This window comes from Hippoglossus stenolepis, chromosome 5 (genome assembly GCF_022539355.2).
Source record: "Hippoglossus stenolepis isolate QCI-W04-F060 chromosome 5, HSTE1.2, whole genome shotgun sequence".
Taxonomy (NCBI): Eukaryota; Metazoa; Chordata; class Actinopteri; order Pleuronectiformes; family Pleuronectidae; genus Hippoglossus; species Hippoglossus stenolepis.
In genome coordinates this window covers 22,509,960-22,654,138 of record NC_061487.1, presented here as the reverse complement: position 1 = coordinate 22,654,138, position 144,179 = coordinate 22,509,960, and the positions used below count along the sequence as shown (strand labels likewise).

Here is a 144,179-nt window from a genome sequence, read left to right as displayed (position 1 = left end):
TGGTTGTTTGTGGTAAGTGCAACACCTCCTCCAAGTACGCATTTTAAAAATAATAAATACTAGATGGATGAAATGTGTGTTGAAGCCGATCAAACAAAACTGTAAACAATCGAATGTAATGTGGTTAAAATTCAAAGACACATCGAGTGAAAGATTATTTTTTGTATTTCATGAAATTGAGAACAGCATGCACAAAAAACAACCACAACAAAAAGAAACACAATAATGAAACATGCAGCCAGCATCAGTCCAAAAAAACATGTAACGTTGGACCAGCCAACAGATTCAGATTTCACAAAGTACAAGGAGGTAAAAACAGATGAAAAAACAACAACTATAAAATCAAATAAAAAACAAAACAAAGCAACATGATGAGCACGAGTAGACGGGCTGTTGTTACAGCACACAACCAGCAGATGGAGGCATACAGTGTGAGGTCGCTGACATGAACAGTGAAATGAACAATAAGGATGAAAAACAATGTTTGATCGTCTTCATTTCAGTTTCCCAAAGCACCAAACAAATCAACAGCCATTATGGGACATTAACGACTTCTCTGGAGTGAACTATTGTTCTGATTTAGCTTGATAATCCCAATCAGGGAACGTCTGTCGCCCCCTATCTGTTCAGGTGAGTCCAAAAGGCACATCAGATTGAAAACAATTAAATAAACCTGTAACTATGCTTTGGTAATGTCTGTAAAAAAAATGTGTCACCTCACTTCCAAACGGTTGGTGTCTCATGTCAGGAGGATTTATAATCCACCGCATGATACTGGTACCACAGTCCAAACACATATTTCCAGGCCCTGCCCTTTAACTTCAATAACTTTCTCCTTTTATTTCGTTTAAATAAAATATAACTTCAGGTCCCAGAACATAACAAAATATCAGGGGAATGTCATGTCAATAAAAAAAATTACAAAAAAAACTGATTTCCAACCAGTACGATGACTGCGAGACGTTGAAGGTGAACATTACACGAGGCAAGTTAAATCCAAAGATGTAAAAAAAGCACATGAACACGAACATAAGTGACAACAAATACATGTTTCTCTTCTTCCTGTGCTGTCAACAAGGCAAAGCAAAGTTTAAATACTGCATGAAACAGAGAGGGTTGATTCCGTATAGAGTTAATTCAGGATAATGTTCAAACTAAAAGGACTTTGCCTCGTTAGCTTTTCACCCATGTCACCTATCAAAGTGTCTTTATACTGATTTGTCCATTAGCAATCCCTCTTTTCTTTAAAGACCTGAGCTGTACCAAGTAGTCTGCATACAGTGCATCTATTACAGCCAAATACTGAGGACACACAGCGCTAACTGTACATCACTGTCAAGTAAATACTGTCGTCATTTATTTAATTGTCCGTTCGTTAGCAGGATTACACAAAAACCTACGGAACAGATTTCCACAGAACTTGGTGGCAGGATGGAAAACGGGCCAAATACGATTTTTTGGCATGAATCTGCAAAAAGGGTGGATCCAGGAATTTTTTTGCAGGGAATATTCATGGCTCTTGATGGGAAAAGTATTCAGGCATATGTAGGGGACTGATATCTATGTGCAATTTGGTTTGGATCCAAATAGAAATCCAGATTTAGTGGATTTAAATAGGGTTAAAAACCTTTAACTATCATCAATGTGCAGTTGAGATAATGTGAATTCAGTCAGGAATCCACAGTTTAAATGGATCAACAGGGTTTCTGCAGGTTTGAACAAGTTAAATTCAAGACTGTCAGAGCATAATGAATGAAATTTAGGAATATCAGAGCCATAATTGAAGATAAGGTGAAGTAGCCTGGTTGAGAAAAACCCTGGAAACATCACGTTATCTCTCGAACTACAGGCAGCAACAGAACGTGTCCATGGTCTTTCCCACAGAGAATAATTCTGACCGCTTCTATGCTTGTAGTTTTATTACAGCGAGCTAATATCTGTATCATTGAGAAACAACTACAACACCCAGAGGCGTTAACGTTAAATGAAAGTGAACCTAATCAAGACCTGCCTAAGTCGTTATATTTTAATGTATTCAATTTTTTAAAGGCCTAAAAATCTGATTATTTGTATTGAGACTTTTTTAAGACCCAGCTGAAACCCTGCAGAACTTTGTCCACACAAACATGACAGATTTGGGTGTGGCTCGATTAAACTCAAGGAGACTGTTGGGCCTTTGGCGGCTGCGTGTTCTCTAATGAGCGACTCTCTAATTGAATAATCGCATCTTTAAAATCCACCTTGGAAAAACATGTTTGAAGATTTTGTGTGTTCCAAGGCCATTTGGTCAAGTTGTCCGTCAGCCACGAAACATAAACACAAACAAGAGACAGGACGTTAGCATGAAAGAAAAAACAAACAATTACATACTGTTAGTCAAAAGGATCTAAAAAATACTAACCCAGAATAAATCTGTGCTACTTCAGTTAAGTAAGGGATGAGTAGGTAGTGTTAATGTTATTAGTCTCTGCGGATGCTTCTCTGTGCCTACTGTCTGAACCGGCTCCTGTGAACTTTGACCTTTACTGTAGCCTCGTACAGTAGACCGGGTCGGGGGGGGAGCTACGTCACATTGTCAAGGCATTGGCTCATCATGGCAGAAAACATGAAGTAGCACCTGATGGTTAGAAGGAGGTTAAGGGCCTGTGATGGAAAACAACAGATACCTGTAGGGCAGGTAAAGTGACACGATCAAAGGTTTTCATGTAGGGTTTGTCTGTTAAGTGAAGGCAGCATGGGAATGAAACCACGACACAGAATACTGAGTCTGAAAGTTAAAGTCTAAGTTAAAGTCTAAGTTAAAGTCCTTCATGTGGATCCATAGCAGCCAGAACTCGGCTGGGATCCTTCCCCTGATCCACAGAAATATATACGTCCTCTCGTCCCGGCATCTAAAGAATACTGTTCAAATTGTTCCTCGTTTCATAACACTGTCTCTCATTTGACACCGCAGCTGATTCTGTGTCAAACATCCTGTCAGTCAGTTTTTTTCACGAGAGCGGCCTCTTCACTCAGAAGCGAGGCCCCCTCTCGACGTTAGCAGGACTGGATCTCTCTGCTGTACACCCTCAGGGACTTCCATGGGAAGCATTGTCGGATTAGGCGAAGCAGGCAGGCAGGGTCAGTGGCATGACTGGTTAGAGCTACGGCAACAGAAGGCCGGGTCTTCAGCTGTGGTAGCCGGGCATAGCTGCCTGTTTCTGGGAGAGACGCAACAGCTCCTCCCTGATGGCCTTGATCAGGGAGGCAGAGGAGTGGGTGGGAGGACATGTATCCAGGGGCGGTGGGGCTGACATGTAGCCGCTCACAGGGGGATCCAGGAGGGCCGGGGGCGCCGAGGGCTCCCTCATACCACCTCTAGGCATCTGGAAGATAGGGGAGCATGAGTAGTCAGGACAGTCCAGGAACTGAAGGGAGGGAAGAGAAGACAAAGAGGAAGAGGAGGAGGAGAAAGTGAGGAAAAGGCAGGAAAAATGTAGAAAGAGAAAACAAGAAGGAAATATAAAGTGGTAGAGAACTAGAAGGAGATTTTTTTTCAGAGCAGTATGGCATCAAAAGTCCACTCGGCTAAATAAAGAAAAAGTTTCACAACAGATCTTTGCTTCACTCACTGCGTCTTTTTCAGCCTTCGCTCTGGAGTAGTTGTCATCGTGGTAGTGGTTCCAGCCGATGCCTCCATTCTGGCCCGGAGCAGCTCGGACCCCTCCTGGGTAACCGTTGAGCCGACTGGACAGTCCCACTTGTGTGAGATGATGGAGCTGGGCGCCTGCGCACACGCACACACACACACACACACACACACACACACACACACACACACACACACACACACGCATCACGTCAGAGCTACAGTGCCTGACACTCAATCCTCAGCAGCTCCTCTAATATACTTTGATACAATCATTACAGTCTCTGTCTGTCTGTCTCTGTCTGTCGGTAAAAGCCAGAATCCATTTCTATTGGTCTAAGTCACATGACGACAGCAGCATCGTTCCAGTTCCTTTAATAACTTAACACAAAGACGAGGCTCTTTAAGTTTGACAGGTTTAAAGAGTGAATCTGTGGCTCACATCCAGAACAGAGAGTCCACAGACAAACTCTCTGTGTACAGACAATAATGTTCAACCTTCAAGTGTTATTGCCCGTTTATTTTTTCAGATTTTCATTTCATGTGGCTGTGGGGACATTTCATGCAGAATTTAACTTAGAAAAGGTTTGCAGGGCCGTATTAATAGTTTAAGGCTGTCTGCACATTGTGTTTGCACATTTGTAATTTCCACTCGTACCAGTAGTTCCCCCCACTGGTCTGGGTCTTGCAGACGAGGGGAGCTCATCAGCGTACAGCCCCCTGCTGGAGTACAGGCTGTCTGACTGGAACTGCTCGCTGAGGCCTGCTGGTTCTCCTGGTGGCAGGTAGCTGGAGCCAAGGCCCTGCCTGAAACACAGAGAGGTCCACATGCTTTAAAGTTACTTTTCTTATTTCCATTCCACAGAGCTTTGAAAATACAGAACAGTATAATCCAACTCACTAACACAACTTCATGGTTAAGCCAACTAATCTTTCTGGGCCAATATATGAAAACAGAGACCAAGAGGTCATTGTCAAATAAGTAATTAAAACCAAAATTATGTTGAAAATGTACACTTGAGTGTGATAAGAACTCCCTGTAAATACAGAAACCACATTTTAATTTGTCATTTTAATTATTCAACGTGTAGTTTGTTAAAAAGTTTGTCCCATGTTCCATCCTACACAGAGAAGGGTTTTATGACCAATACTGCAGCCAGCCACCAGGGGGCAATCGAGATGCTTTGCCTTAACTTTTGAGGAGCTGCCATGTCTCCAATGCTACATACAATCTATAGGAAAAATATATACGTAAATTAAATGAGTCTTATTCAGTTCATATAGACCTGAGGTTTCACATCTCACAACCACAAAGTAGCTGCAACAAACAGTTTGACGGCTGCTGCTGATATTTCATTTCCACTGGGCTCAAATTTCCAGTGGTGATAAGTTTTGTGACCACAAACGCATCCGTTTGGTTTCCTCTGGCCGCTCGGCTCACAAGAACATGAATGGAAGCTGATCATGTTATTGTGGTGCTGTGTGTGTGTGTGTGTGTGTACGGGTGCCTTGGTCTTTTTGGAGCGTGTTAAGAGACCACTGCTCGGACCTGATCCATTAAACCAATAAAATAAAGATGACTCTTCCTTCATTATTCACGAGGCCCAATGCACTTGATGCACCTAAAGGAAAAATATTCCCACTGGTGAGGTGGTGGAAATCCGGGGCTGCACTGATCAATAAGAAATCATTTTGGTGTTGGAAGAAGTGAAATAGGGGCATTATTCATTCATTCATACACGAATCATCAATTTTCTCGGACTGCTCCACTAACCTTGGTGTCAGGCCTTGGGCTGGAGGAGGGGACAGAGCCAGCTCGGTGAACCTCTGGAGGGAGACAGAGACAAACACACAGTGCTTAGAAGGAGGTGAAAAGAAATTCAACCAACACTTGTTTGTAGATCCTAGAAAAGTCCAGGGTGGTAACTAAGGGCGACCAGGCTTTTGCCATCAGGGCTCCAAGGCTCTGCATTTTAAATCATTGCTGAAAACATATTTTTTAGAGGAAAACCTTTTAATGCCTGATTGTTAACTGGTTTTAATGGATATCATTTTCTTGTGTTGTCTTGTTCCAATGTGTTTTGTAAAGCACTTTACAACCGTGTTTTAAAAAGGTGCTATAGAATTTAAAGTTTTATTATTATTATATCATATTACGTATTCATGACACGCACCGTGAAACTAGAGGAGACACTGTCTGTGTTTGTGGTTCTCGAATATAATCAACTTAGAAGTATTAAAAAACTGGCAGGCACGGCTTTGATGCTGTAACGTGATAAGGCAGAATGAAATGTTGTTATTGATGCAAATAGAGTTTGCAGTGGATGTTCATATTGCTTATGAAAGCAAAGCAATTTACTGTGCCTATTTTTTATTTTGGCAGTGAGAGCTAAAATCATATTAGAGGCCAACCGATAAATTAGATAGGAGCCTTTCACAGACATATTGGTATCAGCGTTTATGTTTACCAATAGAAAAAGTTTAATTTGACAGAATAAACCATAGTTTGTGCATTTGTGTTTTCTCTCTGAAATCATTGCCACATTTTTTAATATGGATATTGGCCGACATATTAGTTTAGGAAACGTTTTACTCCCTAATATCAGTATTGGCCACAGAAATCAATATCTGATGGGATCTAAAATTAGTTTTTAAAAGCGAGGGTTTGCTGTATATCCTTCAGAAAATTAAACATTAAAGTAGCATAGTGATGGTTAATACAGTCCTGTCTTAGTTATATACCCACTGTGCTTCTAGGTTTCCCTTGATAGTGTGTGTGGAATGAACGCTTGTTATCAACACAGTCATAATGCTGACAGCATACGTAAGCCTCTATGCTAATCTAATCTGAGGGATTGAACAGGAAACAGTCTTTACAGTTTCCTAACCACTAATATAATTCTCTTTTCATGAATTCATATCCATATAATTTCATGTTATTCAATATTTCTCATATAAAGCCCATGAGCACTGACAAACTTTCTACAATTTGAATTTCAAAGCCGTGGATATGCTACAGATAACTTCCTCGTTGCCTCTTGACACACTGTGATATACAGGCACGGTGTTATTGTCTAAATTTAAGATAAAACAATCTGTGAAAACAACAGAGCACGTCGATGAGTGTGTGTTCTGTGAAACCAGCCCACAATGACCAGATGAAAACATATGTAGGGTATATCACTGTAGGGTCTTAGGAGTGTTAGATAGCTGATGGGGGGTTGTAAGGTCGCAGCTCTGCGGGGGCGACAGATGGAGGAATACTTAACTGATTAGTTTGCTAAGAGGACACGATTTAAAGTTGAAGCTATGGGCGCCACGCTGGGAACGAGCTGAACAAACGTTGAGAAAGGGAAGAGACAGTGAATGCCAGGGATCGTTACATGTGTCTGTGTGTTTACAGTTTGGGCAGTTACAAATTTGCAGAGGGATTTCTGTGAGCCTGTCCCCAGATTAGTGAAATGAACAGATGCATGACGGACCACAGCTTTGGAGGATGTTTAACTAGCGAAAGCTTAGATGCAGGAAAGAACAATTTGTTTCCAGAACATAATTTTGCTCAGTGCAACATTTGGTGTTGACTGAAAGATTAAAGCTGTGCCAAAAGTTTTCAGCACATACAATCACCAGGGATGGTTTACTTACATTAGGGAAAGGGTTAAGAGGTTGGTAAGAGGGCCCCCAAGGCCTGGGGCCCCGGGCTGGAGGGCTGGAGCTAGGGGGGTTGCTGTTGACCCCTGGGAGAGTGATGCCTGCCGTGCTGCCCTGAGACGTGGGCGACACGAGGGCGAAGGCATCGTCCAGCAGCGAGTGCATCTGCTGCCGCGCCTCCTCGATGGAGGGCTGCGGAGGCATGTAGGGCGGTGGGGGAGGTGCGTGACCTGGAGGAGAGGAGGCGGGACCCATGAAGACATCGTCGGTGGGGGAGGGGCTCCCGTAAGGGGACAGTGGGCCTTGGTCGGGGTCCGACTGGAATGAATAAAACATATTTATAGGCGATTAGGGCATATTTTATGTAAGATTGCATATATCTCATCATGCGTCTGCTCTACTCACTACGTAAGCCACATTGTTGACCCCTGGACACTTTCTGTAAGCAGCATCACTGTCTTCAGTGATCAGGTGGTCTTTGTCCGCGTCCATCATGCCTCCGTTCAGCTGATCCTTCATCCTCTGTTTGGGAGAGCGCCGCCCTCGACCACTGAAGAAAAACAATGGGAGGAATGTTCATACATTTTTTCAAACAACTTTCTAACACGATACCAAACAAGGGGCCGGACCCAAAATCTGAGCCCAAACCTTTTCTTGGATTCCATGAAGATGGAGGGCATCTGAGTGTCCGGATCCAGAATCTTATCAATCTGCATCTGGGCTTTGTGATAGATGTGATCCTGGTCTGTGGGGCTACCGTTCACTTCGTCCATGGTGGGGAAGTCGTAGTGGCCCTTCCTCTTGGCCCGCAGACGAATTTTGTTGCGGTGGTGCTCGATTTCTGACTTGTGCCTCAATGCTACCTGGATCTGAGGAGAAAATGACATCATAAAAAAAACACACTTTACTAGCTGCCAGCGACAAATCCAAACAAGCAGTGCCCGAGGGAAAATAATAATCATTTTATCAAAAGGACTTGTAACACTGTCATTAGCTCGAATCCAGTCTGTTTTATTACATTTATAAAAGTAATTAAGTCTCTAATTTATCTGTACTTGAGCCAGTTTGGCTCAAATATCGTAACTTTCTCTTGTAATAAAGAAGAAAGGTTGACAGCAGATGACAGAGCTGCCAGATTAGATGTTTATTTTGGTACTCCGGATAAAACAGATGTGCATGTGTTTTCAATTTGGACGAACAAGTGTTCACCTATTTGATCGAAACCTTTTTTTTTTTTAAACAAAAATTAAGCCAATTTCTTTCATTGTGGTTGTACCAGTATGATGACTGTGAAGAGAGTGAAAAGAGCAAACCTCTTTGTCGATTTGGTTGGAGCCTGACAGTTTGCCGTTGACAGGTGGGCTGTGCAGCGGTGGGACAGGTATGGGCTGCATGGCGATAAGCTGCACTTTATTGGGGAGCCTTCTGCTCGAGTCGGTGGCGCGAGACATTCGATCGACGTGTTCAAAGATGGCGGCTGATGACAGCTTCTCGCTCGTACCGTTTATGGGTGGAGGACCTGAGGAAGGAAACAGAGGTAAGTCAGCACAGAGTGGTTTTTTAAGGATCGAAATACTAATAAGCATAAAATGGCAGCAGAGCAATGGCAACTACTGTGCAAGGATTTAATTCTATTGGAACGATTTATTTGAAATCTGACTTTTTAATCACAAAAACGTGGAGTAAACCCTTCCAGAGGTGATGTGAAATGGACACAAATTTTAAACTTCATATCAAACAAGGGCTTTGCCTTTTGTTTGTAAAGCTGATTGTTTCTACTCAGGGAGTGGCGGCTCAGGAGACAGTGACGGATGGTGAGAACGAGCTGAGCACAAAGCTACCACAGGGACACGACGAACACACAGACACAGCTGCTGGAGGTCAAGCCTGAGGTCTAAAGACACAAAGACGTAAAAGAGGACAAACCCTTACCGATTCTATTCTTGCCTGCAAACCACAACAGAAAGGAAAAAGAGAGTTTTATTGAGGGGAAGGAGATCAAATAAAAGCACCAAACATAGAAGTGGTTACTGTAAGTTAATAATAAAACACTAGTGACGTGAAGTCTGGCAGTTTCAATCGTTAGAAATGAAAATAAGTGCAGCAGAGAAGGACAGAGAGGTGGAAAGGCAAGTGAGTCATTTTGAGCGATCATTTTCCACAGCTGATAAAAGCTTCTGCCACTAATGAACAGACAAAACAGGAATCTAAAGACAAGCTTAAAAAGAAAGATAGCTCATTACAGAAGAGTGAGTGTGCCTCATACACAATCTACTTATAAACATTGCGGTCGAGTATACACAGTCTCGGGCTTGAGATTTATCATTAACAAAACAGAGACCATTCCTCTGTGGGTGAGTCAGGCTGAGGTCTCTGTGCCTGACTGCGTCTGGCTCCAGCTCGGAGTCTGTGAGTGGCAGCACAGGCTTGAATCTATCAACAAGCTGTCAGAGCGACTTCAGTGTTTTTCTTCCCTCCTGTTCCCTGCACACTTCATTCTCTCTGGACTTCTTTCCACCACTTCCTACCAGTAAGTTCTACTCTCACTGTTTCCCCCTCTAACCTTTAAGTCACGGCTGGGCTTGACGCTGCACTTTTTTCCTCAGTAGTTTTCTACTTTGCCTTTTTTTTCAGCGCTTCACATTCTCCCTTGCTCTCAGTCTGACCCTCTTGTCAATCAAGGCACGCCTGCACGAGTTGTTCTCTCTTTATCTCTTTATATCTGCCCAATCCCTTCAGCTTCCTCCCTCCCCCACTTGGTAATCACTCTCTCTCTGTGTTGGGAGGAGTGATGTGAGTGTTGCCAAGGCCACTTGCCATTTAAAACATTGATGGGGACCTTGCGGGTCTGCTTGCCGTCGCTGGGCGTGGCGTGGCCTCTCAGGTTCTCCTCAGTTGATTCCTGCACACTGGAATGGTCACTTACCACCGAGTCACCGTCTGATGGAGAGATTCTACCAGGAAAACACACACACACACACACTTACATGAATAATAGAAGCGTGAGGTCACACTAACATGCTGGAATGCCATGCATTATCGAAAATACTTTTTATTCCAGGAAGGTAAAAGCTGGGGATAGACTTCTAAGAAATTATAATATGATTTCAGGTTTAGCGCTAAATGGAAAAGTATTTTTAACAACACAATGATTACATTTACAACAATTTTTTCATGGCTGACAATAAAATTAATAAAAGCTAATAAAATATATATATATATCACCCCCCCCCCCCATACAAAAAGGACACAAATTAATAAATGTACTGAGAAGCAACTGGTGTACAATGCTGTTGGTATCATAAACTGTCTATTAGCATAGCTAGGAGGTAATAGTAATAATACACATATTTATTTAAGTTATACTATAAATAAATGATAAAATAAACTTTTAACTGCAAAAACTAAAACATAAAATATACACATATATTGACTTCATATACTGTCAGCCAAATAGAGGTCTGTGAGGTCCCTCGATGTCTAATGCATCAATAATTGATCAGAGGATCTGTCAAAAGCTTTTTGGTCCGGATGACTGACTGTTCCAACTCAGGTGAGAAGAAAATAACAAGCTCAATTAAATATCCACATAAAAAGCTAAATACAGTATCTGTCCAGGGTAGTGAAATAAATCCAGAATATATTTCAGTCAGTGGAAAACTAATGACCATAACATAACTGAGTAAAGCATCACAGAAAAACAGATGATGCTAATTCATGGCGTTCCTTTTCTGACCTTTCTCGTCTTCGGCCGCTGCGGGACGCCTTGGTGGAGGAGGCTGAGTGTTTGGATATGGGCGTGGGGATCTCTCCGTTCTCAGAGGGACTGAAGCCGTCTTTAATGGACATGGGGAGGGACCCGGGGCCAGGCCCTGACGGCATGGGCTCCTGGATCACCATGACATCATCCTTACTCGGCTGGCCAAAGTGCAGCTTGGCAAAGTCGAAGCCTTTTACACTGGGAGCCTGCAACTAAGGAGACGGGTGGGAGAAACGGAAAGAGAGAACACACAATGAAATTCTCTCAAGACTTTGGATCTGCAGTGAATGTATGCGACAGCCGGATACATGGAGAGACAAGTTCTGAGTTCACAATTAGGCTGAATGCCTGATGAATGCATGTCCAGGAGGGAGACTCAGACAGACAGACAGACATTAATGAATAAAGAGAGAGAGGGACGGGGATGAGTGAGGCTGGCGATGGAAGCAGTGAGACTATTTGAGTGTAAAGCCCTCAGGACCTTCCAGCAAGAGTAAACAGAGGATGTCAGATCTCAGTGTGAGTGCTTGCAGTTTGTGAAACTCTGGTCCTGTGACATTGAAATGAAGCTACGAGAGAAGAGACATGTTCCTGTTCATTCTCTGAGTTGAAACAAACATGTGCAGCTGAGGCTTGTTGGTATAAAACTAATCCAGTTGGATGTTTGTCAGTATAAAAGCGCTAAAAACTGCTATGAGTGCGTGTATAAGGTCAAAAAGCTTGAGGTTGTTATGTATAATTAACACTGAAGCTGAATGAAAGCAAACAGACAGCTAGCGTCACATTATTATCTATAATTACTACTTCATCTGTTCTAACGGTAAATTAGGAAATCACCGACAACAGACATGCAGCATGACGTCAATAACTCTACAACTTCACAAGATCTAAACACAAACACACCAATGCGACGTCCACAGGGACATTCACCGATACCAGATTTTCTGGTAATTGGGGAAAGCAGGATCCTAATGTCCACTACTGCAAACAAGCACTTGTCTCTACGGCTACGTCACATTATACCTCCTCTTTGGCTCCCCGTCCTTTAGACAACACTTTCTTTTTCTCATCTTTCTTCATCCCCCCTGTTCTCTTCGGCATTGCTCTGCTCTCTTGTCTTTTTGGCTCCTCTGGTTTAATTCCTTTCTTTTTCATTTTCTCCTTTTCCTCATCTTGGTCCTCATCTTCTTCTTCTTCTTCTTCCTCCTCCTCCTCCTCCTCTTCTTCTTCCTCCTCCTCCTCTTCCTCTTCTTCTTCTTCTTCCTCCTCCTCTTCCTCTTCTTCTTCCTCCTCCTCCTCTTCACTGCTCATATTGTTTTTGCTCTTGGAAAGAGCTACTGGACTCTAAGCAGAAGCAATGGCGGATAGAGCAATAGTGATGATACTGTCATATCCCCAAAACTCAAAATCTAGACAATTAACCAGTAACGACTATGTACTTTAATAATTTAACTGTGCAATATATGACTAAATACCATAGAACGGCAACAGTTCACAGCAAAAAAACACACAAACTACATCTCCTACAAACCACCAGACACTGCTCTGTACCTTCCCCCTTTTAACCTCCTTCTCTTCCTCCTCCTCCTCTTCTTCCTCTTCCTCCTCATACTCCCCCTCCTCCTCACTAAACTCTACATCCTGTTTCACTGGAGGGAGGGTGTGCTGAAGACTCCTGGACTCGCTGAATGACGTAGTAGACTGAGAGAAGAGGAGTGGTGTTAGGTGACAGATGATTGTGTAAAGCAGAGAGAGCAGGATAAGTGATTCTGCACATTAGATTCATTGCATCGGCTCAATACAAATGGATTGAATCACAGCTCAAAGAAACCAAGGAAAGCATGTGGAAGGGAATGGAAGACAGACACAGACAGAAAGATCAACCAGTGGGTCTGGAAGCTGACAAACAGGATGGTTGTAATTTAACATGCAAAAGAATCTATTTTAACTGTCGGATCATAGTTGTTGTTTTTGTGTTAAACCTTCTGATTTAATGATGAGAGAGTCAGAAGGAGCAGAGAGAGCCCTGCAGTTGTGTTACTCAGAGATTAGTGATGCACAACAGAAAGTACAAAACTCTCTGTTGTTGTTGTTGGTCAGTGCAGCAGAGCAGAGATGCTGCACACCTCCCTCACATTAATGCAACTGTCCAAAATAAAATCACTTTTAATGCAAAGTTATTAGTTCTCCACTAGTACACTATATGGGAGATATATATTGCACCTTTAGATATAAACACCAGAATGATAAATAATTCAGCATCATATAAAACTGCTTCTGATTTTCCCATGAATCTGACAATGTGACTCTAAAAGAAAAATCTAAAAAGTTTGAAATAAATCAAGTGCGAATCTCACATCCTTTAAAAAGTCTCTTTACTGGGATCATTAAAGTTTTACTAACCTAATCTAAAAGAAGAAATGATGAAGAAGAAGTCCAGATTCATGGCAGTGACGGATACATCCAACTAATTAGCAGCTCATTTGAATTTAAAAGTGGGCTCAGCTTTCTCTCACAGATCCGCTGCCTTAAACCTTTGTCTGCATTTCTTCTTTATATGAATCTTGGATGATATTTTCAAATATCTACCAACAACTCAGCTGCCTGTGATTCAACACTTGGAAAACAGGTAAAAAAAAGGGGCTCACTTCTGACCTTGAGCACAATGGCATGAATTATCAATTTAAGGTAATTAAATAACGACAAGAAGCATACTTTTTCTTTTTCTTGAAGTTACTTTGAAATGCTGATTCCACGAAGCTTTGGTCAGACACTGCACAACACAGACTGGACTCTACCTTCTGTCTCTGCTGCTGGATGGAGGTCATGGCGTCTGGCTGGAATTCCAGCTTGTCTGTACGACACAGTTTCCAGTAGAGGATTGAAATGATGACGATGACGACGAGGAGGGGAATCACCACCCCGATGATGATCCACATGTTGGTGTTCTCTTTGTCGGAGGGGGAAGCCGTCACTTTCTCTACCGCTGTAGACGAGGAGATAAGGAACATGCCGGAGTAGTTAGTTTAACATTGCTCCTTAACAGACATGTTATTTGTGTTTGCAAGCGTCATTTCCTTCCTGTACGTGGTTCAATATTCCAAACATACCCTTTTATTCCCTTAAGCCTATTAACAGACACAGATGCTAAGCTAAACACGCAGCATTGTTTGAGTGCTGGCTCCTGCCTCACTGTTATAATCTTCAATGCAGACCTTCATTCGTTTTAATTAACACTCATTTCATCCCCTGGGAAAAGACCATAGGAGAACACAGTCAGCACAGAAAACCAACCCCCTTGAGATGCCCTCATTAGGCCTTCATCCCCTGTTTAGATTCTTAATGAGGAAGACAGGCTTTTGGTACAGTGAGAACAAGCAGAGGTAATAAGCTCAGATGTTACTATAAACATACAAAGGAACACACACAGCCATCAGTTAAGCTGCTTTTTTCTTTTGAACTATTTCCCTAATATTGTGTCTTTTTCCTTTCATTCCCTCCAACATAGATTTAGCTTTAGTCAGTAAGTGCAACCGCGAAAAGCTGTTTTTAATTGCAACACACATGACTAAGGCAAATCAGTCTTTGCAGTAGTCATGAGTACAAAACAATAATGACAACAGTAAAATCTAGAAGGGCACTCAGTAGAGTGCAAACCTCCCTCCAGATCAAACTGAACCATAGTTTGCAGCTCCAAACTATTTTCTTTGAATAGTTCAGACTTTTGGAAAAGTTGCAGGAAGTTGAGACATCGTTTAACAAGGGGGAAGAAAACAAGGTGGAAGGAGGTGGCAGGATTGCTTGTAGGCAAGAGATAAAATTAATGGTTTGGATGACGAGGAAATTAATTTTGCTGGAGGTAATACCATCGTATTACAAGTGGCAACAAAATCAACAAAGTAAACCGATTCATTCATTTCCTCCATTCAAACTGAAAAACACTGAATTGACGACACAAAGATGTCAGACACACAACAAATCAAATTCACAGAGGTGGATGCAGCCCACGCACATGATGAGGACACAACGTTTATATGTAATACAACACCTCTCCCTGAATTGCAATGTGAAACCAAAACTAACCGCATCAAATTTGGAGCAGACCCAAATAAAGATCTCACTCTCTTTCTAGTGATGAAGTTTTATAGCCTAACTCCCACTCCATGACAGCACTCAAATAAATGATTTTTCCCTAGGACACGACAGAAATGCAGATCCTAAAAGAGAGAGGCTAAAACTAATCTAGTTTGTCCATGTCGAGGACCATGTTCTGAATCACGACATCACTTGGCTGCCCTTGAATGTCAGTTATCTACGATGCAAGAGGTACTCACGCTGTGCCAAAACACCCTGGACACGATATCCCAAGACGATGGCCGCCCTTTGAACATCCAGGTTGTTGAGTAGGCCGGCTGTTTGGACCGCAGGAACTCTCTGACCACTGGGACCCTCCACAAAATACACTATCTCCAAGGGGTGGTCCTCACCCTGCAGCCGGCTCGCGCTTACAACCTAGGAGTTGAAACGAGTTAGGAAGGGACAATTTGTCATTATCCCAAATATCTGTACAAAATAATATGGTACATGAGGAAGTATGCACATAGAAAATGTTTTTTTGCACATGCAACAACATGAAAAGAAGCACTTCCAAAAATGAGCATGAGATCCGTCGTAATGATGCACCACACTCTCTGCATTAAAAATCAGTGGGCTAATTTGGGCCCTAATGAGCAGAGTCACTATTTCAGTCATAAAAATGACTTTTTAATGGCGAGTATGGCACCTCATCTTCTATGGAATCCAGTCACATTAATCATTTTACACGATTTGTGACTGCAGAAACTAAAATGAAGGCACGGACTATTTGGATTTTTTTAGCTCCTGTATGTTGGACTGAAACTTGGGACACAAGCGGATTAATCCAAGTGAAACTGTGTATTGTTTATTGTACTGTATAAATTGTACACTGCTATAACATTACATTACAGCTGCATTGATTTGACAAAAAACTGCATGCACATACACATGTATACACAAACAAAACACACACACACTTGTACTTTTATCTTGTGAGAATCCCACTCATGATATATCAACTTGCATTCTGTATTCCCATCAGAGTATTTCATTGTTGAAATATTTCTCCATGTCGTCTATTATCGCTCTCTCTCTTTCTCTCGCTCACTCCCTGTGTGTGTGTGGGTGTGTGTGTGTGTGTGTGTGTGTGTGCGTGCCGTCTCCCTCTGGGTGCCCCGAGGCACAGCACAGTCTGCTGTCTGCATTACTGGAAAGAGTAAAGCGCAGGTCATGCCTGGGCTGACACAGAAAAACGGCTGGGCGGGCTCCCTCATCCAGGATATAATCCGGCCCATGCATGGTTATTAGAGTGGAAAGACAGCAGTGTGAATGTGTGTGTTATTGCATGACCCCAATTCAACCTCCTCTTTTATCTGTCTAGGCAGACTCATAAGAAATTCTCATAGGTGACAACACCACACTGAAACTGGATGTGTGTGTGTGTGTGTGATTTTCCTTAAATTCAGTGTGAGTCATCTCACTCTCATTATATCCAACAGACAATAAAAGACGTATCTTTGTCTTTGAAATGTAATATAAAAAAATATCTTTCAATAAGCTTCCTGAATGAAAGTGTCCCATTGAAGCTGGAAGGGACACAAGCCCAGAATAAGGCTTCTTCAAATAACACAGTCATATTTGTGACTGTGAAAATATCATTTTTAACGTAGAAATGATGTCACAGCCTAAAATTAGAAATCTAATCTTAGCACAGACATTAAAGGTTCACACCAACTGTGTGGTCCTCACTTGTCCTAAATTGGTCTGCCGGTTTTATGGAGACAGCGATGCAAGAGGGAGAAAGGTCAGAAACAGTGAAGCTGCGACTCAGCCAAGGATGATATTCATCACTCTGACATCCTTCTTGTTAAAGACCACCATGTGCACTCTGACTTCATGATGTTGGATCAGTTATGCATCTCTTCTCTCTCAACATGTCTCTATAATCCAAGTCTTTTGCTTTCCCTGTTTCACCAATTTTTGAATCTTTTACCTAACCCTCACTCTATCTCTCCCTCCATAATGCTTACCCTCAGACACACACACACACACACACACACACACTCTCTTAATCATCCCGACTGTCGGATACTGACAGAGAAAGAGAAATTAATAATTGATCTGCTCTTAGCAGCTCTGTGGCTCACAGGAGCCATCAAGTAACGGGACCAGAGAAATGAGGAAGAGGAGAAAGAACGAGGACTCGTGATGTTGTCGTCGTTGAGTGGCTGGCCCCTGGGCCGAATGGGATGGTGTTGCCATGGTGACCGAGCCCTATTCTGTACCCTAAGAGATGAACCGAGCAGGTGCGGAGCGAGCTCACAAAAGCTAGAGCCTGATTAGTAAAGCAGTAACGGCTTTCAGTGGTAACGAACACACATAATGAGCCCTCAGTGCTCAGGGAAGGTGGATAGAGAGAGCTTGCATCAGGGAACAATGTTATAAATGGTACAAGGAAGGAAGATTTTTAAAGATTTAGTGACTAATCCATTCAGAAACTCCTACGTTGTTTTTTTTTGTTATGTAAGAAACAAGTAATTCAATAAATATTGTATACAGTTTCCAGAGAAACATATTGTAAGTCAGTATTATCTTTACAAGCAGCTTAAATCTAGCATTGAGCATTAAAGGTAGGTGCAGAGGACGTACCTGCACGCTGCTGTTGCCTATGGAGGTGGCTCTCCTAACACGTCTGGCTTGTCCCATCGCCTCCCCTAGTAACATGGCCACTCGACGCTCCATGTAGGCTTGGAAAGTTCTTTCTTCCACTTTCTGGTCAAGTACACCCAAGAGCACTATGTGCACAGACACCAGAATTATGATACAGTGTAAAAATAATGTCATATATGCTGCAAGTAATAACAGTAAGATCTAAAATCCATTATACCTGTTTTAACCCAGGAGGAGCGAAGCACTTGGCTGGTGTTCAGCTCTGGATAATGGAAAGCTATTTGGAGAAAAAGGGGGTAATAATGTTTATGCGGAGTAATACACGGAAATGGCAAAAATATAGTGAGACGACTCAGTGGTACTCACGCTCAGCAATCTGCAGCACAGGAAAGCCCATGTAATAGCTGAATTCCACCATGGTGAGCTTCATCAGAGCGTTGCTGACCTCGGACCCCATCAGATAACCCCTAGAACCACGCACGGTGAAGGTAATGTCCACCGGCTGCCTCACTAGCCGCTGCTCCTGGTATTTTGGAGCATCCATGGTTATGTTTACAATCTGAAACACAATTAGACAGAGATGTACTGACTCGTAGACACAAGATTACATAACAAAATTATAAACATTTTCCATTCTGCTGTTGAGGCAGTTTCTGGGGAAGCTTGTATGTCTGTTAAAGCGTTACAATGAAGTTCCCAATCTGAAAATCGTTGGCTTCGGTGACTTGAAAGCAGAACACAATGTTGAGTTGTGTGTGGCCCAGGGCACAGTTTGCTAGTTCTTCATTAAACATTTCCCTTGCTGCAACAAATCCTTGCTTTAATCCTTACATTTATTTCAAAGACTATAATACAGCCATCAGTGTAACAGGATTACGCAAAACTCTACTGAAGCCAACTAACCACATAGCAAAATTAGTTCTTTATTAACAACCTAATCTTTTTTAATACTCAACAACTAGAGCATGAACTCCCTCAGAGTGAAGTATCCTGGGGTCTTGCTCATAAGTGCAGTAAAGAGGGAGAGAGAGGTGCATGGGAGGACTGTTGTGACGTCCACAGTCATAGTAAGAAAAAAACTAAACGTGAAGTTGCCTGAACCCTCCTCTATGGTCATAACATCTGCATAGTGTGGGTCATAATGAGCTTCATTTACTCGATGTCTGTGCTCAGAAAGGAGGCTTGGTGTAGAACAGCCTCTCTTTTGTGCTGAAAGGACCTGGTTAAGGGTTTTAAGATAAGACTATTTTTATTTCCACCATGGACCTAATAAATTATGGGAAATTGCTGGCTGGATAGATAAGTCTAATTCAACCTAACTAGTAATTTAGGGCTTCCAGAAAGTATTGATTTAAATTAACTAGCTTTCTCTCACTCCCCAGGAAACCATTTCTGCCACCATGCATTTACTGTAACCCCTAATTCCAAACAATTCTGATAAAGCAGAACAGCTGCTCTTTGCCAAGATGTATCCCTATCCCTATCCCTATCAAAAGCAACCTGTGCTGCAGCTCTCACAGCCATCAACTGGTGATGTGACTGCAGGCAAAGTCAAATCAGGCAACAATTATTTGATTGCGCAAATAGGATAGCAGCCAATTTTTTTTAATTAATTTGTGCAACAAAAAAGACAAATCTTTGATTTCATTCAGACAGATAAAACAATACGTTTAGTAAATCTATAGCTTCCACTGGAGATTAGCAGCACTGACAAACAATGGCTGTTATTCAGAAGGTTCAAGTGTCGTATCGCCTAAAGGGCAAATATTTAAAACTGAGTAAAAAGTTTTATTCAGACTTTTGATATTCATAAGAAATATATATATAGTTTTTAGTACCAGTAAACATTTCAATATAGTTTTACATCTCCTCACTCAAGCTTCTTTTTTATGCAAATTAATTATTTCACAGTTCTTATATAATACCTATAAAACCCTGCTTTGTAATAAAAAAAATACATGGAAATCTCAGTTTCTACAAAAAAAGTGCTGGCATATCAACATCTCAGCTGAAATCACAAGTTCCCTGGCTTCTGCTTCCACTCACGTGCACTGTGAAGTTTGTCGACTCCTTTGAGCGGCGACGCAATTCTGCAAAGGCCATGGTCAGACCTTTTGTAATGCTCTCGCTGAAGTTGCAGAACCGCACATCAATGTGACTGGGAACAAACTGCAGCACTGCAGAGCAAAACCATGCAGAGATTTGATCAAGCGTTAAACAGTTATCTCAAGATCTTACTTTCTGACACTGTAGTGCTTCCGTTAATCCTGAAAGACAGATGGTGAAAGGTCACATACCTGTGTGGACTTGATACTTATTATCTGGTGTTGTCCAGTTGGGAGACACAGACAGGAAGCGGCGGCCAGACCTTCGCAGAGTGTTGATGACAGATATGGCTGTGTACACAACTGGGCCAGACACCACCCGAAACATAAACTTTGGTGGTGGGTCCACAACCTTCACAGACAAAGCAGAAATATATGACAGACAAATCGCTCAGTGGCCATGTATTCTCAGATCAACAGCCCGTCTTAAATAAGCAGCTGGTGCTTTTGAAAGGTCACTCTGGGTCTACTCCTGTGGTTTGTTTATTGGAGGATTTAAAAAAAACACAGGATGTGGTCTAGCCTTCATGGTTCAGCTGCACCACAGTAATGTATATGTGTACATAAGAGCCATTACATGACAAAGCCCATTCACCTAAGAATCACCACAGGATCTCTCTTATGTCAAAATGTTAAATGTTTAGATTGTATATTTTTCTTATTTCCAAAATAGACTAACATCTTGAACACCATGGTCTTGAAATGAATAGAATAGCTTTACTCTACCACAGAAATACATTTACCTGCAGCTCCACAGACTTGTTGAATTCTACTTTCAGTATGTCTCTGATTTGAGATTTGGCATAGCCAACAGTGGCCCCAGAGGGAAAACCTACAGAACAAAGAATGAACCCGTGGTTAGGGTCTTGTTCCACTATAAAACATTTATCATATTCAAATTAGTTTAAAGTGACACAATTCTGATGTATTTCATTTGCCGTACACATGGACTACATAACAGTTAGTTGCAAAAAGAAATGTCCAACTCACCAATTTTGACTAAGTAAGCAGTATTGTCAACATTGCAGAGATATTGTCTTGATGTCGGAGCTGTAGATGTGGTCTTTCCACTTGTCGTAGAGATGACGCTGATGCTAGTTGAGGCTTTAGTGGTGGCAGTGATTTTAGTTGTGGGTTGATGAGAATTCATGGTGGCAGTTGTAGTTGTGGGTACAGCAGCCACCGTATTAGCTTCACTGCTAATCGGGATCAAGGTCATTGTGGCTGGGTTGTCAACTTCATCTTCCACCCCCTGATCACCCAGGATGACTGGGGGGCCGCTAGTGACATTCGTGGTGGGTTTGGTTGAAACAACACTGGTATCATGAGTTGGTTCAGTTGTGAAAGCCGAGAGTTGGGGAGTAGAGCCGGTTGCACTAGCAGTTGTGTTGGCAACAGGTTCAGTTGAACCAGGAGAGAAGGCTATGGTTGACGTAAACGCAGGAGTGGTGTGTATGGTACTTTGTACGAGTTCCTCTGTAGCAAACCAATGGACATCTTGCATAGAGGAGGAAGATAATACATAATCTGACAGCAAGGACGTGGCACTGGGTAGTATAGCTTCTGTTAGTACAGTGCTGTCCAGGCCAACTGTAGGTGCAGACCAGTCTGTGGTGGATACCTTACCACCCCAGAGGGAAGGAGAGAGATCAAAGTAGTGGCTTGGGGCTACTGACAGATCCAGAAAAGGCTCAGAGGCATTGACCAGCTGAGGACTCTGCTCTGTGGTTACTTCTGTAGTTGATTCATGATGAGGCTCAAACCCTGACAGATCACTGGACGACTCTTCCTCAGTCAGTTTGGTATCATTGGTGGAGCTGCCGCTGGGTGTGACGTCTGTAGCAGTAATAGACACTACGGTAACATTCCCTCTGTGTTCAGCTCCAGTGCCTGAACCACTGTTCTCCTTAGTCAACTGAATGGTGTAATACTCCAGGCTGTTCATGTCGGGTAAGAGGACATCTGTTGGTTGGATTGTGTAAGTATCAGGCCAATCTATGTCCGAGGCATCAGGTATATCACTGTTAGCTGTGGGTGTAGGTTCCAGTGTAAAGTGAATTGTGGAGGAAGAAGAGGAAGGATGGATGGATTTCAGAGGAACAATGGTACTGTATGTTGTCACAAGGCTGGGAGAAGGTGAGATGTGAAGGGGATTCAAAGAAGAAGGAGAAATGCCCACTCTGGAAGGGAAAGAGGTGTCGTAAGTTTCTGTATAGTCCTCTACATCATACGAGTCAATGGGCACCTTGGTGACCATAGAGTAGTCATCTCCATCTGCATTTAGGAATGACATTGTCTCCAAGTAGTCGCCGGACCCCCAGGCGAAGTCCATGGTGTTGGTGGGGTAGAACTCCTCTGGAGGGACCTCAGTGGGCTCAGACAAAGGTGATGTAAGTTGGGGGGCAATGAAAGGCACATTGTAGCCAGGGGCCAGAAACTCATTTGAGTCAGGTCGCATATTTACGCCATGAGCTGGTTTGTTCTCTTGCAAGGGGGCACGGCTGGGGCTCAGCGGGGTCACATCAAAGATTTTACTGTAAGATTCATCTGCCTGGAAGTCAGTGAAAGCCAGATTAGGGGGCTCAAGAGGCTGACCAGGCTGTGAGCTCATGATTGTCGGGGTTTGCTCTGAAGCACCACCCTGCTCCTTGGTGAGAGCCGTGAGAGTTGCATCTAGAGCCTTCTGCTCAGAATTAAGGCTGAGCTGAGATGTTGTTTGGTTTAATGGTGTTAAGGATATATTTGACTGAGGCTGTAGCTGAGGTCTTGTAAGAGTTGGAGGGAGAGAGGAAGATTGCTTGGCAGAATTTATCCTGGCCAGCCTCCAGTCTGGGGGGGGATTAGCCGGTGCCTCAAGTTGCGGACTAGACCCCAGTGCATGTTCAGAGGGGCTTAATGATGGAGTGGGAAGGGGATGTGGTTCTTTTGCAGGGAAGTCACTTGGCGTGAAGGAGTTGGAGTTTTCAGAAGGAACATGCCGCCACGGAAAGAGAATGTCAGCAGCCCCAGCTTCATGGGTGGGTTCGCCAGGTGAGTCGAGGCTCTCAAAGGCAGTGTGATATGAGGGTGGTGAATGAGATGGCGGTAATCCTGAACTTGTAACCTCTCCAAGAAGTCCCGTGGCGTGGTGTGGTGAGTCTAACAGAGACTCATCTACAGGTGAAAGAAGAGAATACCTCGGTTTAGTCCTGAATAATTGAATGATTCATGACAAAGTTTAAAAAAAAGTAAACTACAGGGATTAGGGCTTGATGTGGTTAAATTATTCCACTTGTCACAGGCCTAATGCTTTGTTTACTCAACAATACAGGGACCATAACATGATTATAACTGAAAGTGAGTTTTTTCTCCAAAGCTTCTGGATGTAAACAACCAGATGACTTTATACACAGTAACATATCAATCTATAATCTGATTTTTAGATTCAATTAACCAAGCCAAGAAGGTTATGTTTTCACCCCTGTCTATTGGGTTGATTGATAGCCGATTGGCGGACGTACATGCTCAACTGAGTACCAATTCTAGTTGGTAACTGTACTTGTATATCTCTTTAAAGAGTGTACTTCGTTCTCTGCATTGTTCAAAATCAAACATAAAACTAAAAACGGGTCCAAAACCCCATAATGTTTTGGAAAAATATGTAGCCAGGTTGTTCTGCTGTGATCAACCATGACCTTCCATAGGAGACAGGTAGGTACCTTAGTGAAAGCTATATTGTATAATTGGACATGGTGGGATAACCTTAGTCTGAAAATGGCATTTATCTTCGAGGGAAAAAGACAAAAACCTGCTTCACAAGGTCGTTTTTATAGGATTCCCATTCATCATGAAATTAGTTATTCTAACACTGGTCATCTCTGGGGTAAAGGTCATGAATGAATAAATTAGACTGTTAAGTAGGAACCTTCATTGAATCGGCAGGCGAAAGCTCTGGTGGGTTTAGGATATTCTGTGTGACCTTGACTAATATTAAGATCAAATCAATACTATATATTGACAGCAACAATCGACACAATGGTAATTTGAGATTCATGAAAAATTACAAAACACTGGTATTGCAGCATGTCTAAAGTAGCCTGAAAATAGATCTGATCAATAGCTCACTAGTATTCAATTTAAGTAGCAACAAGATTTGCCACTTTGCTACTATCAATTATGTATTATACCTCTTCACTGTGCTTGGAAAATGCAGCTTTATATAAATATATATTAGACTTTTCATGCTGTTGATGAATATTATATTGACATATAATTTAATCGCCCAGCCTTATTGTCTAACATATTGCATCATGCATACATCACATGCATGTATTTAATTTGTGTACAACCTTGATTGCACTGCATGTTCAGAGTGGGAAAGGCATAGAGTCATTCCTAAATAATTAATGGCAATAGACCTTTTAACAGTTAGCTGTATAACTTTGCCTCTTTTATAGTGTACATGTGCAGTTCCCATCCCATGCCTGTTTGAAAAGGACTGTTTGCTCAGATGTGTCCCAGATTACTGAGACTCGGGTGCTGATGGCAGACAAACAGAAAGAAGAAGGGGGATGAGTTGACGCGCCAGCTTACATTAAAGAACATGAATCTTATGGTTCTAATAAACATAATAATCTTAAGTCCAATACAGACAACAGAATTTGTCCTCGAAACGATGTCTTGAACGAAGAAAGACTTTAAGATTTCCAGAAACAACCAATAGCTTCCACATAGTGACTCAGCAGCGGCTGGTAATGCTGCTGGTATCTGTAGTCTTCAGAAGCTGCAGAATCATATTCACCACAGAATCAGCAAAGGGAGCAGACTATTTTTAACACTGGGAGCACAGAACAGATGACTTATAAAAAGGCATCAACAAAAAGAAATATACTTCTAGAACGTCATCTTCAATTTATTGCATCGCTTCATGCAAGCATGGCTGCCTCTGTCTGGAGCCAAGAGAAAACTCCCAACTTAATTACAACCTACACTGGTACCTTAATTGAGTGAACATGCTATTATAACAGAGACCATAGGAAAAGACATGGAGAGCAAAGACTTTCTTCTCTGAAAGTTAGTGTGTGCTGCAGATTCTCCAAAGTGCCGCAAAGCTTCTTGTCTGCTGTGCCAAGTGTTTGAAACCCTGTGGGATGCACCACACAGCTGGGTAGACGCACGCACGCACACACAGAATCAAACTCTCAACACACCAAACAATGAGCTTGGCCATTAAAAACTGAAACAGAGCGGTTGGCATCATGCAGTGGCCTGTTATGTTCAGGCTGTTTATTGATAGTTTAATAGTCACAAGACCAAAGCATAGAAAAAAGAATCCACAGCATTTGCTGCACCGTGATCTGTCAAGTCCTACAGCAAAAAGAAAGAAGCTGTGTCCAGCCTCAGTTGTATGAGTTCACATGTAGCTAGCACTAGTGTGGATGTTTGTGCTTCTGTGTTCACACAAAATACAATATACAAAGATTACAGTGCCTTGCATAAGTATTCACCCCTTTGGACTTTTCTACATTTTGTCATGGTATAACCACAGATTAAAATTTATTTCATCGTGAGTTTATGTAATGGACCAACACAAATAATTGCATCATTTGGAAGTGGGGAAATATTACATGGATTTCACAATTATTTACAAATAAAAATCTGAAAAGTGTTGAGTGCATATGTATTCACCCTTTACTGTGAAACCCTAACAAAGATCTGGTGCGACCAATTGCATTCACAAGTCACATTTGCAAGTCACATAATTAGTAAATAGGGTCCACCTGTCTGCAATTTAATCTCAGTATAAATACACCTGTTCTGTGACGGACTCAGAGTTTGTTGGAGATCATTACTGAACAAACAGCATCATGAAGACCAAGGAGCTCACCAAACAGGTCAGGGATAAAGTTGTGGAGAAATATGAAGCAGGGTTAGGTTAAAAAATATCCAGAGCTTTGAACATCTCTCTGAGCACCATAAAATCCATCATAAGAAAATGGAAAGAATATGGCACAACCGCAAACCTACCAAGAGGAGGCCGTCCACCCAAACTGAAGAGTCGGACAAGGAGAAAATTAATCAGAGAAGCAACCAGGAGGCCCATGGTTACTCTGGAGGAGTTGCAGAGATCCACAGCTGAGGTGGGAGAATCTGTCCACAGGACAACTATTAGTCGTCTACTCCACAAATCTGGCCTTTATGGAAGAGTGGCAAGAAGAAAGCCATTGTTGAAAGGGATCCATAAAAAATCCCGTTTGGAGTTTGCCAGAAGCCATGTGGGAGACACAGCAAACATGTGGAACAAGGTGCTCTGGTCAGATGAGACCAAAATTGAACTTTTGGCCTCAATGCAAAAGCTATGTGTGGCGAAAACCCAACACTGCCCATCACCCTAGGCACACCATCCCAACAGTGAAACATGGTGGTGGTAGCATCATGCTGTGGGGATGCTTCTCTTCAGCAGGTACAGGGAAACTGGTCAGAATAGAGGAAAGATGGATGGAGCCAAATACAGGAAATCCTTGAAGAAAATCTGATGCAGTCTGCAAAGACTTGAGACTGGGGCGGAGGTTCATCTTCCAGCAGGACAATGACCCTAAACATACAGCCAGAGCTACAAAGGAATGGTTTGGATTAAAGAATGTTAATGTCTTAAAATGGCCCAGTCAAAGCCCAGACCTCAATCCAATAGAGAATCTATGGCAAGACTTGAAGATTGCGGTTCACAGACGGTCTCCATCCAATCTGACTGAGCTTCATCTTTTTTGCCAAGAAGAATGGACAAACCTTTCCATCTCTAGATGTGCAAAGCTGGTAGAGACATACCCCAAAAGACTTGCAGCTGTAATTGCAGCGAAGGGGGTTCTACCAAGTATTGACACAGGGGGTGAATACTTATGCACCCAACAGATGTCAACTTTTGTTCTCATTATTGTTTGTGTCACAATAAAATTTATTTTGCACCTCCAAAGTACTATGCATGTTTTGTTGATCAAGCGGGAAAAAGTTTATTTAAGTCTATTTGAATTCCAGTTAGTAACAGTACATAATGGGAAAAAGTCCAAGGGGGGTGAATACTTATGCAAGGCACTGTATATCTCTGCCTGGATTAGAAATAAAGTGATTTCATACTGCAATTGAGAAGAGACGAATGAAAAAAGTCCAATTTGAAGTACAGGCTTTGGTATTTTTTGGTTTAGACCTTGCGTTTGGATGCAAACAAACACCACATTTACTGTAGATCTATTGAAAACAAGCCAACACTGTATAGACGAGTTCTACAGGAGACCTTGTTTGTGAGAACATGCTGACATCTGAGGTCATCCTGTGCTACGTGACCTCAAAATGCCACCTCACGTCAGCACATGTCTACAGTGACAAACTCATTCATTTACAGTCCCAGTTAGGACGATTACACATGCATGAAGGGATGACAGAGGACAAAGACAAACATTGGCAGGTGAGTGCTGATGGTTGATGTTTGATGATAATATTGATATGGTTGTAACAATACGAATACGATGTGGTTATGACTATGATTGGCCAATTTTTATCAGACCACTGATAAGATTGATATCAAAAAGCAGATAAATACAAATCTTAATTAGTTTGTAAAAAAGAACTGACTGGTTATTCTTCAAAACTAAGCAGGCATGGTCTTAATACTTGAAGGCTAATCTTAGGTAATGACAGTCAGAGCTCAGGGCAACAGACAGCAGTTAGGGGAAAAGAGCAAGTGAGACCAGCTTGTGTCTGGGCTGACATTACAGTCGACGATAACTGACAAAGGCCTTAAAGACCAAGCAGCACTGCCACCTGTCCCTCGAAACACGAGAGTGACACACTCGACTGGCCACACATTGTTAGGGCCTGTCCATGAAACTGAGAACTGAGGCGCACGTAGCAGGACACCATCAAATATCAGGTCCCGAGAGCATGAATGTCAAACACTCAGCTCATGTAAATGAATGTTCCAGTGTAGTTTGCCATCATTCTTCCTCATCTCCTTCACTGGCAACAAAAACGCATCACAAAAGCAAGGTCAGACTGTTGTTTCATTAGCAGTATTCAAAAGCAATAAGTTAGCATACCTCTACCAAGGCTGAAATATCCCACACATTATTTGGTGGAAACTGGTTTAGTACTTTTTTCAAGATCCTGCTGACAATTAAATCTACAAACACACGTGGATGAATCCATAACCTTTTCAGTGGAGGTCACTATAAGTACAATTTTATGAAGACTCACATACAGTGGCTGAAAAAAACTGCTCTTTCACAAAAGTTTCAATAGTCTGGTCTAAAGGTCAAGGAGCAAGAGCATTCAGGGTTTATCCAAATCCACTTTAGCAAGTTTGAAGGTCGAAATAAAGATTGCTGCACCAGGTGCATTGTTCAAAGGGGTTGTACTTAGTCTCTTTATTATTAATGGGTGATTTGGGGGCAGAACATGCAATAAAGCAATCAGGCTGCCATCACACATTGCCTTTAAAAGCCAGCTGTGTTTTTTGGCATTGCTATTGACTTGCCTTGTAGTATGAGGAACACTTCTGTGCAGAGATCCCCTCATGTGCAAAGTGAAAGTGTGCAGACCATCTTTGAGATGTTGTTCAGATGGACACAAGTACTCAAACCATTGGAGCTGGATGGTGATGTTTGTCTGAAACTAGCAAGGACCCTTTGTGTTGGGTGTAAAACAAGTCAATAAAAATGATGGCACCTTCTCACAGTCTTCAAGAAACACTGAAGATTTAATGCAGCGAGATTCTCATTTATTCATGACATGAAAAGTCCCAGGCTAATGAGATTCAATTTCCATTCATCAGGCCTTGATGTTTCTTTTAGCCTACTCTTGGTCTCATGAATAGCTGCCTTGTACATGGCACTGAACTAAATTTGCATTTGACCGAATTGACAAGTTAACTAATCCTGGAAGTCTCTGTTCATTTACTCTGGGTCTTCTATCTAGTGTATGTGACTGAAAACAAGTTGTTACTGCATCTCATTAATTTAACAGTTACAGCAGCAAATGGCAAGAAAGTGGAGGTACTATGTGGGAATCGTTTTCAAAACACCTCTGTTGCTTTTTTTCCTGTAAGCCCATTAGTGAATTTCCATCTATAGAAAGCTGATTTAGTAAAAACCCACCCGTCCATATTGAAGCAGATGATGACACATAAATAATGCCCATCGTGGCTTGTTTGGTTTGTTCGGCTTTTGTGTCCACATCCGGTCGCAGGCTTGGATCGCAGCCAGTCATCTTGTAAAAAGGATTCTGACAAGAGAGGGATTATTACTGCTGGTGGCTGATCTGTGATGTTGCTTTATAAAACCCCTACAATGGAACAAAGAGAGATGGGACAGGGTGGAGAGAGAGAGAGAGAGAGAGAGAGAGAGAGAGAGAGGGTGTGTGTGCTGAGGCCAGACACAACTGCAGGCATCTGAAATAGCACTAACCCACTTAGCCAGGATGGATATTGGCAAAATCTTATGAGATCATCTATTGGATCATCACAGCTCTCCACTAACCTATATATGTGTCTGACTGCTTATTGCTTTAAAGAGGCTCAGTGTGTCAGAAGAGATGTGTTACCAGTTACTTCACATGGATTTTTTTATTTAACTACAACGTTCCTATCAGTAGCAAATTTTTGTTTTGCTTTCTTACATGTACTTTGTTGTCCCTGCTGTTTTCACCCCTGTTCATTTGTTTGTTTTTTTAGCCAGATTACGTAAAAACTACTGAACGGGACATTGGCCAAGAAGGATCCAATTAAATTTTGATCGAGACAAACAGTTTCTTTTACATTGCGAGACTGCAACATTTTCACCAATTTCACAGGGAAGAATACATGTAGACTGAAATCTTGATTGAAAGTAAGGGAGCTGTTGGGCCTTGGTGGAGGTAGTCACTTCCCTAGGTGCTAGTTTTTTGTTTTGTTCACTGTTCCTTTCTTTAAATGGCAGTGGGATGATTTCATTGCTAAGCCACCTACCTCCTCTGAAGTAAAACGAGTGAGAATTTGTTCAGATACATCTCATGATACAGAGGGCAAGAAATCTCTTTTTCTCTTTTACAGCTCTTGTACATTTAAATCTTAATTTAAGATTAATTTGAAGGAATAAATCAATGTTTTAAAAGCAAAACCGGTAGAGTAAACAATACAAAAAAGAGTGAAAACTGAGAACAGGTATATAATGGTTACTGGAATAAAGCTGACAACAATAAACACAAACCAACTTAGAAAAAGGGAATTTGGCTTTACTGTCCTCTCATGCTAACTGATCCTGAGGCTGAAATGGAGTTAACCTGATAATGCCTGTCTGCAGACAGCACTTTGCTGATGTCTGGAATTGAATCAGAAAATGCCTTCCCCTAGTCTCTGAACCAGGCCCTGCACTCACATACAGTAGAGAAGGGGAACAAGGTTATACTGAAAACTGAATCTGTGACCTTTAACACAATTAAATATTTTAAAAGGGACAATAAATATGTTTCTGTCTCTTCTGGTTTAATGCAAGTTGCTGGGAGGAGCTCAGATATGATTAGCCTGGTGGTGAAATAGAGAGTATGCTCATTTTCAACAGTAATTCCATGATAAAGCCAAGTTATTTAGGTCTCAGTACAAAACGTGTACACATCAATAGAAAAGTACACACTTCAAAGAATTGATGACCAATGGCATAAGTGACTTGTTTTACAACCTGCATTTAATCATCGGAAAAAATATTACTTCAGCAGTCAAAAGTTAGGCATCAGCCCAAAAAGCTGTGCTTGCCCCACACAGGGAAACATATATTCCCATGTGTGTCAAGAAACCTGATACACCAATTACAGAGCCCTCTAATGATATCATTTCCTATGTTTGCCAGACTCCTTATTGCCAAAGAAAGTAACTTTAATGGTTGTATAATTTGAAAGAAGAAGAGAAGAAGAAGAAGAAAGGATCTTTTGGTATTAATGCTAGCTAACTACAACCCCACACATGGTTCTGTTTTTAGCTGAGCCCCTTTGCGTGACTGGCTCTTTTCAGTTGGCAGGGAGCTGCGTACGCTGAGTGCAGTCCAACAATCAAGATATGGCTGTGTTGACGTTTGGTTTATCGGGGAAGCTTTTAAGATGGGAAAGATTCCATTGTTTTTATCGGCGGAGTTCAATTAGATCAAGCTCTCTGTCAAAGCGCCAGCAACTCACCCCCCCACATAGAAAATAAAAGCCCCACAAAGGGTGCATTAATTACAAACCTGCAGCGGCTGCTTTACAGTGCACCTACTTGTCGTATTCAACCATGGATTAAAGAACAGGTTTAAATCAATACAGCACAGGTTATAAATAGAAACCACCTCTGAGTTCTAAATCTTGCCATGAATCAGTCAATAAAGAAAGAAGACAAAATAATGTCCTGCAGTTGGAGAAGTTACCGACATCCACCGTAAACTTATTCATCTGATTTGGCTAAAAATAAGCACTAACTGAGGTCACGGCTGCACTTCATCAAATATTCATGTGATACTTGTTTTGTTTTCCTTTTTTGAAGAGAAAAGGGAGTGAGAGGAAGAAGGTTAGCAGGATAAGGGGGAGGGGAACAGTAGAGACTGATTGAGAGAGAGGAGGAGAGGTAGCAGGCAGAGTATCAGGGAATCTGAGTTAAAGGTGTAGTTAGCTACGAGGAAAGTTGACTTTCTAAACTCAAGATTTCAGTCTGTTTTCAGGGATGTACAGCATGTGAGGACCAATGTAAACAGCTTTAAGAACAAAGTTCGTATAAGCTCCACGACAGACCTGCCAGCTCACAGGGGTCTCCCCAGAATTCATGGTGTAATCAGTTTCAAAGGGTAGATTATGGTGCAATGCCACTAAGTAATTCTTTGACACGCACACAAATCTGGACACACTCCTTCACTTTCCGCAGTCCTGAATTTGTCAAAAAGACAGGAAGGCAAAACCCTGTAACCAGAGACGCCCAGAGGACTGTGTCCCTCAGCGACCTCCTCCGCTCTGCCTCAGTCCTCCACACACAGGCCACTCTCAGGCTTTAGGTCCTGGGAGAACAAACTTCGCTGAGCTGTCCTGGAAGAAAGCTGTTTCCCATTCGGCCTAAAAGTCAATATGTGAGCAGTTAAAGGGGAAATATCCGTGTGAGGTTAAATACTTAACTGTAACAACGGGGATGTTGAAAAGCCAAGATAAAGTGATTTGACTCCGATTGGCTGAACTGCATAATCTGAATGATGAATATAGAAGTAATCACCTGCTGTTCATCAGAGCTTTGTGATTTCAGCTCATCACAATATGACGTCCATTCTGCTGCTTTCTGTCAAATTGTGAACTTAATGTTGCACATTTCAAGCACTGCAACACACTGACAGGGACTTAGCACAAGAAACTATGCGACTAGATAGCAGCAGTATCTATTTGTAATGAATCCAGGTTTCAGGTATTTTCTACCCTTAACTTTTTCCAAGAGAACTGTTACTTGATCCTGAAACAGAAACTCTAGTTTTTACAAAAGTGCTTAAAGAAAGAGAGAAAACTAGAATAGTTGCTCTCTATGCTCCTAAATGATTGTGACATGATTACAAGACTAATAAACTTATACTTTATAAGCTAAAGGTTATGAATATAAAGTAAATGTAGTGTTAGTGGTAATCATTGTATCTGTATCCAATGTCTCACATACTGTTAATAAATAGTATAAAACAATAAATAACATTCAAAATCAATATCATTGCTCAAATTTGATTAAAGTATCCAAACAGTGCAGTTAAAGCAGTTTTTTAAATCATAATCAGGAAACTTTTTAAATTACAATTATTATGTCTGGATGGTAAAAAACTAAACAAATAACAACAGAAGATTCTAGTGATCTGTTTTAAGTACACGATCAAATACGTCTGTGGCTCTAAACAACACTCCGGTTAAGTTTGGACATTGAGATGCTGAAACTGTAATGGAAACTTGCCTTGGTAAAGTACACAAAATCACTAACAGATGTGTATTTAGAGGCCCCCACTGTGCTACCTTCACATCACAGCCCACCAGTAGATGACGTAGGTAAAACCGGACAAGTGGTACAAATTATGCAAATGAGACGACAACCGTCCTCAGAATAGCTGACTGATCACATCATAACTTTGATGTGTGAACATAAAAAGATTATGATGGACACAGATTATGAAGAGGAAGAATAACATTAACACTGTTTATTAGAAGATGTGTCAGCCTGCTACCATTGACCGGCCCTCAATAAGCAGAGGGGCTTCCGTCGCTCTCATCACAGCCAAATAAAAGCTGGGAAGGGTCAGTCAGTAGATAGGCAGGGTCGCCCACCGACTGCTTTCCAATAGATCTGTATGATGAGGCCGCAGGCATGGTGAGTGCAAAAGAACCTTGTGTTTGGCTTTTGATGGGTTCGACCCATTGATGTGCAACCGGCTCCCAGCTCTAATGAATAATGAATGGCCATATTGTCATCACCCACAGATCACATTTCACATGGCGATGGACTGAACTGGTAATTAGCCAGGATGCTGCTGGCCTGCAGCTTGCTGTGTTGAACTTGCCAGGAAGTGCAGAGCAGAGATGATTACTGTTCAGTCGTAATTGCAAGGGCAATCTATGGTAGCACATCTAAAGTTTAGAATATAATCCTAAACTTTAGATGTACTACCATAGATTTAGGATTGAAGTTTAGGATTATATTCTTTACATTTGTAACAATCACTTTAGATCGAGGGTATAGTCAAATGTACAAATGTTTCTTTCACTGAAATTAGGCAGAAATGAAGAAAGAGTAAAAGAAGCAGGGAAGCCAGAAAGAGGGAAATTACTGCATGATGTTCTGTCTGGAGGAGCAATTATAAGTACGTCGTCATGCTCGATCTGACCCAGAAACTCTGAAGTGTGTTTTTATGAGTCTGGAAAAGGGAGAGCTGTACGACTGGTGCATGGTTTCACTGCTGAAATAGACCTTGGAAACACAGCTGACATGCTGCAAATGAATGTTGGGAACAGTATGGGAATAAGTTAAGATAATAAACATCCCAAGTCATACAATAATTAAGGCTGTTCCAGCTGATTCCCACTTTAAGAAAAGAAAGCACTATTAGATTATTACATGTTCATTTTGCCTCACTGACTAATTCGATCATTAGCAGTAACTTACAGGTAACACAGTTTTTTAAAAACTTTAATATACATGTTCTCAGCTTAACTAACTTAATTCAGTATAAAGATGATTCAACAGTTTAAAAGTGGGTCACATCTCTTTTTAATTTGAGTGATGAATAAGTCAAATGTTTTTCATGCTGTAATGTTCACAAAACACATCACTCTCCTCATGCTGTCCATTGCTGCACATTCGTAAGTACCTAATATATATAATGGTGCCAAAAGTAAAAGCTTGTATTCCTGAACATTATAGACAAGGAGGTGAATGAGCCAACACACCAGGGTTGTTCTGAATTACAGTACAGTTTTTGCCGTTGTGCGTTGTACTGTATACTTACTATTCTTCATTAAAAGAAATATATACTCAAGCCCCAATCCTTGATAATCCCATGACTCAGCGATAATGTTCACTCAAATCTACAGAAATGAACAAGCTAATTCAGAACAGTGTGCGGTTATCTGAAGTCTGTCCAAGCCCCAGCTGATATATGTATCTTCATGTGAAACAGTGGTTTGCGGTCGGCCACAGTAGAAGTGTCTGTGAGATGCTCCTCAAAGTGTTGTATGAGATGGTGTGATCATCAAAACCATGAGGATACAATCAACCAAAACCAGCAGCTTAGCTTTGGTGGAGGAGATGTTCCCAGAAAAAGAGATGAAACAACCCTGATAAAACCCTTTCTGGGCAAATGTAGTTTTCCGACAAAAATACAGAAGGCAACAAGCTTGAGCTTATATAAGTTAACTTTTCAATTTCCCCCCATTCGATTACACAGGTCGAGCCACTTGCTAAAAATGTGAATATCTTCTGCAAAGCAATCAGTGTGTGAGAGGAACATCTTCTCCAGGCTTTGTTGTACAACTTCCACTGCTGCATCGAGACAAAGCGTGGGAGTCACACAATATATCAAAGTGAATGTGGACTTACATCCCTGAGCAAAAGCAGCCATAGACACTCGTTTGTGGTAATTATGAATAGAGTTGTAACGCCACAACTGAACAAACCATCAGGAAGACTTAGTGCAAACTGGTTATTAAACACACTGATCTATCTGTAGTTATATGAACCAATGTAAAATGACAGAAACAGGAAGGACGATCCTTCATTAAAAAATATCAAAATATCAAAACTTCAAACTCATACAATCGTTTGTGTGCCTTATCTAAACCAGGTATATAGATTGAATATATATATATATAGAATGTTATGATGGCTGCACAAAGGCAGTTGCAGTAAACTTAGGAAAATCTGTAACATATATTAGTGGTCACGAAAATTTAAATGTTGTGAATGGCTGTGTTATCATATGAGTTTTACTAATTCGTGATTTCCAGTATTAGGCTTTCACCCTGGCATTGACTACCTAATCCTATTACCACTTAATATCATGAGTTTTTGGCTGTAGATGAAAACAGGTTTTCACTGGGCAATGTGCAGGGGGAGGGAAGTTGCTGGGATCATGTCATTATTTATAAAAGTAAGCCGGGAGCAAACACCCATCAAGTGGATGGATTAAGACCCTTTCTCTTTCCCTAATGACTGGAAATTGGTTTAACTCCAAAGTCTGTGTAGGGGGAGAGTTGTGACTTTTCCTCTGAATCAAAGATTTGAGTGGCCTCGTTAAGAATATCAGAGTCATCCAAGGTCACACAGCAACCTTGACTTTTCACAATAAAGTGAAGACATTAGTTAATCTGTGCTAAGTTAAACTACCTCATACTCTTTGTGTCAAACTACAGATGTGTACAGAAGTAAACTAAAGGTAAAGAAAAGCAGAAGGGACATTATGTCATCTGGAAAACTAGTTTTAAGAAGGAGAATGAGAATCTGAAGGCTGTGGCATCAAGCTAATGACTGAAAGGTCACAGGTTAAGTTGACTTTGAGCAAGGTACATAATAACCCCCACTGCCCCAGGGCAGCTGCTCAGTGACTGTAGATCTACCAAGCATTTCCTGGATCTAACAGTGTCAAGTATTCCTGAAAATGTGCTATTCATGCACAGTAAATCTACCTAAGTCAATAAAGCTAATGGGGAAAAAGACCATGACGGTTAAAATTTGTAGTTAATTTGATTCAAACCCTAATAAATAAATTGGTGAAGGCTTCTGATTTATCTCAAACTCAATCCTCAGGAAGGGAAAAGATAAGCTTCACCAGAAACTGAAAAAGACAAAGATCTTGATAAGACCCGGGCAGGATCTTGGATCCTCAAGTCTACGTAGGATGTTTACTTTTGTACTTCCAGTTCAGTGCAATTTGTGCAGCTACTCAGTGAGATTAGGTGATTAACACCATAAAAATGCTTGATTGTGTTAAAATGTTTTGTCACTTTGAACATTTGCTGAAGGTGACCTTATATAAACTAAAATCGAAAACATGAATGGTTATTTTATCACCACAGCTGCATTTGCAAGTGCAAGGTGTCTATAACTTGTGAAAGCTGTTCTTCAAAGCTGACCAAATGCTTTACAAGACAACGATCAGTGTCAGTTACGCAACACGAGGTACAAATTTAAAGCTCACGTTGTGTGAGTCAGCGAAGGGGGGATATCTTACCTGCAACCGGTGAGTCAGCCACGATCAGTGTTACCAACACCGTCATCCCCAGGAACACAGCCCTCTGGCCATGGCCTCGCACAAGAGCCTTGAGCATCAGCACCAAACCCACAGAGGAGACTAAACCCGCCATGGTGCGGCAGAAGTGAGGTCAAGGCATTTCATCCAGGTCGGTAAAGAAGACTCGTGCCAGAGACAAATCAGGTTTGGGTTATTCAGGGTTGCCTGGTTTGGTCTGCTTCAGTTTAAGGCCCCTCCTTCCATAACATGTGCTTGCAGTGAATAGTGGCTGTGGGAAAACAAAAGAGCAACAGTGTGACTCTCAAAACAAAGCAACCACGTTCACAGTTGTTACTTGAGCGTCGCTTCATTATGCAGATATAAACTGAAAGAACTATAAGCACATGCTCTTCTTAAATAATTCAACATTTTATCACCTAAACCAAGGAGGTTGTGCTGTCGTCTGAATTTGTTTGTTTGTTATTTAGCAGGATTACGCAAAAACTACTCATGAAATTTTGTGGAGGGATGGGTCATGACGTAAGGAGGACCCCATTTTATTTTTGGAGTGGATCCGGATCAGGAGGTGGATCCAGGAAGGTTGTTTTCTCACTTTCTTTAACATTGCAACATTTTCGTTGATTTCTCCACACAGACAAAATATGTATCTTGCCATAGAAGCCGAATATCCGAATAAATGTTTAAAATTAGCAGCAAAATGTTTGAGTGCTCACAATTTGTGTTTTGTTATAAGACATATATTATCAATGATAATAAGGTGCCATTCTAGTTTGATTAGAGTTACATTCCCAAAGCCTCACAATCAGGATAATACCAATTTCTATTTTCATTTTCCTGACAGTGTCTGCTGCAATTCATTTGGATTCTTAAAGTATATGTTTGAACAGTATTTCAGTCCATACAAACACAAACAGATAAAAGATGCATCTTACCACAGAAGCAGAATATCGGAAATAAAAATGTTAAAGGTTTGTCCTGAGTTTTGTATATTGCCTATAAACTTGACGTATTCCATGCAGATGGCCAACAAGGTGTCATTCTCGTCTGATTAACATTCCCAAAGCGCCAAATGGTATTTTTCATTTCCTGACACTTTCTGCTGCATTAAATTTGTACTGTTAAAGTAAATAAGTTTGTCATGCATGTTTGTGTTGTATTTCCCTGCATTTACAAACAAAGATAAATGATAAATCTTCCAAGAAGAGAATTCACAGGTTTGTCCCAAAAAAAAAAAAGACAGTTTCCCTGCACATTGCCATCAGGTGACCTCACCACAAACGACAGACTCTCATCCCATTAGATGAACTAATATCTACACCCTGCATTGGGGCTTCATGAGGTGGTGGAGAGGAAGAGGAGGGTCTGAGGAAGCAGCTTCACACACTTCATCCTCAGCCTGGACGACCTGCTCTCAGCCATCATCTCCTGCCCCCGCGTCCCGTTACTCTCCAGCTTCACGGTCATGACTCCTTCACCAGAGTCCGAGCGTCACGCGAGGGAGCTGGGGGTTTAGCTGTTAGCTAGCAAACACTAGCTCACAAGCAGGGACATGTCCCCCCATAGCGAGCTGTGGGTGCACTGACAACACGACTATGTTCCCTTCATTCCCCCACAACAGCCATTCCCCCGTGAATCCTCATAGCTGCGCATTCACACTTACCTCCCCCCCTTCAAACAATGGGGCTCAAACTCTGTCCCTTCCTGTGTCCGCGTGAGGAGGAAGATGTCCAGATGTCCAGATGTCCTCCGAGGCTCCGTCATTCACCCTCATGTGGACAAAACCCGCCTGCGTGTTTTAAAGCGCTTGTCTAGATTTTTTTCCGGTGCAGACGTGTTGCGCGTTTTCTGGTCGCTGGTTTTTTCACGTGAAGCTCTGACGGTTGTCGTCCTTAGCATCGGGTTAGACCCGCCTCCAGGTAGAGGTGATTGGCCGGTGGTTTATCGAAACCCGCTCCCATTGGCCGCAGCGCTGTTCCATCAAAAAGAGGGGAGGGGTTTTAGAAGTAGGTTGGTCCTCCTCCGCTGGCGTCTGCGGCTTCCACGGCAACGTGATGATGCTCCGGCTTCATGTCACTGTCACGAGCTGCTTTGATATTAAAACGAATAATAATCATAAAGTAATAATAATAAAAATAAGATAAGAACAAAATAATAATAATAGCAGTGGTATTATGCTGCAAATTGCAAAAACGACAACGGAAATGCTTCCAGGTGACCCCCCCCACCAAAAAAAAAGTGATGAACCTGACTGTAGTTGTTGAAGGCTGCTGCTCGTCAGTGGTGATGGAACTTCACAAAGCATTGAACTACAGCCTGGTTCATCACTTATCTGGGTCCCCTGGAAACACTTCCGTTGTCGTTGTTTTTTGCAATTTGCAGTGAGTTGCTGCACGAGCTGCAAATGGCTGTTCAACTGACCATCAACAAATTATGTGCATGTGTACGAGAATGACAATGAAACTAGAAATGACCCCTTAAAGAGACATTTCTCAATATACAACCACTGCTGATGAATTATACCTCATGCATGGACTCGTTTTCCTCTATTCATTATTTTCAAGATACAGCTTTTGTTAATGTTTGATACATGTTTTTATTTATACTGTTTTCATCTGTATTCATTTGATCTTACTCGTTTTATTGCTTTTATTTCCTCTGCACTTTGTAACAATGTTAAGAAAAGTGCTTCATAAATAAAGCTTATTATTATTATTGTAAGTGGCTGTGCATCACTCTTTAAAAGCCTATTTAATGATGCATATCGTCCACTGTTGCAAACATCATCCCCCTCATGGTTCTGTGGTTGAAAATAAATGGAGACACCAGAGCAACCTGATGACGTCATTGTCAAGCCAGGTGCATCAACGTTTTGGTGCATAGCGCCATCTAGTGGTAGAATACTGAGACTCATGTTGGTGATGATACATCAGTTTTTCTTTTTTCTTTGACTCTCTATTTCAGACAAAGGCCTTTATTTTCCACTTTCCATAAAATTCATGTGTGGCTTCCATTCCCACTTGCTCGGATCAGTTTGGCTTTTGATTTCCTCGGAACTTATAGTCTTAGTTTAGCCGGTGCTGTTTGTACCATGGTTCAGATGCCATTACATCCTTATGGCTGTCAAAACATCATTTAATAGTTTTACACATTATCCTGCAGAAACATTATCGTTTTACAGGTTTTAGAGGTTTAGCACACAAGCATTTTACTCAACTGCTGTTATTAACTAAAATTTAAAGGTTTTTGTAAAATTTGTACCTTCAACTGTAACTGACACATTTACTGAATAGTTTGCCAATCCAGGTTTTACAAAATGTATGAGTTTATGAAACAAATTATGGATTATAAAACCCACAAAGTAGATAAAATATCTTAATCTCAACCAAATGCATAAAATTTCATATATTAAATTTAAAGTTGCTTTACAACCCTTACAACCCTCACACATGAAGGCATAACAATATCTTTAATCTAGTATAATATAAATATCATAATAATATAATATTATATAATGATATATTTCATATCATCACACACACACACACACACGTACACACACACACACACACAGAGAAAAAAGGACTGGACGGCGTTGCCGTGACTTAACAGTTTAATGTAAATCCAAGACAAAGTGTGATTACATTTCTACACATATACAATATGCATATGTGAGCATACAAATTCTCATTAATAACTCGATTCACCTCGGAGACCGAAAAAATGATCAAAAGTAACAGTGAATAACAAGCTATAACATAGTTCACCACAACGCGAGCCCCTTCTCACCCTACAGTTAGTAAAGAGGACAGTTAAAATAGCTATATTCTTCTATTTGACGAAGCCGTTTGTCTGTTAAAATCCTCCTGTGAAATTTACAATGCTATCATTAATTTTTTCCCCGAAGCCTAATATAAATTCACTCCATTTTTCTACAACGAAAATGATTAAGAGAAGCACACAACATCATAATGGTAACACAAGCGCTTAGTAGCAAGTACTCAACTTGTTAGGAGGTTTAATTAATCCTTCTTCTTATTGTCATTATTATATTCATTTAAACATTCTATAAAGCCAGTAAAATATCCATTCTCATAACATACTTAATAATATTAGGCTAAGGAACAGGGTATACATAGAACGCTACGTCAACAGATTGAAATAATGAGACGTCACACCCGAATAAAACAAAAGTAAATAAGAAAAGACAATTATCAGAGAATTATATTAGGAAATACTGCAGCACACATTAGCTTTATCGACAAAGAATGAGATTTTACACCATACAGCAATGGACACACAAGGGGGTCAGGGTTTGATGCGCTCTTAGGTCTTCAGTTAATGTAAATAAACTGATAAATCACTTGTTGTGAAAGTAGTTATCTACACTAGCTTTCATTCTGACGGTTACCCAGAAAGGGGATTGTGACGTGGAACGTGAACTCCAGGTAAAGATGGATATTTTTGTAGTGTGAAGAGTCTGTATTTGAACATGGCTTTGCTCTACCACTTCCAGATTCTATTCATTCTATTCAACACTACAAAAATAACGGACTATGGCTAGAGCTCTCTCTGAAACTAGTCAGAAAAAGCATTGAGAAGAATTCCATTCGTGTTAATTAGGACCAAAACATCTAACACCACAGCATATTGGGGATTTAAGATTGGTAGAAATGAATCCGAATCCTTGCCTGGTTGTACAAAATTAGAATAAATGGAAATGCTGGGGAAAACGATAATAATTGCATCGATTTTGGTTCTTAAATTCATTCGCTGCATTCACCTGACGCCCTGTATCAGTGATGGCATCAAACCTTGACCACCTCACCCTGAATCCCCCACAAGGAAAAGCCAGCAAAAGGAGCAGATCTCCTCAACCAAAGGTTACAAAAGAAAAAACGAAACACACACACACTCTCATCCAAAAAAGAAGGGCTTTAAGAATATTGTGTAGCTGGATTGTGTGTTTCCCGGTGACAGAGAGCTCATCCGCACATGATTCATCCACATTAACACCTGCTCTGAACCCTTTTTGTAAAGCTGCGACTTTGCCAAACATTTTTTTTTTACTGTTAAGAGTCTGTCCATTTATGTTGCGTCTGTTCACTTTCTAACTAAGTCACCTTAGAGGAGTTGTATGTTCGCTCTCAGGAATGTTTCCTTGTGTTTCTCCGAGATTATTATTCACAATAACACCACGAGCAAAACTCGGGAAGTTTGAGTGTATTCAGTAGAAGAACGCCAGGCTTTATGTAGAGAGTGAGATTCTGCCTTATTCTGTTTTCTCTGATTCGAATGTCACCTTAAAGCTTCAGAGGTATCGTTGTTTTTTGTTTTTTTTTAGAAGGCAGTACTCTAACAATAAAGCCACTAGCTGGGAAGGCTACGCTCGCCTCAACAACACACAACATTTCTTTACACTCTACTTAAGAACATTTTGGTAATTGTAAGGTCACTCGATCTACGTTAACGCTCACATGTCTGATTCCCCCTTTTAAAAACCAAACACAAAACATCGGTTATGTGAAACAGCGTGAAAGATGAACACACATCATACACGTCACGTTATTCTCCACAATGCTGCGCACACAGGGCTTCTCTTAATTGGATGCTTTCATTTGTGAAAATAGTGATTATTCTCTAACCCCCCCCTAATCATGAGGACAGTGGTAATTTTACATTATTTGTCTCGTATGGGATTCTGCTGGAGATCTGATGTATAATTATTGCATCATGCATGGCCACAAACAGTGAAATCAAATGAGTGGTCACCCACAGAGGAGAGAAAATCTAAAGCCATTTCAGATGTCGCGGGTCACATATTACATTCATTTTGTGCAGGTGACCACGGTTTTAAAGGTATACCTGGTACGTTTTTCTTCTTTTTTTTTTGATTAATTCATTTTTAACAGATCATTCTATTCCATGTCACACGATAACGTTTTTACAAATTAATTTTCTTACAACACCGATAAAGCTACAACATGAACAACATAAAAAAAAAAACTGGCTTATAAAACAATTCGGAGAGAGGAGGTTACTCATAATAATAATCATTATTGATCAGTCAGCCTATCGACAGGGGCCAAGTGTGTGGAGTCAAACGAAAAACAACAGAGAAAGTTGAATGTGACGATTTGAAACCAAGTCAAGATGGAGCTGTGTGCGTTAGCTACGTTAAATCCTCCCCGTGCAGGAACCCGCTCGCTTGGCGGGTTTTAAAAAACAACGACATGAAAAGGAGTTATTGCCTATCTGCTCTAGCGATGGTGTAGAGAGGATTGCTTGTACTGTTCTGTGCTGTGCTGTACATGGTCAATCTGCTTCATTCTTTGGTGGGAGGAGCGGAAAGAAAAGTCAAGAGCGCAGCGACAGCGAAATTCTGACAAGGGGGGGCAGGGGACAAGACAGCAGTGTAGCATGGGTAACGCCAAATTCCCTCCAACAGTGGAATGTTTCAGTAGTCTGTCTCAAAACAGAGGAGCCAGAAGATTTCAATGAAAAGAAAAAATAATAATCATCTCCCTTATGCACATGTGCTTAGGCCCCAAATGCCGAAGAGGAAATTAAGTAGATCAAATAAAATAAAAATAAAAATAAAACGACAACGACAGAACAAGAGAAGATGTAACAGGCAACGTACAATGTAATCACATCTTTAAGTGCCCGGACCCAAGGCTTTGCATGCTGGAGCTGACGGGGAGTGGAGAGGGGAACAAGTACCAGGATGATGGACCACGTGGCACCCTACATATCTATAAGAGCCCCCCCCCCCCCCTTGTTGGATTATCATCAACTCAACACTTACTATCATCAGCACTTTACACAGGTGCACCCACCTCCATGGAATACTAAATATCACTGTACATCAACCCCCGGGTTACAAAATAGAAATGAGCCTGACATTTAATAAAAACACACACATACTCTGATAAAACGTCCACAAGAATTATTGCAACAATCTCTAAAAAATGAAACACAACATGTAGCCTACTACAGCCATGTCCAAAAGAGTTCAAGATAATGTTAAGTTAAAAAACAAAACAAAAAAAACAAACATAATCACTTCAAATGCAAGTACTATGGCATACCATGAAGAAGAGGGGAAGGCCTTCACTAAGAGTTCGGATGTGCCCACGGTCAAGAGGACAAAAGGTGAACAGAGGAGATTATTTGTATCGTCGGCTTACGAGAATAAATGAAATCGAGCAGCAAACACATAAAAAAGCGACAGCCCTATTGGTTCTCTAAGTGTTCGGCTTTCCCGTCTGGCTGGCGTGGCGATGTGTCTGTGGTGTATCTGGGTTTCTTTTCCTTTTTTTTAATCGAAGACAAATGGACAGTGGCGACAAATCGTCCACGAGGCGCCCTTCCAGGTGTACGCTGTGGCATTTCCCGTCTGCTCTGTTTCCTGCAGCTCTGCGATGACGCTACGCAAACCTCAAAACACAACGAACGACTTCCCAAAAAAACAAAAACAACAAAAGAGACAACGATAAAAAGGCTTCATGTCAGAATTCTACGCGTGCATTCAGGTAAGGCAGTGCCTCCCGCGGCTCCTACCGACCACCCGGGCTCAGTGTTACTATCAACCTGCTCAGTGCCAACTTGCTACCGTTTTAAGTCCCATTTAAGATAGAGAGTTTGCCCTACCTAAACTGATCCCACGCCCTCAACCAGCCCCTTCACTCGTGTCTACACAGCATCTCTCTCTCAAACAACCCATCGATACTCTGTCTCTCTGCTGCAGCCGGGCTATCGCTAGCCTCACAGACTCACCCTCACGGCAACAATCACTTTCTGTCAGGCCCTTCTTTCGGACTAGCTTTTAACCTTTAAAACATCAACAACAACAAAAAAAAACGACCTCTACTGTGTCGCAAAAACATTGTACTGCAACTCATCCCCTGGAAAACCGAGCTCCAATATCTGCTCTGTAATCACGACGCATGCATTCCCTTGTGTGATTTCCCCCCCAAAAAACAAATATGCCAAACTAACGCCACATCTTGGGGTTCCACCGTGATAAGAGGTTTACAGCTACAGCTATACTGTACATTTTCCTATTTACATGAATATCCAGAGCGAGTGTAACAAGAATTTTAATCTATGACTTTGGTAAGTACCCCAGGCAAGTTATCTCATGCACACATCATAAAGGAGCTCAGCGTGATACCGAATCTGACGTTAATCTCCATTAATCTACGCTAACGACGAGAAACAGCAAGGGCTGCGCCTACACCTGGAAGAGAGCTACAACTGCCCCGACTCGGATGTGGAAACCAGGGAATCATGTCTCTCTAAGTATAGCTATAGTCTCTTGTGGCTTTCAGGATCCAAGCCGAGTAAACTGTGTTGTTATATCTGTAAGGCACTACGAGGGAACAATGGTCAAAAACCTACAGACTGAAGAGGGTTCTGAGGGAGTGGACTACACACGCATGGCTGACAGTAGCACACACAGACAATCACGTTGTACATGCCTATGTTATTATAACCACTTTGTGCAATCACATTGAAAGTAAAAGGAACAAATAAATCTATTGGTATCAGGAGATAAAATAATCTTCAAACAAACAGGTGCTGACTGCTACATTCTAAGAACGGGGCCCAGCTAAGACACCTAGCTAAAACTGAAGTATCATCGTAACGGTGAAACAAAACAAAAGAAAAAACAAATATCTATAAATACACTAAAAAGTTTGTTGTCTTCTGTTGGTTATATTTCCAGAAGCCTCCTCGACCGGAGAAGGTGGAGTGGGGGAAGATGCCTCTCTTCTCTTTACTCCCCACGCCATGAATGATTTGGAAATATTAAGACAGTTCAAGGCCATCAATATTTTTTTTTCTTTGAAGAGCAGCAGGTTTCCGTATTTCACCTTCTCCCAAAAAATCTCTTGGGATTCCAAACTTCCAGTCAGTAACCCCTGTTCAACAGTCACTTCCCAAATTGAAGAGGGGAAAAGAAAAAAGAAAAACAAACCAGAAAATCTCCGCTGTCCCAAAAGGCCTCGTTCAAAACCTCCCTGCGAAACTAATGAGACGTTTCTTTCCTCGTAAAATAAAGCGAAGAATAGGGAAGTAAAAAAAACAAAAACTGGCCCTTTTCAGGAAGAAGAAAACAAAAAGTGAAAGAAAACATCTTGAACAGTACCCCTCAAAAAACCAACCCCCATCTTTCCTTTCCAGAGAGGCTGTGAATCTTTTCGTTTGTTTTTCCCTCTCGTTACATCTTTATACGTGAAGTTTTGCGAGGATTGCATGTTCCTCTGTCCCTGTTTATGTCTGAGGTTGAGGAGAGGATGTTTAGGGCGTCGAAGGGGGTGCGGGCGGGTTCGAGGGGGAAGCAGCAGTGCTGGGTCAGGCTCTCCAGTGTCAGTCAGTGTCTTCTCTAGAGGTATGGGTACTGGTTGACCTTGGTGGGGCTCAGCGGGTATCCAGTGTAGACAGCGGAGGCGGGCGAGGCGCTGATGTAGGCCTGGTGGGCAAACTGGGCCTGGTACTGACTGTGGTGCAGGGTGGGCGAGGGCAGCACGCCATGGCCCATGCTGACTGGGACCTGGTGGACGATGCTGGGCGGGTAGCTTCCGTGCTGGACCGCGTGGCGCGCCGTGCCTTGCGACGCCACCAGGTGGGCCACTGTTCCGGTGGAGCCCAGAGCAGCGGGGGCTGTGTAGGCGTAGAGGTGGGGCTGGCTAGGCAGGTGTGTGGCAGCCAAGTGCGGGTGGATGTTCCCCGTGTGAGAGGGGCTGTTGTGATGGAAGGAGTACGGGGCCTGAGTGGCGATGGTGGGGGTGATGTAGGCCTGCTGGCGCCGATGACCTCCGTTTCGCTCTGCTACCATGTGCTGCTGGGCCTGGAAGAGAGGATGACAGAATAAAACATCCCAAAAGGTTAGAATACTCTGCTTAAAACATGTTCCTGAGGTTGTTTACACACATCACACTGATCGACATGTTTCTCTTTACCTGGCTGAGATTGAGGGGCTGCTGCTGGAGGGGGTGTGGCCCTGAGCGCTGCTGTCGGTAGGACCCTCCAGTGATGCAACCTGGTATGTGATTATTGCCAGACATCATGTTGGATTTGAACTTGTAAGCTGAATTATGATGGTTCATTGCATCTGCGAAGGAGAGGACACAGGTTTGATTGATTGGGAAGCAGCAGCTTTTATTAACTAACAACATAGTATGAGGTGTTAGGGTCAGGAAAGAGATTGCGTCTCTTACCTGTCATCAGGCGCTCACATTCAATCGGGACCTCGATGTTCTGGGTCTTGAGAGGGGGGATGATGATGGTGCGGGGGTTCCCGTTGTTGTAGTTGTCCAGTATGGTGGTCTTTGTGTCGTAGCTGTTGTTGTTGGGGGGTCTGGACTGCACAGTGTAGGGGCTGTTGCTGGAGCAGTCAGAGTCGGGGGAATCGTGGACCGTCACGCAGCTGATGACATTCTTCCTTTGCTTTGAAGTTGAGCTGGAGGAAGAAGAGGAAAGTAACTTAGAATGCTAAATCAATTCCAATAACTAGGAACACATTTGAGACGGTAGTTAAATTTGACTATATCTATAATTATCAATCTTTGATCAGGCCATGGTTCTCTGCTGGAAAATCAAGGATTTCTCTCTCCAGGTTGGGGGTGAGTTGCTCCAAGTGAAGGAGTTTGAGAATCTCGGGGTCCGGTTGCAATCTTGCTACCAGATCGTTATGGTGAAGAAGGAGCTGAACTACAAGGTTTTTGTCTTAACAGCTATGTTCCTACCCTCGCCTGTCACAGCGAGCTCTGGAAAGTGACCGGACAAACGACAATGTGAATACAAGCGGAAGAAATTAGTTCAGACATCTGGCGGGAGCTCGGAGTAGAACTGTGCTCCTTTAGGTCGAAAGGGGACAGTTGAGGTGGCTCGGGCATCTGGTCAGGATTTACCAGGTTTACCAGGCACAGCCAACTGGAAGGAGACCCGGGTAAGACCCACATCTCGCTGAGAAGGCCTCAGGATCCCCCAGGAAGAGCGTGGCTGGGGAGAGGGATTCCTGGATTACCCTACTTACTAGCTTGAATAAGCGGAAGACAATGGATGGATGGCTCTTTGATCATATGTTCTGCAGCCAAGTTTTCAATCTGAGTGAACATGTTAATCTAAAGTGAGACAAAAAAAATCTGATTTCTTTTAGCAAGTAGCAAATCTCTCTTTTGCATTTGCTTGTTAACTTTCTGTCACTTCCCATTCCCGCTAACATCTCATACCGATACTAACACATCGCACCAGCTGGGTTATGTCACTGACATGTCATCATGTTTGTTTGACTAATTTAAAGACTTTAGATCAAACCATATTTTGCAGATACACAAAGATTTGTTGCTGGAAATGCCGTCAGTATGTTATATGCTACTTTGAACTCTAGAATAAAAAAGATGACAGAGAATTCTTAGTTATGTTGGCATTGGTGAGAACATTTCTTTATCCAAAGTCAAAACAGATGAACGCCATGTTTTTGCAAAGACTCTTTAGTCTTAATCTTAGCTGATCTAAGTCTGTAGCCCCTTGAGATGTTGTTATTATGGACGTTTATGTTGCAGTGGAAAAGCCTGCAAATCTCTTATAAAGGAGCAAATCATAGTAAAATGAAAAAACTCTGTTGAGCTCAAGTTGTGTGTGAAACAAATCCCATTAACAGACCGTTTGTTTTGTTTCCGGTCCTCTTCCTCATCCGTGTCGCTGCTGATGGTGATGATGCTGACTGCGGGGCTGGGCGTGTCGGGGATGATGATGGTCTGTCTGGGGACGTGGTGCTGGTGCTGATGGTCGCGCGTGGTGCTGGAGGCCTGCTCTGCTTCGCCAGCCCCCCACCCGCTGCCGCCACATGGCTGCGGGGGCGGACAGTTGTTGGGGGCCGAGCCGTTCTGCAGCACGGCGCAACGCGGGGGCGTGTTCTCCTTCACCCTCTTTGAGCGCTGCGGGGACAGCACGGCCTGCGAGGACGACACCTCATAGGCCGACATGTTCCTGACGGAGAGACAGAGATGGGGTGAAGTCAGAGAAGCTGAAGATCAAAAACCTCATAAATCAAAACGAGACTTCATGATGTTTTTGTGATGATCTTTTTCTGACAGGATGGAGATTTATAGTGAGACTGTTGAATAGTACCTGGCACTCATCTGGTGCTGTTTGTTCTTTTTGGAAGAGGAGTTGTTATTGGTCGAGTGCTGCCTCATAACATGTGCCACTCCCACATTAAGCGTCTGGTTGGATGGGAGTGTGACGTGTCCAGCCAACAAGGCTGGCTGCTGCATGATGGGATTATAATGGCTGCCATGAGGGTGGGAATTCCTGTAATAAAAAACACATCAGAAACCAGTAAGTAAAGTATCGCTGCAAGAAATACTGAAAAAACACATTCATGCACTGTATCAGATCCAACACAGGGTCGGGGAGAGGATAAGGACAGATTGAGTATTTCCCACAGAAGCCAGCCGGTGGCAGCAGCCAACTTTTCAAAAGACGACCGAAGGAGGAGAGGGAGCGAGAGCAGGGAGGGAGGGCAGAGGAGCTGACACCAGCAGCTGTGGAGCGATAGCTCTGCAGAGGAAGTGCGACACTTTCCCGTCGCCTCTCAGAGGACAACAGAGCTGCCACTGGCCGGGGAAGGGAGGGAGAGGGATGGGGAGGGTGGTGTCTGGTCACAGATGGACAGCTCTGAATGCATCTCAGCGTGCACGGCCCCAGCAGCCTTCCACACGTTCACATTATATACCTGCATCCTCCTCATCTCCCTGCAGATTGCCCTCTTCCACCTATCCATCCATTTATTAAGTCATCTCCCTGACAGGCTGTACTCCACATGATGTCTCTACATATACATATACCCCATCTCCCTGAGGTAGAGCCGCTCTTATAAAAGCACCAGTGTTCACGTGGGGGACTGTGATTCACTGAAGATAAAGGACAAGCTGTCAGGGATGTACAGACTCCACGGTCAATCAGCTCGATGCCGTGCCATCTTCCTATAGCATGTTTTGACCTATAAAGGCCATAAAACCACTGCTGGCCTTTGAAATCTATTTATCCGACAAAACACAACTACACACTTTCCACTTACTGGATTACGTGACTTGGATTTACAGAGGGCTTTGATTTTTAAATTTGATGTGTCAACCTTTTGGAAATATATTTATCCAGCTAAATCCTGTGTGAAGAAGGGTGGGTCCAAAAAAGTGTAGACCACAATATTCAGACATCAAAGTATCGGTGACGGATTAAACTGGCTGGGAGCAGGTTTTAAAAAATACAAATCAGAAAGGAAGCGGTGTTCACCTCCAGTTGCCGAGAGGCTGTGCGCTGCTCATGGAGTCGGGGATGACAGTGGCATGCTGGACTGAGGTGTGGGTGAGCTGCTGCCAGGCAGGAGGCAGCAAGATCTGCTGGGTGCCGCTGGGCCAGGCCTGCTGAGGAAGGACAACACAGAGCGGGGGGACGGACAAAGAGGAGAGGGGCGAGGGAGGAGGAGGGGGATTGAAAGGACAGAAAGAGGAGACACAAACAAAATTGTCAGCTGCCATGTTGGAAAATTGTGAATATATCAATTTGTTACCTCTAGTCAACACATTTTTAATGAAACCTGGTGGAAGGGTGGGACAGTTAAGGAAGAACCAATACAAGTTTGGTGTGGATCTGGACAAAGGGGCGGATTCAGGAATTTTTGTCACTTTCGTTAATACTTTGAGATATATTATCTTTTACATTTCCAACATTTCTGTATCACATTGAAGGGACTGTTATCCACGAGTGTGCAGCTTGATTGAATTTAAAAGGGACTGTTGGGCGTCGGCGGCGGTTCACGATCTACTGAGTGCCATTCTACTTTTCACAGGACTGCACATGACCATGATTGATTTTTCTTTTCTTTTTTTTTTCACAATCAAAATGTGTGAAGAAAAGAAACTCAGTGGACCTGACTGATTGGTTTGAGGGTGTTGTGATAAATGACTGTATCTTCTCAAAAGTGCGTAACAGCTGGTTCAAACTTGCTAGTGGGCATGCAAAATGAACTCCGCCAGCTTCAAGGAGACAAAAGAGATAAGAGCAGGTCTTTGTGTGCTTGTGTATGAGTGACTGAGCCTACAGCTTTATGTGTGTGTGCGTGTGCGTCTTCCAGCTACCGTGATTATGCGTTGGACTTAAGTCAAATCAACCTATATTCTAATTAAATTCATCAGCCTATTCAAGCTGCTTATAAAGAAGCTACTTTGTATTTCTGATGCGGAGCTGGAGGAGTATCGGGCATAATTCCCCCCCGAGATGTGCCAGGATGAGTGTGTGTGCGCATGCCTGCCTGAGCATGTTTGTGCGCTGCCGTGTGTGTGTAACCCTAATAGTTTAATGCAGTGCTATTGATTAGCACTTTAATGTCAGGGCTAATGAATTGTTCCTTTAATACCATTTGCACATCTATTTACAACAGCATCAGTATGTACTGCGACGCACATGTTTAAACAGAGGGAGAGAGAGAGAGACAGAGAGAGGAGAGAGAGTAGGAGAGGAAGAGAGAAAGAGGGAGCACGCTAAATGAAACCAGGTAATTTATGCATGTAGCAGAGCAACTATATTTTACCTTAGTTTTATCTTTAACTTTATCTTAACCTTTACCTTAATTTTCATTTGTTCCCACTATATTCTGACTTTAAGTGGCTGCTCTGTTCTGTCGTCTGGCTGCAGGTTTGTGGATGTTGAATTGTTTTTGTCTGAGGTCGGCTGCAGAGCTAAGAGCAGCCTGTGTGTATAGTTGAAGTGCTGCAGGGGGGCAGCTGCAGGCCAGCACAGCTCCTTGTCTGTGCGCTGATGACTGACGTCTCTAATGGAACATTCTGGAGCTGGAGATGGTCTTACATCTAAGAACACGTCCGAGGCCTTTTATCAACATACCATTAGGAGTCACTAATACATCCATCCATCTCCTGCTCCTCATGCTGCTCCCTCTATCACCCTTCCTGGCACTCTACATGCCTCTTGTACAAGGCGTCTGTGTTGTGTAACCAGCCTGTCTGCCCTGAAATGGTAACCCAGTTAAGGGACGGTTTTCTTTCTTCTCCGAGCCCACCATCACTATCAGCGGCCCACCGCCTCCCACCTCGACCTACACTCCCTGGGTGAAAACCCTTTGTCACCTCGGGGCTTTGAAAGCCCCGGCTCTCACTCCCCAATTGTTTCCACATTTTCTGCATTCCTGCACCAGATAAAGGTCCTGCTGGTTTTCGCTGCCTCCCTGCTTGGAGCCTCCTTCCCTCTGCCTCCTCTCACAACACACCCAAAGAGCTCAGGGGGTCACCTTGCATGGGCCCCAGGTAAGCGAAGGGTGCAGGAGAGGTGGCGGTGAGCAGCGGGTGGGTGAGGGCACAGGTGGGGAGGATGCAGGAAAGAGGCAAACAATGCCTCAGCCAAGCCAGTGAGACCTCCCACAGTAAAGCAATAAACATGGAGAAACACGCACACACCCAGTTATTAGGTGTACTGGCCTATATAAACCATCTGCTTACGTTAACTACTGCCTGTTTTTGTTTAACATGTGTGCAGACATGAGGCTGCAGTGAACACCTGCAGGACGTGGCGGCAGCATGTGATCTATATACGTGATACATCAATTACAGTAGCTTGTATTTTCCTGGGGAAGACAAAGATGTTTACATTTGACAGATCCATCATATCAATGAATCTGGGGATGTTGTGAGTTATCTGGTCATGCAGAGCCTCTGCAGAGCTTCCCCTGACCTTCCAGGATCCTCTGAGGCCTGTAATTTGGAGCGCCTGACTTGGAACCAGCCCTGGAGCTAATCACCATTTGGTATCTGACAGATTAACCCGCCATAGAAATACAGCCATGCACACACACACACACACACACACACACACACACACACACACACACACACACACACACACACACACACACACACACACACACACACACACACACACACACACACACACACACACACACACACACACACACACACACACACACACACAGCGCTTGCTTCCTGCCTGCCTACTGCATGATTAACTGGAGATAAGGGAGCACTTCAAACTCCCTGGATTCTCAGGGATATTTAAAGCCCTCATGGAAATTTCCATAGGGAAAAAGACGGTGTGGCAATGGAAGTGGTCGACAGTGTGCATGCGTGCAGGGAGAGTGATGCACAGTCACTCCCTGTTACTTCCAACAACTGTATATTAGCAGCTAAAGCTCCGGCTCCACTGTGCAGGCTCCAGTGAAGGCCCACTCTGTGTGAAAGGCTCCTGCCTTCGTGTGCATCAGACCGTGGCAGCCTCAGCCTCCAGGAGAGCGGGTTAGCAGAGGGAGCGAGGGGGGGGAGAGAGAGAGAGAGAGAGAGAGAGAGAGAGAGAGAGAGAGAGAGAGAGAGAGAGAGAGAGAGAGAGAGAGAGAGAGGCAGGGAGCAATGCACAGAAGAGCGCTCAGGAAAAAAACAGCTGCCAGCGGGAGCAGGGTCACGAACACTGAGTAATTTCCAGCCTCCATCGATAAGATACTATTCTTAGTGAAGGGCTTGTGAAAAAAAAAAAAAGCATGTGGAGAGCTTTGTTTGAATGTGAGCAGCTCCAAGTTGCACAGGCAGCGGTATTGTTAAGACCCACAAAACTCTTTCAGTTTTCTCCGTGATCTTCCTACCTGTGTAAGCAGACCAGGTTGGATCTGCAGGGGCTGGGCACCAGGGGCCTGCGTCACTATGGGAACGGCGTTCTCCATCCGCACAGAGTAACTGGTGTGCTTGGAAGGGGACGCCTGCAGCCCTGTGCACAAATTAAGCACATGCATCGAGGAAGTCAACAAATAAGTACAGCAGTGCCCTCCACATCAACAAACAACGTCTTGCTGCATCTGCAATCTTCCACATATAACGACATATACATATAATGAAAGCTGATGTATCTGCATTCAACAGATGTCAAAACCCTATGTTCAAATATAGCAATGCTACAGAGAAAAACAAAAACAGTAGTCATGGCAATGGAATAACAATTGTTAAGGATAATAGAATCAGCCATTCCACAGAAAGAATAAATAAACAGATACAATAATGCCTTGGAGTCCTTCTGTCCTCCCAGTGCATACACAGAGGAGACAAAAGGGGTGTGAGTAAGCATTTCACAAAGATATTAAATTTCCTTTCAAATGATGAACTGCCTCATCAACTTATCATTAAATCACTGCTGCTCTCTGTTTGTCTGGTGATAGGCTTAAGCTGCAAAACAAAAAGACAAATGCGAGTAAAAGAGGGACTGTCTGGGCCCAGAGACAGAGCTAAAACAGAGTAGTCATATATTTATGGCATCAGATAAATGCTTAAAACAAAGGCTGCTCTTAGGTTTTAACTAATATGCAGCTGTATTGTGTTTTCTCTTCATATCACAGGCTGTTCTGTTTCATGTACCCATGACCTTGCGTCTCTCACAGATCACCACACAGCTCACTTTGGCTAATGCAAACTGACTGGTCGGTTCTCTCTTACCTTGGAAGCCAGGTGGGCAGACGATGAGCGCCTGCTGGAAGGGGTCGGGCCGGGCGGCGCAGAGCTGAGGAGCCCCCGGCTGCAGGGGCATGCTCCTCTGGGCCACTGCTGCCATGGAGGCAGCTGCAGGCTGGTAGAGTGCAGATTGGTAGTTTAGTATGGAGACATCGGGACTTGCAAAGGAAAGGGTGGCATTGTTGGTGGAGGAGGGAGCCAGGTTGGTGGCCTAAAGGAATGATGGGACCCAAAATAAAAATCATGAGAGTGGAGGTAGTGATGGGAATGACAGGGAAGTGGAAGCACTCCAAGGAGGGAGAGCGGAATAGCAAGCAGGGTAGGAAACAGCAAAATAACAAAGATACAAAACAACCGCAGGATGGATAGCAGGGCATCCATCACTGATGAGAGCCGATGGAAGAATGAGGAAATTGGACGAGTGATTTGAACACTTCTTAAAATATGCGCATTGTTGATTTGATTAATTAGAGGGAGAGAGGGAACGTGAGGAGAGATGCAATCAATGCAACAATTCTTAGAATAATCAATCATCAATGAGCAAAATGCCACCAGAGCAAATTCAGACAGAGATTTTGATCTTGTTTTGAATTTACAGTGTTTACTGAGCCTTTATTTAAGACTAGAATAATGTGCCACTTAACAGGAAATGTACACTAAACGTCTATATAGTGACAATATACTGAATATGAATGTAATGATGCTTTATACGTCTCAGAGTGCTATTTAAAACCAGTAACCTTTTCCCCTATTATCACATTTAAATGAGTTTTAAAGACAAGAGGAGCTCATGTTATTATATCTCACATGTTACAGAACCATGAGTCAATATAATGAGCCGCAGCACAATGTGATGTCACAGCTTCACTACCTATCTCCAAATCAATACGACTGACAGGAGTAATATTTCACATCCCTATAATTATGAAAGCTTATGTAAGGCAACTCCAGCACGACCATTAATAAGACATGCGGAATACCAAGACCGCCCAGGAACCTCCCAGAGACAAACAAACGCTTTTAAGAGACCGTTTGCTCCGAGTAGTATTTGCTCCGCGAGATGCCGTCTAATTTTAGCCCTTTCATTAAGTGTACATAGGGGTGGAGGGAAATACGGAGACAGCGCTTTCATTTTTCATTTGCTCTCTTTAGCGTGCTCAATGCACACCAGGGGAGGAAACATAATCAATATGGCACTCTGGCATTCATCATAAACAAGTACAGAAGCAGCAAAATACAAGCGAAAGATGCATTCTGAGCCTCGCAAACGAGTCGAGCTGAATAAATCACGAACTTAAGTCTGTCTATATGCTCAGAGAGCCGGGCGGCGGGAAAGACAAGCCGAGGGAACGCTAATCCATTTAAATCACAGCAAGATGGGAATTTTGTCGCATGCTACACAGCGTGAGTCGGCTCGATATTGCCGGTGATAAAGAACTCCGTTTACTAAAAAAAGGGGTTAGGGTGAGAGGGAGGGAGTCGTAACTAAGCGCACTCTGAAAAAACCTTGACGCGGGCTAGACAGAAGTCAGCACTTTCGATTCACCGGCTGAACGTGAGTAAAGCGGCAAAGCACCACAGGCTCAAACCCAGAGAAACGGGAGGAAAGAAGAATACAAAAAAAAAAAAAAGAGAGAGGAGGACAGGAGGGAGAGGAAGGGAGAAGAGAGGAAGCCTGCTAAAGGGATTCTTAAGGCCTGAAAGCCCCAGAATGCAAGGCAAGCAGGAAGTAGGGCTTGTCATGTGTGTAATCAGCACTTTGTGACAATCCCACAGGACCTGGGGCACAGACAGAAATGCAGGCAGACAGATATAAAGTACATGCACCATGGCTGAAAGGCAGGCCAGCGAGCAAAGGAAACGTGCAGACAGACAGACGGGAGGAACGGGGAAAAGAACACAGAACAAAGGGACACGTCGCCGCTCACGGGCTGCGACGCTGTTCAATCACTGACATTCGGGTGTTTTTGATTGAGACGACATTTGACTCGCTGTGTTAGCAAACGCATCATTCATATTGTTTCTTCAAGAGTTCGGACTCAGCTTTAATTATCCATCCTGACAAATTCTAAACACATTTATTTAATACTATTTACCTATTTTCAGATGTATCTTTTATCGACAGAATGTAATTGCCACGTTCATTTACTTCCTCACTGTGGAATTGCAGTAAACCAAAGCATCTATAATTCACACACTCGACATCTGACAGCGAAGGAGTTCATTATCAGTGGCGGCCACAGAGCATACTGATGACTGATGGAGTTTGTGTTCTTTACCTGGCTGTGCACAGTGTTCAGCTGGTTGTTGAAGGTCATGGTGAGGTTGGTGGAGGTGCTGGGGGCCACGTGGGTGATAAAGGGCGTCTTGCTCTGGTCGTACATGTTGACACGACGCTTACAGATCTCCATGTTTTGGAAGCATGACTTCACGCTGCACGGAGAGAGAGAGAGCGGGGGATGAGCGTCTTGAGTCTTTCGACAGATGTTGCCGCACTGTTTCGAGATGATAATTATGCAAAACAACAAGAGCTCGTACTGTGTGCTGTGCGGGAAATCGAGGAGGTGTGACATGGTGACGAAGGGGTGGTTGAGCGTTTCGATGGGGGTGATCCTCTTGTCCGCGTCGATGGTCAGCATCTTGGTTAACAGGTCGATGAACTCCCTCCGGTCGGCCTTCTCCGCCAGCATCTCGGTCCCCTCCAGATCCGACGCCATGTTCACCTGGACGCGCGGGACAAACACACAAACACAGGATTTCAAGCAGGTGATTGAGTATTCAAGGTCTCTGATGTTTGTACAGACGACAGAGAGACAAATCGCTCCTGCAGTTCGTTCCCATAGAGAGACCTATTAATACTCACAAGGCCTCATCAGTTAGGGTGTCAGTTTGTGTGCTGCAGAGCCCAGTGATAACCTTGCACCTTAGTGACATTATAAACATTTGCACTGGTATTCATAGCGCCGCCTGAAATATCTCCTGGCGCCTTCGCTGAGATTTTTATCTATTTCCAAAGATGTGAAAACAAACAAAAAACATGACGCCAATAAATGCCGCCATTAGCGGGGTCGTAAAAAGAAGCCTTTCACGTAGGACACAATTTCCTCAGTGCCTCTGAAAGAGCTGACATGAGACAACTTAACCTAAATATGATCTGAGGCAGCTCTGGGAAGCCGATGAGGAATATCACGTTGCTTCATTTCAATTAAACACTGCAGCTTGGGTTGTGGATAAATACGAGGGAAAGAGGGACATATTTGTTTTAATGCGAAAGTACATAGCTGGCAGGAATTGATTTGCTAGGCAGGAAGCTAACTCTGGGTTCTGGTTTGGCTTTTAGGTTTGTGAAGGAATGCATGTAATGAAGGAAGCAGGACAAGGTCATGATATATCCTGTCTGGGTTTAAGCGAACAAGCAGGTTGTCAGGCGATGCAAGGACAGCGACAGGGACAGGCAGCCTTGTTTATTGTGACTGCCATGCAGAGGTAGCAGGCCTGTTTTTCATAAGGACGCAGCGCTTATCTGTAGGCCTGCTCCAGGGGCTATCAGATGTGCTGCCCGTCAACGCTGCAAATCTGATTAAATTTTCTTTCTCCGTGCAGGTTATTCAGGCTCTGTAACCATTCCTCTCTGCTTGCCATCTCCGCTGGCTGCGATAAAGGAATAATCTGCGGAATGAGGTGAGAAATAATCACATTGTCCTCTGCCAGTGGAAGAGATGACTTTGGGAAATGTACACATGCACAGTTTGGTGGCACATGCAAAGCGGTTTGGGAGTTGGCCGAAGGTGCGCCACAATAATCAGGATAACAGGAAAAGTGAAAGGGAAGCTTGCTGTCACTGATTTAATTTAAGCGTGTGAATTTACTAAAGAGGAACCACATCTTCATGCTCCGCTAACAGAGAGAGGCAACGTTTTCACATTTCCAAATCTTAATGAAAAAGGCTGCATATGAACACAGGGGCTGCAGCGAACATGGTCAGCCTTGCGTGTCTCGCATGTCAACTGCTGTTTACAGCGGAGCAAGGGCAGGGATGGCAGATGTCGAGCAGGGGGACAGATCGGACCGCACCTCAGGAGATGCGGAGCTCGGCGTGCGAGGTGCAGGCCCGTCGTCTACACGGCACAACACCGTGCACAGATCCATCTGTACAGACTTCATTTCCCCAGTAGGAGGAGGAATAGAAGAAAGGAAGGAGTGCATTGCTGTAAGTGCATGTAATGAGGGGACGATAAGGCGAGGGACATGCTGCCCCTCCTGCCGTGGCTTCGCTGCTATCAGCAGAGATATTGAGGGATTGCAGATGAAAGTGAATCCATTTTCAAGCGGTTCCGGCCTGTCTCGCCTCTACCTCCACCATGGTTCCTGAATTTGCTGTAAGACGGTCTCTGATTTACTCAAATTAGATATACTTGTGACTAAAGCCTCCCCATATTTCCCACGACTGAGAGGAGGTTCATTATCTCTTCCTGGCACCTAGCCCCTTCTGTCTTGCAGGGCCTTCAGCTAGATCATCCATTATACACGCGGAGACAGATGTCCACAAGGCTGCCTTGTTTATACGGTCAGCATAGTGAGATGGGGGCAAAACAGGCAGTTTTCTCCCACATTAAGCTTGTGCTGCTCTGCGGTAGCTCCTCTGTGTTTTTGTAGTAAGCCCGGTCTGTCTGCAACAGTGAGAGGAAGATGGGACACAGAGCTTGAAGCGTCGGAGACAGAGATGACCCAGGGGATATCATACCAGTGCAGGTTGGTTTCATTAAACCCTCCATGAGAGAGTGTGTGTGTGTGCGTGTGTGTGTACGGTAACTGTAAATTCAACAAACCCAGGCAGCTTCCTGTCCCAGCCGACAGCATGTTATTCCAGACAGGCATGACAGCGGCCCTGGGCGCTACTGGACAACCATAATTGTCTCCATAACTTAAGTAGTTTGGTGTGTTGCATATATCCACACAGACAGCTTCAGACCGAGGCTGCTGCTGCTGGCTTTGCACCGAGGTGACCATATTCCAAAAGAAACAATTCACCTGCTTAACGCTTATCTCTCGGGCGAGTCATTTTCGGAGGCAGGACGGAGGAGCGCGATGACAACAGAGTAACTGTCAAGATATCCTAAAGGGGGCCTGGGAAAAACATTGTAATTTTCCATCACTGCTGCCATATCCGCCAGCAGAACCAGTATTTGGCCGAGCGAGGGCGAACAAAACAACACTCACTATCGCCTCACTGTCAGGCACGTCCTATCAAAATGTCAGGGCTGCATGTGAACTTTCCCACCGTGGAGGGACAAATTCCCACTGAGTCACAGAGGAAAGTGACATTAGATGTTCTGTGACAACACTTCTCCATATAGACGTTGGCTATATAAGTCACTTCCTGTGGTTTATGTAAGATCTCCTAAACAGATTCAGGCAGGTGACGTGCAGGGCTGCGCGGAGCGAGGCGCTAACCAGCTGAGTCATGCAGACACAGCGTGGTGCGGGTCCCACGGAGCTGGTCGGAAAAACTGGTCGGGACCTTCTGGAATGTGTGCACGTATGTGTTTCCTCCTTCGTGTGTGTGTGTGTGTGTGTGTGTAAGAGATAAACATTTTGTCCCCTTGCCCCTCGACATGCTGACATGCGCCGCAGACGTACAAAGTGAAGACGTAGCCACAACACTCATTCCTGCTTGAATAAGAGAGCAAACTGCACTTATCAAACAAGCTAACCAGCCTCGCCACATGTTCGACTCAAATGTCCGCCTGTGACTTATTAGATCGTGGTTAAGTCAAACGAAGAGCAGAGGCGGACCCGAGGAGGGGTTTCGGTGGACAGCTGCTTTCATTTCGCTCTGTAAAACTCTATATAGCAGCGGAGCAGAGCTACGCCCGCATCTGGAGTCGAAGCATGGAAAAGGATAAATATTTTAAAAGGACTTCACATATTTGATAGATAGTTCTCGGGGTGTGATGGATCAAACTGGCCTGAGATCTGAGCAGCCCCCCGTCAGAGGAAGCTTCAAATGCGAGACAGGCGGATGTGATTGAAGAGAGTGTCAAAAAAAAGGGAAGGGAAGAGTCAAGCTTTGTGATTCTGTTAACAGCATACCTGCGCCATATCGTCCAGACAGTTGAAGATGTACTTTCGAGCCTCCTTCGACTTGATCCCCGTTTCGCCCTCATGGTCGTCTTGAGTCTGTGGGAGACAAGAAGCAGATGTTCATCCCAAATCCCATCACACTTCCCCTCTGGAAACGCACTATTTACATTTGGCTCATTACGGCCTCTTGTTGTTGATGTGCAGCAGGACTCGGCTCGCCCTCTGAGCAACCCTGGGGTAGCACACAAACACTCATCTAACAGCCAGGGAAGACGGGGAGACTGCACGTGGAGGCGCACACAGTCTCACACGGAGCGCGAGTGCACGCTGCGCTAAACACAAAAAGAAACGTTTTGCCCAAGTTCACGGGGCGACGCATTTACATAAAGTATATGAAAATGAAAAATGCAGGAATGAACGCTTTGTGATCCTCCTCTTTCAAAGGTTGAACATTTACACAAAACAAATCTGCGTCGACTTCAGAAACCTCCTGACTGAACACATGATAGTTTTAATTAGAGTCAGCGAAGCAGTGCAGCTGCTTTTACATGGAAACACATGGCAAGGTCAAAGTGAAGCTGAGCAATCACTCTTGAGATAAAAAGTGGTCAGGACCGAGCCTTGATGTTTGACTTTCCACCTGAAAATCAAGATGAGTTACATCAGCGGTGAGTTCAAATTAATTATCAGGGCCGATTTGCTTCTCCTTCAATTCCTATTGATTTGTTAAGTACGTTTTTTTTAAGCAATCTGTTTCCAAATATGTGATTCGACAGTATGATTCTTATTTACTTTTAAGCACTAGACAATGGGGAAAAGCCGATCAATACACTTCTAGATATAATAGAGTCATATTTCCTAAAACAATGAACATCATATGCCATCAAATTGTATTTCAGCAGCAGCATTACTATAAAGCCGATGGCGCAGTATTAAAGTCATGCTAACGACATTAGTTCACTTGTCCACAGGCTGATAAGTCTTCATAACTGTGTCTCAATTCGGGGGCCGCGTCCTTCAGAAGCCACATTTGTTGACCAATTACGTCACAGCGGGCGTGATAGACTGTCCCAATTCGAAGGTTCCTCCAAGTGCGGCAGACAAATGTGTCCTTCCACCCCCCGAGCAACAGAGGCTCTACCAGGTGGATCTGTCCCAACACTTCCCATGAGTCACTCCACTGTTTTTCAAAGAGGTAATGGCGGCGATAAGCATCAGAAGAATTTATCCCTGACTAATAATCTATCTGTCTTTCAGGATCTCCGACTCTATCTATTTTTAACCGACAACAATGTGTTTTCAAAAGGCCTCAGGAGCCCACATGTCTTAGTTTTAATTGAGGATTGAGAAATTCTTAACCTAAGCAAACACGTGAAAACCTGTTTACCTGGCACCTGCTAAAAAGCCTGTGGGCGGCAGACTTGAAAGAATGTTCACTATGCACTTAATGTGTCTTCGTTTCACTATCACCACCTTCAGCTGATGTCAGTGTGGTATGTTCATGGGCCTCATAAGAAACTCCTAGATGTAGCCTTTTTAAAGAAAGAGATCAGTCCAAGGCAGAGAAACATCGTCGTACCCTGCAGAGATGGATCAGCGTTTGCAATTTGACACAGTCGAGAACTTGGCGCGCAAATTCGCCGCGTGACACACACAGTTTTAGTTAATCAGGGTGAAAAAAAAAGACCTCCTCATTGGGTGGCCTACATAAAGGGACGGTGGCAGGGGGTAAGAAAAGACTCTGAGCTGGATTCACCAGGCTGGTTTTCCATTTGTCAAATCCTCTCGCACTGATCCATTTTGCTCTGATTATCCTCGTGCTTTGTTTATATCCAGGAATAGGTCCGTCTGTGGCTCACATGGTGTATCCAGAGTTTCTGGAATATTAACATCAGCTTTTGACCTTCGTCCTACAAAGATGTCTCCGCCTGAGAGACACGTTCGTGAAATAATTCATTTTATATATTTCATGTCATAGATACATAAGCATGTGAGTTCATACTGTCATTAAAATTGATTTAAAGTGTAATAAATAAGAGGTTAAAAGTGTTAACATAGAATGCTGTTAAATACAGTTCATTTGATGTGTGATGTAAGTAGTCACAGTACACAGAGGTTACGTATGTAAGCTTTGCATTATGGGATATAGCTAACATGGACGCAGAGAAAACACATCTGATCCTAGAATAACCACGTTCTCTACATGGTTGAAGAGGCGAACACAGTAACTGTATTTCATTGTTTGTGCGTAATACTTGTTTAAGTGACTGTATTTGAACATTTTGATATTAAATTTAATTTCGGCACATTTCTGTTGTGCTGACATGTTTATCGAGGGACATTAACTCGAGAGACTTTCAGAAAAACTATGGAGAGATGTATGTCTGAAACCTTTGTTCTTTTATTTTTCTAGTTTTCACAGAGTCTAATGAGGAAAACGGAGTGAGAGAAAAATAAATCTTCAAAAGACTTCTGTGCGTTTCGTGGCCATTATCTCATTGAACCGGTGCAGCTACAAAAGATGTTTCTTGATGCCTCCAGCTGGGAGTCTTTGTGGGCGTGTGTGTGGATGCATCTGTGTCGTTCCAGCTTTACCTTGAGTCTCCAGAGGGGATAGGTGGAGTCGGGGTCTCTGTTGAAGAACCTGGTGGTCTTTGTCCCTGCACTCAACAGATACTCTGCAGGCAGACCCTGCGTCTGGGAGATGTACCGGATCTGCAAGACAGACAATGAAAAATGCAGTTACATCACATGCATAATTGAACCATATTTTGCATTTAATTGGAGAGAACTGTGAGTCTCCTCCTCCCCCGCAGAACGGCTAAAACTTTAAGAAGGATGTTCTTTTGGCAGTTTGAAAATCTGGGCTGACATTAACTAATCCAAACGTATCTGGCTGATATATGCACAGCACCCAAACATGACCTCCGCTCAAGAGTCGAAGATTGATTTGAGACTTGTAAATGAGACACTTTGCTAAGTTTTCAGACCCGTGAAAAAAAATAAAACTCAGACGAGCTTGTTCAGTGATGGAGCACAACTTGCTGAAGGTTTTCCCACTGAGCCTCGTCTGACTGATAGAGAGTGGGGAACACGGCGATGTCTTGCTCTGGAGCACAGGGGCTGCGCTAATTGGACAAGTGGCTCTGTGGCATCTGTTCAGATAAACAGGGAGGCTGCGCAAGAATCATCAGGGGGATTACAGAAGCAGCCCAACCTCACGAGCACACACTCACTGAGAGCGGAAAAACACACACACACGTAAACATGATCGCATGGCAGCACAGATTCATGGGTATGGCTAGAACCCCCCGACATACACAATCATGAGTTGCTCAGGAGCCGGGAGACGGCAATCATGTGTTACCTGATCGAACTCCGAGGCTCCAGGGTAGAGGGGCCATCCCAGGAAGAGCTCCGCTATCACACAGCCCAGGGACCACATGTCGATGGCCTCGCAGAACGGCAGGCCCAGGATGATCTCTGGAGCCCTGTGGAGAGAGAAATCGAGACAGTGTTGTTTAGTCCAAACCCGAGCAGAGCTGGTGCTTCATTGAGACACTGCGTTGACTGACAAAGACACAAAATGCAACGTGATGCGCTTCTTCTCACACTCCCTGTGAGCTCACGGGGAGCGGCCCAGTGGAGTAGGAACAAGTCAGAGGAGGAAGTTATCTCTGCCGAAAATGAGTGAGCTACAATCGCCACATTCCCAGAGCCGATACGATTTAATCACACAAACACACAACAAATTAGGTGCACTCCTTTTTTTTGTTGTTGTTGTTGCACAGACCACAGTTCCGCAGCAAAACAAATGACTGAATTAATTTGCTGCCGCTGAAGGCTCTCATGTCGGCAGTTTCAGAGGTGGCACTTTGCAGAAAACCGATTAGCTCCTGTTTATATAGTTTGTTCAAGGCGAGAATGTTGCCCCTTTATTCCGCTGTATAAAAGGTGCAAACAAAGTCTCCATGGCGGGAGAGACGCAAAACACTGTTGCGCTACATGTGAAGCCTCTGATTCTCTGAGTTAGAAGTCACGCGTAGAGGCAGCCAAAGCCGGCATCATGGGGGGGTCTCCTGAACAGCAATATAGTGGGATCTCCATGCAGGAGCACCAATGACCGATCCCCATCTCAGGTTGTCAACCACAGTGACTGTATAAAAGGTAGAAATGTATGTGTTACTGTGTTTCACGAGCCATAGCCTCAGAGCAATGTGGAAGCAATTACGCCGTGAAAAGTAAAACCAACAGAAATATTCTCTTGAGAATGCAATGAGCTTCATCTGGGCTTTTAATATGCTGCGTTTGAGGTAATAATGCCTGTGCTTGATTCCCAGACAAACACATAGAGTGATACGCCACTTTAGACCCCTTCAATGGTTAAAGAGCTTAATGTCTATGATTTGATGAAAGAGAGGAAATGTTGTTTCAGTGATTTGAACAGCACTGCATTCCCCGACAATTCCCAAATTTCACTCAGCACATTTTATGTCCTGTCAGAAAGACTAATACACTTCTTGTGAACTCGCGTCTCTGATGGGATTTAAAATAACCAAGAACACAGAAACTGCTCACTTACAATCCAAACCACTGTCAAGAGGCTGACATCACTATAGTCGACTTTAAGTTCCTGCCAAAATGTACTTACTCTTTACTCCAAAAACTTATTCTCCGCAAAGTGAAACAGGCAAAGCTCTTGCTCTATCTGTAACTTCAATCGAGACTCAATTGATAAAAGCAAAATCCTCCTCTATCAGTTAATTACATATTAACAGCATGACACACCGATCACAGGAGCTTAGGGCTGATCTTGGAAAGTTTCTTGTTCACAGCCGAGTTCACGATGCTGATACTGTCACCATGGTAACAAGGCCAGCACGCCCCTCCTAAGCCGTGGCGGGCTCTGGCAGGGTTTTTACGGTCGCAGGGAGGGAAACAAGGGGCCTGGCCTCGGGCCTGCTGGAACTGTAGGTACCAGGGAAACAGACAATGAGGAAAACAGCATAGGGGGGAGTGATGTTATGGGTGTTTAACAGCCTGCAGGGGGCGCTGTTTGAGTGGTCTGAGGGCAGCTGGAGGGTTTGGAGGAGAATAAAATGATCACACCTCAGCATTTAAAAGCAAGTTTCCAACTGTAGCCCACTGCCCCCATATTCCCTGATTGACTGGTTGCAGATGGGTGAAATCAAAAGAGGGCTTAGGCGATTCCTGGTGCACTAAGATATGGTTGACATATAGAAGCAGAAGACGGCAACAGGATAGACGATTAGGGAAAATAAAAACCAGAACCAGAAGAAGAGACCGAGAGACGGGGGTTCAAGAGAGGGCAGAGACAGAAATAAAGCAAATGCCGGGGAGCGCCTGTCACAGAAGGTGGTTATTGGGGTCTCGAGGGCAGCCCGGGAACAGACACCAAGACAACACTCTAGCAACAGTATCTTAGGGCACCACCAACACAAAGACACCTTCACACACAATGAGCCGCAACGTCTATCATGGCTCTGCCAAAGAAGCATTACGGAGCCTGCTAGGAGGAGATAGCAGAGGGAGCAGCGAGGTCTACTGAAGGAAGGGAAGAGAGGAGCTGGACAACAGGAGGAACGGAGTCAGCATATATCCTCTCACAACCTGTCAGGCAGAGGGAACAATAACAGCTGCACACCTCAGGTACACCAACACACAGATAAGCCGAAACATCAAGAAAGTCATAAAAAAAAAAGCTCTTCCAGTGTCTCTTTCACAGTTTGACGGAGACATGCTGCTTTCAGACGTGTACGTGAGTCCAGATAAACTCCTGAAATTAATCAGCGAGGCCGTCTGTGAGAACGAAAACTTCTGAGTCAGTTGCTGGGGCCATTCTCTGGGTGTTTTTCCTGCCAGCCCCCTATAGTAAAAACTCAGGAGATTGTGCAAGTGAGCCCATGTGAGAAAACAGCAGGATTATTTCCAGATAATTCACCTTTGCGCGAGTGGCCACTTTGAGGACCTGTGCCATACACGTGGAAAACGTTGAAGATATCAACATGGAAAGACAACAAGATGCCTCCTGCATGCTCTACCCAGGCACAACCCCTCACCTGAATGCTCCAGGGATTTTCCTGTTGTCAAGAGAATGTCTTGACCCAATTGTCCAGACATCCCCCGAGTTCATGTTCAAAAACGTCTTTGATGAAGAATTCAAGAGCACATGTTCAAACACACACTTAACCATCCTATTATCCAGCAGTGCTTTGAAGTCGAGGTCAATTTAAAGTCTTCAGAAACTGAAGTAAAATCACTTAAACACTTTGTTTCCTGAACAAATCCCACTTTGCAGAAGTTAGTGAGGATTATGTTCTTCTTCAAGTTGATAACAGATGCAGGCAGAAGTGTGAGATCTTCATCACAGCAAGTGTTTTTACCTATGCAATATTTTCAGGATAAAATCAAACCTATACACTACAGCAGTTCTGCAGTTCTGCAGTGGATTTTATCATCTGCAAAGGAATCACACATTCTTATAAAAAAACTAAGTACACACCCTCTTATTTGCATGAGTGTGAGCTCTGCAAAACCTTATTTGACTTTAAGAAACCCTAAATATGGATGAGTCATTGCAAGTTGCAAAAAGAAGAGGCTGCTTTCACAACGTGAGGCGGCTTTTTGACTCGGCGGCAAGGAAACCTCTCCCCATCAAAATGCATTGTGGAAACGAAAGCTGCAGGAAACACTTTCATCAGATGGTCTTCTAGAATCACCGCAATTCCAACGGACACATGCCAGCCACAGGACCTTCAACTCTCCTTTTTTTAAACCCAGACAACTTCCAACATCAATCACTCAAATAAAAGAAGAGCTAAGGTGCAGCTGATGCAGCTTGATGTCATATAAAGGTGTTTTTTATAACAGGGCATCATCAGCAAAACCTACTTTCATTAGAGCACAATTAGCGCACCAGGTGTTCATCTTTAGTACAGCATGCATGTGTGTCTGTATCTGTGCAACCACTTGTACTTTGCCCTTGTCTGTGATGGAGAGATTTGCTGGTGTTGATGTTATGCTTGGATCCATTTCTGCCTGAACCTTCCTGGGTTATGCTCCAGTGCTCTACTTAGGCTGTTCTCATGGCTCCTCCGCCTCTCACCCAAGGCTCCTCCGGTGTAGCGAAAGGCAGAGAGAGAGAGAGAGCGAGAGAGAGAGAGAGCGAGAAAGCGAGAGAGAGATAGAAAGCGAGAGAGCCAGAGAGCGAAGGAAGGGAGGACGGAAGAAAGAGGGAGTAACATCGTTGCTCATGATATGAAACCACAAATGCAAATGTGCCCCTACCAGCACACCGCTGCCATGGCATGCAAAGCGCCCCACAGCTGCTGCTGATGCAGGCCTTTCACTGGCAGTGATAAACAGCGCACACATCTGCGCAGCTCAGAAACCTCGCTCCTTTCCTGTCCCCCTTTCCTTCCTAGAGTAGCAGAGCACAAGAGACTGACAGTTTATTGCAGATATGAGATTAATCCTTAATCTCTTATTAAGTAAAAGCAGCATATGATATAAATCTGGGAAACAAAGACTTGACCAAAGTGCCTCAATATATAAAGATACAAAAGAATATTGTATTTTAGCTTCCAGAGGCTCAAAGACTGAAAAAAACGACACCGGGTTAAAACCGGGTGAGCTCCAGAATCGAGGTACTTGGATACAGCACCTGAGCGTGCAGCATTCAGCAGACACTGCCAATTTGTGACCCTTTAAGCTGCCTCCCACCTCACCCATCTCCAGCTGGCATGACCACCACAGACACTGCCACTCGGGGGGTGGAGGTGAGCATCTTGCTGCACACCATACAGTACATATGGTGTGCAAAACGCTGGCTGGCCAAAGGCTTTTTTTCTGGATTTCAGTGGGAATACAACTGCGAAAGAGGCCTCAGTGTTCGGGCTAGAGGCTCCGACAGCACTGGCCCCTGACAAAAGAAAGAGGGAGGTCGGGATGGAGAGGGAACGAGAGAGTGTCTGCATACTGACATCCTCCCAGCTGGCCTGGTCATTGATGAGCCCCGGTCCCCTTGGGAGCCAGAGATGGCACGGCTCATGAATGGGGCCTTTCTTCTGCCACCCCAGCCCACCCTTACACCTCAGCCCCTTCACCCACCCCTTCTGCCGGCTCGGCCAGCCCCTACACCTCACCCTGCTCTGACACCTACCCCCTCCTTGCGACCCCTCTGCCAGCAAAACCCCTTTGAAACCGCCAAAACTAGGGCGCAGAGGCCAAGCAATAGCGCTCTCCCCTCCCTGCCTGCCTCTCCGTCCTCTGCTCTGTTGAACCATGCCTGCGCTTGGCTGGCCTGCCAGCCCACACACACGCATAAACACACATGCAGATGCACTCACAGAGACACACACGCAGCTGACATCACAGGCTGTGTGCATGTCAGGATGTATCTATCAGGCTGACCTTCCCTTAGCTCGGCTCCAGACGGGAGACTGATGGATCCCTGGAACCCCCTCAGCATGTGCACAACACACACACACACACACACACACACACACACACACACACACACACACACACACACACACACACACACACACACACACACACACACACACACACATGCTCTTGTCTCCATGACTTCACAGGATATTACATTTACTTGCAATAATTCCGCATAGACTTAGTGTAACCTTAACCTTAACTACTACATGCCTCACTCTAATCTTAACCATAACTTCACCTTGAAATTTAACGATTTACTTTATGGGCTTTGTCCCCATAATTTATGAGGACAACGTCCCCATAAGGAAGTCAAGTATCCCTGATGTGAGTGTGTAAAGAGATTAAGGTCCACACAACATGAGAACTACCTCAACCACACACACAGACACACACCACTCCATTTAAAAGACTTCATCATTGGTCCTTGTGTACGTATTACACTATGTATTATTCATATAGGGAGGCAGGCAGTTATAAGCAAAGAGCAGCATGAATACTGGAGGTAACTAAGATCTTATACTGGCTATTTTGAAAGCCCTGGCTGGGGAGAGAGATAGCTGTCCGCTGCGAACAGGAAAAAGCACTTCATAAGAAAAGGGCCTGCCATTAACTTTTTTCCTTTTCCTCCCGTCTCCTCGCCTCTTCCGCTCTCTCCATCCCACGCTTTGCCCTTGCCTAATGTAAAAGGCTCGGGTTGGTGCCGTGAATGACTCCCTTCCCCCCCTGGGGTATTTCATCTACATATTCATTCCCTCAAAGGTTCCTCCACAGCCTCTTTGAAGATGCACCATAGAGGAGCACTTTTCTCCATATATTGCATGGTGGTCGGTGACTGTGAAATCAATGTGTGGAGTTACGTCCCCTGCATCCCACCTGTGGCTCGCAGGGAATCCAACCCACCACAGGACACACACACACACACACACACACACTCGTACACCTCGTAAACCACTCCACCTGATCTCGTTTTGTCAGGCCAGGCATAAGATGCAGCAATCATGTGATCTTTTAAATTTAGAGCTTGGGTGTTCCAGGTGGTTGAGGGGTTGAAGGAGGGAAGAGGGGGGGGGACGTCTTGACAAGGCAAACTTTTTCACAGAGTCCTTGAGAAATGTTGTCTCACTCGCTAAGCTGTAGCGACATTAGTGCTCAAGGTCCTGAAAACAGGCCTCCCTCTCTCTTTTTTCTCTCTCCAAGAAAAACGCACAGGGAAAGTGCTGACGAGGCTGCCGCTGCTTTTCCAGATCAAGTATTAAAATTCTCTGTGCGTCTGCCGATGCAAAAAACATGAATGAAAGTCTATGGAAAGGAGAGAGGGAGCGAGGATTGTTTCATACAAAGGTAGGCATCAACATTCAAAGAAGGAGCCGGTGAAAGACTCATGATGCTGCAAAAAGCAATATGGCAACATTAGCAATTCAGCTGTTGAGGAAGTTGTGATTAACTCCAATGCATCATAGGTGACATGGGTGCCAGATGTGTGCGCACCACAAACAGTATATACTGTATTTAGATGGATGACACGCCTCCACTAGCGGCATGGGCCACATTTTACTACCCATCCGGTTTCCGATAACGTCTTTTGGAGCCAGAGTCTGCACAGTAGCGATGAGGCAATGGAGCCATGGTATTAAGGTCCCACTGATACACATGCTCAACTAACTACTTAGATCAAAGCTGAAATTATAACGAAAAACCAAACTTATTGGGAATATTTTCTGCTTGAACATACATTCGTTGAGATAATGACAACATATTTGAGAAACATTTATTTGACTAGTTTGGTCCATGTCCCATCCACTAACATGGAGAAGGTAGGGTTTATGACCTCTACTGCAGCCAGCCACCAGGGGGCCATTGAGATGCTTTGGCTTCACTTTATGGGAGCTGTCACCTCATGCATTTCTCTATGGTGGACGCTCACGTCGATTCAACACAAACTGAAGTGCAGTTCCGCTCAGGAAAGTCAGAGTGCGTAAACTCTAACTGACGTACATTACATTTGTACCTTCAGAGGTGCACCCTGTTCCCTCTGCCAGTCTCACTATCTCACATTTAACCCTGCTCTCCTCTCTGAAGCCTTTTATATAATGTCAGTGGGCAGAGAGCCACCCCTGTCGCTGTGGCACACATGGCACATGGCGTCCTGCCGTTGCAGCGCAGGCACAGTCAATATTAGCTCACAGGATACGCCGCATTCTCACATGGCATCACCTTATGTCATTACACACAGGCTGTTTTTCAAATGACTGTGTTCACAGCGGCGTTAGATAACGTATCAGATTTACTGTTGGGTAACACAGAACATCAAACACACATTTTACTGCCCTGGCAATACATTTGCTGCCATGGTGAATTTCTCCCCCCCGCCCCCGCCAGCCCCTTGGACAAGCAGTTTAGTACCTTTTCCCACTCTCCCTTTTTCTTCTCCCTCTGCTCGCAAAAGCTTCCATTAGCAATGCTAACATCTACAAAAACCAAACAATGACCGCGCAGCTTAAGTGCAGCTCAGTTGCTCATTTAGACATGTGTGCAGGGCTTCATCGTTCCCGGTTGGTAAGTACCTCTTTCCTGTGGTTATTATTATTATCCAGCATGTGGCTGATCCTATCACTGACACATCTCATCTCATTTCCACCTGCAACCAACACAGGGTCTCCCCAGCTCCCCTGCACCACCCTCTGTACCCCCAACCCCCACCGCTTGGTTCAGGGGTCAAAGGGATAGACCTCCTTCGACGAGGGTGGAGGGAGAAGAGGGAGCAACAACAGAAAGTAGATGAGGGAGGCAAAGACAGAGAGGGGTGGGATGGGAACAACAATGGAAGACGGATACCCTCACATACACACACACGGCGCCTTCTGCCTCTCCTCTCAAAGGAAAGAGTGCCGGGAAGGATTTGCAATCGGTGAATGACGGGTATCTGCCATTCAGTGACACTCTCTGCACAACAGCAGCCTGAGGAGAAGATGTAGGGGGGGACGCCGAGAGGGAGCCTCCAGTCTCTGCAGCCCTATTAGGGTAGTGGACTGACAGCCAGACAGTTTTAGGCCAGTTTGCCAGCCACTGGTCAGACTCAGACCCGACCCTGAGGCATGTGCTGCTCTGCCTGGTCAGACTCGAGTCTCCATGAAAATCAGACTTCAGCAGAATCTCTAAAAATAATAACTCGAACATGGGTGATTAATATCGCACCCTGGCAGTAAAAAAGTAAATCTTACATGAGAAGTCAGACACAAGTAAGTTTCTTGGAAAGTATGAAATCGCCGCAGCAAACCGTTTTTAGAATGATGCCATCGTAACCTCATACTGTGTTAGACACTCTCCTCTCTCAAAAGGCCCAGGGGAAATATGTGGGTCAAACAGAAAGCTAGCTAAGGGTGGGTGAAGCCAAACTAAAGGCCGAAATGCAGACAGACGATAACACATTCTAACATGCAGTCGCTCAGTCAACCAGCTTAACTAGCTGGCAAGCCCGTCACCACGGCTGAGACATTCACCAAAACAGACAGGGAGGCAGCGAGACGCGCACTGTGCAGACGGGCGCAGGCGGTCAGTCAGGCAGAGGAGATTGTGTCTGCTCATGGCAGAGGGATGCTGCAACCCAAAGCTTTGATCACTTGGGCAAATTAGAGTGTATGAGGGATTCAGTGAGCTGCTCTTTAAACCTTTCGTTGAGGCTTCATCTGAGACTGACGTACAATCAAAATAAAAAACAATTTGTCAGGGCAGCCAAAAGCCCAGGCCAGAATATCATAGTATTTTTAATACAGCTTTTAGGCTGAAGAGCTCAGCATGGCAGTTATGCAGTGTGCCCAACAATCCCGATATCATCTGCCATCTTAACTATCTGTCTGTCTCCCTCATATGTGGTGTGTCTCTATTTTATTCAGTATGGTTGTTAGTCATTATTGTCGTTTTACTCTCTAGTTTCCTTCCAGCTATTGCTTTAGTCCGATAAAGTCCGGAGCAAGAAACTCCAAGGCACCGCATCGATACGTCCCATTCTGTTGATTTAGGGTGACTGAGGCTCAGATCAAGTGATGGCGGCGGCGGCGGCGGCGGGGAGAGAAAGAGGGGGCACGGGCAATGTGGTTGCCGAGCTGAGCCGTACATACTGGATATGTGGTAAAACAACAGACGCCAAAAATCCATTTGAAATGCAGCGCTTGAGAATATATAGCTAGGAGCCGTGGGGGCGCCGCCCGACCGTCGTAATGACACATACGTCTCCCTGCCACTCAATACGCACAAACACACACACAAAATACACATGTGCATACACAGTTTCAATCATAAACGCTGCCCTGGTTGACTAGTTCCTTATTTCTGGGGCAAGTGAAAGAGCACATGGGGGAGACATTTGCAAGGCGGACTGAAACCCCGCTGCTACTTACCCCCACCCCAGCATGCACTGACATACAGTACATGCACTACATTTCTCTACCTTCACCCATCCCCCCCCCCTCTATCACTATCCCTTGTTTGACTACCCTCTTCCTTCCTCCCACCCAGTCGGGCAGTAATACCATCTCCTGCCTAATCAAATTCTGCTGTGTGTGACATGAATCCTCGGTGCCCAAGGCTGCGCCGCCTCATGACAAGCTACAGGGCCACGGAGAGCTGTAACCGAACCTCACACAGGTCCTATAGAGCAGCTCCCCGTCTCTCGCTAAAATTTTTACACGGGGAGAGACCTCCTGGATGTGATTCCCCAGGCTTCTCTCTGTCTGTCTGCTTGCCTCGCCGTCTGTCTGTCTGTCTTTGTTGTGTATATGTGTGTGTGTGTGTGTGTGTGTTTCAGTGCGTCCCTGCAGGCTCATGGTTAATTAGAGAGTAAATAGGATAGACTGACTGAGGCTGATCCAGATTGTCTCCCAGATGTGGTCAGGTCTTATGCACAGACCCCCTACACCCCCGCCACTATTAAAATCATACATGCATTGGGCATGAAAGCACACACACACACACACACACACACACACACACACACATACACACACACACACACACACACACAAACAAACACACTCCATGAATTTAGAGGACATTGCATTGATGTGTTTTCATTCCCTGGAGACTGACTCTAACCTAAACCTAAACCTATACCTTAACCTTAACCTTAACCTAAACCTGACTTCATGACTAAATGTAATGATTTACGTTATGGAAAATTGCTTTTTGCCCTCAAAAGGACACGTCCCCATAATGTGACCATGAATTCAGATAGCTTTAAATTTTGTGTATTCATTCCCAGGAGATTCATTCTAAACTCAACCACTATTTTTTTTTTTACTATTTTTCTGACTGTAACCTGAACCTTCACCTAAACATAACCCTACCCTGATCTAAAAACATGACTTCACCGTTAAACATGATGATTTACGTTATGGCGACTTGCTTTCTGCCCCATAAGGAAGACGAGACCCCATAATGTGACTATGTAAACAGATTTAGGGTCCCCCATAATGTGTAATACCCTGACCACACACGGGCTGCGTTAGAATAGTCCATTTTGCTTAGGAACCCGTATTTCAGCGTCCGCCATAATAAGAGCTGTTTGAATTCTCTTAAGAAAAGGAGCTTCAATGCTTCCTAACTTATCTCCTTTAGAATAGGAAACATTGGACCATCCTTTATGAAAAGGAAAGGAGAAAATGCCACAATTCTTTGCGGCAGCAACATTTAAAGCGACTCAACCTTGTAGTTGCACCTGGAAACACGCATGTAAATATATAAAAAACTGAACAGTTGTTTTATTCTCATGACCCGATCCAGAACTGAATCCTCACATGAGCGTCTGATTTCTTCTCTGTCACATTTGTCCAGTCAGGAGTCACAATAAACAACAAACATAACTTACACATAACTTAAACTTACACTTCACAACATCATCATCACAACTGAATACAGATATAAAAGTTATTTCAAGCCTCTGACTGTGGAATGTAATATTCTCCAAGTATATACGATTTCTAACTGTAACCCAAACCTTAACCTTGATGATTTATGTTATGGCGACTTGACACAAAGAAGTCCCCATAATGTGAATTTGTAAATAGATTTAGGTTCCCATAACATATGTGATACCTTGACCACACACACACACACACACACACACACACACACAAAGGCTCACACACACACACACACACACACACGTCCTTAACAGTGCCCTTCGGGAAGGCTGAAGCCCGTGTGCCGGTCATGAGTCTTCCCTCCTCAGACCCGTGTCACTCTATCTGCCCCAGCGTGCCGTCAGACGCTCTGAACACCGTTCGTCACGCTGCATTCTTCCCCCGACAACAATTAGAAATGTCATCACGTAGAGAAACAACAGCAGGATTATTAAGGCTTTGTGGAGGAATTTGGACAAAACAGGACAGTCTTCCTTTTCCAACACAAATGAAGGGAGACGGAGAGCGTGGTTGCGTGATGTGTATTTTTCTTTTCTTGTAAATAAGGGTTACAGTTTCTCGTGTCATCATCATCGCTTGCACACGACAAAACGGTGTCATGAAGGGGACAGATTGCTTTTGTGTGTCTCAAAGCTTAAGCCTTTCAATACACAGCTTAAGCCGAGAAACTACTACTGGTAATTAAATGTTCTCACACAAATTTGTGGATATGTGCATGGATTTCTAAACAAAAGATGCTTCTCCTGTTAATTCAATATAAGCAAATACCATTGATGATTCTCCTTCAAAACTGCCAGTAAATCTCTGACTGAGCCACAAAATGAAATTTAGCTTTTAATCTTTGCTCGTTTGTGTTTCCAAGGTGAAATGCACTGTGAATGCGTTTCTTACAGCAGGCGATAATATGAAAAGGCTTCTTCAAAAACAACCAGTCACAATGACAGGTAATTAATTTGTCCAAGGAACAGTGCCCTGCAGTCATTTGTATGTATAGACACAGTTAATCACCTCCCAGTGACAATACCCCTGTACGGTGTTTCCTTCCCTCTGTCACACAGAGAGAGAATTTTCCCTCACCCCCCGCGACTGTATGGTCAACCATGACGAACAATGAAGGCCTGCACGGCATTTAATATGTCGTACACCGAGGGAAAACAATTACTCTGCAGCAACAATCAATACGGCATTATCCTTTTCATGTAGCCATACTTGAAGATTCAATTATTAAGGACAAAAACGACATTAATATTTCAACTGGCCTCACTCAGGGGAGACAGCAGACAATGATGATTTCATTTCAGTACAAGTTTTTGACAAAAGTCAAATCTATTGTGATGTGATGTGAGCAGAGTAGGCGAAGCTGAGATTTATGTGTCTGATTAAAAAAGGAGTGACTTAAATGTATTATTTGTGGGAAGGTCAAAGTGACAAAGAGCATGTTGTGGATTTTTCTAAAAGGCGAGTGACAGCGAGGAGGGTTAATGTCCCAGAGGATGAACATATCACCTCTAATAAAGTGGAGGTCTAACACTCAGCAGAGCGCATATATACCTACACATTGAAATCCACTACATCCTATTTGGATCCACACACTCATAAATATCAGTGCCCTAAATATGGCTTTTTAAAAATCTAAATCCATGATTTATTCCATGGGAAATATGTGAATGAAATGTCAGAAAATCTGAAAAACAGCAAGTGTTCTTCAGTTGTGCTTGATTAATAATTTTTAATAAACGATTATTTGGTTTGAGATATATGGATGAAATAATAAAATAACTTGACTATTGTTGATGTAGGACAGAAAAGCTATAGGTGAGAATGAAAGGAGAGCAAATAGTGTTTTTCTGGATCGTCTGCCTTTTATTGTGAAAGTCTGATGTTTCTCTTTCTCCCTAGAGCTAAAAGAATCCTTAAAAAAACATTTAGAGACAAGGTGAAAGGTCGTGTTTACAAGCCAACTGATAAAATGTCCCCAAAAAAAAGAGAGAAAAAGGCTAAAACCGATAGCGCCACCTGAGATCTGAGACTGTTGCTCACGGGAGTCTAATGACAGACAAGATTGTTTGGCTCTTTCGCGGATGCAGGCAGATTTTTTTTAGAGATACGAGGGAATGGATGAAACGAATGCTGTCATCGTGGTTCGTGTGTGTGATAAAAAACATTCCACACAGATATGCACGTCCTGTGACAGATCCAAAACTGATGGTTGCCTTCCTTAACCAGGTGTTTTCCTGTCTTGGCCTACCTTGCCCAGAGGGAAGACCATCCCCTTTCACTGAGCGCACGCACACACACACACACACACACACACACACACACACACACACACACACACACACACACACACACACACACACACACACACACACACACACACACACACACACACAGACAGACACACAACACAAAGGCATCCAGACAGTTTTACAGTACGAGCACAAACTGTGGAGCGGCAGCAGCAGCACTGGAGGTGCCTGCTGGAGCCAATGTGAATTTTAAACCAGTGCTAAACATGACACATTTACGATTTCTCAGGCAAGAAATCATGTCGCACTGAAATGTGTGTACAGAGGAATTCTTCTTGTTTTCTTCCCCTCGCTCTGAGGATGCTGCTGGAGGGAGTCCAAAAGGACACTGTGTGAAACGAACACAGCGCTGACCTCCCAGACACCCCCGACACAGCCAATCAGATCACTTCCCCCCCAACACACAGGGCACCTATAATTGGTCGGTGGGTGGGAAATGTGAACGGTGGGACTTCAAGTGGCGGGGGAAAAAAAGGGAGGAAGAGGGGAGTGTTGTTACTGCTCCTCTATGCACTTTAAAGTGACCCCTTTGCCCAGGACAGGACAGGAAACCTCCAGAACAAAAGCGAGCTGTCATCTGCTCCTGACAGCCTCGCTCTGAACAAAGCCGTTCTCAGCTGACTGGCGGACTGACCGATCCTTGAGGGAGGTAGCCCGTTAAAATCTGGTCCCGTCTCACATTCCAGACGTCTCCGAGCGAGGCGAAAAAAGAGCGTGCCTCAAACAGGAAATGAGTCCGAATGCTGTTCCTTTCTCTGGGACAGGGGGGCCGCAGCTGTGGCGGAGGGAAGGTCGCAAACAACATTTCATGTGTGACAAACGTGCCCATAAGCCGACACACACTGAGACAAGAACAAATAAATGCATCCACAGACTGTCTCCTTTCTTTCTTTGGACAAGTAGGAACGGACGTGCACACTCACACACACCCTCCTCGCAGACATCACTGCTCACAGCTGCAGGCCCCAAGCCTTCGCTATCTGCAGCCCCAACCCAGACTCACATCAACCGCATTCCACAGCCCCCAACTCCCCAGGGCCAGCTTCACAGCTGGGCACCGGGCTGGGCTGTTCCGTGCCTCGACTTTCACCCATCACCATCCCCGTCGCCCTCCCTCCCTCCCTCCCTCTGCATGCTCACCATCGCACACACTCCAAAACAGGACGCGTCGTTCTGTCTCCCCTGCATCAGTGGTCCAAGTTGTTCCAGGGGAGATATTGTGCTGCTCTTTCCTCCTTCGGCTCATTCACAGTTTACAAGATAAAGTTAAACAGAGGAAGGAAGAACAAGGTTGAATCCACACACCTGCCAAACACTAGTGAAATACCAACTAGGTATGTGTTGTCTTTAAATGCGAGTATGTGTTGTTGCATGAAAATGTGTGTATATTATGGTTCATACATGTGTGTGTGTCTGTAAACAGTAAAGGCCGGGCTCTGTTTCATCATTTCAGTAAATGCCACGCAGTATATCGGTCTAACTGCACGCATCTCGGGCCATTTCCATATCTGTAATAGAGAAAGCCCATCTCCCATCAGGGCCGCTCCTCCACCGTGCTCAGCGAGCCCGACTAACACACGTGTCTGTACAAATGTGCACACACACACACACCTCTCTGATGAGCTGACACAGAAAACCAGATTTATTAAGGGGAGGGTTCGAAGAGGAGATGCGGAATGTGCGTGGGGGAGTAATTTCAGCAATGGACACAGGTTGTTGTCGACAAAAACATACACAATTGCACAAGGACAAAAAAAACACACACACACACACAACGCACCCCCCACAATCGCAGCCGTAAAGTGCATCACTCTCCTCTAACAGACCTGTTTATTTTAGACCTGTGACACAAAAGCCACAGCGGCATGCAGACTTATCTCTGCACATCCCTTGAAACGCGGCGCAGCCCCCAAAGAGCTCCCCGGCGCTCCACATGCCACTTTCAATTAGTTCCACAAAGAGAGTCCTCCACTACCAAAAGGAAGATGGGAGCTCATTACCGAATTCCTCTCTACTCTCGGCTTTAAAATATAGATCAGGGGGCTATGTCTGACTGCCGGGCCCCTGGATGTGCCACTCACCAACCATGCCACACCAGTCCAGAACAGATGAGCGCAGAGTGCCGTCTCTTGGATTAGCCACTCCTCAGGTTTAACAGCCCCTGCAGCTTACCCTCTATCTAACCATTAGCTCTTTGCCTACCCCTCGTTCTCTCATTTCCTTTTTTCTCTGCTCCTCTTTTCTATCTCTGTCTGCACTAAACAGGCTCCCTGAAGCCACAGCTCTTAGCACTAAAACCCACAAATGGGAAAATACCAGTGCCAATAATCTGATGAGAGCGCAAGAGAGGAGCAGTGGAGGAAACGTGGATATCATATCGCACGGCGGTGCTATTATAGTAAGCGTAGACAAGTTGATAAGGCAAGGCAAATTCATTCAGGTATTCTAATGACACTAAAGCTTAACACCGGGAGGCTTTTATGGAAATTAGCTGTTGCATAGGAGTTCATTAAGGTGAGGTTTAACACATTAGAACCCATAAATTAAAAAAGGACTCAGAGATAACAAATACGAACTACCGATAAGGAAATTTGTGCCGCTTGTGAAATATTCGGACACAGAGTTACAATAGTTCCATAAAACACAGCAGCTTTATCCTGTTTAAGATTAAACAGTCGGGGAGGGGGATCTATTTCTTATCTGGCCAACACAGAAAAACACAGGCACTGCCATGATGCAGCACTTCTAGTTAATGGTTTCCCCTCAGGACCCGAAACCTGCACGTTCACCATCATCTAGCTGTTTACTCTGTGACTGATAATCTCATTAACTACACACAGGCCTCCGTGCCGCTGTGCAACGTTCAAAACACTGGATGCTTTTGTGTGGCCGCCGTGCGCGTAACTGGAGTGACATCTTCATCTGCACACGTTCATACCTTCAATTAACAGCGTCCATTAGCACCGTCCTCAGCGGAGTGCCACCAGCTAGGTTACCAACAGACAGTTAATTAGAAGCTATCGGGGATCGAGCAGAGGAAACACATGACCCACTGACATTTTTGTCGTGGAAAGAAAGAAAAATGATTGTATTGGGCCCCCCCAGTTTGTCACTTCCTCCCCTGTCAATCAGCCGCAGAGGTATCAGACACCGGGGCTGGAGGTTCGGTTGCTAGGCCACAGATGGAGATTCAATGTAGCAAGGGAGGGAAGGGATGGAGGGAGAAGAGGTGGGAAGGGAGGAGTGGGTGGCTGTAATGGCAGAGCGAGGAGAGGGGTATAGGGTCTTGATAGTCTCTCTGATTCGCTCTCTATGCAAATCACAACAATCTCAGGAAATGCCTGGGCCTTAGCTCCGGCTAATTGCCACGGCAATAACAAAGACGGGCTTCCTTTGAGCGGAGAGGAAAATTAAACATTAGTTTAGAGTTTTCTTGGAGACCGAGGGATGTTATAATTACCCAGAAACCAACACATCAGCACTTTGCACGCCACGCGTCCCACTCCCGAAGCCTGGCGGAGGAAAACAAATGTATCTCATATTCTGGGAGAGGGGCGTTTGGGGTGTTGTGTGGGGAAGTGTGAGTGAGTACCAGTGAGTGTGTGTGTGAGCAGTGTGTTTGAGGGGGAGTATTGTGAAGGGCATGGAGAGGGATGAGAGCAGAAAGCAGGGGATGGGGGAGGACAGAGATGGAGAGAGACGCCAAGGGGATAATGAGGGCAAAGGAGGTGGAGAATGATAGCCCATCTCTCCAAACCACTCCACGCTGGTAGTGAGGCATCTAAATGTACACCCACTATTAGCATATTGACCCTACCCCACTCCTCTGGCCTTTTTCTGCCTCATTATCATCAGGCATGGTACATGGGACACGGGAAACACAAACCAAGCTCATTTCCCATCACAGGTTAGCCTAAATGTCACCCCAGCCACGAGACGAGAGCATGGAGCGGTTCGGTCGTAGCTCGTTGGCCACCTAAGGGTTAAGTCTGCGAGCGCTTCATTAATGTGGGTCGGTGCAGCAGAGCATGTTGCAGGCGAAACAAACAAGGCCGGATCGAGCTGAGATATGCAACCATGGAAACTTAAGGAGACGTCCTTGGATCTCCTCCCCTCTTGGGGAGGGAGGCAGAGTCCCTGCCCTGGTCAGGAGCGCTGACATTGAGCCCTGAGCAATGTGATGTGTCCTGGATGGCTGCTTCTATGTTTGATCTATGTCTGAGGGCAGTGGCAAAGTCTGACACGTTCACCCCAGCCTGTCTAACCTAAATGTTCATCCAAAGGCCCTGTATCACCCTGCAGCCAGACCCTGTCGATCTATAATCTATGTCTTGCGTAGTTTGCCATACTGCCTGTCTGTCTTCCTGCAGGCCTGCCTGGATTTAGCGTCTGTGTATATGTCTGTCTGACTCTTTATAGGTCAGCTCCGCTCGCCAGAGAGTCTGCCTTCGCTCAAACCCTATGGATGCGTGAAGTCATACGAGCCACTGACCGTGCCCTGGAAATCTAATCATCCAGCACAGTTGGATGTTTATTCGCGCTTGTACACACAGATGTGCATACAGAAGTGCAAACAGTCAGTCATGTACACAAACAAAAGGAGTCCCACACCCAGCCATGATAGGGGTAGAGTTTAGAAAACAAAGCCCAGCCTGTCACGTGTGCTTGTTAGGATTTGGGCCCAAAAAGCACAGATTGTGTGTTGTATTAGTCACACAAGGCTAAACCCCTATCTCGCTCTATGCATCCATTTGCACGCACAAACACAAACTTATTTCACTATCCAATTAGGGACCACTCAGTTAACTTCCTAGAGCTTTACTTTCACCATTGCAACAAAAGGGCTAACCCCTTACACTGAGAAAGCCCTTATTCCAGCCCTAAATAATGTTCCCGTATAATATTTGCCCACATGGTGACAAGAGTTCCAGGTTTAAGTCTCCACCAGGAAACTAAAACAAGCCCAACCAACGCACACATGCAAATCCCTCTAAAGTCAGCAAGCCAGACTCATAAAACACTCCCTGTTTCATTGGCATGTTGCTATTTCTTCTAGCTCCTACAATAAAATATATGTTTCTACCCCAATTACTTCTCCATGTTTATGTAATGGGGCTTGTTATTTTCGTATTTTTTAATAACCCCCCCCCCCCACTCTCCTCCTCATATAACTGTAAGCCATGAGAATAACAGCCTTAATAGACCACAGGTCCTCAAGGATTCCTTACTTTGTTACCGAAATCAGTGCTGCAGTGATACAGCCTTTGCAAGCAATCCAGAGCGGTGACATCAGTTAATTACAGAAATTGGAGCAGGACCGGGCCAAGCATGAGAGAGGTTATGACACAAGGGCAGAGTGAGAGACTGGAGTCATGGCCCAGTCTTCCTCACAGCAGAACACAGGGAGAGAGACGGAATTACATCACTGTGTGAAAGGTTATGTAAAAACACTGGACCTGCTGTAAGACTCCAAACCCCCTCCGAGAAAAACATTCAGGAAGGAAACAAGTCCTTAGGAGAGAGGCGCAAAAGGAGATGTGGAGCTGAACTAGAATGTTTCTCTTTCTTTCAATCAAGGAAAGCATCTACTTACTAATTCCAGAAATCTCTCTGTCTGTCTATATGTGTCATCCCATTAGCTTCACACTGGCATGGTTATTGTTAAGTGTCAAATTTGGTTTGATTTGGATGGATAGGTTCATTATAATAAACTTTGAATAAACAGGTGACAGGGCCGGATGCAGGGACAGGGCGAGGGGGGCACTGGCCCAGCTGAACTCTGATTGGCCCCTGAAGTACCCTTTAAATTAACTATTTACTTGCTAACAATACTTACAATAAATATGACAATTTGCGGGGAAACAATTTGAGTAAACAATTAATAATTCAAAATACATTCAATGATATGTGACTGAATAAGGAATTGTGCAGGGCTGTTGGTCATATGATTGCCCCCCCATGTAAATTGAGGCCCCCTTATGGCCCCTGATTTAGAAAAATCCTGGATCCGCCACTGCGTCAGGCGACCAGCGCTGTGTAGCAGCAGCTGCTAGGACTCATCAATGTATGTGACGTTGTCGATCACAACAATAGGTGCATTCACAACTATGGCAACATCAAGCCTGTGCATACTGAGTCAAGCGTCACTGAACTTAATAGGTGAACAGCTCTTTGTGCGGCAGCAGCAGCTTCAAGGTTCTGCAGACCGAGTCCTGCAGTTAGTTTCAGAAAGAAAGCTGCAACCATCATTACCACAGGCCAAGCAAACAGCCCATTTCAAATAGGTTTAGAATGGACACTGCTGTAGTTGCTATAATTCTTCTCGGGGAATGAAGGGAAAACTTCACCAGTAGAAACACGGTCTCACTGACACCCAGGCTAAAGATATGCTCTGTGTGGTAAAATAGAGAGACGTGCTGGCAAGCCGGCACTAGAGGGGGTGTGCGCTCTCCACCTCCTCATCAGTACGCCTAAAAGACCATCCCATATATCCTCAGAAACCCAGAGGGGAGATCAAAGCCTGTGTGATCCAGGGTCTGTTATATCACCCCCGGCCCGCTTTCCCACTGCAGGGCCTCCTGTTACGGCGCAGGCAACAGGGAGGAGAGGAAACACAAAGCACTGACCCGGTCCCATCTAGGCATGCAGCCTTGCAGGAGCCTTTGCAGAGGATTTAATTTCCCTCTCCTGGAACTACATTTACATTCCACTTTGCATGCCATTAATTTCCATTTGACCACACTTGCATGTTTCTGCTGGCAACTTGAATAGTCATGAGCTGCAAACACACGCGGAGCCTCGACTTCACGAACGAGTTGAATCTTGTTTTATTCATATTTCACATTTAAGGCAAATCGTTGTAACCTACGCGGCAGATCCAATTTGATATTTGTATTTCATTTCAGATTCATGTGAAATAAATGACAATCGCAGCCGTCCCCACTCCATTGTCCACCTTGTCATAAACTGATTTAACATCAGCGCTTCCTCCCTCCGACCCCCTCCCGTGTGCGACTGGAGATGAAGCGCGGAGACAGGCAGACGATTGGACCCCGTTTTCTCTTCTCTCAGCAGAAAGGCATTTCAACAGCCCTGCTATTGACCACATCCACCAGGGGAGGGAGTGTGTCAATGTAACAGAGAGCAGGGGACCATTTTGGACCACTTAACTATAATCAGTAAATGCACCCCGGTCGCAATTAGCGCGGGGCCACCCTGAGAGCGTTCGTTTCACTCACAGCTCTGTCTGCGTTTCATTCTGCTCCACGGGAACCTTGTGATGCAAATAGAAGTCCTGACACCCGGTTTAACAACAGGGGAAAGGAGGCGGGAGGTGTGTCGTTGCACAAACACAGACGCTTTCTTATGTTTTGGAAAGGATTCATCCTGATATGTTCCTTTTTCGTTCGCTGTTGTCGCCATGAGCCTGTAAAATGAACCCTTTAAAACTGGGCTCATGTGGGGAGAGAAAGCCGAGGGTCATCATCTGTTGCACACAGGCTCAACATTCGTGAGCGATGATTTGCTCTGGTCCAGGGTCATCCCCGCTTCAGCTGTCTGCAGTATATCTAAATGAGCTGTTGTGACTTGTCCTCAGATGCTTCAGCAGCAGGCTTTATGCAATTAGCCCCACAAAATGGCTCCTTTTCATAAATCAAGACTTAGGAGAGCTCGTGAGGGAGAGAGAGAGAGAGAGAGAGAGAGAGAAGAGGGGCTTTTGTAGGCTGAAAACAAAGAGGAGACAGAAATGTGACAGGTAGCTGGTGCTATCACACTGAGCCCCTCCAATGCACCGGCGCACTCCTCCACTCATTTATGATTCAACGCACTTAGTCATCCATTCTTCTCCTCCCGCTCCCCTGAAGAAAAGGCAAACAAAAGTGACAGACACGCGGACGGACAAACAAACAAACCGAGTGCCTTTTTAACCGATGCTGGCATTTCTGCAGAACAGGTGCTGTAGCTATGATTGATTTGAGCTGCGGCGCGCGCCGACGATGCATAGGGAAAGAGTCGAGCACAGAGATGTGCACATGAGTTCAAGGAGTCTGTTAAATTCTCTGCTCCTGCGGTAACACTCGCCTTTGACTGATTCGAGAGCAGCTGAGTCGACTCCATCAGCAGCACGGGGGGCTTGTGGGTACAGATATTCGACTGTAGGACAACTGTTAGCGCATGCACAAACACAAAACACACACACACACACAAAAATAAAGTATCTGACCTTCTCCTAACCAACACAAAGGAAACAAGTATTTCCATATTTTCCACAATATAACATAACATCCACATATGCTGCATGAAGACATAAAAATGATTTCAGTTAGATATTTATGTTTCTGTCCCTGAGATTCAATGCATCTCAAAGCCTCGGGGTCTGCGGAGCGTTCTCGAACATGCTCATGCATGCACCGTCGCATATATATTGAAACTTTCTGCCCTTATGGCCAGCTGTGAGGGATGAGGCTTTGTGATCCTATCATCCTTCTGGATGTGATGATTGAAATGCCAGGCAGATTTGCGTGAGGGACAGAGGTCAGGATAAAGGAAATGGAGAAAGGAAGGGAGGGATGGACATCTGAGAAAAGGGAGGGAGGTTAAGGGGGAGGATGACGAGGGACGGAAAGATGTAAAAAAGAAGCAAAGAGAGCGGGGGAAAGGAGACGAGGGGCAGAGATCACTAATGAATGTTCCCTGCTGTTTTCTCAGCTGTTCTTCTCAGTGCCCTCAGCAGTACTGTATACATGGCCAGAAACTCTGGGTATGCTAAATGGGCCACCTCTCCCTCTTCCTGACCCTCTCTCTCTCTCTCTCTCTCACACACACACACATACACTGAACGCACCTAAAACTCTCATCGTTGTGTCTGACTTGAAGCCTCATTGTCACCATGGTGACACTGTGAATAACAGTGGTGGTGTGGGAGTTTGGGCCATGGTTGGTGGGGGGGGGCAGGCACATGTGAGTGTTGTGTCAAGAGCATGGTGCACATATTGACCCAGGATGAGGGAGTGAAGAGTGAGCTTCTCGACATCGACCTATGTTTGCATTTAAAAAGATTGGCGCATATGTAACAGGGCTGATCACTGCAAAGACACGATAAAGGCTTTAGGAAATTATAAACCTACCCAGGAGTTGCAGTAGAAATGAACCCTGTCTGCAAGGAGAGCAATCACTGGAAGCCAGTAATAATAACATTGTCATGGGTATATCTATACTTTCTCTGTGCTGCAGCAGCACACAAAACGCACAATGTACACAGCTGGTAGCGGGCTGCAGATGAAAGCCAATTTGGGCTTCTTTGTGTAACCGAGAGCTTCAGTTGGACCACAGGTCCCTGTGGGACAAAGACAGAGAAGAGTGAAGAGACAAAGAGGAAGAGATCGCGAGCGAGAGAGCGAACGAGATGGAGAAAGGGAGGAGAAAAGGCGAGCGGGGCTGAGTGAGAGAGTGAGAGAGTGAGAGAGTGAGAGAGTGATGGGGTAAAGGGGGAGGAAAAAAGACACGGCCCTGGCCCACCTGGGCAAACAATAGCAGCGAGATGAGAGCGTGGCTCAAGGGCCCTCCCTGTCCCTAAAGTACACAGCTGTCGGTCGGGGCCAGCAGGCGGATCAAAACAGCCCCAGTTCAGGTGTTGCACCTTCAGAAAGCAAACGGAACAATTTTGGAACAAGAGCCTTGGTCGCCATGGCGACGGATGCAAAAGCGAGACTCTTTTTAGAAGTCATGTGAAATGAAGCGTGTTAATGTTCCTCATTTATTCTGACAAACACACACACAGGAGTGGGGGGTATAAAACATTTGTATTCACCCTTAACAGACAACAAGGACATTTTATGTAAATCACTTATGTTGCATGTATTTCTTTCATAAATGGGATTACTGTTGTGTAGTTGATTTGTGTGTTGAAAGCAGCTTGTGCAGGATCCAGGGCTGCGTGTTGTTCGTCTATGCTGAGAGTACGGAGCCTTGATTTCTGCTTATAGAGTGTCCAAGCTTTCAATGGGACACATTCTGCAAATTTTCTGTATCCACTTACACATGAGCTTCATCTGCTCTTAATTAGTGTGAGAAACGCCAGTGTATAGTGCTAGTGAATAATTACAGAGTTTGTGTCAAGGATGGTATGTAGTCGATGGCAGATAAAGTGTGTTTGAAGGCAGTGATGTGTGTGTGTGTGTGTGTGTGGGTGTGTGTGTGTGTGTGTGTGTGTGTCTGTGTGTGTGTGTGTTGTGTGTGTGTGTGTGTGTGTGTGTGTGTGTGTGTGTGTGTGTGTGTGTGTGTGTGTGTGTGTGTGGAAATGCCATCATGAAAAGAGGAGAGAGAGAGCGAGGGGGGGAAAATACATGTAATTCCCTTTTTGCTGGGTACAAGGACAACAACACTGTCTTTGTTTAAAGAGAAGCCATCTGTTTGATGATATATACTGTAGATTCTGGCTGTAATTGCACACGGTGTGGTGGTGGTGGTGCTGCCTCCCTGACGTCCCCGCTGTGTTTAAAGGGGTGACGTGAGTTATGTCCAGTTCATGCTGATAACACACACGGAGTCGCTGTGATCCATTCGGTGGTTTGAGAATGTGAACATTGAACAGGTTGTGTGTCGTGGGACAGAATATAACAAACAAACACACCTTGTTTGTTTGAGCAGCTTCTGTTCACATTCACAGTGATTAATATTCCCTTTTTTCCTGCTTTTTGATCCTAGTATTTCTGCTTTTTCTTCTTCTTCTTCTTCTTCTTCTTCTTCTTATCTACAATCTCGCTGGAACATGTTTTATTTTGTGGGCTGATATATATGGTCTTCATGCTCTTTGGTGCCTCCCAGCTTGTGCACTCAATAACCAGCTGAACTCAACAGACGATCCGACGCGCCGCGCTCATAAAACACTGGGATTAGTCTTCAAAGCTTAGTGGCCAAGCACACGGGGAAAGTTCATTAGTTTGCATCTTGCTCTTCTTTTGGAAATTTTTTGTTTTACGCAGTTTAAGTTTACCAATAAAATACAGCTGTCTTCCCTCCTTTGTGGAAGCCTGTCTGCCCCGAAACAGCCGAGATGCTGCCCCCATTCTTAATGCTAACCCTTTAAATATTTAACCAGGATCCAATATAGCAGTAATTATTTTTCCAAACAAATTAAGCCTCAGGCCAAAACCGCAGCAATCTGATACACCACAGCGATACATTCTCTGTCACAAGGTGCTATTAGTCATTTTTAATTATTTATCAAGCTTCAGACCCCGTTTTTACTCTGCGAAAAAATCTGATTTTATGAAAAGCTCCCACGGCTCATCCTTGGAAGTCCCTGAGACGTCCACACGTGACGAGACACGAATGAGCGGCGAGTTCTTTTTCCTGTGACATCTTAACTTTGCAAGACTTCAACCCAGACGACTCCTCAGACCAACAGATGCTGCACCAGATACTTTGTGCTGATAAACATGTCATGAACTTCCTTTACCCTTCTGTTGACCCCTGAATTACCTAAACGGTAAAACATACATTTCCTATAAATCATGACTGTGTTATTTATCGTTAAACCTGGCAAAAACTATTTTTTTATTGTATTTTCATTCCCTTAACTAAAGTGAAATACCTTCAAAAAACACCTTCCGATCCCCTTGACTTCCATAAATGTGAGCAAAGTGTGGTGTTTATTAATTGGAATCCAAAAAGTCACGCAGCAGTGTTGCTTTATGAGTCCATGGAGCGCTGCTGAAAATAGCCTGCGCGATAAGAAGAGAGCCTCGTTTAATTCTGCCATCTGCAATGAAAAACAGCAACATTTTTTTTTATGGAGCGACAACTGTCACCGTGAACATGAGCTATGTTTAACTGCGCCGTCGAACATCTTCTATCAAACGCCATGAACACGTTTTGGAAAAAAGGGGAGGGAGAGGTGGGACATAAAAGCGAGCAGATAAATTTGTCAAAGCGGTAGTTAGGAGGGAAAAATCAAGTTATTGTGTTGAGTCAGGGATGATGCGAAATGAGGGGAGAGAGATGGGATGGGATGGGATGGGATGGGAGGGTGGGGGGGTTATCAAAGCCTATTTTGCTGGATGCAGGGGCCCCAGCTGGCCGGCGGGGCGACGCAGCGCTCTGCCCACTTGCCTGCCTGCCACAAATTAGCCAAACTATTTACCCTCGTATATGCACATTAGCAAATTCCTCCAGTTGAGAAAACAAATTCGTCTGTTTTGTTCTGTTGGAAACTTCATGGAAGGCTGCATGGGCCTCTGCACACCAGGCATTCTCTGTCACAGTGGCGGTTAGTCCGAGAACACACACACACACACACACACATACACACAACACAAACACAAACACACATACAGGTCCCTGGCGAGACCCCCCCCACCCACCACGTCCTCTCCCCAGCTGGACAGCTATAGCTCGGATCCGTCCCTCCTGCCCACCCTCTGATTGTTTTTCTCTGTCTCTCTCTCTCTTGCACCAGCACTCCCATGACCCGTCTTAAATTAGGAAACTCAGGGTCCCAAAATGAACATTTCTTTTTTTCTCCTCCTCTCTTTAGCAATTCCTCACTGTCCTTGCTGCATATTTTCCATCCTGGTGTTAGCTCTTAAATATTCATGTAAGTGGATGGAGGAGGTGAGGGAGGGGGGTGAAGGGAAGGTGAGAGAAGGGGAGGTAGGAAAGAGAGAAAGGGGAAGGAGGGCAGGAATGAGCACAGGGTGGTGGGGGCTATACCCCAACGCCAGGAGTGGTGGAGGTGGTGGAGGTGGTGGAGGAGGGTGGGGTGGGGGGGGGTAGATCAGCAGGAGGCCTCATGATTTATTTAGACCCGGGGGCACCTGTGCCAGTCAGCCGCTGATGGCAGCTATCGCCCCGCTAACCCGCTGGTGCTCGAACTCGGAAAAAGAAAGACAAATCTGTGGCAAGAGGTAGAATTAATGTGACTGCTGCTGTGAGAAATTTCACCTGTGCAGTTAATGATTTTCAGACTCGAGATATGAAGGAAAATCCATTGTTCTGTGGTCGTAACCCTTCAGTCAAGTCTGGCCATTTTAATGACCTCCCACTTTATGATTTATTTTTTAAGTTAGCCCGCAGCGTTATGCAGTAACTCCACAAACACCTGTAAGTTTGAACAAGCTCCTACTTGTTGCCGCCCACATTTGCCATAACCATCCCCCAAAAGCTCGGGTGAGGAAAAGTCCCATGTTTCAGATAAGCCAATCAATATAAAGAAGAGAGACTCTGCAGCCTTAGTGAGCGTGAGGGGGCGGCTCGCTGCATTTTATCAAGGCGGCTTAATTTCCGTCGGCTTAATATCCTGGGAAATGTATGGAAATTAAACTGTGAGGGAGAACAAAGACAAGGATCCAGGATGAAAAGATGTGGCGACACACACACACACACACACACACACACACACACACACACACACACACACACACACACACACACACACACACACACACACACACACACACACACACACACACACACACACACACACACACACACACACACACACCTGGATAGCCCATCAGATTGTACTGACCTGTACGTCTATCAAAAATGACAAAGTTCACATTTTTCCCTCAGAGTTAAATAAGTCTCGTTCATTATTCACCAAAAAATGACTGCGTGCTGCTGGCGACTGTATATGTTCCGATGCATATGCGCAGCTGCCGGTAGTTAATTAGCTTAGCTGCTACATGTCTCCTGCTCGCCTCCTCTGTGGAGACACGTGGAGGAGCTGCCCAGAGGCAAATTATAAATGAGAAACAGGTTATTAGGATTCTGTCACGCATACTAAGACGGTCTGACTGTCATAAAAAAAAAGCACAGTGGTGAATACAAGGAGCGGTAATTACAATTTTAGGGGTCTTCTCTGTTACTTGTCAGGTCCTGGTGGTAGCCAGGGACTGCAGCATCTACAGTCAACAACAACAGCACGGCCCTGGCCCTGAGTGGTCACAAGGTGGATAGAGATGTATACTGAACAAACAAAGAAAGAAAGTGAGCTGATAAAAATAACAGCGCGCCACAGCCGCCCATTCAGGCTGAACCTAATGAAAGCTCATCTGCATTAGTAATAATCTGCCACTGCTTGAGGGAAAGCGAGCGCTGTTCCAGGTACTGATGAGGAACGCAAAACCACGACCTTATTCACACTCCTGCCTCGGTCCTCCCGCCCTCTTCTCCCCCATTCTCTTTCTTTCACCCTCTTTCGAGAGGAGAATCTTCCCATAAACAACACCTGCACTTTCTAACAGCACCGCGGACCACGGAGCAAATCCGCCTTCTTTCCGTCCCTTCCATCCCTTCCTCTGGGGCAACCTGATCCCGGTGTTTACCTACCTTTCTCTCCCTCCCTGGCACATACGCTTTAACACACGCTTCACAGAACAGTAACTAATAGCAACCTCATTCATTAAAACACCCCTTGATGTTTCGCACGGAGGCAGGGTAAATGTGCTGGAACGCCGGCCCTGTCTGTCTTGTGTGTGCGACGCTAACAACAGATAGAGAGACAGATAGACAGGGGGAGCAGCGGCTCGTCTTACACTCCTGCGCCTCAGCCCGTGCACTGGCAGCATCAACCCCGATGGAGACGGATACATATTTCATCAGTTATTAAGGCTACGACGCCAGCCCGGGGGGTGTCAGAGATCCCACCGTAGCATCAGCTGCACCCATCTTTACTGCCAACACGAATAAAGATATGGCCTCTGAAAGTAGAGTCAGAAAATGCAGCGAGTTCTATAATATGAGCTTTTTATGAAGTTTCCAACCGGATGCATTAAAATCTCTTCTGCCACAGGCCTTTAGCTTCACACTGGTAGCACTAATAGTACACAGACGGATTACCAATGACATCAACAAGCCCATTCCTCCCTCTCAGATCCCATTGACTCATTTTCCTTTCACCCTTCAATGTCTAATAGGCTAATACCTCGGGATATATTAAGCCTCTGATGTACTCAATGTTTCCCGTGCATGTGCGAGTATGAGGTCTGTGATGTGTGCATGTTAAATAACAGGTACAAGCTGGCAGGTGCTGACATGTGTGCGGTGCAGCTTCAGGCTCCTGACGTGTTCAAATTAAGATGTTTAATTACTAGAGGAAACTTCTCGGTGTCTGTCGCTGGTAATTGAGCAAGCATCCACAGTTAGAGAGCATTATCGTATGTGTGCAGAGCGGGGGGGGGGGTATGGAAATGTTGGGAGGTAAAAGTGTGTATAGTAGTTTCAGGCAGCTGCACTCAAATATATCTTATATTTAAATTAGCAATTTAAATATAAGAGATAATGGCTACTACTTTAAGACTTATGTTGACGTGCAAAAAGTAGGCCTGAAAAAAATAGCTTGAGACTATTATGATTATTTGTTGGAATTTGGTGGATTGTTGATTTATGACAGTTAAGTATGTTTACCTTCAATTCCAACATTGTAAAAGGCCTGGGGGCAGTTTGACTATCAGTGAGGTATACTGACCCTGTAAGTGATGAGGAGTCCATATGCATATTTAGGCACCTAAACAAAGACACCAAAAGAAATTCACAAGTCCGATCACCCATCTATGTCCTTGCTTGTAGTGGTACCTTGCCATGCACGCAGCCCTCAAAAGAACCAAAAAGCAAAAAGAAACAACATTCCTCTTCCTCTGAATAATATGCACGTCTCGCTGTGAACAGTTTTCTTTGGAACCACTTGCCACCAAGGAAAGACTCTCAATGAGAAGTGTTAACAGCATGTGTGATGACCGTCTGAACTAAGAGCAAGTACCACGAACCAAATTCCATTCATCTGGGTTGGATTGGCTTAGAGACAGAAATAGCAGATAGTGATATATGAAGACTTGGGGGAAAGGACAATCTACACACTGAATGCAGCTAAACATATTTTATCGTTATTTTAATGAGCTGAGCCTCTAAGAATAATACTTGATGGAGAGTGGCATATAGTGTGACAAGTTGCTCTACTGGTAATAGTACTTGGAAGTGATATAAAACGAGAGCAGAAGAAATTAGTTGGGATAAGAAAATGATTTTGGGAGACACGGTCTGTCTATACGGGAACTGGAGATGATTTTAAATCCTTAATATAAAACATGTTTGATCACCATCGGCGCAGCAGTGATGATTCTGCGGGAGGTTTAAGAACGGGTCGGTAACCCCTCACACTACCAGGTAATCTGGGCCAAACATTGGTATTGACCAGGGTTCCACATCAGATTTCTCCTCCGATTCTCGGGGGGCCTGAATTGGGGTTTAATCGCCCTGAAAGTCCTGTAGTCTGAGCCCAGCTTCAGTTGCTCACAGCCGAGGACCAGAAACTTAGCGGCATGCCCATGCAGACTTATAATAGACTTTAGAGTAAACAGAGCTGGAGACAGAAAACAACCATTCCTAAACGAAGAGGCCCTTAGAAAGCTCAGCAGACAGGTTGTGAGGGCATGTTCTCCTCACTTCCCTGCCTCTGGCTGCACGCTACACCTCCGCTCCACCACCAGCAGCCACAACAGGGCCCACTCCTGCCAGCTGCACTGCCTCAGGAACCTCAACATACACTTAAATAATGTCCTAACGCATTCCGCCCATCGCATGGCCTTTACCCGATGGGATAAATAGGAAAAATATGCCACGCTGGGACAAGACAATAATCCCTTTATCTGGCAGAGGGTAAGCTTGACTAGCCGGCTTACCTGCTCCATCATTAGCTATAGGCAGGAGAAGAGAATGGGCGGAGGGAATGGGAGGGGAAGGAGGATCAAACAAGTAAGACCATGGATAGGTCACAAGTTGACGTAATCAGGATGTAAACACCACTGAATAATTAAGAGCAGGACAGAGAGGCAGTGTAGCAGACTGCAGAGAGATTGAGGTAATAATACATTTAAATAATTGCAGGGAGACTGAGGGCGCAGTCAAGTACAGTTGCGCCGAGTGCAGAAGTGCTACAGACGGGCCCGTTTGACAAGGATAGATGAGCTCAGCTGCACCGGCCTGTAGTCGCTCAGCACCGGAGAGAACAAAGTTGAAACTCTAAGCACCCTGAGAGCTGTTCTTGCAAATCGCACATCACTTGTTTACCTTGAATACCGGTGTTTTATTTGCATGAGTCAACCTTGTGTAAAATCCATAACTCATTTGCAAGGCTCTTACGGCACATACGACGTCAACGGCATAGCTTTGATGTCCGAAATGCAAACAGGCATGTGTGCGTGTGTTTGAAGGTTATGAGCTTCCCGCAAGATGGATATAAGCAGAAGAGAGTGATAACGGCTTTGTGGGTATTTTGTCTGTGATTGGTTTGAAATGACGCTTTCTTCATTCTAAGGAAAAAGAAAAGGAAAAGCAAACAGGCTGCTCGGAGGATTCCTCTCTGCCAGCATGTCGGTCTCATGTAATTTCAGCTCATCAATCAAAAACAGCAGTTGTTGAGAAAAAACGTAAGTGCACAAGACATAAATATTTTACTTAACAAGAATCCGAGAAGACAAGAGAATGTGTTTGTGCTATTGTGGAGGATATAGAGGAGCGCAGCACCAGCCTGTCAGAGCTGGCAAACCACTAATCTCTACCTCGTATAAAGGTGCCGTCTGCCACAGAAACTGTCCTCCTATCTTCTCCTCTGAAATCATCAAAGATGGTTTGATGTTCTCCTCTAAGCTTTTGAACTCACCACGAACTCTACCCATAGCTCAAGTTTGTTTGCTGCCCAAACTGCGTGTGATGTGAAGACACCCGTAGTGCTCGTGTCCCATGAGTTCATTCTTTGAATTGAAACGTAAGACTTGCCTCATTCCTCACAAGAAATCTTGGGGAAGCGAACACACACACATTCTTCACATTGTGCATGCATGTCATCGGAGTTCAGGAAACCTTGTGACACACACACACATCACTCCCAGTGCCTCAAACCAGGGTCACCAAGTCCCTGGTCGAGGTTTTGGTGGCTGGTTCTGTAATTTTCTGGTCAATGTCAGCCTTTCTTTCCCCTCCTCCGCTGCCAAGAGGAAATGGAGGGATGATCTCTCCGCTCTCCTCCACTCGTCACTCCCCGAGAAAACAAACAGGAACATTTTATGGCCTGCTTGTTGACCTACCGCCCAGGAGCAACAACAACAGGCTACTCGCGGTATTTACCTCAGGATGAGCTACTTAAACTGATATAACAGCACTGCCCTGTTGACATGGACGAGCCAATTCCCATACAGGGATCTTTATATAGGTTTTGGAGCCTGTTAGTGAGGAGCGTCTGAAACGCAGTAAAGCTCAAATAAAATAACACACCTGTCAGATGTGATAAAACGTCCTGATGTTGTGAATACAGCCATTTGAATCCATTACTTCTCACTCTACTGTAAATTGCCACCTTCGTATTTTCACAGGAACAATGGACTTCAGTGTGGAATATTTTAAAGAGCTAATGATAAACTGTAAAAGCAACAAAACCAGACTCTTCTATCAACAAAATCCACTAAATGGGGACCACAGGCCTCTGCACTATGCACAGATGCAGAGCCACCACCTGGCATGTGAGTGGGTATGTGTTTACATGTGTGGTACCGTGGCTCTCTCTCTCTCTCTCACACACACACACACACACACACACACACACACACACACACACACACACACACACACACACACACACACACACACACACACACACACACAGACACACACAGACACATACACACACCTGTTCTTCCCTCAGCACTGGCCCCGGCACCAGGCCCGAGCCCCAAACAAAGCTTCCCTCTGTACGTGACGCGGACACTGTTTGATTCCGCGCACAGTTCGCCCAACACTGCCTCCGCTGAAACCTAAACACACTGTTTGCTATGGGCCGAAAAGTGACTGTTTAAGAAGCACTGGGAGAAGAAAGAAAAGGCCTTCCCAGAGAGTCATCTGGTTCTAATGCAGGGCCCGCTGGTGTGGATTACAGGCACATATTACAGGAGAACTCGGGCTGACCCCTCATCTCTATCCTGGGGGAAATGGGAGCCAGCCATGGTGATGGGGGGCTGAGGGTACTGGGGCCTGGGGGAGCAGAAGGGTGAATAAAGCCTGTGGGCAGGCTGCCACCCAACATGATTGGTGCCCTTCTCCAAAGAGGGAGTTTTCTCTGAGATCCTTTCAAAAAACCCTCTATTGAAAGCAGGAAAAAACACGTTCTTCCCCTGAGACCCTCAGTGATACTAAAAAAATGTCATAGCTTCAAATATTTCCTGTGGTCTGTCTGCGCCTTTACGAGAGCTGCAGCAGGTTGTGAGGTAACAGAGCTTCTATAATGATCTCAGAAACAATAAAACATGCTTGTTTCATCACATTAAACACAATAAGCAGCTGGCTATTCGGAAAGCATTTTACTGCCCTCTCCCACATTGCAAGGGGGGGGGGGCACACTAACAGGAAAGGCAGAACTGGAGTGAAGAGAGAGGACTTCAGCGGCAGCTCATAAGGTTGGCAGCGAGTGTGGGTGTGTGGCCAAATAATCAGCTCAACTATGAAAGCATTCCTAATAAAGCAGCAACAAATCAGACAAGATGTGCAGCAGACAATGATCATCCAAACAGAACAAATAGGAGCAAACAAAGCGACGTGTGTGTGGTTTATTTTCTTCATGTTGGTTCTTCTTTGCATCTGCTTTCATAAAATACCTCAAGTTTTTTCATTGCAATGTCACACCAAACTAAATATTTAAAAGTTGCAGCTCTTACCTGTAGTATCTGGACTGCAGATACGTGGAGCACACCGCTTTGGACACGTGGCTGGCTGAGCCAAAGTCAATGACTTTGACTCTGTAGGGCTGTCGGGACGGGTCCACGAGCATGATGTTCTCCGGCTTCAGGTCAGCGTGGATCAGCCCCAGGCTCTTCAGCTTCATCAGTGCTGTGGCCACCTGCTGTAGCACGGGTCTGATGTATTTGAGCGGCAGCGGGCTGAACTTGTTCTGCTTGAGGAAGTCGTACAGGTTCTGCTCCAGCATCTCAAATACCAGGCACGTGTGGTTCTTGTGCTGGAAGCACTCGTAGGCCCTCACAAAGTTGTAGTCATCTGCATTCTCCGTGCTGAGACGCGCCAGGATGCTCACTTCGATCTGACCCTGCCGTGCATAAGACGGGTGGTTTTTTAAGATCTTGATTGCCACAATCTCGTTGGTGCCCCTCTTCCAGCACTTTACCACCTGTCCAAAGGTTCCCCGCCCCAAGAATTCCAGGACTTCATAGGTGTTGGTCATGGAGCAGAGCACCTCATGTTGCACCAGCTGGTAGTCCCCCTCGTTGTTGGAGCCGCTGTTTTTGGACGTAGCTGTGGAGGTGGCGGTGGCGGCTGTAGCCACCGTGGCTCCACTGGCTGCTCCGTTCTGGATCATTGGTGGACCGTGTTCCTCAATGATCTGCACACTGCTGTTGTTGTCAAGCTCCTCGCTCTTGCGTTTAAGCCCGCATCGCTGGTAAGTGTCGAGGAGACTGACCGTACTGCGGCGCGTCAGGTTGTGAACACCAACCCCGCTACCCACACCACTGCCGCCGCCACCTCCACCACCACTGCTGTTGCTGCTGCTGCCTCCACCCCCGCTGCCCAGCAGAGACCCCAAGGCCCCCGAAGTGCTGCTGGCTGAGGCGACCACGATGTGGCCCGCGCTGGCTGGGAAGATGAGCGCCTGCTCGTAGGGCAGGGTACAGCTGGCAACCTGCAGGGAGCTGTTGATGCAGAGGGGACCACTAGTGGTCGACACGTTCTTGCTGCTGTTGTGGCTGTAGACTTTGCTGTGTGTGCCGTACCCTGTCATATCCCAGTTACAACTCTGCTCCACCTTCAGTTTCTTCACGCTAAAGAAGGCACTTGACTGGAGAGTGTGAGGGGAGAACACTTGCACTTGCGAGGCCATACCTGTGACAAAGGGGGAACAGAGGGGAGGGGCGTAGACAGGAGGGGAATGAAAGTGAGAGGTTAGGAATTTGAGAGTGTCTGAAACACGAGTGGTAGCTACAAGCTTTAAATAAAGACAGCTTGGGTCAGAGCAGGTCATTAAAACACCAAGCGTATATTCTGATGTGTCAGTATGTTAATCTCTTGAACTCTTTACCATCATTATAAATAAGAGCCAGTAAATAACCTTGAAAATGTCAGCAAGCATTTGTTACTTTGTGGAAACAGTTTTTGTAAGAAAACATCAGATTCCACATCATTATAATGGCAGGGAAAGGGATATTTTTCATGAAATGTGATTTGTTTTTTTTACATTCTTATATAACATAAATAAATGCCAGAATGTTAAGCAAAAAGATAAGCAGATTGAGATTGAGCAGGGCTCATGCAAACCACTGGTTCATGAAGAGGAAATACCATTTCCCCACTGTTCCCATCTGCAGCAAAGTAAATAGGCTGAGTGCATAAAGAATACCCTTTCATGGGACACTCCACTGAGACCGAGGTGCAACACAAGATCGTACACAAAAACAGGCCCACAAAAAAGTCTGGAGGAATGATTGCAATTTCCTTCCCGACAACACAAACCACCCCTTGCATTTATTGGTACACAATTACTCACTATGGGGAAGGTGGTGGAAGAAATCTTGCTCTATGAATCTATGAAAACCGGAGAGGGGCACTGAACTCCCTCTCAACTACAAGACAACAAAACAAAAGCAAAACTGCAGCGAGGCTGTGCTCTGAACTCCTGGGAACGAGCGGCCTCAGAATAAGCAAAAGCTTCTCCAAGCAAACAACTGCCCAAAAATAGTCCCTTTCTTTATCTCTCTCTCTTTTACAAACAGGCTTGTTTGTGACATTGAAATGATTATTACAGCACAAGGCAAATTATATGAGACTTGTAGTGCTGCTATGTTTAAACAGTTTCCAGTAAACCCAAAATTAGTTTACTGCTAACAAAGTAAGAGCTTCCACCTGGCCATGCTACCGCCCACACACACAATTAGGCCTCACTGTTGATCAACTGATGCATGATTCAAAGAATGTTACGGTCGCAGCATGCGCACCCAACACTAACAAATACCATGCATGCAAACAGCCCTTTAACGTTGTTGGCTGGCGGAGGAATTGCAGCTTTTGTGTGTTTAATAGACATCTTGAAAGCTGGGAAGTTTTGTTCTGCTCAGGGATAATTAGAGGACCATTTCCCACCAAGATGGGAGGACTTCCATAATTGTGGGCTCCATTCTACGGACAGAGAGCAGGGAGGAGGGGACGTGCCCCGTCACTTTGTCATTATTAGCCCTTTAAGTGGTGATGATGATTAATTCAGTAGGAAGCTGGCAGCTCTCCAGCACACTCTGCTTTATTTTTGCTTTTTTTCTTCCTTTTAACTCTCCTGACCTCTCTTCCTTCTCCGTTTGAGAATTTTTATTTTCTTCCCTTTTGCTTGGACTCAGTTATCTGCGTGGTCATCTGGTCTTAGCCCTAATGCTGCAGGATTGGAGATACAGCGCGCATTAGAAGGCTCACTGTGAGCTTGGTGGGTGCAGTACAGTAGCTGATTTAACGCATCCATGCTTCCTGCAGTTCCTATCTAAGCCTCATCCTTGATATCTGCACAAATATCCTCTAAATCATTAAGATGTGGTGTTTTTTTGTGTTACTCCCCACACCTATATAGTCACTTCATGTCCCCCCCCCCTCCGTAGGTCTGGCTGGTCCAGAGAGGTAATGAAGAACGTCCGCTAGGCTATTAGGGGCAAGGCTCTCTGCTAATCACATAAGCCCTGAAGGCCAGATGTCACTCCTTGGATTACCAATTCCTGTGCCTGGACTTTACGCTAAAAATAATTTGAATGATGGGTTGCGTCACTGAGCGGCGTCAACAATGTGCGACTGAAAGCCTGACGGGATAATCACACGCACCGACTGATGGACGTAAAGATGGATGGACGAACACAGGGGCCGGTCTGTCTTCTTATGGAAAATTCCAGCATCGCATATCCCCAAGCCAGCAAGACTGCGCATATAGCCCAGGGATTTTTTAGATTTATTTTTACGATGCCAAATCGAGGCTAGCTGCTTTTTGCATTACCGTACATGAACTCCTCATCAACCCCGAACTTAGTGAGTCAATGACTCTCTATCCGTTTTAACACTGTGTTCAAAGGGTTCAATGACATTGCCTGCACGTGCTCCCACAAACCGGGAGGTACGACCGAAAAATCTTTAGACATGCATAGAAAAACTCAGCTGTGACTTCTGCACAACTGGTTTTGCCTGTGCAGAACACAGATAGGTGATTACATGAAACCACCAGTAGGAGGTCGAATGGCATGGAATGTTATCTCATGACAACATACACAGACAACAATGTGACCAACTATACATCATTGGGAAAGCGGCTCCAGTCGCCATGAATCACTCCTCACCCGAACTGAAAGTCAAACATGCTCCTGATGTAGAATCTGAACAAACAACACCCTCTACATAGTCGTCAGAAACAGCACAGTGCAAAAGACCTTCCCTTGAAAATGCCCTCTTGAAGTTTATTTGAATTTCGGGAACTCTAAGCCAAGTGCAAAACTGTAAAGGGCCATTGTTGTACATTTACAATGCTGGAATGCCTTCAGTAGCCAAGGCTTTCCATTTAGCATAACTAAAGGAACACTGCAACTCTCACCCGCTGCAATTAAGCACACCACAGAGGTATTTTCCCCTGTTTAGAGGCAGCATGTTGAAATGGTAATAGTCAATGTTTTGGGAGAGATTACTTCTCTGTCAGGGGTTTGTTAATCTTCTTTTTGGGAGGATCAGGGCCGATCTGCATGCCATGTGAGGCTGAGAGACGGACTGAAAAGGAGGGAAGGGGAACGGAGCGCTGAGAGGTGGGGACATGAGTGGCCCTCACATTCTCGCCTGTGACCTGCTTCTGTTTGCTCTCTTTTATTAAACCCGTCATTTATACTCCGCTGACAACATGACAAGAGAGTATTGATGAGGATGCCTTTAGACGCCGCCAAACCTGCCAAGTAGCCTTTTGTAATTACAAATAGTCTTTTAATATGAAACCTGCTTGTCATTCAACGCATCCGTGTCGGTTCCCAAAGCTCTCTTCTTTGTGAAAATCTGAATTTTCCTGATCTCTTTGCACTGAGGGCAAGAACGCAGTAAACTCAGACCCATACGTTTAAAAATATATCAATCAATAATCCAGAGAGCAACTGTTCCATGGCCAGCCTGCACCGAAAGGTCTGAGTGGATAGATACAGTACCGAGACCCCAGCTGTCACCTAGGAGACTATGCAGAGACAGCATTCAGGTCTGTCTGGTCGATGTCCCCTGGCCTGGATATATTTGGATTACTTCCCGAGGCCTAATGGCTGCCGACACCGATGGAGACACTATGATGACCCCGCCTCCTCACTGGCGGTCTGCAGCACTGCCCCAGTGTGTGTGTTTGTGCATGTTTGGAGGGGGGGTTATGAAATAAAATGGCTAATGAAATAACTTCTGACTGTCTAGACAAAGCATTATGTCACCCCTCGCTGCTGTTTGCATGTATATATGTCGATGAGTTGGTGGGTGGGTGGGGGGTGGGGGCATTGGACAATACTGTTCTCACCTCCAGCCCTTTTCTTGTGCAACATGACATATGGAGAAGACCAAAAGCTGACACTGCCTCTCACATATGAAGAACGCAGGAGATTGACGCATTCACAACAACAGGAAAACATCCTGAACATCCAGGTGAGGGTCGGCGCCTGAGTAGAGTAGGAGGCAGGACGCGATGTACAAATTCAGTTGTGGAAAACACAGTGTATTTGTTTACAGGTTTTGGATTCCATCACCAAAAACTCTCAAATCTCTAAGTCTTTTCAAGTTGACATCTTCGTCTGTGTCTTCTACGTCTTTTTTCATTCTGAGATATTTGTATTCTCTTTTCAGTTTCGCATCCATCGGGTGTTAGAAATGTCATCAACACAGACACCGTCTCTCTATGTGAATTTTGAGGACATTTTCCTTGACAGCTTGCAAGACGGAAAGTGTCCAGAACTTAATTTTGGGAGTTCAGTGCATGTCGAAAAGCAGCATAATATAAAGACGAGTCCTCATATTTGTACGGTTTTAGTCCACCAGAAAAGCTTCAATTCTGTTTGTCATATAATCCTAATCTCCGGAAATCCAATTGGAGGAATGGACGCTATTATTCCACATAAATATAATACATATATGATACATTAGATTCATGTCAGTCCAAACGCTCCCTTAAGGGAACATCTGGTTTAACTGCTAAGGGCCCTAACATGAGATTCAGTTTTCTATTTTGTAATAATCAAACCATTCATCCACCCTGATCCCTGTGCAAGGCATCATCTGCATTTGTATCTCAACTAATTTATCAAACTTTTCTTGTTAATTTCTAACCACTCTGTAGTACATGCAATCCTTTTTTTAGAGCTATGTTATTTTGCATAAGTGACCGACAGAACCACCGGTGGAAAAAACCTGTCATGGAGAAGGTGACGGTAACTTCGGGGGTTAAACGCAGCAGTGAATACACCACTGAACTGGAACATATTGTTGACACACAGCAGCCGAGCCCGGTGTTCCCGCCTCCTGCCTGAGTTCTGCCCTGCAGTGGGGGAGCTGGAGCTTGACACTGAATATTCTCCCTCACCCACGGCCACTATTGACCATCCTGTCTGCTTTTTTAGCTCTCTCTCATCTCGGCTTATTTATAGCATAATGCATCAGACGAGCTCGCAGGGAGACACACTGTCATGCAGGCTGCCGCTCCACCGGCCCTTCTGCTCATCCTGACCACAACACTTGACCAGTTGGACTCGTCTCTCTTCTACCCACACACACAAAGAGGACAAACATCCACCGAGCATCTGAGCAGCCGACGAGGCCAACGTGAAAGCTGTTTGACAGACGTGCTGCACAGAACTTGTGGGCTTGTAAATCAGCAACATGCCTGCTGTAAATGTGACACTCCCTCATCTCTCCCCCTTCCTGGAAACAAACAGCCAAAGATACAACATGTTGTGTTAGCTGTGAGATAACATGTTTGGTCAGCGCTTGTCCAAATGCTCTTGCATAGATACATAAGCCATTGCACAAACGTCCGCATGCGGGTGAACACGGGATACAAAGAGGTGAATACAGCTACACAAACTGACGTGACAACACAACTCTGAATATATTATTGACTTATGGATTTTACCAGGGCGATGATAATTTTGTGTAAAAGATTCAGTGCGAGCGTTTCCCCTCTCAAGTAAAAGCTGACGAATCCGGTTCCCCGGGGCATCTGTCAGCAGATAAGGAGGCCGAGGGGGTCTCACGTTGTAAGTGTGGTCATAAAAAAAGCGTCTGGTGCGAGGAGAAACATGTGCCTTGTTAATAGTGCCAGGTCAGCCTAACCAGGCACTGAACCAAGACGCAGGGTGAGGAGAAAGAGGAGCGGGAGATGGGGGAGGAAGGGCTGGCCGAGTGGCTCTGCTGCTTGAGCTGGATTTCTTATTAATCAAATCACGAGTGGAGCAAGTGCACAAAGCACAGCGCCCAACTTCCTCCCCCACCGGACAGAGAGGAAGAAAGAAAGTTCGAAAGGAAGAGAGAGAGAGAGAGAGCCTGTCAATACATGCCCCTTTCTGCAGCAAAAGCAAAACGGTGAATGTGAAACAGAAAAAATAATTTGTTTTCTCTGCAGACGTCTCGCGTGTGGCATCAAAACATGAGCGGGAGGGGGGGAGTTTGACAATGTGCCTAACCATAAACCAGTAGCACCTGTTAACTGCTGACATCCACTGCATGCATGTATGGCTGCGAACACGCCGCCGGGCCACGCAGGGACACGCACCTGATAAGCAGCTGTGCTCTCCAGACTCCTTATCATTTTACACACACGGCGAGAAAACGCCCCGCCGCACCACACCGCACTTCCTCTTATGTCATAGGGATCAACGATGACAGCCGGACACAATGTACTGTAATGAGATTAGCGTTCGAGACACAGCAACCCGACGGGGGGGGGTGGAGAAAGCATTGTTCACGTGGGCGATTGATTTGAGAGGGGACGGAGCGGTATGGATTTTGTCGCGTGCTGATTGTGTTGTGTTGTAGGCGTCAGAGGTATTGGGGAATGTGAATATCGGCCTTGTTTTGCCACGTGTGTATCGCAACCTTTAGTTTTGAAAGCGCTTCAGTTAGAGAAGGAGAGTCGGTGGTATAGACAACACAAAGAGAGACACACGTGCCAGCATACACACCTATGAACTTTTACGTTCTGCCTAACGCTGAGATAACAAAAGGCCCCGGAGCAGAATGAGGTTTGTGCAGAGAACCTTTCAGAGACGGAGACTGTAATTGTATTTCTAAAGGATCTAACCTCTTCCTGGACAAACAAATACAATTATGGTCTCGGACAAAATGAATAACTGACAGAGAAAAACAAAACAAAACAAAACAAGGGAATTAAAGAAAAAAAAAGAAAGTTTACAGAAATAAAAAAGAATCCATGTTTTTCATTTCGCACGATCCCTGATTATTTATATATGGGTATTCCTAATATATTTTGGCAGGTACTCGCTTCAGAATTGTATTAACTCCACTAATATGATTATCTCATCCGACAAGTCTTTACTCATTTCCACATTTTTTGAATATGAGCTCTCTTTGAAGTTGGTGAACTATTGATTTTTATTGCCTAAAGTAAGAATAAGAGAATCGAATGTTTCGAGAGAGAGCAATCACTGAGAGCGAAGGCAGAGGCCGTCGCAGGGAGAAGACGTCCGTTGGAGGTAAAACTGTTTTGAGGAGACGAAAATCATCCCCCTGCCCTGTCCCATGGAACAGACTACAAAGCAATGGGTTTGGGTGTGTTCTCGAACTCTGGGGTCAAAGTCTGCTGCTGCATATGATGCATATAATAATATCCGACAGAGACAGCTGGAGTCGTGCGTGCCTCGCTCCACACGCTCACCTTGATCAAAGATGCACACAAACATCACACGCACTGGATGTGTTAAGTAACCGCAAAGACATGCAAGTATTACAGCCTCACGTGTGTGTGTTTATGTGGGTGTAACTTTGCGAGCACTGGTGCTTTGCAGGACTTCCTGAACTATTTGCGAGAGCTCCAGCATCTTAGCAATGTAGTAAAAACCTGCGTGGAGCCACCGGGCCCAAAACACACACACACACACACACACACACACACACACACACACACACACACACACACACACACACACACACACACACACACACACACACACACACACACACACACACACACACACACACACCCTGAGGGATTAATCCTGAGCTCCACCCCTACAAACCCAGCTATGAACCCCATCAACAGAGGAACCAGTCCAACCTGACCAGGGACCAATCACAGGCAGGCCAGGCCATCACTTCCCTATATTTTTTAAAACACAGCTGTATTCAAACAGCAAAAAAAAAAAAGTATGAGTTGCCAGGAAATGTATTCTGTTTTTCTTGTTTTGTCTTATGCACAATATGTGAAATAAAGTGACTGTCGGAGTGGCACAGGGTGTTTCTGACCGACGAGGCAGTCAGTGTGTTAGATGATGATAAGCGGCGATGCTGGTGCCTGGCTCAATGGCTCGAGGACGACAAACGGCAACAGACCAACTCCTATCAATCTCCAAAGCTCTTCATGACCCCACATGTGGCCGGTCTTCTGCTTCCATCTGCCCCCGCGTGTGTTCCACCTCTCTATCTTCCACACTATCAAATATAAACTGCGGATGGTGCACATGCCTGCCCAGGTGACAGGGGAGTGTGATATTTCAGGGGGGGTGTTCTGCAGCTCTGGGCCTATTGGAGCCATAGATCAGACTAATCTGAACCACTGATGCCTTTTTTTTTTTCTCTCTCTCACAAAACAACACCGCAACCTGAACTCCTGCATTCATACTGCAGGTGACTCACCCATGTGCATGTTCAATAAATAGTTTTAATCACTCCTTCATCTCCTTCCTTTTAACCCTCGCTCCTTTTATAGCCTCCCTCATTCTGTCCGTGCTCCCCTTGACAAACCGAGCAGGCCCACCGCCGCGCTATATATTCAAACGGCTTTTAAAAGATTATCGCGCGCCACACAAACATGTGCGCACATACAAATTTAGAAAGGCTGTACTGTATGTTTCCTTAATCCAACTGACAGTGTGTCATAAACACGGCCCGCTGAGTCCTTCAGGCCCCAGAGCTGAGGTAATAAATATGGGTACAGCCAACTCAGCTCCGTGTTTGATTCAGTGTGAAAATCATGGCTCCAGCTGATTATATTTACAGTGTCCTCAGTCACAAATAGCAGCCAAAACCTGACAGGATATGGTCATTCTGAACATCAATTTAACACCCACACGCTGAGTGGCCACTGCACGGGGGAACTGTACACGTTTGGACTGGCTCACAGAAGAGGTAAACACCTTCAAACAGAGGAGAACAGCTGTGGGCTTTACAAAAGAAGATCCAATCATTTAATTTGAGTGTGATGTTTCTGCAGGTTCAGCTGAGAATCTTTAAACGGAAGGAAAAGATGAGGTGTGATCCTGAACCGCTTTCAGACATGAACTGCACTCCTGGACATTTTCCTGAAACTTTCCAAAGAACTCAAATGTTTGCGTCAGTTGCTCCAGACAACATTTCCAGCCCTTTATTTCTGTCACTATGTGAAAATACAGAAGGAAAATGTCCTGATAATTCACAGCGTTTGGTGGACGTGTTGATGACGTTTCTAATAAAGGACGCGAGATTCAGAGAATACAAATAAATGTGTTAGGATAAAAAAAGAGTTGCCATACATGAAGAAGACCAAAACAAAGATGTCGACTTGTAAAGATGATGAGATTTGAGACTTTTCAATGATAAGGGCCAACGCCAGAGTCGATGTGCTATAAACAAAAACATGTGGTCTCCGTAGCAAAAAACGCTTGCTCCGGACATTTTATTGTTTTTAATGTGTCTGACTCTGACGACAGCATTCTGCATTCCTCATATGTGATATGGAAACTCTTCTGTAACATGATTTACTGTCAATAAAGATACGAATTCAAATAGTCTGTTGAGGTGACGTGTTGTTGTGTGCAGGCTATTAAAATGGAATTTGAATGAGTTCCATGTTACTGAGATTAATGCCACGTATCTGTGAGTGCACAACTCACCCTGTGCCTGTGTAGGGAGAGAAGACCAGGTCCTCATCGCTAAAGGTCAACTTTTGGCCTTTTTTTCTGAGCCAGCTCCTCTCAAAGTGATGGCGGGGAGGCAGGGAGCGTGTTTGTGTGTGATAGCAGCTGCTGGGCGGCGTCAGGGGGAAGCCGAGGAGACGGGCGCCTCACCGAAACACCGCCGCTCCCCGATGTAAGAGGAGAGACAGGTTGAAGGAGGCAAGAGGTGGGATCTACGCCGCCCCCAATAACACCGCCACCTTCGAAAGCCCTCTTAAGGCAGTGACCCCCCCCCCCTCCAAGAACTAACCTCCCACCACCCACACATACACAATCACCCCCCCTGACCTCTGGCAGTGCCCCTGAGGCCCATGGGCCTCCAGAAGAAGGTATTCATCTCTCCACCCCTCCACCCTGGCTTCACCTCCTCCCCCTCCTCCCGCTTGTTCCTGCTTTACTTCTGCAATCTCTGTCATTCCCCCCGTCTCACTGCCATTCTGCCGTCTCTCAGGCTGAATGGAGGGGTCAGTTCAAAAGGCTGCCAGAGTGCGCTGCTGCCTGGCCATGATGTGCCTGAGGCTTTGAAGTGAGGAGTGGATCCGAAAGGTGCACAGCCCTGCTTTTCATTTATTTATTTTCTTTATGCTTAATGCTGCAATGCGTTTGTGGCTCAGAAATATAAACAGGTAGTGCAATTACTCTTGCTGAATTCTGTTTAATGTGTTTGCCGTGAATGCAGAGAGACACATGAGGAACATTTCCAGCAATAAATGTCCTGATTACTTCTGTTTTTAAACACAAAGTTCTTCAGAGCTCAGCAAACTGCTATAAATCTACCAAAATAAAAATAAAAATACACTTATTAGATCTGTCGGAATAAAATAATGGTAATGTTAACCTTAATATTTATTAAAGCTTTCTGAAGGTTCACGGTGCCGCTCAAAGAATCCGTCACTTAAAATGCAGCTGAATGACAAGTGCTATTTATATGAATGTCACCTAAGAGTGGTAATGTATGTATTTGTATTTATCGATTGTGTATATATATGAATATCAACATATATAGGTCTACATATCAACTTTTAACTTTTTATATATTTTGTTATGTTGACATTTTTTTTAAAGTTGAAACCACGTTTTTCAGCACTGACAAAGAAATAATTGTCTCTTTATACGTGAATATTACATAGCTCCAGAGACAATTATTTCACATTTAACGACTCTAACTCTTCAGACCTCTGAGAGATTCCTATCACCTCTATCTATTTCTATCATCACGCTTCGTCACTTCCACCTCCTCCCTCTCCTATTGATGTGTAAACGTCTTGGTTTACTGAAAACGTTTGGGGGATTTCACAGGGAATACAGAATTCCTCAGAGAACCCGATCTGAAGCAGATTAGGTAGAAAACAAATCGCTTGAGAAGGTAGGGACCACTTTCTGTAACACTGACCGTCACATTGTATTTCTGTTTCAGGTAAGCGAAGGGATGCGTCATCACAGCTGCTTTTGAGGTTAAAGAATAGAAAGAGACGCAGCCGGTGGAGAAGAAGGACAAAAGATTTAGAAAACTGTAGGTGAGAAAGAATATGTCCAGGGGAGGAAGAGGGAAAAGGGCCAAAGCTGCTCATTTCCATGCCTGTTGACTCCTTTGACTAACCTATAGTCCTTGTCTATTGCTGCCTCCTTTCTCTGTTCTGTGCCTTTTGCCTCCCGGCTCTGGACAGAAATGGGCTTGAGCGCTCGTCTGAGCTTTGAAGTTCTTGGTTATCAGCCAAGCGTGGCGCTGTACCTGCAGCCATCTGTGAAGGGGCCGCCAGCAGCCGCCCATCGCTCCGCTTCCCTTCCATGACCGAGAGGGGCCGGAGCCAGGAGTGGTGATGGGGCTGGCAGCGCTACTTGGTCCACGCTGGCTGGCCGTGTATGCTAGAGCCAATAGCCGTGTCTGCACATACCTCAGTGCCCTAATCTTACTGTGTAATTCAGCTCACTGCTCATTTTAATATTTGTCTGTAAACACTCACCCCTCAAGGTCCTAACCTGTCTTTTCCCCTCAGAAGCGGAGGGAGAGTGTGGAGGTTATGAAAGGCTTGATTAAAAACAGCAAACCATTTTTCACTCCACGCCTTGCGTAGTATGAAGAGACGGTTAGGATCTTTTGTTCAACTAAAGTGGCTGTGAGTGTGGTAGTTGCCCTCGGCCGTCCAGCAGTAGCGCCTCACATCATCTGTTTGTCTTTGCATCACATTCGACGCTTTGTTCAACTTTTTTTATGAGCTTTGTGTGTGTGTGTATGCTACCTGAGGCGTAAAGTTGAAAGGCCAAACAAGCCAGTGATAAATACGGCCCGGCGCGGCCAGCTCTCTTCCAGAGAGTGCGATGTCAAACGGACGGGTTTGGCGGGGGAACATTATCACAAACAATAGGATTAAGACCTGGGACAATGTGCACCCAAAACAAGCTGGTGGTTTGGGTTTCGGGGGGTTAGTGACGGGACGAGGCAATAAGACAAGCCTGGGGGTGGGCGGGGGGACGACTGAGTGGGGCGGGAAGCCGTGGGGGAGCCTGAAAGGGTTTGGGTGGGGGGTGGGGGTCATGATTAGGGAGAACAAAAAAGCTACAGTAGCCAGACCTCTTCTCAGACCATCCTCCAATTACACACACACACACAAACACACAAACACACACACAAACACACACACATACGTGGGGGCCTCCAATCTGGCCATCAGGCTGTTGCAGAAGTGTCACATGGGCACCATGTGTGCCGGCCAATGGCCTCTCGGCTTATCAACAAACAGAGCAGGATGGAAGGACAGATAAGCGATAGATGTGGGGGGTGGGGCAGGGAAGCGCATGCATGGCAGGGGATCTGTGGGGGTCACCGGCGGATGATGAGATCGCAAAGTGAGCATGGAATATATGGCATGTGAGCAAAATGCAGATTATGCTAACGCTGCACTGTGCAATATTATTCACATATAAAAAGAAACAGGAATTGACGCCCTCAGCATATAAAGTGCCCTTTATGCTCCAGGAATCCCTGTGTAATTATTGCTTAACAGACCCGAGTTAACAAAAGGCCTTATTAACTCTGTGCTGCGTGGAAGTAAAGTAAAATCTGAACCTTTGTTTGAACCGCGGCTCAAAGCAATGGACGTGTCATAAGGTGCAGAGATACACTGCATTCTTTTAACAGATGCTGCTATCACCCTCGCGGTGGAGAGGTTACTACATCACTTTACTTATGAGAGGAGATCATACTTTTTTTTTTCTCTCTCACATTCACAGGCTCGGTGAACTCTTTTTCTGTGTAATACGCCAACCCACTGAGAGCCAGAAGGAGCTGCAAGTCCATTTAGAAAACAAATGATATAGTCAGCATTTCAATCATAGAGAATAATCTCCTGACATTCTTGGGGCTGTATACGAGAACACAAACGTCCGAATCAGAGGTCACAGACTTTCTCCGGAGTTTCCCCTGCCAGCCCCGAAGTAAACCTCCGGATAATGTCCAAATGTGAGAATACAGCAGGAGATCTGGAGGAGGATTCACCGCGTTGATGACGTTTCTAACACGTGATAGATGCAAAGCTGAAAAAATAAAAGAACTACAATGTCTCAGGATGTAAATGAGGTATGAGAGTTGTTGGAGATAAGGGCCGATGCTGGTGTGTGCTGTAAATAAAAACATGTGATATCCTGCTTCAGCGTGCTCCCCCATCCCTCGTCTGAAACGTCTACATCTCTGTGTTTGTTGTGCCTGACCGGAGAATCTCCTACTGTGTTGTTAATGTGTGAAAGGTAAACTCCAAAGAAAGATCGGACCCGATTGTGCAGACATTCTCTGAAGTTCCATGTCTGAAAATGTCCTAAAATACTCTGCATTGATCTTGTTGCCCACAGCCTAGGGTGTCACATGTTTTATGCTGTTACATGAGAAAATGCTTCCAGTTTAAATGCACATATCTCATTATTGCACGCTCTATAACCCCCCACACCAATCTCCAGCTAAAGCCTTCCTCTAACAGAGCCTGGAGTTGTTTCACTGGTGGTCAGAGCCGGAGGCAGCTGTTCCACACAAGCCGACACCGAACCCAGTGTGAAACAACAGCGAAGGAGGGAGAAAATAAAGGGCCCTTCACACATGCATGACAACCAACACGGAAATGCCTTGTGTAAGCAGTCGGCAGGGTCGAGGCTCCGTCCCCCCCTCCTCGTTTTCCCTTAACTAAAAACCAGCTAATGTCAGCAGCTGATGTGGTCTCCCACTTCAAGGACCTCAGAGCCGCTCGGTTTCCGAGTGAGCTCTGAAACATATGGCAGAAGCACTGAAATGGGAGAAAATTAGATCTGCACAGTCCCCTTGCATCCTCAATTGAATTTCCTCCACTAAAGAAAAAAGACAGGAGTCATGAAGAATGATGTGCTGCAGCCGGTTTGACTCGGGAGAAATTTGCAGAAAAACCGTACATGAAAAGTTGAGCCTGTTGAAGTAGCCTGAGTATTGTATTCAAGGCCGGGCCTCCTGTGTCAGGACTGGCCTCTGCTAACCTGTCATTTCAGTTCAGGCTGACGCTCCCCTCCCTCTCCTCTCCTCCCCTCCCCATCTGCTTCCAAAACCCTTAGATCACACCTGTGAACTATTTCAGCACATCAGAGAGCTCACATATTCCTGTCTTCTGTGGAGGAGAGCTGCTGCTGCGCACACACACACACACACACACCTCATCTCACACAAAACTCACATTCTATCTCCCTCCAAAGCCCTGGCTTTCTCGACTAAATGCTTCGACAAATCAATAGCGCAAAGAATTCCCCAACACTGGATTTCACTTTCTTTCTTTTTTTTTCAGATAGGAAGCTTTGAATAATGCAAGAAGCCATACTTGTAAAGACAGCTTATCCATTTTCATTACCTTTTTCTGAGCAAACCGCCATCCTAACAAGTCATGAGGTGACGCGTCGAGTCAACAAACAGATCAAACCTCACACTGAGCCAACGTGAGAGACAAGAAATAAACATTCACAATGGCACCTACGAGGATTTGTGGAGTGAAGCCTGTTCTTTCCTGCGAGCTATTTAGCCATCACTTCCTCTCTTAGCGGCTGTTTATCCATCCTCCCTCCCGGGGCCTTTCCCCCTTCACCACCGTGGACAGTGAGGAGCTAAACGCTCTGCTTGTCATAACAGGCAAGAAGAGAGAGACCCTCCTCGGCTCCCCTGACTCTGCCACCGGGTGTGGCCCTGCCTTGGCCCCTGAAGGGCCCCCCAGGGTTCTTCCTGCAATTCTAATCAAAGTTTAAAAAGCTGCAACCTTGGACCCTGAGCCTGGGCCGTGGCCTGCGAGGAAGATATCAATCAAGCAGCGTCAAACAAGCGAGAGGGGAGGGGAGGGCGGTGAGACACGGGGAGTTCGAGGGCAGTTTCTGAGAAAGTCTTTCTGTCCGTCTGTCAGATGAGTCACTTCCCCTAAACAAGGACAGGGTGCTTTCCTCATATCTGGAAACAACACGGTGATTTAAAGTCGCATTAACTCATAACGACCGTGTGGAAGGATGAAACATTAATCTCCCTGTGATGCTGCAGCGCCTGTCACCACCAACACCACCACCACCATCATCAGCAGCTTCTGAGTCACACTCTGTCTATTTTTCCAGGCAGGAATGAATGAATCCTCTCTGGAATAGCACTGGTTGACCTCTGAGGGGGCATCTGCAAATGAAGTTGCCTTCCTGCCCATTTCTGCAGCTGCCTGGTCCCCTCTAAGGCCTGCTCTACAAATGGGTGATGGCACATATGTGTACTGGCTCACATGCATGCACGAGCACACCACAGCACCCATAACTCTAGCCGGGGAGCGAGTGGGCAGACAGGCAGGGTTTGACAGTGTCTGAATATTAGCTTTTCCACAGCTGGGGGCTGCTGGACCTGCTCCGTTCATCAGACATCCATCAAGGTGTCAGGTCGGGTTATGAGAACAGGCTCCCAGGGTGATCAGACTGCGGCCCGGCCTGCCAGCAGGTCTGCCTGATGGCCCTCTGCCTGGGCCAAGAAGCACCAAAGGTAAACACGAGAAAGAAGAAGCAAAAAGAACTAGAAGGAAAATGACAGAAACTGAAGCAGGCAAAATGACCACAATCAGATGTCCTGAAAATCTCTATGTTTTAAGTAATTCTGGATAAATAATCATGAATACAAAGTCACGTTGTCCCCAAAGAACTCAGCTTTCAACTATCAGAGGAAGTAGACAATCATATAGATTTAAGTTATTAGTTGCCCCGTATAGCCGCGGGAGAGCAATCACCATAATAGCTGGTCTCATTCTAAACGAAGGAGCCCCCCCTCACCTAAAGCTTATTTTTCCATTGGGGACGATGGTCCTTTCCATGGCTGCTCCACAAAACAGGCCCCTCCAACAGTGAGGAGGACAGGCAAGGTAATTAATTTCCCCCGCCGCCTCTTTCTCTTCCCTTCTCCTCCTCTCCGCGGTGAAGGGAAAAGCCGGGGAATGTAATTTACACTAATTACCTTTTGCATAGGAGTCTCATTTCAACTTTCTTTTTCATGTGGCGGCGGCGGCAGCACTGTCTCCAGCAGATGCCTCTAAGCCTCGACACCCCTGATGAAAAAAAAAAAACCAGACCACTCCAATCTTCCTACAGGGACGCATGCGAGCACTTTGCGAGGAGTTCGCTGCCATCTTGATACCGTAGATTCTATAGTACGCCATTAGGCAACCTTATTATCCCCATTAAGAGCCACTTCTAGTGTTGATATTCCTATAATGTCACTTTTAAACTGTTACTTCTCAGTGTTTTCTTTCTTAGTGGTGATTTCTGAGCAGAGACAGAAGGGGGGTTCCCTTTGACACCAGCAGAGGGACTGTAGAGCAGAAAAAGAAGGTATGAGACATGAGGCTGCTCAGAAAAATAAATATTGGAAAACGTGAAGGGTCAGCGTTTACTTTGTGCTGCATTCCGGTTTGCAGAGCAGGTTTAGACCACAGACTGGTTTTCGACGTGTTCAACATGCAAACCGTTTGTATTCTATACAAACAGTTCAGCCCATATGTCCTATTATGTATATGTCAGGAGAGCATCTCCACAGGGTACAGTACTTGTGAATGATACATTACTACAGACTGCAGCTGGATGCGAATACAAAGACGTAGCATGCAACTGCAGGGTATTTATCACACTAATGCACGAGTGCAATCACACTATTCCACCTATAGCTGATTTATTTGTGTAGTTGTATTGTGTGGAGAGTATTGACAGACATCGATCACGCACGGATTATAATGGGTCGTCTGCATTGTTGTACATTATGAGGCACCGTGCAGCGACAATCCAGTGTGTGTGTGTGTGTGTGTGTGTGTGTGTGTTGCTGTTAGAGAATAAAAATCTATACGACAGCAAACATTTTGCAATAGAGGAGGCATCCTCTCTATTGGATTAGTCACAGGCACAATGCTGCAGCGAAAGCGAATATGCCGAAGCCTCTTTTCTGCACTGTCTTCCCGGAAGAGGAATAATAATAATGACAATAAACACGGGAATCAATGCAAACAACGTAGTGACACATGCAAAGTCAGTCGGGGGGTTCGATTCTGCCGTGAAATAACAGGAGGTGGAAGAAAGAGAGTGAATGGAGCCGAGACTCCGAGCGATCGCTCTCCGACCTTCTTTCATTCCCTCTTCTTCTCCTCCTCCTTCGAGCTGAGCTGTAATTTCCACCAGGACCAAACATTGTACAGGTGTGTGTCTGTGCGTGTGTGTGTGTGTGTGTGTGTGGAGATCAGTGTGTGTTTTTAAACCCAGCCTCGTCTTTGACCTTATTATCCAGGAGGAGGGCTAGAATGTGCAGTGTTTATCCGCGCTGCTTTTAACGCGCACGGCTCCAAGACTGGCACCGCGATCCAGACGCACGCAGCTGCGGGGGTGGTGGGGGCGAGAAGCTGACAGCACACATGTGGAGGATTGATACAAAATACCATGTTTCCTGCGTGTTGCGGGGGTGTGGGGGTGTGGGGCGGGGGTTAAAAGGGGAAGGTGCAACGCATCAGCCGCAGTTGAGTCGTATCGCACGGGTACAGTATCGCTTCGGAGCCTGACGCACGGAGAGAGCAGGAGGAAAAGGGGGTGGGGGGGTAGGGGGGGGGATGCAAACAGCAGGTCTTACCTTCGTATACAGGGGCCATCGGTGCAAGGGTTTCTGTTATACATGGCAAAAAATAAAGCGAGGTCTCCGCTCAAAACTCAATAAAAATCTGCCATCTTGAAACAGCGCCGTGGTCTCCTGCATCACTGGCCCGGTTCATTAGTGAGGAAACGGCTCATAATTCATATCCACACGTCCGCGTCCCGACGACAAGAAGAAGAGGAGGAAGAGGAAGAAGAGGAGCAGGCGGAAAAAAATCAAAAAAGGGGAAGATGCAGGTCCTCTCCAGTGTGCGTGTGTGTGTGTGTGTGTGTGAGTGTGGGATCCTGGAGGCTGAGGAGCCACGATGACAGGTTTACTTCAGCTCGTGTGCGACATGTCTGTGGAGTGAGGAGTCGCTGCAAAAGTTGCAGTGGCTCCGGAGCGCAGCGAGTTTAGTGCGAAGTCAACCAGTCGAGCCCCGATGGAGTCGATGGACGGACGAAGAGGAGGAGGAGGAGGAGGGTGCATCATCATCCAGGATAGACATCATAATAATAATACAATAATAATAATGAGAATGAGAATAATAACAATCATTATCATCATAATGATCATAATAAAATAAAAAGTAGAGAATACTACTGCTGCTACTACTACTAGTAATACTACTTATACTTATACAAATGATACTTAAATACTACTACAACAACAACAGCTACTACTAATACAAATAATAATACTTATACTAATAATACTGAAATACTTCTACTACAACAACAGCTACTACTAATAATAATAATATCTAAATACTACTATTACAGCTACTGCTACTACTAATAATAATAATACCTAAATAATACTACAACAACCACCACTACTACTAATAACAATAGTAATAATGACACTTTAATACTACTACAACTAATCATCATCATAAAAATAACCATAATATTATCATCATTAACATTTATTAAAATTATTTCATCATTTAAGTGTTTTTTTTAACCAGGTTTAATATTACATGTATTTTTGTCATCATTTTTGTTATTGTTTTATTGCCACTGTAATATATTTCTGTTTAGACAAAAGTGTTTGCACTGTTATTAGGTATATGACAAAAATCTTGCAATGAAATCTTGCGCATGCATCGTGCAGTACAATAAAAAAACAAAGATTTGCAACCAACAGTTTGCAAAAAGAAATAAATAAAGATCACTTCTAAATGTGCTCTTATTTTTTGTGGAGGTCACACTAACTTAATTGAAAAGTCCTGAATCTGATGTTAAGCTAATTAATTCATCACAATTGTGTCAATAGGCTCATTTTTAACAAAGTACTGTCTGTTCCATTATCAAAAATAATGACAAATATGACTAATGAATAAAAATAACTTTGTCCACAATGATCAGATTTGCTTATATTTTGTATTGTGCCTTCACAAAGATGTTTGAAAAGTCCTCAGCCTGATGTATGAATAATAACTGTGACAATAACAACAGGGCTACCTTAGAAAACTGCATATGTCAGAGTACTCGGAGGCAGCAGGATGTAAACAGTCCATGTCTGCACAAGCTAATGACAAATTCAATAACGCTTCGTACTCCTGTGTCATTATTTGGACATGATGTGACCTGAGGGCCGTGGAGCAGCAGCCGTGCAAAGTGCATCTGCGTCGGATGACATCCGCGTTCCACTGCTCCTGCCTGAGCGCTCCTACTGTAGGCTACAGTATGACGACATGAGATTTGCACAGAATGAAGTGGAGCGGAATCGGATTACACACGAGCTCACACAAATGTGAGTAATCTGTCATTTACCAGCGACCCTAAAATGCACCCACAGCAACATGCGCAGCAACCTCTAAATTAAACATGCCGGCATGGGGGCGTCCGTTAATACAGCAGGGCTTTGGAGCACAGCAGCTTCATTACACACAGCCTACCAAGTATAATCTGAAAACACACTTGCAGCAATGCAGGTAGAGAAAACATTGAAAAAAGTAGTAAAAAAATGCATTGATAATAAAAAAACCTTTATCCCCAAAGTAAAAAAACAATGATTAATGCTGCATCTTGTGCAAATCGTGTTCTTTGAGCCGTGCAGCTTTGCAGAGTTATGCAATTAGTCGTTGAGTTTAATGTCACAGGGCCCGCAGCCTGCATCATATAGGCTGCAGCCGACATCTGTATGATGGTGATGTGATGATGTAACTGCAGGACAGGCTCTGAACTAGGCCCCACAGAGCCGCAGAGTGAGCAGACGCACATTTGTTTAGCATTAAAACACCAAGTGGACTAGGAGCAAATTCTCCCATCAGCGGGGCATTGTTTATTCATGCTACTTCCTTAAAAAAAACATTCGGAATGTTCCTGATGGGATTTGCTGTATATTCAACACTGAGGAGCCTGTTCTGTGCTGTGTATGACATAATAACATGTGGGAGCCTATTCAATATTGAGAATATACAAAGTATGCATATAAGATACACCACAGGTTTTTCTCCTTAATTATTAATGATCTACCGTAATGTGGTACAGTGGTTTTATATGATACTCTAACAGGGATATGATAGTTTGTCTGTGGGAATGTTGTAAGGGAACAATTATGTAAGGAAAAAGTTGAATAACGTCATTCTGAATTCATGCATTTTTTTAGATAGTCAAATACTTACTATTTTAAACAATACATTTTCAGTAGTTGCATTGAGGGTGAAGACCAGGCCGATGTATTGAGGTCCCGCCAATACACGTGCTCGGCCAATAGAGAGTCAGTCTCGGCTGTCAATCATGACAATTCCCCCATTTTTATAGCATCTACCAACTAATATAAAACACATTTACTGGATTAATTAACACTTGAACAAACATCAATGTGATAAAAATGACAGAAACCCAAAATGTATTTAACGTTTACTTTGACTTTTTAGTTTCTTCTATTCACGTTCACATCGAGGAGGTGAGGATTGACCCATACTCCAGCCAGCCACTAGGGGGTGATCAAGATGATTTGGCCTCACTTTTGGGAAGGTGCCATGTTGTCCATCTTTGTTGTTATTATTCTGAACAGAACAACAGGTTGTGTATAGGGCTATAGTGGGGATTACACAATAAATAACCCGTGTTTGTGTGGTACTTACACGCTATACGTACCCCCTCAAGTCAAACAGCAAGCTTGAAAACGGCGAAACACAGAAATGAATTAAATCATTTACTTGTTTCTTTGCAAATTTGATCAGAAACGTCTGATTAATTGTGTATGACCAAATAGATGTAGTGCTTGTTGTGCTTCCCCCAGGCCTTTCAGTGCAATTATAAAAATGATCAAATGGAGCAGTGAGTTCATCTGTCCTCTCAGCTTCAATTTTTCCAAACAATCCAGATATTTCAATCAAAGTGTTTTCAAGACGTACAATGATGTTTTTTACCTATCATTCATAAAACAATATTTGTATGTAATATATTCCTAGAAGTGGCGTCGCAGCTTTACCCAGTTTGATCAATTTATTTAAACCACATATTTGTAGATTAAAGGCATGAACACAGGTTAATTACAGTTTTTCACTGCAGAGCTGCACTGACTCTGAGCCATGAAAGAGCTCGCTCACTCTCAGAACCTGAGTGGAAGCCTGACGCAGCTCTGCAAAAGGCATTTTCCCAACAGTTTGGGAAATAAATTAAAGGTTCAAATTCACCTCTGACTTCCCACCAAGTGTTTTATGTGAAACTGGGGACTTCTACAAAAATGAGTCTGACCTTTGGTGAAGCTTTGCCAAACGGACTACCTGTTTCCCATGTTCCAGTTACTGCAAGAAATTATGTGCAAATATACAAGTGCACCAGGTCTCTAGGGCCCTCGACAAATACCACTTACACCAAATGTGTTCGCCGAGCATTTATGCAACTACAGAGTTTAAATTGTCTTTACATTTCCATGTTGATTATTGTTATTTAATATAGTTATAAGACCTTGTTTGATCCTTGGAGACTTTTAAACTCCATCTTTAATTCTTGGTTTTACAAAAGGTGAGAACTCAACAGAAACACATGTACCACAGCCCAACACAAATACCTAACACCCCGGAAAATATTAGGAATAACTGTGTGATGTACACAAAAGAAGTGATCACTACCAGTGGTGGGATGTAAGAAAGTACATTTACTTTAGGTACATTGTTCATGTATCTGTACTTTACTTACTACTCCACTATATTTTCACAAAGCATTGTTACATGTCCACCTGAGTTTTTATATATAAAAGTGATCGATAGCAAGAGGGGAATTGATTCACTCATCCAATCAGAGTGGGAAGATAATGTCAGACCCCGCCTCCGTCAACAACAGCAAATCCCGAGACTACAGGCTACACTCAGCATGTACTTATACTCCTAATACTTTACGTGCATTTAAAAGCAAGTACTTACGTTTACTCAAATAGAAAATGTTATTTGCTACATATAATTTTACTTTTAGATATTTGTGTCTATTTATTTATACCTTTGCTTAAGTGAAATATTTGAGTGCCTCCTCCACCACTAAACTCTGCATCAACAACAGCCTCCTGTGAAGATTTGTTTTCACTCTCTGTTATATGAGGCCATATTTCTTGGCGAGTAAAGACTATAAACTGTTATTAAGCACCAAAGAACATATTCAGCAGATAGAACTAAAACTTGTGTAATTATAGAGACTTACAGTGTGTATTTACTCTCCAGTGAGTTCTACTGAGTATTAATGCAGCTGTTTGTGTCGACACAGGATGGAGCACAGCCTGCAGAGGTAGAGGACACACAGACACACACACACACACACACACACACACACACACACACACACACACACACACACACACACACACACACACACACACACACACACACAAACACACACTTTACCACATGGCCTGAGTTAAACTGAAGTGAAGTTCAAACACAATATGAAAATAAATTAAATGCATAAAACATTCATAGCGCCAAATGAGAAAGAAATGAAATGATGTACACAATATGTAATATATCTCAGCTCTATTATTATACAGCCATTGCTTATACTTGCACTTCATTAGTGTAGACGCAGCCACTCTTTCATTAGCTTCTATTGCCTTGTTCAGTTGTAAGTTATATGCAAAACTAAGTCACTGAACCGTCCAGGGTGTAGCCTGCCTCTCGCCCAATGTCAGCTGGGATTCGCTCCAGCCCCCAAACCACCCTCCTTCAACACATAAGCAGTATAGATGTTGGTTGGTTGGTTGGTTGGCTGGTTGGTTGGTTGGATGGTTGGTTGGATGGATGGCTGTTTGGATGGATGGACGGTCAAGGAGTTTCTTCTTTTTTCTCTCTGCCTGTCCTGTATCAGTGGAAAACATGCTTGGGTTCTTAGGGAGTATAACGTCTGTATAGCACCAAAATAGAGTGTGTGTGTGTGTGTGTGTGTGTGTGTGTGTGTGTGTGTGTGTGTGTGTGTGTGTGTGTGTGTGTGTGTGTGTGTGTGTGTGTGTGTGTGTGTGTGTGTGTGTGTGTGTGTGTGTGTGTGTGTGTGTGTGTGTGTGTTGCTGCCTCCCTCCACTGTTTAGTCCCACAGGTCTAATTATTACTTCACACGTATCAGAATCAGGGTCCTTTTCGTGGTTCACTGACATGGAGATGACATCATTGACTTTAAAATGGATATTTCCATGGGAAAATCTCTTTTACCCAGAACCTCGTCTGAAAGAACCCAACATGCCTGAACAAGAGCTCATACAGTTAATACAAATGATGCGTATGATTTGGACAAGATAAAGTAAATGCAGAAGTGACAGAAATGAGCGAGATGTGAGTCTTATCATTCACTCACAAAAACGTAAATATCTATATAAGAGTAAGTTCTTTAAATACAAGACAAACACTAATGAGGAAAATATATAACAATGACAGTTTTCCATTGTTTTCCCAGTTTTGTGTTAAATCAGTTTTGTGGTTTTTGTATATGCACGAGTGGTGTGTTTCCTGACTGTGACAACTGGTGGTTCAACAGGCCTCTCAGCAGTAAATTTGTCTGAATGATTTTGGCATTGACCAGATTTGTGATTGAGCTACGGCATTTCTTTAACAACAAACAAGCCGCATAAATTACAACCCGTGGCTGTAAACGATTATCCCATATGCTTCACTCGCACCAATGCATGAGGTTCTGTTCACAGAGCAATTTGCCATGCCTTGTAAAAATCTAGAGCTCCCCGAACAGCTCCTCTTTCCTTTTTGATTTTATCTTTTCAAGTGTTCAGCATTATATGTTTCTCAAAATCTTCTTTATATGTGATGCAAGGTCCTGTCTTGTCTCTTTGTGTGCCTTTGTATTTTTAGAGCTGCCTGTTCTTGCTCCTGCTGCTGCTGCTGCTGCTGCTCAGCCTGTGACGGGCTGTGGATGTTCCTGAGAGGTTTCTCACTGACATGGTGTTACAGAGGAAGGGACGGCCATGGTCTCCTGGGTCACAGTGGAGGGGACGGGCGAGAGCTCTACCGGGCTTCGGAGAAAAGCTGCGGGAACAAATAATTGAAAGGTTGCCTTGGAAACCAACCAACTAATCTGCATCAAGACAAATCAGCCTCTTCACGGCCCAAAGAAAGATGCAGTTACTGTCTTCGTTTCAATGGAAGCGGGTCACTTGTTAGACATGGTATGACTAATAATCTTCAAACATAAAAGCTGAGTCATCACACAATCATTACAGTCAGTTGTGAAAATGTCGTCATGTCCAGTATAAACAGCCCTTTCAGTTTTTCTTTCTGTCACATGAACACTTGGCTTTACAACATGCTTCTTTCTTGTTTATCTCGTCTCGATCTGTCAGTTATTTGTGTCACACACAAGCGGGCAACAACTTTTCCACTGCTCGCTCCATGTTCCAGGAGACATGATCAACTGTGTGTGAGGCTGTGATTGATTTCCAAATGTACTCAATGTCGAGGCCAGTGACTTCTCATTGTTGTGAAATCCTTCTTTGTGGCATTATCTGCATGTGAGCAGGGGCGTTTCAAAGGGCTTTCTGGGGGCCTGGGCAAAAGGCTGGCAAAAGGGACCTGGGGGGCCTTACATCAACTCCCTAAAGCATGAGAGCAATTCATGGTTCATACCAAACCATATAGGTTAATTGGTTGGGTTCTCAAGCAACCTAGGGGACTCGTTAGCGGCTTTCCGATCATGGTGTCGTTGCAGTCTCCTGTTCATACTCGATCATAGAATTGAAGGGGGTTCTCACAAAAATAATGGCATACCTGTGGACTCACGTAATCAGCAATTCTTGGGGCCCCAGGAAATTCTCAGCTTGGGGCCCTAGGTTATTGCGAGCTTTGCCTCCCCTGTTGTGATGCCTCTGCTTGGGCAAAAATATGTTCAGCCACCAGTCTCAGCTGGTTTTGCCAATCCAGCTGAGACCAGTTAAAGGTGGTTGCTGCTCTTTTGTTGGCCTGAGCTGTTTTTCCAAAGCTGGGTTCAGACAAGTTTTAAAAACCAAGCCGATTTGGAAATGTGGTTGCATCACAGACAACAGGAGAATCTTCTGAGATATTCTTCTATATAATCTTCAACACGCCCACACCACAAGATTAGAATATATTGACGCCTCAAACACCTCAGGATATTATTCAGATTATTGCTCCTGAGGCAGCGACACACCACCACACGTCTCTTGTGACTTCAAGGGGAAGCAGATGTAAACAAAACAGAGAGCGTAGAGCGACACCGTGCTGTTAATAAACAAGAGTAAAAGGCTTTACGAGTCTGCATGAGAATATGGTCGGAGAGATGCAGTCAACACGGGTTATTACAGTTCTAATATCAGTAGCACGTCAGCTGATGTCAGTCTCAGAATGATTCTGTGGACAGGTCGGGTCGGACTACTTCGATTCTGGGGGAGGAAACCATATCTGGGTTAAATCAGCCCAAAGGCTCTGCAGCCAGGGACACTGATGACCCGATTCTAAGTTGAGATCACGGATTTTGGTTGAGTGGACGACATTTATCCAGTTCTAGCCATTACATAAACAAGGATGTTTAAAGTAGGACCAATATACTGCATCTTAATCTGTAAATCAGCTTCATCACGGTGAAGATCAAGGTTTTTTTTCAGTGAGTTGATGTGTCACCAGCGACTCAGCAGAACTTTACGACCACAGATCATCAAAGGCATTTCATTTGTTTTTACAACCCAGAGCAAAATGTTCCTGTAAACACAAATTGTGCAACATTAAAACTTCCTGCACATACAGATGAGTAGTTAAAGATTAATGACGTGGACTTCAGTGGAAATTCCACAGAATGACTTGATCTAATAATCATAGTGAAACTCAACACAGTTACTCTCTGTCTGATCAACAGGACTTATACAGAAACCAAAGCGTAAACATCATCTAGACGACCGTGGGGCTTGAGGGTTGATTGTTCACATTAAAGGGACATTTCACTTCACAGTAAAGGTCAGTTTCCTCGTCACAGGGGAGTAAGAATTGTATTATGTCGTATGTGGCTCTGGAGGGAACTATACAAAAATAACCTTGATGATGCCATTAGGGTCACTGGTGACACTGAGTCAGAGCCGTAGCTGAGTTCCAGTTGAACTGGAGACTTTAAATATTTCACAGCGATCCTGCGGTACGAACCGGGGGCATTGAGTTTGAAATGATGAGGGCATTTATCAGGCAGGGAAGGTCTAATGAAAGATGCTATTGAGCTGCATCGTGGGAATTGTTCATTCATCTTTCATTCATGTGATGGACTAAAAGTCAGGATATGTCGGCCTCTGCCTCCTTGTTGTAATTTATCTCTTGCACTCCCACCACTTTATGGAAAAACAAGAATAAATCTTGGGAGTGCTTGAATCAGTGATGCATTTTCTGACCATGAATTTAAATGTCCAAAAAACACTATAGTTTATAGGGCAACTAATTTTTTTAATTCTTTCAGTAAGTAGCTGTCACTCAGTGGAAAGAGGGGGCGAGGGTCAGAAGTGAGACGGGACAGGACCCAAAGAACCGGCAACAAGCTCTGGGTCCATCCCATCACCTGTCCTGTCAAACACAAGCCAGCACAAACTACAGACATCACATACAAACTACACCATCTGCCCCATGAGTTTCTGTTCCAGTGCACAAAACATATTTACTGTACACACTTGTGTTTGTTTATCTGTTTCTAGTATCTATTGAACAAGGCTCTGGCTTTAACCCCTGAAAGTGAATTCAAACCTGCGAGCCAGCTGGGATTTTCAAATGTCACACAAAGCCCTCGAGGGAAAGTCTTTAACCACGTTTCAACAAACATTAACCAGAATTAGCGTTTTCCATTCGGCCTCGGCGCGATTGATCAGACAACTGAAAAAAGAGAAGAGAAGAAGCACATGCAGCCCCTCCTGTGCTCTTCCCTTTTGTTTTGAGAAGTGTTTAATGCTCCAACAAACCTGATTTGCAAGCAGACGGCCCCCTGTGTATGATCAAGAGACACCTGCTTTCAGCTCCCCTATTGTGGGATGAACATTGACCACCATGATGCAGCACTTTTTCAACTGTAAAGTGCTTTTCATTTAATTTTAAAGTATTTTCCTTACATATATATTTCCCTTTTGCGCTGTTGTGTTGATGAGTGCCTATGTGGATACACATGGGTATGTTTAAACGTGCAGGCACACAGAGAAACAGAGAAACAGAAACTGTGGCCAGAACGTGTAAATTCATGTCTGCTCGCGGAGCTTCTGTGGAAGTGAGGCAATCAACAAAAATGAAGATTTATATGCTACAGAACATGTGAGCGTACATGCTTATGAAAAACACCATGACAGCAGCTGTGCCGCCAAGATTGAAAGTGACAGGGTTCAGGGAAGTCATAGAAGTCCAGAGACAAACAGAATAAACGCCCACACGTTCAACTTGAAAACAAACTAAAGGTTGTGTCCTTGAAACACAGCCTGTCAGTGGTTTCTCAAGTGCTGTTGGTCCATGCACCAGCGTTTCCAGTCTAACATACTGAATAGCACATGCTGTGCATGCCCTGGGAAATCAAAGAGCCTCCCCTCGTTTCCACTGAAAGAATGTTTCTCCTCTTCCATTTCCTTGAGATGAATGCTCTCACGGTCTTCATGCCAAAGCCATCAAAGAGCGTTAATGATCGTTATCTCAAAATGGCCTTAATGCTCAGCTAATCCAGTTTAGTATAAACACACACACACACACACACACACACACACAACCACACACACACACACACACACACACACACACACATACAAACATTGAGGTTGGGGCATTTTTTAGCAGCTAGGAGAAAACATGTCCTCCACCCCCGGGGGTGCTTAGGTTCAGCAGTCCAGAGTGTGGCAGACAGACTGGGTTTCACACTCCTCTGCTTGGCAGGGTTGAACCTCTGGTGAACCCTTCTGTGGTGAAGGCAGAGCAAAGACTGACTGACTGATTGACTGACCCCACCTCCTGCAGCCCCACACAGTGGTTAGGATGGTGCCTGCAGCAGGGACGTCTCTATTCAAGATCACGTGGTAGAGTGACACCTGCTGGAATCTGCATAAACGTTAACGTACAGCTTTGGTGCAACATAAAAGATTTGGAGTTTATGGCAACTGAAGTCTAACCACGTGTGTTGAGTGCTTTGCTGCAACCGTCACCTGGTTTATACAGAACGAGATCTGGTACAAGGCTCTGTTTATACAAGCCAACTGACCACGGGACCCCAGATAACCTTAAATACAGGCTACATATCCTGTTTTACTGGGAGACACAGGCATTTGTTGCTCTGAAAATAGAAGAGGGAGCTAAAGCCTCTACAGCTCACGGCGGTGCATGGTTTGGTCAGCATGGCACATGTGTCTTCCCACAGCGAGTCCCTATAATAAGGAAGCTGATAGCATGATGAATGTTGTCTGAAATACAATGCCCCATGGCACTGTGACTATACCACTGTAATCCCCCCCCCCTTCCACTTCCCTCCTCCTAATGTTCTAATGGTAGTTAATCACTTGAGCTCTCCAGTAACTACAGCAGGGTCCGTTCAGAGTTCCAACGTTGCCAGTGGAACTGATGACATATTCTCAGATGATCTCACGACGAGCAAGCTTTAAACTGTTTTGCTAATCCGCACGGCTCCTCTCTCGCTCATGGGCAGAGTGACTCACGGGTCAGAAAGACAAAGATGATGCTGATCTTTTTTTTAAGGGGATAACTTGGGTTAATAATCGGCATTGAAAGTGCCCGTGAGATTCAACACGGCCACGAAGTTTCCGTCAGAAACCCTACGACAAAGTGCCTCCAACTGTGATTGAGATATAAAGTTACAAAACATGACTTCACAGAAGCAATTTGCGAGAGGTCTATTCCCGTTTTCCCAGATAGGATGCTTACCCTGCTGGGAACCAGCAGCTGGAAGCCTCCGAAGTCAAACTGCTGAGTCCTCGGTGGTGATAAAACACTCAATGTCCTGTCCAGATTGTTCAGGAATGTCGGAGAGGAGTCCAGCGATCCATATGTTCTTTCCACATGGCGCGGCTATCTGGTCTCTTCAGATCACATCCACACCGATGTGTTTCATTAGAACTGGCCGTACACGCTGCCTGTGGGGAATTAAGTCTATAAATCACTGCTGAGTTAGTCATTCAAATCAGCGACGGGACCATGCAGAGATATTCAGCCGCAAATCTGAATTGACTGATAGCTGACGTGAGAAGTTGCACAATGTTGTTGTTCACCAGTGTTTTATCGATGTGGACGGAGGTTTGTTAGAGAATATTTATTTGTGTCTGCCTCTCGTCGAGTAAAGGCCGGCTGCAGGACTCAGTTCACAGAACCGGCCGAAACTGTAGCTGTTCACCTGATCATTCAAAGTTTGGTGAATCCCGGCTCCCAAAACCCCGAACTGAAGAATCAGTTTGCATTGCTATTGTTGTGATCATTCCCCATTGTTGTGAATACGACAACGTCAATTATGTTGATGAGTCTGAGCCACCGCGGCTTGAGAGCACCAGTCAACTGTTTTTAAAGTTTATCAGTATTGAATTTATCACGTGTCCAAATCCGACACTGCTCTTCCGTGGGCCCTTAACAATACACACACTGAATGTAAAGCCGATAAGATGAAGGATTCTCTTGATACACGAGCCACAAACAGACAGATGCTCAGCAACATGTGATTCAGTACAGACCACAGCTGAAGCTAGAACGGGACAAAATGATACAGAATCCTCTTTCATATTTGAAGTATAGCGGAATTTGCTATTTAACTTTTACTGGCTACACGTGTTCATTTCCTCATTCACGTCTATGTCCAATGAATAAATAAAAGCAAAATATGTTTTTTGGGGGGAAAATCATTTATTTATCATAGTATATAAAGTCTATAAAATATATGTTTGAAAATTGCAGAAAATACCGTGTTTTGGGGGATTTGATATTCCTTATATGTAGGTTCCGTTATACTGGCAACAAAACCACTTCGAGTGAGATTAAATTCATGGTCGAATAATAAAAACATCAAGTGGATTGGCCCGCAGCGCCAGTGGCAAACAACCTTCACTGTACTTTGTGCATTTGCACCGAAAGTGTTGAAGATAAATCAATAATTCAGAGCAGTAATTGTAGGAGACAGGTCTGCAAACATTCTGCTTTCTGTTTTACAGCCACAGACCGGCTGCGCACAATCAGCAGGCTGGAAATCAAAGAATCTCTTTAGAATAAAAGGGGAACCTTGAGTATTTCCTTTAATTATTCCTTTTATTTTGCATAGACGTGTTGTTTCCCAGCACAGTTAGGAGGAGATAAGAAAAAAACTAATAGAGAGGGTTATATTTTCTTGTGCATTTTAATTTCCTATTATTGCAGCAGCTCTTTTTTTAATCTTGCCGTAAAACACATTTGAACAGATAATCATGTGAAGCTTTTAGAGGAAAAAATCAAGTCTGTCCTCCTCATGTTCAGAACAATATCTTCACACCTGCATGCATGTGTCACTTCATGTGTGCATTGCAGTCATTGTACTTAAGAGGAGGAGCTGCCAGACTTTACAGCCTCTGTAATAATCAGGATTTCTCTTCGCTCTCTGAGGCCGGGACTCAGCAGCTTCTGTTTAAGTGTCATAAGACGGTGCATCATAAAGTGAACCACTGCTTCCATCCTTAACACACACACACACACAACACACGTGTGGATCACCGTGATAGTGGACATATGTGCTGACTTGGCAGCTCCATTGCCCTTTCACTTTATACGTGCAGTGTGCTGTCACTGGCTGACCTGGCATCTGCTCAGTGTTTAATTGGGGCTCAGAGGACGACTCGTATGTATCACGCGATCAAATCTCTGCACGTGTTTCCTGCACAGTTTGCAATTTCCTTGATGAGTAATGGTCACTAAATGCCAATGTTATATTGATAAATTGGATTCCTATTCAAGGCCACAGTGTAACTCAGGGGCTTTCGGTGGATTCACATGAAAACATCGGTCAAAAACCGTGAAAATAATTACTTGAAGGAATTACAGCCAAAGCCCAAACATTTATCTTACACCAATCAAACAAGAGGACACAAAAAATGCATGTTTAAGCTTGTGTGAATTAATGAGAAAAGACGGTGAGGAGTGTTATATATCTAAATTCAGGGAGTGTGGAGCATCTGGGAGCAGAGTTTCCCTTTCTCTCCCCACTATGGTAAGTGGCGTGTGCCTGTATACACTGGGAATAATGGGCCCAGGTGTAAAATGGTGAGACCACACCTACTGGGCATCTGCAACACAAAACACTGGGGTGTGTTGGAATAATCCATTTTGCTGAGGAGGGTTCCAAGCTTAGTGAAATGACCTGGAAGTATTTTCAGCAGCCGCCATAATAAGAGCTGTTTGAATTCTCTAAATGAAAAGGAAAGGAGCTTCAATGCTTCCTCACTTTTATCCTTTACAACAGGAAACACTGGATAATCCTTTATGAAGGGAAAGGAAACATCGTAGTTGCACCCGGGCAAACCCACGTTGATATTTGGAGAATGTTTTATTCTCCTGACACAATCCAGAACAGATGCAAATCTTCACAGGATCACCTGAGCTCCTGATTTCTTCTCTGTCACATCTGTCCACTCAGGAATCATGTGGAACAACAAGCGTATTGAACGTATAGTTCACAATAACCTCATCAGAACTAAATACACATATAAAAGTCATTTCAACCCCCACAATTGTGGAAAGGGTTATATGAGGTTTCCTCCAGTTATATTTCTCATGTTATTCTTATTTCAACATTTCTGTTGTTGTTACTTCCTGTGAGTAACTGACGGTTAAATATTCCCTCTGTATAAACTAAAAACACGTTTTCTCATGACATGTCATTCTGCTTTGGACTGTAGACGCACAGCCACCAGCACAGAGTGTAAGTGAAGTCAGATTCATTCTTCTTCTTCTTCTTCTCCTTTCCTAACTCCTAACGGCCTCTCCTTCACATCTGTCCTCCACCTCAAGAAATCGTGGTCAGGAGAGAAGGTTATTTTTGTTTTTTATCGACAGAAAACCCCTTAAATGACAGAATAAATGATAGAATGAACCTGTATAAAGAACAAGCTGATCTGACAGAGAACAGCCTATTATCAGCTCCCTCTCTCCTGTCTCTCTCCATTCCTCTTTCTAAATATTTCTCTTTTCTAACAACATCAACATCCATCAAAAGATGAGGCACTCAGAGCCTCCATAGCAACAGGAAGAGGTTCGGCCCCCCTCAGAGATTGTCTGTTAATCTCTCGCCCCGTCTCTGCCTTTACGACGGCACTGACGTCAAAGGCCGGGGCCGCTGTTATTGTTTCTTGAGGATTGAAGTGCCTCAGATGTGGGATTCACACCAGCGTAGCGCTTCCTGTTGAAGTCTAGAATAGTCGTCCTCTGCCTTCAGAGTGGCAGCGGTCGTTGCATTCACCTACAGCTCTGTTGTGCGAGGAGAGGGCCGGCTGCGTGACAAGAAACCCGGGCCACCCAGGGGGGGCCTGGCTGTAAATATTGCTGTTGTTGTTGAGGTGGATGATGTGCGCTGCGGGGAAGGGATGCACAGTGCTATGTACGTGTGTGTGTGTGTGTGTGTGTGTGTGCTTGTGGACAAAAGCATCAGAGATGGCACAGGTAGGGGGGATCCATGTGATTCACAGCAAGCGGAAAGGCTATGGATTAAGGGTCACATGTATCTTTTGTGTTGCTATAGGAAGGCAGAAGTGCAGTGTATTGCTCGTCTTTCCGTTTTCTGACCAGGATCATGACACATTTGCCTCCTCGGTGCATATGCCCGACACATACGACTTAATAAATCACCAGCATTACATTTTTTCCTCTCGTTTCTCCTGTTCTCCTTCTCCACTGTCCGCTCCTCCCTCTCCACTGTGCTTTGTCATCTGTCTTCTTTCTTTTAGAGGAAAAACATTCCCCCCTTTCTCCTGCCTCAGTGGTTCATTTTTGTCTTGTATTGTTTGTGGAGGCTCAATGGAGCGTCACTTACTGGCCCCTCGACAGATTCCAGACTCCACACTGCAGCTGTGGCTATAGAATAGACGTCGGCGCTGGCACAGCATTGCTCCAAATTACTTGCTCTGCTTTCAGCGTTTAAATAATGGTCTTAGGGAAGAGTTAATAGCAATAGTGGGAGGCCGAGTGATGAACACACTGTTTTTTCGGTGCAAAGTCTAGTGCGAGCTCAGGTTGGCCTCGGTCCCTGGGTTAATAGGGACCAGGGAGTGATATGTTGTCTTAATGGGAATGAAGGCTGCTTGAGGGAGGACATTACCGTGATTCCTCCGTGTGTGATGTTTTGAGGGAGTGATTGCAGTCATTATTTTCTCCCATGGCTTTCTGCTGTTGCATGTTTGGAAGAGGGGGGGGGGGAGTTAGAGTAGTGAATAGGTTACAGTCAGCCTTTTGTTTCACGGCGTCGCCTGACACACAAGAAGACAAAAAGCAGCACGTTGATCAATGCACACACACATGTTTCCCTTCCTCCTTCCAATTCTTTCCCTTTTTTGCTTTCTCCGCCGTGTGCTGTTCATTGTCACTGCGCATATTTGAGAGACGGAAAGAGACAAAGTCCGGACGTTCCTGCTGCCGCACAGTTGCTTTCATTAATTTTTTTCCCGCACTTCCGGGCCAGCGTTTGCGCTAAGAGATTGTTTCATTAGGAGAATATTCATGGGTGGGGAGTGCAGGCTCAGTTATTGATGCAGCTCATTGGCTTTTTGTGAGGCACAATGGGTTCTCTTGATTGATTGTGCCAGACGACCGATGATGTGACACAGAGGAATGTCAGACATGTACAACTATGAGGTTACACACACACACACGCACTTGCACATATATACTGTATAAGAACACGTCTCTGTAATGAAGACAGCTCTGCGACAGTAATGAACAACATCTCGTCCTTTATGCCGAGCAGATTGGCCCCTTCTTAGGTAAAGCAATTAGTATTCATGCTCGGCTGGCAATTGAATAATAGCTGAGATTCTCACTCGATCCCCGGTGGGTTTTTTTGACGATAAAGGGGTTTGGGAGCAGTGGCGGCGTTTCCGCGTGAGCTGATTTTTTGGAACTCCACGCTCACCGGCTGGATGTGCCAAGCTCGTCTCATCTGATCTGGTTTCCCAGAAGTTTACCAGGACGGAAGTCATGTTCAATTCACGAGGTTGGTGAGATCAATGCTCTGTTTGGTCTCTGTTGTTCATTTTTCCGGGGGAACATTGCCTCCTGCAACTCACCAGATTTGGTGAATGCGACCGGATTCTTTTGGCTTGTGACTCTGCGCAGTGCCATAGCTTATTAATCAGAGGAGTGTTCTGCTCTCTGTGATAAGCCTGTGTTTGTGTGTTTGTATGCGTGTGTGTGTGGTGCGACAGTGTGACCACTGGCCAGGATGAGGGAATCGGGGCTGAGCTAATACAGACAGAGCAAACAACACACGTTTGTTCGCTTGTGACAAGAAGCTTCGTTTCAAAGCGAGCACCTTGTGGCTTCCTGCAGCCCGGGGGTCCGTCTGTCTCCCACTCACAAACCCCCCCCTTGCATCTCTCTATCTCTATCCATGTATTCATCCCCGTGTCTCAGTAGGCTGGTGTAGGGGTCTCAGGCTGATCTGGTGCTTGGCACCCTCATGTCCATGTGACTGCCTCTGCACACTTCCTTCTCTCTTTGTCGTGCGTGTGTGTGTGTGTGTGTGTGTGTGTGTGTGTGTGTGTGTGTGTGTGTGTGTGTGTGTGTGTGTGTGTGTGTGTTTGCTTGTGCACCATGAATGTTCATCATCTGGGGAGCTTACCCAGCTGTGCACAAATCAATGGTCATGTATCGATGCCGTTTTTATGAGGCACTTAACAATAAAAAAGCAATAAGCTATGACATGGATAATCCGGTGGGGCATCACAGACATTTCAAAGCAATTATAACAGCTCTGCTCCGCTCTCTGTGATTTACACACATGCCCGTAGTCTCAGTAAGCTCTTTGATACTGAACAGCGTTTCCAAGAAGTGAGCGGAGGATTTAACAGAACTGTTTGTCTTCCTCAACCTGTGCCACCTTCTATCCCCTTTTCAGGGTTTTGACTGATATTAAGCTGAAGTGATATCGGCAATAAAGGGAGTGACTCTGCTTCTCGCTGGAGCCTGAAGTGCATTTCACCCTGGGTGCAGAGGTGTTTTTTAAAATGTCACATATCACTCTGCACAGCCCATCACAGCAGATATACTAACTTCACCGCTAATATAAAAAAAACCAAGTGATTGTGTGTGGGTTGATGATATTGTTTGTGGATTTGCCTACAGCTCTTGCCTACCCACCCATCCTAATGCCGGATTATTCATGAAGTGCAACTGCAGAGAATTACTGTGAACTGAATGTAATTATACAGCCGCCGCAAAATGGCCTCATGTGGGTGAGATGCAAAACAACAAAACTCTGTTTGATTAAAAAATGTGTTGAGAATGTTTCCCGGGTCATCCAGCATGTTGTCACTCTATTGTTTATTTTATTTATATTGTTTTTAATACTGTGCTTGTGCATCTTTCATATATGCACATTTTCTTGTATTTAATTCTACATTAAATGGTAAAATGGTAGGATCATTTTGTGGGATCAATATCTTGCCCGAGGACACTTCAGCCTGCAGAATGGGGAAGTCCGAAAACGCAGACCTTCTGGTCAGAGGTCTGATGCCAACACTTATTGTGGTGGTCACTTCTCACACGTACAGATTATGTCCCTCTTCTGCTGAATTTGGCTCATTTTTAACTTTGACAGGTTTATATTTGTGTGGCTTTGACCGGGCGCATGTGGAGGTGTGACGTCTGTGGATGAGCCACCGTCACACAGCCCCCTCCTGACACAGCATGCAACCATATACCTCCTCATCCTTTCCTCCCTCCCTCCTCCACTAACCACGTGTCCCCTGTCTCCTCTCTGCTCTCATGACAAACTTCGTACTCCTTCTCTTCACTGCGATCGTGTCCATTCTTCACGTGGTCTTGTCCTTTTCAACACATAATACATGCTCTCTGATCTTTTTTTATCACTTCACACAACTCCAACCCCCCTCCCTTTATCCTCTTATACCCACCCTTCACTGATGTAGTCATAGAAGATTTGAAAGGTTGCAGTCACTTATTGAATGTGTCATGTAGCCATAAGTCGACATATTTAACTGTGTAACTCGAGCTGCGATGCTGTATTACAGGTTGAGACTCTCCTCAGTGCAGAAAGATCTGCTCCAGCCTTGAACCACACGGGGCTGCGGCGTCTGAGTCAGAGCTAAAAACTATTCTCGGTTAATCATTTCACACCTCATTCATGAGTGGTGTCGTGTGGCTCAGTTTCCTGTTGTGTGCAATCGACCGAAAAACAAAACGTCAAAAATAACAATGTGTATATTAAGCTTCTTGTCAGTTTGTTTAAAAATAAAAAATAAAAAACACGCTTGATGAGAATTTGTCGTCGACAAAGTACAGTTTCATTACGGGGACGACAGCATATGACCAGGAAGGATGGACATACAACCGTCTGAACTCTATTAACCTTGGTTTATACGGGGCTTACATCCCAGCGCAACACCACCCGCCCCACACACCCCACCACCACCAATTTAACTGTATTGTGCTAAAGGAGTAGATGTAGCTCCCAGAGGCTTCTCCCTCATCCCTCCCTTAGTCCTTCCACTCCCCCCCCCCCCTGCTTTGTGGGAGTGGAGGAGATGCATCTCCCAGAGAGGTTTGTTGCTCATATCTCACTCGCTCTCTCTCCAGTAAGAAAGGAGTGTCTCTCTCTCACTCCCTCCGTCTCTCTCTCTGCGTTCCTCCCAATATTCCTCAGTCTCTCCACCCCCCACCCCTGTTGCCTTGTTTTGAGGGAGAGAGAGTACGAGAGAGAGTAAGAGAGAGAGAGACACTGGCTCCCAGAGGCAGACTGCTCATCCCTCAATAACTCCAGCTGGCTCCCTGCGGTGCTGAGCCCTGTCCTCTACCACTCAATTACTCCCCTCCATAAAGACGTACAGATGGGCTGGGGTGCATACGTGCATGCACACACACACACACTGGGCTCTCTGTCAAACACACGTGTAGTGCACACAGGCAGAAAAGCACACATCTGTTTGTGCACATGTGAATCAATGCGCACACACACACACACACACACGCCCTGATCAACCAGGGAAGCTCCCTCACAGGTATCTCAGTGCCCTTCCTCCTCTCACAGCTCACGAATCGGGAGGAAGACAAACGTTTTTTGCCTTATTTAAAGAATTTAGAGGTAAAATATTCATCTTTTCTCCATTTCTCCATATTGTTTTCTCTTCTTCCCCCCCCCCCCTCTCTCTCTCTTACAGTGGCTTTCTCCCATCCACAGGCGGTTAATGAGAACGCAGCACATTTGGCTTACCTGCCTGCCTCTCCTGCCTCTGTTCAGCAGAAAACAGCTCAGAGCCTGACAATGACTCCCACCCACTACATCAAAATCACCAATAAAGGCTTTCAAATACACACTCCCCCCACTTACATGCAACACACACACACACACACACACAGACACACACAGTAGCACTATGTTTTATATTCTTTTTACCAATTCAATTCAAGGTTTAAAAAAAAAAAGTTCAGCAGAGGTTGCATTGGTTTTGCGTGAACTTGAATTTGTGATGCTCGCTCTAAATTGTATTTCAAATTTTGATAAACAAGTCAATTACACGAGTGTATAATGGCTCCTGTGTTAAACTGACAGATGTATTATTTGGGCCATTTAACACAAACAGTGAAAAAACATTGATACCCCTGTGTCTGCAGGTCTGACTCCAGTGCAGCAGCAGTATCTGGAGCTGACAGTTGTAAATCACCAGTGGTTTGGATTAGTCTCAGATCTTGTCATTCAAAAATCCTGCTCTCAGCCACTCGCTGCACAGAGGTCTCCTCCGAGACAGCTTTGACTACAACACTCCCATCTGCACGGAGGCAGTCAGGCACATACTCTTACCTCATGTCTGTGTGTGAGCTCTGTACGTTTGTCACAGATAGAACCGTCGTGTGCGTTTTCACCTATTATTCTGCATTTAAATGGTGATTTCCAGTGTATGAGTGCTCCTTTCTCCATTTGTATTTATCACATCACACAACAAAATCCAGCCTTGTTTGTTTTTTTAACTGTAGCTGTTTGTTCGGCCTCATGTTTGTTCATTTTCTCAAATCCAAGTCAAGCATGGCACATGTGTTCTGTTGGAATCAAGGAAACAAAGCGTCTCTCTCTGTCTCTCTCTCACACACACACACACACACACACACACACACACACACACACACACACACACACACACACACACACAAACACTGACACACACAGACCTCTCTGCCACGGCAACAAGGGAAACAAACATCGTTTCTCACCCAGTCTGCGGCGCTTACGCTCACTTTAGACGCCAACCGCTGTGTCACTCAAAGCCACAGAATATAATCTATTGAACACAATAGCAGCTTAGTGTCAGACGCAGCACAACAGTAAACTGTGTTTGCTGCATTATAACATGTAGCCGGGGTTTAATAATGAGCCGTCCTGCTGAGAGAATCCTACATCATTTTTACATCAACACACCAAAGTCTCCATATTGTTTTTCTTACATTATCTTATTTGCTTGTTCCCTCAGGTTCCGGGGATATTTGGAGCACTGGGTTCCATAAATATGCAAGAGATGGAGAACGACCAAAAATAAGCTGTTTTAATGTAGTTTTTTTTTGTCAGCAATTAAAGAGCACATGAGGGGAACGTTTGCTCCAGCTGGAATTAAAAAGCCAACAGTGTACATCACTCTTCGGTCCACTTGTTCTGACCCACTGGCCCTTTGGGACCTTTTCCTTTAGCCTTAGCCCAGTCTTTAGACTTGACTTAGTCCTCTTAGTTCGTTGAGGGGCAAAAGGAATCTGCCTCTATCTGGGCCCGACCTAGGCTTCTTGTTGGGCCTCTCGCGATGTCAGACCCATCTCTTTCAGCTCGACCGTCACAGTTCACCGCCATATTGTTTTGGGCCAACCATGTTTGCGTTGTCTAGGTGGTCTCCGTCTCAGGGTGGTCTTTGGTTTGCGGTTCTAGTCCAAGTCTGAGGACTTGCCCAAGCCATTGTATCCACCAACGTCTGATCTATAGCACCACACTCTGGCTCTTAGTCCCCTTGTTAAGTTCTGCATCCATTGTGGAAAGTGTTGATCTTTTTCATGTCACATTTTACTATGGGATAGTGTTCTAAGCCATAAATAAGAACAGATTTGAGGACTTGACTCGACCCTCATGAGGCAAAATGTTGTTTCTAACCCTAATATGGTCAAGTTTAGAGGTAGGAGGTGAATTGGGGGTTAGACATGAATTTATGATGTTAAGGTTACAGATTAGGTTTTGGTATAACGCTTTCCATGCTGCACAATAAATGGAAGCGTAAGCACAGTCATAATAAGAATATCTGCACAAACCTGTGTGTGTGTGTGTGTATGTGTGTGTGTGTGCACGTGCTTGTGAGATGCATGCGGGAGCCCTGTCTGTCAATTCTGACACATGCAGTTATAATTATCACACTGTCATTAATGTGACTCAGTGTGAGTGCCTGGCAGGCTGCTTTATTGCCGGGCTTAATCTATGACTGGTTCACATCTCATTATTAATATGGTAATGGATCTCCTTGAAGAGATTAGGGGATGGAGTGGTTGGTGGTGACAGTAAAAGCTATTTTAGATTTTTAGAATCAGAGAAGAAGGGGGGGCCTGGGTGTGGGTTAGGAGCGGGGGGGGGGTGATGCTGCTGCAGACGAGTCCTGTCGTTAAATGTAGAGAGTGTCGTTTTTTTTTTTTATAGCTGCAGCGCCTTTTTGTTATTTTTGGTAAGTATGAGGTACGAAACTTCTTTACAGCTATAAACATTTCTGCTGTGCGAGTGCAGTTTTATGTGTGAGCCGGTGGCTTCAGTCTTTATTTGCTGTCTGTAAATGCCGTGAATACGCTGCTTCCTCCCAGCCCACAGCGAGGAACCCCCATCTGGTAATTGGCCTTTCATCGGTCAAGACATCCACGTCCTCCACCACCTGACGTCCTCTATTTTCTTTCTCTTTCGTTCTCCTTGGGGCGATTCATAAGAAAGCTGCAGAGCAGACACACACCAGACAGATGAGGCATTTATATGACTACAGTTCAACGGGCCCATTTGAGCACATATGTCTGCTCTCAAATTAAATTCAATCAAGCTGCATCAAATTTCACAAACTCCAATTAGTTCCCTAAATATGCTTGTTTTTTTTCCCATCAAGATCCGTAAATGATTCCCTGGGAAATAAGTGAAAATGTCAAACCACACTGAATCCTTCCACCAGCTTTTGTGGTAATTCCTCCAGTAGTTTTTATAAACAAACCAACAAACAAATGGACAGGGTTGAAAACATAACGTCCTCTGCGGAGATAATAACGTCCTGCCATATCCCATCATGCCCCTCAAAACATGTCGTGTACAGATATCCTCCCTTCACGTCCAAGGTCTTCCGTATCAGCAGAATCTTTGCCAACGTATATGAATAATGCATGGCCGAGGTTTCAGGAGTCCCTGTGGTTGGTGGAGGTGCTCGTGGCCACCATTGTCTTTGTCCTGCCAACACCTCCATGTTTCAGCAGGTACGGTAGCTTCAGACTAAGGAAGGTTTGACCTAATCTCCAACATCTGCTCCACATTTCCATCCAACTTTTGCTTCCAAGTTTTTCCTCTGGCTTTCTTCTCTTTTGTCTTCACCAGAGCTTCTCACCCATGTCAAAATCACTTAAATCCATGACTGACACACACACACACACACACACACACACACACACACACACACAGAGTCACCCCCCCAAGGTGAGAGAAATCTTGCCACTAACATATTACTGCACTTCATTAGATTTGTTCATTAAAGAAGGCTCACGAGTAATGACTTTTTTCACCATGTGACCGCCGAATAGATTACAGTATTGATAATTGCATTAGTTTTATGATGAATATGTAAAAAGTGGAAACGGAGAGTGGGCGTGTTTAATATCGCAGAATTAATAACGTTTGATTTCTCCTCAGCCTCGATTTCTTCCGCGGTGTCAAATACGGAAGTTTTTTATTTTTATTTCCCCGCTGTGTGTTTCTTCTCTTTTTACTGAAGGGATTATCAGCTGGGATATAGAAAATGTGTCTCCACTGAAAGAGTAATATTCAGGCTGTTATCACAGCAGCTATGAAAGAAAGCAATAACAGAGAAAGATAAACAGATGAAAGGGAAAGACGCCCTAACACATATGCATATTTATTTATTTTTTTCGCTGCATTAAAGTACTGCAGGATTTGACGGCAGGTGGATGTGTGTCTGCAGAGCAAAATCCTCATGTGATTCAGGGATCAATACTCACTGGGCCAGACAGAGTCCACATGGTCCCTCTGTGGCTCCACTGTAGACATTTCAATCAGCTTGGTTGTGACAGGAATTTTTTCCCCCCTCGCTCTCTTACCTTATTTCCATTTGTGTGGCATAAAGAACATTTGTATTATAAATTAAACTAGTTCAAAAAGACAAAGAAAATTGTGTTAATTATGGCAGAAGTATAAAAGAACCAGTATTTAGTCTGATGGGACAGAGACCGTCACAAGCTCCATATATGTTAATTCATATATTTATACATGAGTCATTTAATCCCCTCTATTGAATTTCAAATCTCATATCTGTCACTGTTATATTTACTGTAAATAAAGCAAAACACAACAGATGAAAATAATGCTTGGTGATTTTTTTAAACATTAGAATTATTATTAAAAGCTCATGTGATAAGAAAAATAAAATAAACAGCCTATATTACAATCGCCTACATCAGTGTATCTTTGACTTAAAGAAACGTATATTATCCCACAATACATAAGGTGTATAATTTGAAACACAGATCATCAGTTCAATGCTAACTTGAATGATAAATTTAATGATGTTAATTTAATGTGAATTTATTTAAAACTATTGACAAATAATAGAATAAATGAAGATTGGAGGGGATTTTGCAATAATATGCAACAAAGAAATCAGTACAATACTCAATTAAAACAAAAATATGAAATAAAACATGACTTTCTTTTTTGTTGTGCAGTTTTTAAAACTTTTTTGCAATGACTTAGCGACAAACAAAAAGGGCAAAAATAAAAAAAGTTGTGTGTGTGTGTCTGCATAACACAAGGATGAAGATTGTTTCTTTACTGGTCTTCCCTGTTCGCGCTGTTCTCTCTAGACTAAAGTCAAACAAAATGGAAAACAAATCTTTCATCCTCTTGCTACGGTGCGATTTTCATACAATTTCCAAACATGAATAAAAATCTTTTGTTTCTTAATGCACGTTCAGTATCACAACCTGCGTCTGAACCCCCATTGAGGCTGTTTTGCTTTTGTTTCTGCTGCGTGCCCCTCACACGGGCGCATTGCAAATAGAACATCTAAATGAGAAGCTGTGACCCAGAGTCCAGACCAGACTGAGGGAAAAGGCGATAAATGGAGGAGCCTTGTTGGCAGGGGCTTCGGTGAAAAGACCCAGAAGCGGAGCCCTCTCGCTGTGTGGCGGCAGTGAAAAGCTGTGGCAGTGACAGACTGGGAAGGTGTTGCTCCTCTACAGTTTCTAAGTCTATCGCTCCGAGAGGAGGAAACATATAACCCATCCATCTGGCCTTTATGTGTGAGGATTCCATTTGGCCCGTCTCTTTAAAATACACAAATGAAATTCCTGCTCATTTAACAGGAAGGAAGAATATACAGCATTTAGACACAGAAATACGTCTCAGGCTGCGATTCTTTATGTTCATCAAACAGAACGGGGATGAGAGAGGACAACAACACGCCGTCGTTTGACTGCAGGTGGAAAGTCGTTTCAAATGCAAATCCAGCAATGGCGTCTTTACAGCACAGCGAGATGGCGTTTCATGTAATTTGAAGCGAACCTGCATCAAAAACAAGTGAATTTAGAGCTTTTAGCCTCATTTAGCAAAATTATCATGACAGGACTAAATTACTTCTTTTTTTTTGTGTAGTGTGGGTTCACGCAGCCTCTAAATGACTACCACCCCCTCTGTTCCCTGAATACCCAGCAGTACATTAGCTGGAGAGCTACTATTACAGTGCTCTGGATCCACAGAGAAGCGATGGAGAGCTGAGTGTTACAGTAAGCCCCCACAGGTTTAATGGCACCGACTTCTTTCACCACTTTGCCAGTTCGTTGCCAGCTCTCCCCAGGAACACCAAGGTCACACTAAAGCACAGGACACAGCAGCGTCCACGTATGTGTGTGTGTGTGTGTGTGTGTGTGTGTGTGTGTGTGTGTGTGTGTGTGTGTGTGTGTGTGTGTGTGTGTGTGTGTTCCTCTACAAAGGGAAAAGGAGAGTCATTAGCAGACAAAAAAGGTGTGAGGTTCTCTCCCTCTCTCTCTCTCTCTGGCCCTCTCCTGTTTTCCCTCAACCTAAATATGGCCGAGAGTGAGGTCTCGCCATCCTCAAACAGAAATGGAAGTGTCTAATCCCCCTCGGTAAAAGAAATTCCAATAGGACAAACTTCAGATCATTCTGCGTTGCACAGAGTCAAGAGTGCCGTATTGATCCGCTCTGTCTGTGATGAATCCACAATTAGAGGCATGGCAGGCCGCTGGGGAGTCTGTCCTCTGTTTGATTGAGCCTGCCCTCTTTGCCTTCACGGCTACAGTATGTGGATGAAACATTAAGCAGGACGAAGGGAGCTGTGTGTGTGTGTGTGTGTGTGTGTGTGTGTGTGTGTGTGTGTGTGTGTGTGTGTGTGTGTGTGTGTGTGTGTGTGTGTGTGTGTGTGTGTGTGTGTGTGTGTGTGTGTGTGTGTGTGTGTGTGTGTGTGTGTGTGTGTCAGCTGTGGCAGACAGGAGCTGCCTCTCGCGTGACAGCAGCAGTGAGAGGAAGGAGCTTATGAAGGGGAAGAAATCCAGGTATAGTCGATCAATTTGCCAAGATGCTCGCTGACATTACAGACAAGCGAAGGGCTGAACAACAAAGAGGAACGAGAAGGCAGTTTGAATGAGGTGCTGTTGTTTGGGTGTTTGGGTTCACTTCTCTTTGCATCAGTGAAATAAAGGAAAAGACCCAATCAAAGATAAAAAAAAGAGGGAGATTGCCAGGAGTCGTGGGGAAATGGAGAAAAGCATTATTTTGGATGATGTAGTGCTACAACATAAAGTTATTAAGTGTGGGTAAGGTGGTTGGGGAGGGGGGGTCAGCCTGTAGGAATGCTGCTCAGCAGTGCAGGCGCAGAGAGACAGGGGGGGGGGGCATCCTGCCAACTGGGTCTGCAGCTTAATTAACTCTAAAGCAGGCGAGCTGCGGGCTGCCCCGTCGCCTTGCATATCAACGACCTGAGTGCTTTCTAAGCACCTTAGCAGACAAGCACTCCTTTGTGGGGTCCATTCAGCCGAGGGCCCGGTGGAGTCCGAGGAGCTCCCCTCTTGTCTGTCCCTCTTCCCCGTCAGATCGGGGACATGCACTGGGTCCTTCACATACATATTTGAATGGAGCCATGGTTCTAGTTCAGTTGGAGGAGAGGAGCTGGGCCCTGGATTTGCCCGTTTTCCTGTGTGGAAATTGCAGGAAAGAGGTTTTAGTTGTGCTGTTTGTCGTGGAAATCAGACAGTTTTGGGTTATGGTGATGTAGTTTTGCTTCTGGTTGTGAATTTGCAGCCTCAGTGGATTCTCGGGTGATCTGTTCTTATCTGTGAGAGGGTCAGTGCCTCCTCGTGCGAAGATTTCTGCACTAATGCAAAGCGGTACCACTCAGCATCATCTCGACTAACCACTGACCTCTAGTGGCTAGGGATGGAATCAGCCGCTGATCCCAAATTAATTAAACCCTTTTGTAATTAGGATGAAAATCGAGGTGATGGTCAAGGGGGCTCGAGTTTGCCTTTCAAGAGCAGCAGTCTGGATAGTCCTGGTTTTTTATAATTAAAATTTACACTGAAGGTGCATTTAATCCTGTGTTTATTCTTATGTTTAATGAGAGAATGTAACATGACACCTGTGGTAAATGTTTTTTCTCCTCTCATCGTCTCTAATGGTCATATGTGTTTGTGTCTCGGGGACGCTTCCTGATTATGGGATGCACACGTACACGCAGGCACAATCACTCAGAGACGCACACCTCTCCTCGAGCAGCGGAGCAGAGGTCAGGCCTGATATATTCTGCTGAGAGCTCGCCATGATCTGGGATGAGAGCAAGTGGGATTATTAAATTTGGACCTGCTGGCTCCTTCAGGCTGGTTGGCTGGCTGACCTTGAGTTGCTGGCTGGCGGCTATCGCACAATGAAGGACTGGGTCTGCGGTGGTTGGCCAGTCAGCAGACTTATTGACTACATGCGTGTCTGCAGGGAGGTCTGGTATGGCTGGCCGGCTGCCTGTTTGCTGCTGCTTTTTTCACCGGCTGACTGACTGGGAGACCGATTGATAAGCTGCTGGTTTGTTGGTAGTGGAGCGACTGACGGACGAGTCTGCTGGTTGGCTGCACAGACGGCTTTGTGCTTCCTTTATTCACATTTATCGCCATGAAGAATATTTTGTTCAATTACATTTTATCAAACTGATCTAGTTGTAATCTCAAATATCTGGATAATAGCAATAAATATCAACGCATTTTCAGCATGTTTTATATATGTTAATTGAGTTTTTTGAATTGAACACGGACGTTTTGAGTTCATTGTTTACTTTATTTGCTACTTTGACTATATTCCATTTTATTTATAAGAAAATAAGTATCCAAATTTATTTACGCATTAATTTGATACCCGTCACTTAAGAGAATTCACTTTTTCTCTCTTTAAAAAACAGTTTTTCTGATCAGTTCTTTGTCAAGGACCCGATTCGAGAGCAGCACTGGCTCTGAACCAAACCAGTGAACTGTCTTGATGGAAGAGGAGAGACTAAACGCCTGATTTACCTACTTTGGGACCATCATTGAAAATAAGCTGCTGAGCCTTCACTGTCTCTCCCTTCACCTCTATGTTGAATTTGCCTAAGTCAGGCAGAATATTACACACGGACAGGTTTGCTATGAGAAGGGGAAAAAAAGGAAGATTGCACCTTTATAAGCTCAGTACTAGTCTTAAAAATAGTCCTTTTTCGAGACAGGGCCACAAGATCAGGTAATAAAGCAGCAGCTGCCTGGAGGCCTTTGATATGTCTGTTGAAACCAATCCGCTCACAGTGAACTCCAGGCTCTCGGGGACCTGCAGTCATATGTGTGTTCCTACTCTGCTATAAAGGCTTTGCCAAATTTCCAATATCTCAGATCAAAATCGATTTTCCACGAAATTATTTAATTCTTAGAAACTCTGGTTTCTTTTACATGTTTTTTAATAATAATCTATTTAATGTTATTCAGCTGTTTTCCAAGGTCTTGCCGTCATCACCACTGTTGT

The 144,179-nt window shown here is 44.5% G+C and overlaps 2 protein-coding genes across 8 annotated transcripts; both read right to left on the bottom strand.

Moving 5' to 3' along the window:
- Positions 1–147: 147 nt before the first annotated feature.
- Positions 148–36,887, bottom strand: si:ch211-1e14.1 (UPF0606 protein KIAA1549). Of its 3 annotated transcripts, none has more exons than XM_047340018.1 (23): positions 36,598–36,887; positions 20,882–23,044; positions 20,635–20,723; positions 20,084–20,243; positions 19,833–19,963; positions 18,153–18,345; positions 18,004–18,063; positions 17,766–17,911; positions 15,374–15,551; positions 13,838–14,025; positions 12,591–12,740; positions 12,063–12,383; positions 11,016–11,251; positions 10,097–10,233; positions 9,212–9,226; positions 8,593–8,798; positions 7,928–8,148; positions 7,685–7,829; positions 7,274–7,597; positions 5,403–5,455; positions 4,287–4,435; positions 3,612–3,766; positions 148–3,407 (listed from the first exon to the last, which is right to left on the bottom strand). In XM_047340018.1, the coding sequence occupies exons 1-23, from the start codon at positions 36,728–36,730 to the stop codon at positions 3,168–3,170; spliced, it is 5,793 nt and encodes a 1,930-aa protein (XP_047195974.1). In that variant the 5' UTR covers positions 36,731–36,887; the 3' UTR covers positions 148–3,167. The 3 variants fall into 3 exon arrangements, with proteins under 3 accessions (XP_047195974.1, XP_047195975.1, XP_047195976.1); XM_047340019.1 differs by having other exon boundaries at positions 148–3,365; XM_047340020.1 differs by lacking the exons at positions 12,063–12,383; positions 12,591–12,740.
- Positions 36,888–40,213: 3,326 nt separating this feature from the next.
- On the bottom strand, positions 40,214–115,664 carry hipk2 (homeodomain interacting protein kinase 2). Of its 5 annotated transcripts, none has more exons than XM_035156344.2 (15): positions 115,255–115,664; positions 96,642–97,818; positions 63,601–63,724; positions 62,829–62,948; positions 60,243–60,329; positions 56,688–56,872; positions 56,429–56,582; positions 54,135–54,360; positions 53,294–53,415; positions 49,924–50,054; positions 48,757–48,939; positions 48,289–48,615; positions 46,842–47,083; positions 46,584–46,735; positions 40,214–46,471 (listed from the first exon to the last, which is right to left on the bottom strand). In XM_035156344.2, exons 1-15 carry the CDS (start codon positions 115,271–115,273, stop codon positions 46,007–46,009), a joined length of 3,714 nt encoding a protein of 1,237 aa, XP_035012235.1. In that variant the 5' UTR covers positions 115,274–115,664; the 3' UTR covers positions 40,214–46,006. The 5 variants fall into 5 exon arrangements, with proteins under 5 accessions (XP_035012235.1, XP_035012237.1, XP_035012233.1 ...); XM_035156346.2 differs by lacking the exon at positions 115,255–115,664 and adding an exon at positions 107,067–107,324 and having other exon boundaries at positions 46,860–47,083; XM_035156342.2 differs by lacking the exon at positions 115,255–115,664 and adding an exon at positions 107,067–107,323.
- Positions 115,665–144,179: the final 28,515 nt, after the last annotated feature.

Coding starts and splice junctions, on each gene's coding strand:
- si:ch211-1e14.1 (XM_047340018.1), bottom strand. CDS start 36,730: ATGGCGGGTTTAGTCTCCTCTGTGGGTTTGGTGCTGATGCTCAAGGCT. Junction 17,912..18,003: donor CTCCTCCTGGGTTAAAACAG/GTATAATGGATT, acceptor CTGTGCACATAG/TGCTCTTGGGTGTACTTGAC. Junction 5,456..7,273: donor CTCTTAACCCTTTCCCTAAT/GTAAGTAAACCA, acceptor GTCTCCCTCCAG/AGGTTCACCGAGCTGGCTCT.
- hipk2 (XM_035156342.2), bottom strand. CDS start 107,103: ATGAGGACCTGGTCTTCTCTCCCTACACAGGCACAGG. Junction 60,330..62,828: donor ATCCCCTCTGGAGACTCAAG/GTAAAGCTGGAA, acceptor TGTCTCCCACAG/ACTCAAGACGACCATGAGGG. Junction 56,583..56,687: donor GATTTCCCGCACAGCACACA/GTACGAGCTCTT, acceptor CTCTCCGTGCAG/CGTGAAGTCATGCTTCCAAA.